General features: G+C 43.2%; 1 protein-coding gene and 1 non-coding gene across 3 annotated transcripts; one reads left to right on the top strand and one right to left on the bottom strand.

Moving 5' to 3' along the window:
• Positions 1-38801: 38801 nt before the first annotated feature.
• On the top strand, positions 38802-137014 carry LOC105494457 (chloride intracellular channel 4). Of its 2 annotated transcripts, XM_011762884.3 has the most exons (7): positions 38877-39014; positions 89454-89490; positions 94646-94755; positions 108572-108697; positions 122238-122344; positions 132245-132426; positions 133144-137014. In XM_011762884.3, exons 3-7 carry the CDS (start codon positions 94700-94702, stop codon positions 133306-133308), a joined length of 636 nt encoding a protein of 211 aa, XP_011761186.1. In that variant the 5' UTR covers positions 38877-39014; positions 89454-89490; positions 94646-94699; the 3' UTR covers positions 133309-137014. The 2 variants fall into 2 exon arrangements, with proteins under 2 accessions (XP_011761185.1, XP_011761186.1); XM_011762883.3 differs by lacking the exon at positions 89454-89490 and having other exon boundaries at positions 38802-39014.
• LOC112429091 (U6 spliceosomal RNA) lies at positions 73156-73258 on the bottom strand. Its single transcript, XR_003021218.1, has one exon. It is a non-coding gene; the product is annotated as a U6 spliceosomal RNA (small nuclear RNA).
• Positions 137015-144179: the final 7165 nt, after the last annotated feature.

The following is a 144179-nucleotide window of genomic DNA, read 5'->3' as shown; positions in this document are numbered from 1 at the left end:
GTGTGAGAGAGAGAGAGAGAGAGAGAGAGAGAGAGAGAGAGAGAGAGAGACAGGATCTCATTCTGTCACCCAGGCTGGAATGCAGCGGCACAAACACAGCTTGCTACAGCCTTGACTCCTGGGCTCAAGCAATCCTCCTGCCTCAGCCTCCCAAGTAGCTGGGACTGCAGGCGTGTGCCACCACACCTGGGTAATATTTTTCTTTTTTTTTTTTTTGTAGCGACAAGGTCTCACGGTCTTGCCCAGGCTGGTCTCAAACTCCTGGGCTCAAGCAATCCTTCTGCCTGCCTCAGCCTCCCAGAGTGCTGGGATTACAAGCATGAGCCACCACTGCCTAGCCATGTTTTAACATTTTTCTTGGCTGAAAGGACATTATATTTGTGGAAAGAGAATGACTTGCTGAGGCTGGAAGGCACTGGGAAGGAGAAGAGGCAGAGAACTTAATTGTTCAGGATTAAGAAGCAAGTAGAGGCCAGGAGCTGTGGCTCACACTTGTAATCTCAGCACTTTGGGAGGCAGAGATGGGTGGATCACGAAGTCAGGAGTTTGAGACCAGCCAGACCACCATGGTGAAACCCTGTCTCTACTAAAGATACAAAAATTAGCTGGGCCTGGTGGCAGGTGCCTGTAATCCCAGCTACTCAGGAGACTGAGGCAGGAGAATTGCTTTAATCTGGGAGACGGAGGTTGCCATGAGCTGAGATCATGCCATTGCAATTGCATTACAGCCTGGGTGACAGAACGAGACTCCGTCTGAAAAAAAAAAGAAAAAGTAAGTAGTATTTGGAGTGGGAGATGAGAGTGGGTTGAAAGTCGGAGAGGGTCTGGCAACCTGGTGGGCAGAGGGAGCCAGGAAAGGAACAGGACCAGCGGGCCAGGATGGCTGAAGGACTCTTGAGAAGAATGAGCCTGATGTTCAGTTTTAAGTTGTCTGCACACAGCTACATTGCAGTGCAACTCCCCTCACCCATCATCCACGAATCAGTAAATGTCTACCACATCTTGACACATGGCCTTGGAGAAAATCAAGCAAAAAGGGCTATATGTTCCATCCCTGCGCTGTCGGCGGGGGGGGGGGGGGGGGGGGGGGGGGGGGGGGGCGGTGGAAGGGCCCTCAAGGGAGTTGACAGCTGAAGGAGATCAAGAATTCAGCTGCAGGCCAGGCGCGGTGACTCACACCTGTAATCCCAGCGCTTTGAGAGGCCGAGGTGGGTGAATCACCAGGTCAAGAGATTGAGACCAGTCTGGCCAACATGGTGAAATCTCACCTCTACTAAAAATACAAAAAAAATAGCTGGGCGTTGTGGCGGGCGCCTGTAATCCCAGCTACTCGGGAGACTGAGGCAGGAGAATCGCTTGAACCTGGGAGGCAGAGGTTACAGTGAGCCGAGACTGTGCCACCACACTCCAGCCTGGGCAACAGTGAGACTTCGTCTCAAAAAAAAAAAAAAAAGAAAAATAGAAAATGGAATTCAGCTGCAGTCGGTTATATAGAAGGAAGAGAGGTAGAGGCTGGCTAGGAGAATTGGACCCCCTCCCCCAAAAGTCCCCAAAGAGATTGGGAGGTGCGGTGGTTATAAAACATGGCCCCACAATTCTTTGACATTTCTCTCATTAAGATGTGGGGTTTTGTTTTTTCTTTTTGTTTTTTCTTTTTCTTTTTGAGACAGAGTCTTGCTCTGTCACCCAGGCTGGAGTGCACAATCATGGCTCACTGCTGCCTCAACTTCTCAGACTCAAGCGGTCCTCCCACCTCAGCATCCCAAGTAGTTGAGACTACAGGCATGCACCACCATCCTTGGCTAATTTTTAAAAAATTTTTTGTGGCCGGGCGCAGTGGCTCATGCCTATAATCCCAGCACTTTGGGAGGTCAAAGTGAGTGGATCACAAGGTCAGGAGTTCGAGAGCAGCCTGGCCAATATGGTGAAACCCCGTCTCTACTAAAAAACATACAAAAAAATTAGCCGGGCGTGGTGGCACATGCCTGTAATCCCAGCTACTCCGGAGGCTGAGGCAGGAGAATTGCTTGAATCTGGGAGGCAGAGGTTGCAGTGAGCCAAAATCATACTACTGCACTCCAGCCTGGGTGACAGAGCGAGACTCCGTCTCAAAAAAAAAAAAAAGAAACTTAAAATTTTTTTTTGTATTGGGAGGCCGAGACGGGTGGATCACGAGGTCAGGAGATCGAGACCATCCTGGTGAACACAGTGAAACCCCGTCTCTACTAAAACTACAAAAAACTAGCCGGGCGAGGTGGCGGACGCCTGTAGTCCCAGCTACTCGGGAGGCTGAGGCAGGAGAATGGCGTGAACCCAGGAGGCGGAGCTTGCAGTGAGCTGAGATCAGGCCACTGCACTCCAGCCTGGGCGACAGAGCGAGACTCCGTCTCAAAAAAAAAAAAAAAAAAAAAAAAATTTTTTTTTGTAGAGATGAAGTCTTACTATGTCACCTAGGCTGCTCTTGAATTCCTGGGCTCAAGTGATCCTCCTGTCTCAGCCTCCTGAAGTGGTGGGATTACAGATGTAAGCCACTGTACCCGGCTTAGATGTGGGCTTTTGTATGTCATCCCCTGGAATATGGGCTCTATGACTATTTGACTAATGGAGTATGATGGAGGTGACCCAAATCTTAAGAAACTGGTTGGTTTCACTTCCTCTTTCTTGGGACGCTTATTCTTGGAATCCAGTTGCTAAACTGTGCCCAGGCCACATTAAGAGGCCATATGTAGGTGTTCTGGCCAATAGCCCCAACTGAGTTCCCAGTTGATAACCAGTGTTAATTGCCAGACATGTGTGTAAGAAAGCCTCTAGATCACTCCAACCCCATTAGTCATCTGACTGCAACCACATGAAAAATCCTGTGGATCTGTGCACAGTCAACCTGTAGAACCATGAGAAGTAATGATAAAATTATATATATATATATATATTCTTTTCTTTTTTGAGACGGAGTCTTGCTCTGTCCCCCATATTGGAGAGCAATAGCGCAATCTCGGCTCACTGCAACCTCCACCTCCCAGGTTCAAGTGATTCTCCTGCCTCAGCCTCCCAAATAGCTGAGATTACAGGTGCCCGCCACCACTCCCAGTTAATTTTCATATGTTTAGTAGAGATGGGGTTTCACCAGGTTGGTCAGGCTGATCTCAAACTCCTGACCTCAGGTGATTCACCCGCCTTGGCCTCTCAAAGTGCTGGAATTACAGCATGAGCCACCACGCCCGGCCAAAATGATACTGCTTTAAGCCACTAAGTTTCAGTTGATTCATTTTGCTGCAATGGTTTTAACTGAAACAGCAGACAAGCCATGAGGCCCATTACAGCGGGGTGAGATATTAGAGCCGATTTTTCATGAAATCTTAAAGCATAAAACGGCCGCAGTGAGCTGTAACACTTGTTAGATGACAGAGGTCAACATCTGGATGACCTTGATGTCAGATAAAGTTTCTGCTGTGACTTTGAGGTCCGGTCCAGGGACTGTCCAAGTCAGAGAGAGAAAGGTGTCAACTATGACTTGAAAATTTCTAGCTTAGGCAGCTTGTCCTCTATGACAGCATGAGTTGAAACTGGAGGAGACAAAGAGGAAGAACAGATTTGGAGGAAAATGACAAGACCAATTAGAACACGTTGTGCATTTGTTTTTTGGTTTTTTGGGTTTTTTTTTTTTTTGGTGTTGTTTTTCTTTTCTTTTTTGAGACAAGATCTCACTCTGTCACCCAGGCTGGAGTGCAGTGGCATGATCATGACTCACTGCAGCCTCAACGTCCTGGGCTCAAGCCATCCTCCCACCTCAGCTTCCTGAGTAGCTGGGACCACAGGCGAGCGCCACCATGCCCAGCCGATTTTTGTATTTTTAGTAGAAATGGGATCTTGCTATGTTACTTAGGCTGGTCTCAAACTCCTGGGCTCAAGCAGTCCTCCCACCTTGGCCTCCCAAAGTGCTGGGATTACAGGCATGAGCCACTATACCCAGTTACATTTGTAAAATGTTTTCTGTAAATGCCAGAGCCTGCTGATAGATAATAAAAAAGAAGAATTCTTGCTAGAAGTTTCAGCCCATATTCTTTTTTTTTTTTTTTTTTTAAGACAGAGTTTTGCTCTTTCGCCTAGGCTGGAGTGCACTGGCGCGATCTTGGCACACTGCAACCTCTGCCTTCTGGTTTCAGGCTATTCTCCTGCCTTAGCCTCCTGAATAGCTGGCATTACAGGTGCCTGCCACCATGCCCGGCTAATTTTTTTTTTCTTTTGAGACGAATTTTTACTCTTGTTGCCTAGGCTGGAGTGCAATGGCACAATCTTGGCTCACTGTAACCTCCACCTCCTGGGTTCAAGTGATTCTCCTGCCTCAGCCTCCAGAGTAGCTGGGATGACAGGCATGCGCCACCATGTCCCTCTAATTTTGTATTTTTATTAGAGACGGGGTTTCTCTATGTTGGTCAGGCTGGTCTCAAATTCCCGACCTCACGTGATCCGCCTACCTCAGCCTCCCAAAATGCTGGGATTACAGGTGTGAACCACTATGCCCAGCCCTCTAATTTTTTTTTTTTTTTTGAGACAGAGTCTCGCTCTGTCACCCAGGCTGGAGTACAGTGGCGTGATCTCGGTTCACTGCAACCTCCGCCTCCCGGGTTCAAGCGATTCTTCTGCCTCAGCCTCCAGATTAGCTGGGACTACAGGCGTGTGCCACCACACCTGGCTAATTTTTGTATTTTTAGTAGAGATGGGGTTTCACTATATTGGTCAGGCTGGTCTCAAACTCCTGACCTCGTGATCCGCCCACCTCGGCCTCCCAAAGTGCTGGGATCACAGGCGTGAGCCACCACGCCCAGCCTCAGCTCATGTTCTTAAAGTAAAAGTTTTGAGGAGTCTGAATCCCAAGCTCCATTTATTCATATCCTCATTCATGCATTCATGTATTCATTCAATTTGCTCACTTAGCCAGCCATTCAGCAGGTAGAGTTATGCTTAAGAGCAGACCCTAGAACCAGACTACCTGGGTTCAAAGTCCAGCTCTACCTCTTACTAGCTGCATGGCCTTGGGCAAGTGACATCATCTCAGTTTCTTTATCTCTAAAGTGGGGATGATCATAACAGTACTAATATTATTGTAAAGATTAAAAGAATGAATACCTGGAAAATTCAGACCATTGGGTGTGGCGGCTCATACCTATAGTCCCTGCTACTTGGAAGGCTGAAGCAGGAAAATCGCTTAAGCCCAGGAATTCAAGGCTGCAGTGAACTATGATTGTGTCACGGCACTCTGGCCTGGGTGACAGAGAGAGACCCTGTCTCTAAAAAACAAAATCAGGCCAGGCATAGTGGCTTACACCTGTAATCCCAGCACTTTGGGAGGCCAAGGCAGGCAGATCACCTGAGGTCAGGAGTTCAAGAGCAGCCTGGCCAACATGATGAACTCTCCTCTTTACTAAAAATACAAAAAGTAGCTGGGCATGGTGGCACATGCCTGTAATTCCAGCTACTCTGGAGGTTGAGGCAGGAGAATCGCTTGAATCCAGGAGGCAGAGGTTGCAGTGAGCCAAGATCGTGCCACTGTACTCTAGCCTAGGAGACAGATCGAGATTCCATTTCAAAAAGCAAAACAAAACAAAACAAAAATTCAGAGCAACGCTTGGAATATAAGAACCTATAGATATTACTTAATACTCAATACTTTTTTTCTTTTTGAGATGGAGTCTTGTTGCTCGGTCGTCCCGGTTGGAGTTGCAGTGGTGCGATCTTGGCTCACTGCAACCTCCCCTTCCGCTTCCCAGGTTCAAGGGATTCTCCTGCCTCAGCCTCCCAAGTAGCTGGGATTACAGGCAGGCACCACCAGCTAATTTTTGTAATTTTTTTTTTTTTTTTTTTTTTGAGATGGAGTCTCGCTCTGTCGCCCAGGCTGGAATGCAGTGGCGTGATCTTGGCTCACTGCAACCTCCACCTCCCGGGTTCAAGCAGTTCTTTTCCTCAGTCTCCCAAGTAGCTGGGACTACAGGCTCATACCACCATGCCCAGCTAATTTTTCTATTATTATTAGAGATGGGGTTTCACCATGTTGGTCTGACTGGTCTCGAATTTCTGACCTCATGATCCACCTGCCTAGACCTCCCAAAGTGCTGGGATTACAGGCGTGAGCCACCGTGCCTGGCTAATTTTTGCAATTTTTTTAGTAGAGACAGGTTTCACCACGTTGGCCAGGCTGGTCTCGAACTCCTGACCTCAAGTGATCCACCTGCCTCAGTCTCCCAAAGTGCTGGGAATATAGTTGTGAGCCACTGTGCCTCAATAAATAATTTTTTTGAGCACCTACTATGTGCTAGCTCCATGCTGCACTGAGGATACAGCAGTGCAGAAGACAGAGAGAAGCCCTGCTCCATGACACTGACATTCTAGTCCTTATTCAGCACCAAGATCCTAAGTTTCCTCGGTTTTCTTTCGGATGTCTCGTCCCATTTGATTTTTAGAAAGACCCCATGAGGTTAGAGCAACAGTGACCTTATCCCCATTTGACAGAGGTAGAAACTGAGGCCCAGCCAAGAGAACCGATGTCCTTTATGCACAGTGCCTCAGCCGGCTGCCATGAATATGTGTGTCTGTTTGACAAAGGCATGGGGAGAGGAGTGGTTGGGAGGCTCCATGTCTCCCATCAGCCAGCTGTTCTTCCTCTGCCTGGAGCCCCTCCAGTGACCGAACTCTCAAATGTGGCTAACCTCTTGCCCCTGAGCGGAATCTCTGTGCCCTCTCATGGCAGAGGTCCTGGAGGTGCGAAGTCGGGATACCGTTCCCAGGCTGCTCCTCTCCCCACTCGGTCTCCTACGTGCAGTGGAATTTTTCCACTTAGTGTGGCCACACACAAACTCCACCCAACATCATCTTCATAGATGCCTGAAATTCCACCATCCATGATTCATTCTTTCGGGTTGAGCAACTGCTCCCAGGAATATCTTTGAAATTCCCTGAAATCAGTTGCTAACACCTTAGTGAGCTAAAAACTGGCCTTACAGATAATCATCTTCTTTCTGTAGATAACTCTGGCCCAGAAGGAGAAGTGACTTGCCCAAGGACATGTGACCTTGGGCAGTCAGTCAGTGGCAAGCCAGGGCCAGAGGCTGGCCTTGTTCACACTTTTTCCTGGGTCAGGAACCACATACGATGTTCCCCTGAATCGCATCTACTTTGCAGCCTGCAGAGAGCCTCCCCACCCAGAGCCCACTTGACTCAGGCAATCCCTATGAGCTGGGCGTGAGTCCCTCTCCCAGGCACAGGGGCTCACGTAGACGTGGGGATGCCACAGGGATCTAGCCCAAACGTCCGTTGCTGGATCCCTGGAGTGAGGTTTCTGGTCTATCCAAGGCCTAGTTTAGCTCCTCCTTCCATTCTACTGGCAGCCCCAGATTCTTCCACTGCCTTCTTTTTTTTTTTTTTTTTTCCAGTAAGCCCAAGTTGGTTTCTCTTGCTTCTAAAGAACTCTAATTGAAATTCCCACTTTACAGATAAGGAGACTGAGGTGTGAAGAGGAGAGGTGAATACTAAGGTGGAGCCAGGCCTGCAACCCAGGTCTCCTATCTCCCGGCCCAAGCTTTTGCCTCCTACCACGTTGCCTACTGTGAGCAGTTGGGTCCCGAGGAAAAAGAAAAGCAGAGAGGAGTGTGAGTACATACGCCTGAAGATACGGGGTATAGTGGTTCATTGAGAGGTTTTGGAGTCAGCAGATTTGATCTTACCTGTTACAAAGATTTGGACAAGTAATTTCATCTTCTCAAAGCCTAACTTCCCAGCTATAACATAAGAACAAGAGGACCTTCTTATAGTAAACACAGACCCACAGGAACAGAGTGTGTGAGTAGAGCACTGGGTGGATTTTAGCCTTCACATACTCATCTATGGTTGGGTACCTTTGTGCAGTGAACAGTCTGGGCAACAGTACATGACAGCCCTGGGAATAATGGTAATACCTGCCTTATATGGATGTCATAAAAACTAAAGGAGATAAAGTATGTGAAGTTCTGAGCACAGTGCTTAACCATTTAATAAGTCTTCGATAAACAGTAGCTAAGTATTGTGACACCATCACCCCAGGCTCAGTCTGGAAGGCTCTGGAAGGCAGTCTGTGGTAAAATGCCAAGTCCCAAGCTCCCCACTTTCTCACCACCAACTCCCAAACCTCATACTCTTTCCCGGATGGCCTCAGTGTCCTGCCTCTCCCTCCAGAGTTCTGTGGGGTTGGCTGGACCACCAGGAACAGAGTTCTGGCATTTTTCTTTTTTTTTTTTTTTTTTTTTGAGACGGAGTCTTGCTTTGTCCCCCAGGCTGGAGTGCAGTGGCCGGATCTCAGCTCACTGCAAGCTCCGCCTCCCGGGTTCACGCCATTCTCCTGCCTCAGCCTCCCGAGCAGCTGGGACTACAGGCTCCCACCACCACGCCCGGCTAACTTTTTTTTTTGTATTTTTAATAGAGACGGGGTTTCACCGTGTTAGCCAGGATGGTCTCGATCTCCTCACCTCGTGATCCGCCCGCCTCGGCCTCCCAAAGTGCTGGGATTACAGGCGTGAGCCACCGTGCCCGGCGAGTTCTGGCATTTTTCTATCACATCACAGCTTTCGGTTTGGTAAAAGCCCCTGATATATCAGGGCCCAACTGGCAAGTCCCTCCTGCTCCAAAGTTCTGAAGGCTCCAGAGTCAAGCCCTGGCCCCCAGCCTCCTCCCTCAGACCTGAAGCCGAGCATAGTATATTCAGGGGCCCAGCTGCAGCAGGTCCTGAAACCTGCTATAGCAGCCCAAGCCTCCTCAGGCCTCCTCTTTCATTTCTGAGCAGGCCCAAGCACCCAGCACCAAGAATGGCTGGACTCAGGGACTCTGGGAGAGCCACGTGTGCCAGGCTAGTGCCTGCCAGCTCTTAGGCTGATCTTACAATGGCTCCATTCACCAGGGAGAGGAGCTGGCCTGCCTGGAGCCCACGGGGTGATGTTCCAGGCCCCAGGGGGGATGGGTGGGAGGTTAGAAACTAAGAAAGGGGTTGCTAAGGCTGGGAGGGGTGAAGGTGCCCAGCCTCCACCACTACCACCACCTTATGACAAGGTGACCACCTCACAACTGGGACCATAGGGGATCAGATTCTCTGGGGCCCAGTGGGGACCAGTAAGTGCGGGGGCAGATGGAGGGAAAGAGTTAGTCATGGGTGTTGGGGGGCAGGGAGGCTGGGCCCTTAGCCCACGCTCTTGCTGGCATCTGAAGGCCTGTAGCCAGGGGGTGACGTGGTCTTGATCCTTGAAGCAGCCCTTCCAGTAACAACTGGGGCATCCCAGCCAAGCAGCCTTTGCCTCTCCCCCTCCTCTCCATGCCTGCTGCCCCAGGTCTCCAGGATCTCTCAAAGAGACTTTCACCTACAAATCTCTCTGTCCCCATCATTTCTCCCTTCTTCACTCACAAAGCCCAAGTTGAGTCCAAACTGCTGTGTCCTCAAATTAAAGCCCTCACTGACTCCTCACTACCTAAAAGACCTTCACCTCGGTGTTCAGGCTGCCATCTTGCCCACTCAGCATCCATTCCTTTTCCATACGAGCTCCAAATCTCTCTATTTCTGGGGAAGCACCTGGGCCCCCACTCTCAGTCCATATGTTTTGAGTGGAGCTCAGGCCTAGAATGTGACCCCAACCTGATCAATCCAATTGTTCCACCCCCACTCCCACCAACTCTATACAGCAATTGGTTTAGACATAGTCACATGACCTAAACCAGTCCGGTGAAATTCAAGTTCAGAACCTGTGTATAAATATCTGGAGAAATGGGCCGGGCGCGGTGGCTCATGCCTGTAATCCCAACACTTTTCCATTTGGAAAGGGCCTGCTCCAGAGTGAAGCCAACACAAGGAGAAGCAGAGAGATGGCAAGGCCAAGTCTTGAAAGCATTATTTGAGCTATACCTGAAGCAAATACACTAATACACTCTATTGTTTTTTCTTTTTAACTTCCATTCTGAAAGGAGGTGAATGTTCAGTTTTTTGAGTCAATGGATTTTCTTTTTTTCTAAGCCTCTTGGAATTGTGTTTTCTGTCTCTTGCAACCCAGGAGTTCTGACCAATAGAAAGGCCCTCCTACTGTGACCTTGAACCACTTCTGCAGTTTCATCGGCCCTGCCAGGGGCATATGGAACTCTCCACTCCCCTGAATGCCCCATGTGCCCTATAATTCTCTGCACTTGCTCCTGCTAGGCCGTCTGTCTGGGGTGGATTCACTTTTCCTGTTTTGAACTTGAACTTGCTCAGCCTTTTTTTTTGAGACAGAGTCTCGCTCTGTCGCTCAGGTTGGAGTAGAGTGGTGCGATCTCAGTTCACCACAACCTCCACCTCCCGGGTTCAAGTGATTTTCTTGCCTCAGCCTCCCAAGTAGCTGGGACTACAGGTATGCACCACCATGCCCGACTAATTTTTGTATTTTTAGTAGAGATGGGGTTCCGCTATGTTGGCCAGGCTGGTCTCGAACTTGAATCACTCAGCTGATCCACCTGCCTCGGCCTCCCAAAGTGCTAGGATTATAGGCGTGAGCCACCGTGCCCGGCCTTGCTCGGTTCTTAAAGGTCTAATTCAAATGCCAGTTCCTCCATGGAGCCTTCCCCATCTGCTTCCCAGGGAGAATTTACTCTTTGCATCTGTCTTCAGCACTGTAGAGCCCTTATTTCACTGTACCATAGTGATTCACTTGCCCATCCATCTCCTCCACTGGATTGTTGAGCTTCGTGAACTGCGTGTGCTTTCTTTCTCCTTTCTCAATGCCCAGTACCTGACCTAGCACAGAGTAGGCGCTTGGAATCCTGTGTCCAATGACTTGAATGTCCATCAGACTGGATGTTAGAGCTGTGGTGATGTGGCAGTCACCCTAGAACTACTACTAGTTGCTACGTAGCCCATTCCTAGCTCTGTGAACAACCTGAAATGTCCACCTTCCTTCAATCTAAAACTTCTGCTCATCCATCAAGGAGCTTGATGCCCTGCATATGTGAGGAGAGGGCGGCTTTGGAGTTGGACAGACTTGAGTCCAAGTCCTGGCTCTTCCACGTGGTACTCGTGTGACGTAGGCCAAGTCATATAACTTTCTTGAGCTTCAGTTTCCATAAAATGGCAAACACATGGTGCTCATTATGTGCTATGCGCATATCCTAATACTTCTAGTTCTTTTATCCTCCCTATGAGGTGTAGGTACCAGTCTTGTCCTCTTCCTAGTGATGAAGAGACTGAGGGCCAGAGAGGTTAAGTGAGCAAGGCCATGACTAAGACAGCACCTCGGGCAGATCTAGCGGCCGGGTAGGGGATGGAACCCAGGCAGCCTCTGCTCCAAGTCAGTGCTCTTACCCTTCTACTGTTCTGCCTCTTGCAAAATGAGGATAGTACTAGAACCTTCTTCTTGGGGTTCTTGTGAAGTTTCACCTTCACATAATGTGTGTGGAGGGCTCAGTAGAGCTGAAGCCCTTGCTGTTGGCACTGGGGTGTTCTCAGCCTAGTAGAGTCTAGTCTTTCTAAAGAATCCTGGATTTTGGGGTCAAGCTGGAGGGAGGGAGGAGGTGGCTAGTCTAGGACAGTGTCCACTTGGCTGTGGCTGCTTGGCAGAAGGACCCTGCTCATAATGCCCATTTGTCTAGACCGTAGTTCAATGACTTCTGCATTCTCTGCACGTACACCCTAGAAGGGATGGGATGGATGGGGGATGGCACTGGCTCTAGCCTGGCCAGGGAAAGCCAGCTGGGAATTAAGAGGTCTTGGACAGCAGCATAACCCCGTGTTGAGAAACCCCAACTCTACCACTGCCTGGAAGTGAGACCCTGGGTAAATCACACAGCCTCCCTGGGCCTCAGTTCCTTCATCTGTGAAATGGGGACCCTAATGGTACCTCCTTCATCAGGTGGTGTGAGGATGAAGAAGATGATGCATTTTGCAAGTATGTTGTGGATATTCAGTAAAAGACAGTTAATGATCAGCCTCATGCTGCTGTTTGGTTAGCTAGGCTGGCTGGGATTCAATCTTGGCTCCATTTCCTAGTCATGTGATCTCAACTAAGTTACTTAACCTCTCAGCTCAGTTCCTCCCGGGTAAATTGGGAACAATGACATAACAATAATACAATAGCAGCTATGTGCCCCTCACAAAAATGTGATCCCCAAGATATAGTGATCCCAGGCAACTCTCTGCCCCTCCCCAAGGTGTCAGTTTCCCTATTTGTTCAGGGAATTTTTTTTTTTTTTTCTTGAGATGGAGTTTCACTCTGTCACCCAGGCTGGAGTGCAGTGGTGCGATCTCAGCTCACTGTAAACTCCGCCTCCCAGGTTCAAACGATTCTCATGCCTCAGCCTCCCAAGTAGCTAAGACTACAGGTGTGCACCACCACACCTGGCTACTTTTTGTATTTTTAGCAGAGATGGGGTTTCACCATGTTGGCTAGGCTGGTCTTGGACTCTTCACCTCAAGTGATCTGCCCACCTCAGCTTCCTAAAGTGCTGGATTACAGGCGTGAGCCACCATGCCCAGCCAGAACATTTTTAAAATAGAGACAGGGTCTGGCTCTGTCACCCAGGCTGGAATGTAGTGGTGCAATCATAGCTCCTGGGCTCAAGGAATCTTTCCGCCTCAATCTCCAGAGTGGCTCAGACTACAGGCATGTACCACCACACCCAGCTGATTTTAATTTTTCTTGGTAGAGATAAGGGTCTCACCATGTTGCCCAGGCTGGTCTTGAACTCCTGGCCTCAAGGATATTCCTGCCTCAAGGATACTTCCCCCTCAGCCTCCGAAAGCATGAGGATGACAGGCATCAGCCACTGCTCCCAGCCTTGTTCATGGAAATTTCAGCTTCACTGTAAGTGCCATGCCCTAACAGATTCCCAGGCTCTGCTTCACGTACTGATTTGGTCCCCCTGTGGGAGATGCCCACTGACCTTTCTTGGGGGCAGCTGCTGTGTCCACCTTGTTCACTGTGTCCCCAGCACCTGACCTGGGCCTGCACATGGTGGGCCCTCAGCAAATGTTTATTGAATTTATGTTTTTCATGTAACAAACACAGACTTAGTGCTTCTCATGTGCTAGGCACTCCTTTGCGTGCTTTATAGATATAAATGCATTTACTCTTTGGCAATCTTTTTTTTTTTTTTTTTTTTTTTGAGACGGAGTTTCGCTCTTGTTGCTCAGGTTGGAGTGCAATGGCGCGATCTCGGCTCACTGCAACCTTCTCCTCCTGGGTTCAAGTGATTCTCCTGCCTCAGCCTCCTGAGTAGCTGGGATTACAGGCATGTGCCACCACGCCTGGCTAATTTGTATTTTTAGTGGAGACGGGGTTTCTCCATGTTGATCAGGTTGGTCTTGAACTCCTGACCTCAGGTGATCCGCCCGCCCTACCTCCCAAAGTGCTGGGATTACAGGCGTGAGCCACCATGCCCAGCTTTACTCTTCAGCAATCTTGCAGAGAATGACTATTATTATCCCCACTGTTATTTTACAGATGAGGCAGTTGAAGCAGAGTTAAAGTAATGTGCCTAGGATTCTAACCCAAGACCTCTGGCTTCAGGGTTCATCCTCTGGCCTTCTCTGACTCTCTATTCAGGAGTTGGGGTGCCCTGAGTACCCACACATCCACTGGTATCCGTTGCTCATCTCTTGGGATGGGGTTCTCCCATTCTCTCGGTGAGAGCAGGGGCTGGCTGTGGGATGTGGGGAACCAAGCAATGGGCCTGGCCTCCAGGAGACAGTCAGCCAACACCTGCCAGTCCGCCAAGTCCCAAAACAGCCTGGGCGCAGCTCACATCCGGCTGTTGTTCCGGAGCCAGAGGGGAGAACAGGAAAGGCCAAGAGGCCTGGCTCCAAGCTGACTCACTGGGAGGTGGGACCAGGACAGGAAGGTCAAGGGGTCGCTAACTCCATCCTCCCTCCGTTGGACACTCACTGGAATAAGGCTGGGCCCTGGAGCCACAGGCCAGAATCCACCCACCGTGAAGCCTCAGGGTGCTCACAGACTCCCAGGGAGGAAACACATGTGAGGTTAAAAACCAAGCCAGGCCGGGTGCAGTGGCTCATGCCCGTAATCCCAGCACTTTGGGAGGCCAAGGCGGGTGGATCATGAGGTCAGGAGATTGAGACCAGCCTGGCCAACCTGGTGGAACCCCATCTCTACTAAAAATACAAAAATTATCTGGGCGTGGGTGGTGCGTGCCTGTAATCCCAGCTACTCAGGAGGCTGAGGTAGGAGATTCGCTTGAACCAGGGAGTTGGAGGTTGCGGTGAGCAGAGACCGCGCCACTGCACTCCAGCCTGGGCAACAGAGTGGCACTCCGTCTCAAAAAGCAAACAAACAAACAAACAAAACCAGGCCATAGCATTTGACTGGGGAGATGAGGGTTCTGCATGGCCAAATACACTGATTACTTTCTTGGGCATGAAAGGCATTGCCCTCTTCCTGGCCATGGCCTGGAGGACTGGAGAGAGGGCTCTGGGTAAGGAAATGGGGCAGGAGGGCAGAAGGCTTAAGAACTGAAAGCTGCAGGGAAGGATGAGTGTAGAGAAATCTCAGAACCTGAAGAAAGAAGCCACCTGCCGAAAGTCCATGGGGAAGACTGGCCCAAGAGAAGTCTCTGGAAAGGTTTGCTAGACTCTTTTTTTGTTTCGTTCTTGTTGCCCAGGCTGGAGTGCAATGGCGCAATCTCGGCTCACTGCAACCTCTGCCTCCCAGGTTCAAGAGATTCTCTTGCCTCAGCCTCCTGAGTAGTTGAGATTACAGGCGTGCGTCACCACGCCCAGCTAATTTTTTGTATTTGTAGTAGAAATGGGGTTTCACCATGTTAGCCAGGCTGGCCTCGAACTCCTGACCTCAGGTGATCTGCCCACCTCGGCCTCCCAAAGTGCTGGGATTACAGGCGTGAGTCACTGCTCCTGGCCTGCTAGATTCTTAAAAACAAGAATATCTGGCAGGGCATAGTGGCTCACGCCTGTAATCCCAGCAGTTTGGGAGGACAAGGCAGGAGGATCACTTGAGCCCAGGAGTTCAAGATCAGCCTGGGCAACATATGAGACCCTGTCTTTACCAAAAATAGAAAAAAATTAGGGCCGGGAGCGGTGGCCCACACCTGTAATCCCAGCACTTTGGGAGGCCAAGGCGGGTGGATCACAAGGTCAGGAGTTTGAGACCAGCCTGGCCAAGATGGTGAAACCCCGTCTCTACTAAAAATACAAAAATTGGCCGGGTGCAGTGGTGGGCACCTGTAATCCCAGCTACTCGGGAGGCTGAGGCAGGAGAGAATCGCTTGAATCCGGGAGGTGGAGGTTGCAGTGAGCCGAGATTGTGCCACTGCACTCTAGCCTGGGTGACAAGACTTTGTCTAAAAAAAAAAAAGGCCGGGCGCGGTGGCTCAAGCCTGTAATCCCAGCACTTTGGGAGGCCGAGGCAGGCGGATCACAAGGTCAGGAGATCGAGACCACAGTGAAACCCCGTCTCTACTAAAAATACAAAAAATTAGCCGGGCGCGGTGGCGGGCGCCTGTAGTCCCAGCTACTCAGGAGGCTGAGGCAGGAGAATGGCGGGAACCCGGGAGGCGGAGCTTGCAGTGAGCCGAGATCGCGCCACTGCACTCCAGCCTGGGCAACAGCGTGAGACTCCGTCTCAAAAAAAAAAAAAAAAAAAAAAAAAAAAGGCCCGGCGCGGTGGCTCAAGCCTGTAATCCCAGCACTTTGGGAGGCCGAGACGGGCGGATCACGAGGTCAGGAGATCGAGACCATCCTGGCTAACACAATGAAACCCCGTCTCCACTAAAAATACAAAAAAATTAGCCGGGCGTGGTGGCGGCGCCTGTAGTCCCAGCTACTCGGGAGGCTGAGGCAGGAGAATGGCGGGAACCCGGGAGGCGGAGCTTGCAGTGAGCCGAGATCGCGCCACTGCACTCCAGCCTGGGCGACAGAGCGAGACTCCGCCTCAAAAAAAAAAAAAAAAAAAAAAAAAAGAAAGAAAGAAAAAATTAGTCAGGCATGGTGGCACATGCCTGTAGTCCTAGCCACTCGGGAGGCTGAGGCAAGATGATTGATGGAGCCCAGGAGGTTAAGGCTGCAATAAGCTGTGCTCATGCCACTGTACTCCAACCTGGGCTACAGAGCCAAGACCTTGTCAAAAAAACAGGATTACTTAATATTGAAATTGCAGTTATTTATAGTTATTTAGTGGTGGCTCCCTCCACTATCACCATAAGCTTTCCAGGCCATCTGCTGTACCCCAGTCTTTTGGTAGTGGTTGTGAAGAGGGGAAGGGCAGCCAGTGTCCTGGGAGTAGGGGTGGGGTGGAGGCAGCACACGTGGGACCCTAGAGGCATCTAGAGATTGAGAACTCAGTGGAGACAGTCCTGGGAGGCTGATGGGAGGGGCGACTTACAACCTCCACTTCTCCTGAGCTTCTCATCAGGCAAGCACTGGGGGTTTGAGCCATGTGGTTCACACAGCCGACTTTAGAACTAGGTTACACAGGTTTGACATGCTTCTAACTGTGTGGTCCTGGGTCTTGTCATGGAGTCTCTGGGCCTTGGTTTCCTCATCTATAAAATGGGAATAATAACACAAACTAATTTTTTTAGCCCCTACTATGTGCTAGGTACTGACATAAGTGACCTATATGGTTTATTTTATTTTGAGACAGAGTCTCACTCTGTCACCCAGGCTACAGTGCAGTGAGTGTTAAACTAATCTATGCACATAAAGCTCTCAGAACAGTGCCTGGTACATATTAAGCACTCAATAATTTTCTTCTTTTTCTTTCTTTCTTTTTTTTTTTTTGAGGCAGGGTCTCACTTCCATCACCCAGGCTGGAGTGCAGTGGCATGATCTCGGCTCACTACAGCCTCAACCTCCCAGCACAAGCAATCTGCCTACTTCAGCCCCACAAGTAGCTGGGACTACGGGTGTGTGCCACCACGCCCAGCTAATTTTTGTATTTTTTGTAGAGACAGGGTTTCGCCATGTTGCCCAGGTTGGTCTCGAACTCTTCAGTTCAAGCGATCCACCTGCCTTGGCCTCCCAATGTGCTGGGATTACGGTGTGAGCCACTGCGCAGGGCCAAGCGCTCAATTAAATGTGAGTTTGTGCAATGTGATTATGTGTGAACACTCGACTCAATTGGCTTAAACATAAAATTTATTTTTATTGTATGTATGTATGTATGTATGATGGAGTTTCACTCTTGTCGCCCAGGCTGGAGTGCACTGGCATGATCTCAGCTCACTGCAACCTCCGCCTCCTGGGTTCAAGCAATTCTCCTGCCTCAGCCTCCTGAGTAGCTGGGATTACAGGCGTGTGGGATTACCACCACACCCAGCTAATTTTTGTATTTTTAGAGACGGGGTTTCACCATGTTGGTCAGGCTGGTCTCGAACTCCTGACCTCGTGATCTGCCCACCTCAGCCTCCCAAAGTGCTGGGATTACAGACATGAGCCACTGTGCCCAGCCTACTTATTATTTTTATTATTATTATTTTTTGAGACGGAGTCTCGCTCTGTTGCCCAGGCTGGAGTGCAGTGGTGGATCTTGGCTCACTGCAACCTCCACCTTCCGGGTTCAAGCGATTTTCATGTCTCAGTCTCCCAAATAGTTGGGACTACAGACGTGCGCCACCACACCCAGCTAATTTTTGTATTTTTAGTAGAGACGGGGTTTTGCCAGGTTGGCCAGGCTGATCTCCAACTCCTGACCTCAAATGATCCACCCGCCTCGGTCTCTGAAAATGCTGGGATTACAGGCATGAGCCACTATGCCCAGCGGAAATAAATGTATTAATTTACCAACAGAAAGTCCCAGAGGATTCTTGGCCTTGGAATGGACTGATTCGGTGGTTCAATGATGGCATACGGACCCCGGGACTTTCTGTCTCCACCGCTGCCTCCCTTTAGGTTGGCTTCAGCTCAAGGGTAACTGCCCTCCTGGTAACAACATGGTTGCCAACAACACCTAAGGCATCAGGTGCCCTGGTCTTCCCCAGCAAGGAGAAGGCCGGCTTCCTAAGCCAGACATTAAGATATTTAAGGGAACCTTCAGTCTGATTGGGTGAGCTGGGTCATGTGGTCACCTCTATACCAACCATAGCACCAAGACAATGCAAGGAGCTGATTGGCTTAGATGCCTCTGGATTCACCCCGGAGCTGAGACCGGGGTGGCCATTGGGGGCTGGGGGGAAAGGCAGAGGAAGGTTCTGTTGGGACGGCTTAGGTGGGGGCTACGGGAGCAACTTTAAAGAACTGGTGACCCCTGTTGACTGGGGACCCGGAGGGAACCCCTGGGTTACAAAAATAATTTCAATACAATGTGGCATCCAATGTCTAGCAGTGCAGGATTCAGAAGAGGAAGTGGTTTATTTGGACTGAGGGTGGAGGTGTGTTTGTGGGAGATCCCTGGAGCCTTCGCCTCTGAATCCTGAAATATGAGAAGTATTTCTCTAGCCGGAAAAGCCTGAGAAGAGGGTCAGAGGTCCCAGCACAAGCAAAGATCTGTGGGCTTCATGGGGAAGAGTAGCTGGGAGTGAAGGAGTGTGGAGACGGCCCCTTTGGAAGCAGAACTCGCTCCTCCCACCTCCACCTCTGGGCTGACAGTATAATCACAATAGCTAACATTACTGAGTGCACACTTGCCCAAGGTTTAATCCTCAGGACAGATCTATCAAAGGAGGAGGGGTATTGCTATTCCCCATTTTACAGTTGGGAAAAGTGAGATATAAATAATTTGCCCACGGTCACACAGCTGAAAGGGCAGAGCTGGGCTATGAATCCAGGCAGTCTGACCCCAAAGCCAATGCTTTCAACATGCCTCTACCGCCCTCCCCAAGCCCTATGCCTGCAGGAGGAGGGCAGCCGGGAGGAGAGAGAGAAGTCCTATTAGTCCAATGCCATGAATCACAGCAGCTGGTGGTGGCCTCAGCAGGGGGACCCGCATCCGGCAGACAAAGGCGGGAAGCTGGGTTTTGTCTCCTGCAGGCAGGGTGGGGAGATGGCCATTGTATAAGCCTGACCCCTTCCTTAGGCCAGAAAAACAGGGAAACTGGTATGTAAAAGATCAAGATCCAGGAGATCTTCCTTTGCAGGACTTGAGTTGAATCTTGAAAAGGTAAGAAAAAGAAAAATAGGCTGGGGCAAGGTGGTTCACACCTGTAACTCCAGCACTTTGGGAGGCCGAGGTGGATGGATCACTTGAGCTCAGAAGTTCGAGACCAGCCTGGGCAACATGGCAAAACCTTGTCTTTACAAAGAATACAGAAATTAGCCAGGCAGGGTGGTGCACGCCTATAGTCCCAGCTACTCGGGAGGCTAAGGCACGAGAATCTCTTGAGCCTGGAAGGCGGAGGTTACAGTGAGCTGAGATGGCGCCATTGCACTCCAGCCTGGGTGACAGAGCAAGACTGTCTCAAACAATGACAACAACAACGGACTCCAGCACTATGGGAGGGGTGGACTGCCTGAGGTTAGGAGTTCAAGACTAGCCTGGCCAACATTGTGAAACCTAGTCTCTACTGAAAATACAAAAAATTGGCCGGGTGCAGTCGCTCACGCCTGTTCCCAGCACTTTGGGAGGCCGAGACTGGCGGATCAAGAGGTCAAGAGATTGAGACCATCCTGGTCAACATGGTAAAACTCCGTCTCTACTAAAAATACAAAAATTAGCTGGGCGTGGTGGTGCGTGCCTGTAGTCCCAGCTACTAGGGAGGCTGAGGCAGGAGAATCACTTGAACCCGGGAGGCGGAGGTTGCAGTGAGCCGAGATCGTGCCATCGCACTCCAGCCTAGGCAACAAGAGTGAAACTCTGTCTCAAAAAAAAAACAAAAAACAAAAAGCAAAACAGTCCGTCTCCTGAAATCCCGAGTCCCCTCTTGCTATCCTTGGAATCCATCTGTGGCTCCCACCCCTTCCATTCACTGTCCTGGCTCTTTAAGAGATACCCCTTTTGGAGAGACTTTGGCTCCACCTGGAAGGAGCCAAGGCCGACTTGCCCCAGTATGCTGCCAGCCAAGTGGCTGTTTCCACAGAAATGAGCACCTCCAGGCTCAGGGAACAAAACTTCAAAGATGACCCTGCCTGTCCTGGTTTGCGCTGCCTCCCGCCAAAGTGTCCACATGAATAAGCTTTCCTCTCCCATTCAACTTGCAGGACCCCAGGCCAGGTGGGGCAGGCAGCTGCTCCTCACTGGTTCCTCCCTGCACTTCTGCACCAAGAAGAGAGGCCACGCTTTTTTTTTTTTGAAACAGGTGTGTGCCACCAAGCCCAACTAATTAAAACACTTTTTATTTATTTATTTGAAGAGACAGGGTCTGACCATGTTGCCCAAGCTGGTCTTGAACCCCTGGACTCAAGTAATCCTCCCACTTCAGCCTCCCAAAGTGCTGGAATTATAGGTGTGAGCCACTGCACTCAGTGAGGCCACCTTCCTCCCTCCCTCCCTTCCTTCCTCCCTCCCTTCCTTCCTTTCTTTCTTCTTTCTTACATGGAGTTTTGCTCTTGTCGCCCAGGATGGTGTACAGTGGCACAATCTCAGCCCACTGTAACCTCTGTCACCCCAGATTCAAGTGATTCTCCTGCCTCAGCCTCCCAGGTAGCTGGGATTATAAGGCACAAACCATCATGCCCAGCTAATTTTTATATTTTTAGTAGAGACGGGGGTTTCGCCATGTTGGCCAGGCTGGTCTTGAACTCCTGACCTCAGGTGATCTGCCTGTGTTAGCCCCCGAAAGTGCTGGGAATACAGGTGTGAGCCACCACACTCGGCCTATACGTGTGGCTTTTTAGAAAGAGCATTAACAGCACTTTCTCCTCCACTTTCCAATGTGGGCCCCAGCAGCTCAGACTCCCTTGCCAGTTTCACTTTGGAAAGATGCAGTGTGTGAGCAGTGCTGTCTTGTTTCCCAGCTGGCCGGCCCAGGAGGCCCAGCCCTGAGGACCAGACACTGTGGCTTGGCCTCTGGGACAATGATCTAAGAGAGCTGGAGTGTCTTCCTGGTTGTTGGCAAAAGAGAAACCAACTAATTCACCACAAAGTCCTTAAAAAGAGAAGTAATAGGATGAGTTCTGCCACCTCATTTAACTCCAACAGGAGTGGGGAAATTCCCCTAAATATCACTTGGGGATCCAGCTTTTCCCTCTCTTGGAACCTCTTTGATGTTTATTTAATTTAATTAATTTATTTACTTATATTTTTGAGACAGGGTCTAACTCCGTTGCCCAGACTGGGATGCAGTGGCACAATCACAGTTCTCTGCAGGCTCAACCTCCTGGACTATAGCAATCCTCCCTCCTCAGCCTCCCGAGTAGCTGACACTACAGGTATGAGCCACCATGCCCGGCTAATTTTTCGTACTTTTAGTAGAGCCATGTTCGTACTTTTCACCATGTTGCCAGGCTGGTCTCCAACTCCTGGGCTCAGGTGATCCTCTTGCCTGGCCCCTGTTTATTTTAATTCAAAGTAATTTCAAACTAACAGGAAACTTGCAAAAGTAATGTAAAAAACTCTTAAATACGCTTTACCCAGATTCATCAATTGTTTTGCATTTTGCCACATTTATTCTGTCTTTCTACAGAATAGATATGAATCCATATCTACATCTATATAGAGAAAATAAATGTGGATACATATCTATATGTATATATGGAGATAAATGATAGATATAGATGTGGATATATACACATGTATAATTTTTTTTTTTTTTTTTTTAAGAGATGGAGTCTCACTCTGTTGCCCAGGCTGGAGTGTGGAGTGCAGTGGCCCGATCTCGGCTCACTGCAACCTCTGCCTCCTGCCTCAGCCTCCTGAGTAGCTGGGAATACAGGTGCGGGCTGCCACTAATGCTAGCCCGGCTAATTTTCTGTGTTTTAGTAGAGACAGGGTTTCACCGTGTTGCCAAGGCTGGTCTTGAACTCCTGAGCTCAGGTAATCTGCCCGCCTCAGTCTCCTAACGTGCTAGGATTATAGGCATGAGCCACCGCACCCAACCCTTTTTATTTTTATTTATTTATTTTGTTTTTTGAGATGGAGTTTCACTCTTGTTGCCCAGGCTGGAGTGCAATGGCGCGATCTCGGCTCACCGCAATCTCCGCCTCCAGGGTTCAAGTGATTCTCCTGCCTCAGCCTCCCGAGTAGCTGAGATTGCAGGCATGCGCCACCACGCCTGGCTAATTTTGTATTTTTAGTAGAGGCGGGGTTTCTCCATATTGTCTCAAACTCCCGATGTCAGGTGATCTGCCTGCCTCAGCCTCCCAAAGTGTTGGGATTACAGATGTGAGCCACCGTGCCTGGCAAGTTATCTTTCTTACAGAATGTTCTTCAACTCAGGTGAATCTGATATCTCCTCATGAACACATTCAACTAAACATTCTCAGCTGGAATATTGCAAAAGTGATATAGTGTGCTTCGCAGGGCATGACTTCGTGAAGCACCTGATGTCTGTCTGCCTGGGGAGGGTGATGTTCATTTTGATCACCTGGCTAAGGGGTCATCTCATTCTTCCACTGCGTAAGTTACAATTTTCCTTCATGCAAGCAATGAGCAACCTGTGTGGACACTTTTAGGTCGTGTAAATGTACTGTTGCTGCTGATTCTTGTAGTGCTTATTTCTTATCAACAGGAATTGGTGCTTCGGTCCCACCCCTTACATTCTTCGTCCTTGCCATCCTCACATGCTGTGGGGACTGGGATGGAGCCTCCCTTAGCCTCATCTATCAGCACTGTGCTATGAGAGGCCACTGATGCTAACAAGAGATGGGTTCGTACGGCTTGGACATACTCAGCCCTCTCCGGAGCCTTACTGAGTGAATCCAGGGACACTGGTACCTATACTGTGGGGTGGATCCATCAGTTAAAAGATAAGGGCAGGCTCAGGGGAAGACAAGACTCCTTCCCTTGGCCAGGTGCAGTGGTTCACACCTGTAATCCCAGCACTTTGGGAGGCTGAGGAGGCTGAGGTGGGTGGATTACCTGAAGTCAGGAGTTCAAGACCAGCCTGGCCAACATGGTGAAACCCCGTCTCTACTAAAAAAATATACAAAAAAATTAGCCAGGCGTGGTGGCACATGCCCATAATCCCAGTTACTCAGGAGGTTGACGCGGGAGAATCACTTGAACCCAGGAGGCAGAGGTTGCAGCGAGCCAAGAGCGCACCACTGCACTCCAGCCTGGCAACAGAACAAGACTCTGTCTCAAACAAAGACTCTTTCCTTTGGCTGGGCATGGTGGCTCACACCTGTAATCCCAGCACTTTGGGAGGCCAAAGTGGGCGGATGACCTGAGGTCAGGAGTTTGAGGTCAGCCCAGCCAACATGGTGAAACCCTGTCTCTAACAAAAATACAAAAATTAGCCGGGCGTGGTGGCGGGTGCCTATAATCCCAGTTACTTGGGCGGCTGAGGCAGGAGAGTCACTTGAACTCAGGAGGCTGAAGCAGGAGATTTGCTTGAACCCAGGGGACGGAGGTTGCAGTGAGCTGAGACAGTGCCCCTGCACTCCAGCCTGTGTGACAAGAGCGAAACTTCATCTCAAAAAAAGAAATAAGAAAAGACAAGAAAAGACTCCTTCTCAAGCCTCACCTAAAAATTAAGAGGCAAACGGGGTGGGAAAAAAATAAGTGTTGAGCTCAACCCTCAGGACCCCGGCCATGTCTGCCGTCAGCACAGGCAAGGCTGTTGTCTTCTGTAATGGACTGTCCCTGGTGCGCTCTCAGACGCAGCAAGGCACAATGAGACAGGACCCAGTGTTCCACACAAGGACCTGCAGTCCTGGTTCAAATCCAGACACTGCCATAGGAAGCTTAGCTCTACGCCAGGAGATTAGTGACTGTTCCATGTGGGAAACAAACCAACCAAGCCAAAGCCTGCAAGTCTCTCCCAGGCTGCCAGCAAGTGAGCCAGGTGGACCTCCAGGGTGTAGGATGCAGCTGGGAAAACATCCGACCCGCTGCTTTTCCGGGTCCCTGCGCTTGCTGCATCTCCTCTGGCTGTAGAGACTCAGCCCGGCTCAGAGCTGGGGAACTCGGTTATTCTTTTGAAGCGAGAAGGGCACTTGTCGGTTTTGAAATTAATACATTTGCTGGCTTGAATTTCAGATAGCTTAACGCCCCCTCTGCTACCTAGCTGTGATCTAAAGGACTGACTGTTCAGGCCTCCAAGTACCAAATAAATGAACCATGAGCATCCAGCAATGGAGAAGAAATGTCCTTATTCAAACCAAACTTTGCAAATGGAAAGAACGGTTAAGTTTGGCTCTGTTGTGGCAGGGAAGCAGCTGGGAAGTAGACCACCCCTTGCCCGCTCTGGGGGCCACAGCTGGCTGTACCTGCACCTTTCGGCAATAGGAACTGTGCCCCAGCTCAGTGGTGTGAGCCACTTCTCTGTGATGAAGGTCATCTTCGTATTCTGAGGTCAAAGGGCAAATGGCAGAGTGGGCATCAGCAGGGAGACTGTTGGACACAGGGCACTGCCCACAGAGAGGTGATGGGTGATAGGAGGGGGGCAGGCAGCATAGCAAGGTGCAGCATCTGGAGTCAGAACAGACGGGTTCAAATCCCAGCTCTGCTGCTTACCTACTAAGCTGTTTGATTTGGGCAAGTGATTTAATCCTGCTAAGCCTCAATTTTCTTCTCTGCAAAATGGGAGTAATACCCAACCCAGGTTATAGGTATTAAGTGAGACTGCATATGAAGTACACTCAGGCACATATTAAGTGCTCGTTTAGTAATAGTGTAGGTTAGGTCAGGTGCAGTGGTTTAAGCCTGTAATCCCAGCACTTTGGGAGGCTGACGCTGGCAGATCATCTGAGGTCAGGAGTTCAAGGTCAGCCTGGCCAACATGGTGAAACCCAGTCTCTACTAAAAATACGAAAATTAGGCTGGGCGCTGTGGCTCATGCCTGTAATCCCAGCATTCTGGGAGGCCGAGGCGAGTGGATCACCTGAGGTCAGGAGTTCAAGACCAGCCTGACCAATATGGTGAAACCCCGTCTCTACTAAAATTACAAAAATTAGGCAGGTGTGGTGGTATGTGCCTGTAGTCCCAGCTACTTGGGAGGCTGAGGCAGGAGAATGGCTTGAACCCAGGAAAAGGTGGAGGTTGCAGTGAAGTGAGATTGTGCCACTGCACTCCAACCTGGGTGATAGAGCGAGACTCTGTCTCAAAAAAAAAAAAAAAAACCAAAACAAAAATACAAAAATACAAAAATTATCTGGGCATGGTGGTGGGTGCCTGTATTCCCAGCTACTCTGGAGGCTGAGGCGGGAGAATTACTTGAACCCAGGAGGTGAAGGTTGCAGTGAGCCAAGATCACGCCACTGCACTCTAGCCTGGGCAACAGAATGAGACTCTGTCTGAAAATAAATAAATACACAAAATAAATAAATAAATGAATAAATAAGGTAATAGTGTAGGCTATACTGGTAATAATGAGTAATACTAAATAGGCTACACTTAGTGTAGGATAATAATATAATAATGATGGTGGTGATGATGATGATGATTTCTGACCCTCTAGGCTGCAATGAACTGAGGCCACCAGGCACAGAATGTCATCATCCTGGTGGTGAACTCCATCAGTGCCTATTCTGTCAACAGCTCCATTCCAGCAACCTTCAACATAATTGTGTGTGTGTGTGTGTCTCTCGGTAGGTGCAAACATAATTTTTGATGACTGCGTATCATTCTATTATATAGATGAACTGTGTTTTACTTTAAGCAAACTGTAATTATTTTTTTTTTTTTTTTGAGACGGAGTCTCGCTCTGTAGCCCAGGCTGGAGTGCAGTGGCCGGATCTCAGCTCACTGCAAGCTCCGCCTCCCGGGTTCACGCCATTCTCCTGCCTCAGCCTCCCGAGTAGCTGGGACTACAGGCGCTGCCACCTCGCCCGGCTATTTTTTGTATTTCTTAGTAGAGACGGGGTTTCACCGTGTTAGCCAGGATGGTCTCGATCTCCTGACCTCGTGATCCGCCCATCTCGGCCTCCCAAAGTGCTGGAATTACAGGCTTGAGCCACCGCGCCCGGCCGCAAACTGTAATTTTTAACAGCTGCAGAATATTTTAATGACTGGATGGTCCTTTTTTTGGGGGAGAGGGGAACAGGGTCACTCACTGTGTTGCCCAGTCTGGCATGCAGTGGCATGATCACAGCGCACTGCAGCCTCAACCTCCCATGCTCAAGCGATCCTCCCATCTCAGTTTCCCAAGGAGCTGGGACTACAAGTGCACACCACCACATCTAGCTGATTTTTGTATTTTTAGTAGAGATGGGGTTTCGCCATGCTGGCCTGGCTGGTCTTGAAATCCTGGCCTCAAGTGATCCACCTGCCTTGGCCTCCCAAAGTGCTGGGATTCCAGGTATGAGCCACTGTGCCACCCTGTTTTTTGAAAGAGGGTCTCTGTCACTCAGGCTGGAGTGCAGTGGCACAACCACAGCTCACGACAGTCTTGGCTTTCTAGGCTCAAGTGATCCTCTCACCACAGCCTCCCAATTATCTGGGACTACAGGTGTGCACCACCACACCCAGCTAATTTTTATTTTATTTTGTTTTTTTGAGGCAGGGTCTCACTCTGTCACCAGGCTGGAGTGTAGTGGCATGATCACAGCTCACTGCAGTCTCAACCTCCTGAACTCAAGTGATTCTCCCTCCTCAGCCTCCGGAGTAACTAGGACTACAGGCATGCACCACCACACCTAATTTTGTATATTTTGTAGAGATGCGGTTTCACCATGTTACTCAGGCTGATCTCAAACTCCTGGGCTCAAGGGATCCACCTGCCTTGGCCTCCCAAAGTGTTGGGATTGCAGGCATGAGCCACTACATCCAGCCCTAATATTTTATTATTATTTGTAGAGACGGAGTCTCGTTATGTTGCCAGGACTGGTCTTGATGTCCTGGGCTCAAGCAATCCTCCTGCCTCAAACCCCCTAAATGCTGGGATTACAGACTTGAGCCACCACATCTGGCCTCCAGCTGCATAGGTTTTTTTTTTTCTTAACCCTCTGCTATTCTTCAGGGTTCACTAGGCAGAGTGGTGGACAAAAGCCACTGTATTGGTGGCAGGAGGTCTGAGCAAACAAGTCACCCAAACTCTCTGGACCTTGATCTCTCATCTGCATCTTTACTGTTCCCCCAACATACCAAGGAAATTCCTGCCTCAATGCCTTTGACCTTGTTGTTCCCTTTGCCAGCAAAGGGAACGGTGTGTCCAGATATTATCCTCACGTCCTTCTGGTCTTTACTCAAATGTCATCTTATCAGAGAGACTGTTCCTCCTCCCCGTCCCCGTGTCTTTCCCCAGCCCCTCACTCTGCTTTACTCCTCTTTATAGCTCTTATAATCTCCTGATTAGACATACTTGCCCGGGTATTTGTTTATTGTCTGCCTTCCCAAATAGAATGTAATCTTCATGAGAGCCAAGATGCTGTCTGTCCTGGACCTGGAAGTGTGCCCAGCACACACAGTAGGCTCTCACTGAAAATAGTGCAGCCTGAGTGGACAAAGAGATTAAATGAGACTGCTCACAATACTTAGCATATTTGTTAGTGTCTGCAGACAGCACAAAGCTGTCCTAATGAGAGGGAGAGTAATAGTAATTGGAAACTCTAGATGGTATCTTATGTGGGTGGTAGAGCTCTGGAAGATCTTGGCCAGGGTGGACGGGGGTGGGGGTGGGGGTGGAGGAGGAAGTATTTCCTCTCTGCCAAGCTGCAGCGAGAGGCTAATGGCCTCCACGGGGATCCAATCCAATTAAGGGCCTGGCTTCAAGTCAACTCGGGTTCCCTTCCTGGCTGGAGCAGCTTCCAAGTGACAAAATGAAACCTGTAATATCCCCAGGATGAGACAGTCTCAAGGCGAGCAGGGCAGAAGGGGCTGATGGTCGGGTTTCTGCTCCCAGGGGAACAGATCTGCATCAAGCCCGAATGGTTTTAATACAGAGAGAGAGAGAGAGAGAGAGAGAGAGAGAGTGTGTGTATGTGTGGGTGAGGGTGTGCGCGTGCACATGTGGTGAGAAGAGCCAGGAATAGCAGCTGGATTCAGTCCCTCGTGGGGAAGCAACGGAAAGGGGTCAAATGCCAAATGAGGAGTCCTGGGTTCTAGTCTTAGTTCTGTTTCCACCCAACTATGGGACAGGGAAGAAAACCAGGTGGGCCAGGGAACACAAGCCCTGCCTGAGGTTCCAGTTCCCTACAACAGAACTGGAAAGGCAACTGTCCATGCATTCAGGCTTAATTGCACTCAGAAGTCTATTTCAACTGTATTTATTTATTTATTTATTTATTTATTTTTGAGAAGGAGTCTCACTCAGTCTCACTCACTGCTGGAGTGCAGTAGTATAATCTTGGCTCACTGCAACCTCCGCCTCCCCGGTTCAAGTGATTCTCCTGCCTCAGCCTCCCGAATAGCTGGGATTACATGTGCCCACAACCACACCCACCTAATTTTTGTATTTTTAGTAGAGATGGGGTTTCACCATATTGGCCAGGTTGGTCTCAAACTCTTGACCTCAAGTGATCCGCCTGCCTCGGCCCCCCAACGTGCTGGGATTACAGGCGTCAGCCACCACGCCTGGTTTTCCTTTTTCTTTTTTTTTTTTTGGACAGAGTTTTGCTCTTGTTGCCCAGGCCAGAGTACAATGGCGTGATCTCAGCTTACTGCAACCTCTACCTCCCGGGTTCAAGTGACCTTCCTGCTTCAGCCTCCCTAGTAGCTGGGATTACAGGTGCCCACCACCACACCTAGCTAATTTTTTGTATTTTTAGTAGAGACGGGGTTTCACTGTGTTGGTCAGGCTGGTATTGAACTCCTGACCTCAGGGGATCCACACACCTCAGCCTCCCAAAGTGCTGGAACTTCAGGCGTGAGCCACCGGGCTAGGCTCCTGTTTTCCCTTGTTTAAACCAATTTGTTGATAGATAACACATACCCCCCTAGGACAAAAGTTACAAAATGGGAACCAAAACAGTAGATAAGTCAGCAGTGGCTCACGTCCCCAGTTCTCCTCCCTGGAAGTAAACACTTAAAAATTTGTTGTGGATTCTTTCAGAGAGAAATGCATATAATAGTAAAATAATAACATTTATTGAACACTTGCTCTATGCCAAGCACTGTTATGTGCTTTACATTTATTAACTCATTTGCTCTCCATAACAACACCATGAAGTATAATTAGCATCACTTTATATGCAGAAATGAAATGTAAAGAGCATAACTTGCTCAAAAATCACACAGATAGGAAGTGAAATATTTTATTCAAGTAAATACGTATATGGCAAGGTTCCTTGCCTCCAAGAATTTCACAGTATACCAAGGAAGAGGACACTGATATGACTCTTAATACAGGTTGAGTATCCCTTACACATTTTTTTTCGGAACAAAGTTTCGCTCTTGTTGCCCAGGCTGAAGCACAACGGTGCGATCTTGGCTCACGGCAACCTCTGCCTCCCAGGTTCAAGTGATTCTCTTGCCTCAGCCTCCTGAGTAGCTGGGATTACAGGCACCTGCCACCACGCCCGGCTAATTTTTTTGTATTTAGTAGAGACAGGGTTTCACCATGTTGACCAGGCTGGTCTTGAACTTCTGACCTCAAGTGATCCACCTGCCTTGGTCTCCCAAAGTGCTGGGATTACAGGCATGAGCTACCATGCCTGGCAATTTTTTTTTTCTTAAAATTTTTTTTAAAAAATTTAACAGATACTGAGGTCTTGCTGTGTTCCCCAGGCTGGTCTCAAACCCCTGGGCTTGAGCAATCATCCTGCCTTGGCCTCCCAAAGTGCTGGGGTTATTAGGGCTAGCCACCCTGCCTGGCCCTATTTTTATTTATTTGTTTGTTTTGAGACAGGGTCTCGCACAATCACCCAGGTTGGAGTGCAGTGGTGTGATCGTGGCTCACTGCAGCCTTGACCTCCTGGGCTCAAGTGATCCTCCTGCCTCAGTCTCCTGAATAGCTGGAACCACAGGTGTGCACCACCATGCCTGGCTAATTTTTGGGTTTTTTTTAAATAGAGATAAGGTCCCACTATGTTGCCCAGGCTGGTCTCAAACTCAAGACCAAGCCTGGGCAAGATAGTGGGACCTCATCTCTACAAACAAAGGTTCAAGTGATCCTCCTGCCATAGCCTCCCAAAGTGCTGAGATTATAGGTGTGAGTCACCATAACCAGGCAAGTATCCTTTATTTAAATGCTTGGGACCTCCCTAAATACATATACCCACTGTGTCCCCGCAAAAATTAAAAAAATAAATGCTTGGGACCGAAAGTGTTTCAGATTTCGAATTTTGGATTATTTTGTATTTTGGAATATTTGAGTATACATAATGAGATATCTTGGGGATGGGACCCAAGTCTAAAGCTGAAATTTATTAATGTTTCATATATACCTTATTCACATAGCCTGAACGTAATTTTATATATTCCTTTTTTTTTCTTTTTTCTTTTTCTTTCTTTCTTTTTTTTCTTTTGAATGGAGTTTTGCTCTTGGTGCCCAGGCTGGAGTGCAATGGCACGATCTCAGCTTACCACAACCTCCGCCTCCCGGGTTCAAGCAATTCTCCTGCCTCAGTCTCCCGAGTAGCTGGGATTACAAGCATGTGCCACCACGCCTGGCTAATTTTCTATTTTTAGTAGAGACGGGGTTTCTCCATGTTGATCAGGCTGGTCTCAAACTTCTGACTTCAGGTGATCTGCCCACCTCGGCCTCCCAAAGTGCTGGGATTACAGGCTTGAGCCACCGTGCCCAGCCAATTTTATATATTTCAAATAATTTCGTACATGAAACAAAGTTTGTATTCAGTACTTTTTTTTTCGAGACGGAGTCTTGCTCTGTTGCCCAGGCTGGAGTGCAGTGGCGTGATCTCGGCTCACTGAAAGCCCAGGTTCACATCATTCTTCTACCGCAGCCTCCCGAGTAGCTGGGACTACAGGTGCCCGCCACCACGCCTGGCTAATTCTTTGTATTTTTAGTAGAGATGGGGTTTCACTGTGTTAGCTAGGATGGTCTCCATCTCCTGACCTCGTGATCCACCCACCTCGGCCTCCCTAAGTGCTTGTATTCAGTACTTTCTTGTGGAATTTTCCACTTGTAGTGTCATGTTGGCACTCAAAAAGTTTCAGATTGTGAAGTATTTTGGATTTGGGGTTTTTGGAGTAGGGATACTCAAATAGCTAACACTTATTAAATGCTGATTATTAAATGTTTTAAATGGATTATCTCATATAATCCTCACAATGAGTTTCTGAATTAGGTTCTGTTATATAGTAGTATCCTTTATATCCACAGTTTCGATTTCTGCAGTTTCAGTTACCCACAATTCAAAGATATTAAATGGAAAATTCTAGAAATAAACCATTTATTAGCTGGGTAGCTGGGATTATAGGTGTGCTTCACCACACCTGACTAATTTTTTATTTTTATTTTTTTAATTTTTTTTTTTTTTTTAGTAATGACGGGGTTTCACCATGTTGGCCAGGCTGGTCTTGAATTCCTGACCTCAAGTAATTCACCCATCTTGGCCTCCCAAAGTTCTGGGATTATATAGGTGTGAGCCACCGTGCCCAGTCCCATTTATTAGATTTAAGTTGCATGTCAGAGTCTTCATTCTGAAGGCTTCTGTGTATATATATTAAATAAATTTGTATGCCTTTTCTCCTATTAACCAATCTGCCTCATGTCAGTAATTTTTCAGTGAACTTTTAGGAGACCATGAGCCTATGGCCTCCACAGTATGGTGCAGTGATCAGGGTGATCAAAGCTACTGTTCTGTTCTGGAAGCCACAGTGAAGAGAACCCAGGAAACTCATTTGCCTGCAAAGGGGACACAATTGGAAACACCGGTTATTTTATCAAGGTTTTTGACCAGTATGGGATATTTTAAAATATGAGCAAACTGCTTTGAGGAATTGAAATAGACTTTATAGAACTGATAAATGCCCCTTAAAAAGACTGGCCTTGTGCCTTGTTTATGCAGTTCCTTTAGAGGTTTCCTGAACTGTGGCCCTGAAAGCTAAACTTATATCTTGTGATATAGAAAAGAAGACTAAGGGCCGGGCGCGGTGGCTCAAGCCTGTAATCCCAGCACTTTGGGAGGCCGAGACGGGCGGATCACAAGGTCAGGAGATCGAGACCATCCTGGCTAACATGGTGAAACCCCGTCTCTACTAAAAATACAAAAAACTAGCCGGGCGAGGTGGCGGGCGCCTGTAGTCCCAGCTACTCCGGAGGCTGAGGCAGGAGAATGGCGTGAACCCGGGAGGCGGAGCTTGCAGTGAGCTGAGACCCGGCCACTGCACTCCAGCCTGGGCGACAGAGCGAGACTCCGTCTCAAAAAAAAAAAAAAAAAAAAGAAAAGAAGACTAAGATGTGACCACACCTGAACAGGTCTCTTTATGAGGATAATGACTGTCTCCAAGGATCATTTAAATTCCAAAGAAAACTACTTACAAGTTAATCCCTGTTCCCCCATCAAATCATTCTTTGCCCCTCAACAGAATACTTCTTCCCCTTCCTATAGCCTGTTTTACCAGGATGCAAGCTCCCATTCTTTCTATGACCTCAAGATGATACATAAGCTTCTATAATTCATGGGGAAGTTGGGTCTTCATTCTGAAGGTTCCTGTGTATGCATGTTAAGTAAATTTGTATGCCTTTTCTCCTATTAAAAAAATAAATAAAAAATAAGTTGCATGCCATTCTGGGGAGCATGATGAAATCTTTTTTTTCTTTTTTTGAGACAGAGTTTCGCTGTTGTTGTCCAGGCTGGAGTACAACGGCACAATCTCGGCTCACTGCAACTTCTGCCTCCTGAGTTCAAGCGATTCTTCTGTCTCGGCCTCCCGAGTAGCTGGGATTACAGGCGCCTGCCACCACGCCCAGCTACTTTTTGTATTTTTAGTAGAAATGGGGTTTCACCACGTTGGCCAGGCTGGTCTCAAACTCCTAACCTCAAGTGATCCACCTGCCTCAGCCTCCCAGAGTGCTGGGATTACAGGTGTGAGCCACCGTGCCCTGCAGAGCATGATGAAATCTTATGCCATCTTACTCCATCCCACCCTGGCATGGAATCTTCCCTCTTTGTTCAGCATCCCTACACTGTCTACACTTTGGGCTCATTAGTCACTTCATAGCTCTCTCGGTTATCAGATCAGCTATGGAGGTATCTCAGTGCTTGTGTTTAAGTAATCCTTATTTTACTCAGTTGTTCTATTTTATTAGTAGTATTGTCATTCCTCTCTTGCTGTGCCTAATTTATAAGTTAAACTTTCTCATAGGTATGCACATATGAAAAAACACAGTACCGTATATATAGGGTTATTACTATCCATGGTTTCAGGCATCCACGGGGGGGGGGGGGTCTTAAAATATAGTCCCCTGCAGATAAGAGCAGACTACTGCATTTCCTTCTGAAGCAATGAGGAAACTTACTTGGAAGGCAGCTATGCTCACCACCATATCACCAATGCCAGTGCTTCAGAGGAAACTTATTTGGGTTAGGTATCATAACTTGCCCAATCTGGGAGTCTGGCAGTTTGCTAGGGGAAGCCCATATTGAGAACCGCAACACCACCCTTACTTCCCTGATAGGTGATGTAGAATCCAGACCAATGCTGCAGATTGGTAAGAGGAAGGAAGGCTAACTCCCTCTGCATGGTGGAAGGAAGCTTCTTAAGGCAGATGGATATTTGAGTTGAGCCTTGAAGAATGGGTAGGAGCCTACCTTTTCCCGTGCTCACTTAGTATACAGTGTAGTGAAGAGAAACATAGGCTCCTGGAGAGCTGTGGTTTGAATCCTAGCTCCACCATCTTCCCAGTTGAATGACTCGTGGTTAGTTGTCCTGTGATCCTCGGTTTCCTGGTGGTTTTAATTGTTCTTGTTGTTGTTGTTGAGACAGTCTCGCTCTGTCACCCAGGCTGGAGTGCAGTGGTGCGATCTCGGCTCATAGCAGCCTCCACCTCCCAGGTTCAAGTGATTCTCGTGTCTCTGCCTCTGGAGTAGCTGGGATTACATGTGTGCACCACCATGTCCAGCTAAGTTTTGTATTTTTAGTAGAGATGGGGTTTCACCATGTTGGCCAGGTTGGTCTCGAGCTCCTGGCCTCAAGTGATCCACCTGCCTCGGCCTCCCTAAGTGCTGAGATTGCAGGCATGAGCCACCGTGCCTGGCCCTCAGTTTCCTTATTTGTAAAATGAGGACAATGAAAATTATGCCTTGCAATGTTGGGCATAGTGGCTCATGCCTGTAATCCCAGCACTTTGGGAGGCCGAGGTGGGTGGATCACTTACGGTCAGGAATTTGAGACCACTCTGGCCAACATGGCAAAACCTCATCTCTACTAAAAATACAGAAATTAGCCGGGCATGATGGCACATGCCTGTAATCCCAGCTACTTGGGAGGCTGAGACATGAGAATCTCTTGAACCTGGGAGGTGGAGGTTGCAGTGAGATGAGATTGTGCCACTGCACTCCAACCTGGGTGACAGAGTGAGGCTCCGTCTCAAAAAAAAAAAAAAAAAAATTAAGCTTTGCAAGATCATGATGAATAAATATGATTGGATATGAACGCGCCCAGCTAGGTGTCTGGCGTGTAGTGGGGGAGCTCAGTGACTGGTCAAGAATATGGACAGATGGGAATAATACCAACAGCTAGTATCTACAGAGCACTTACCATCCAAGCTCTTAACATAGACTAATTTATCAATGATCCTATTAAATATGAATAGGTACTAATTTTAGATCCATGTTTGCAGATGCGAAAATGATACTAATTTAGATCCATTTTTACTGATGACAAAATGAAGCACAGAGAGGTTAAGTAAGTATCCTGAGTTAGTAAATAACAGAGGCAGGATTGGAACCCCAGGCAGTGTGGCCCCAGAGTCCATGTGCCTAGCAGCTCGTTCTCCTGCTGAAATTGCAGAACACTGGGCTGAGACAGTCAGTGAGCAGCACCACAGAGTTAGAAGTGGGAGGAGGAAAGTGTGTCATCGGAGGAGGCTTACTGACCCCCTGTGAAGTGGCAGTCATAAACACAAACCACCTGGCTTCCCAGACTGGAAGAGCATGACAGTCCAAATGGTATGTCAAGGGTACATGAAACCATAGGATAAACATCGTGCAGTCACTCACTCCATAAGTTTGTTTTTGTTTTTGTTTTTGAGACAGAGTTTCGCTCTTGTTGCCCAGGCTGGAGTGCAATGGCGCGATCTCGGCTTACTGCAACCTCCGCCTCCCAGGTTCAAGAGATTCTCCTGTCTCAGCCTCCCAAAGAGCTAGGATTACAGGCATGCACCACCACGCCTGGCTAATTTTGTATTTTTAGTGGAGATGGGGTTTCTCCATGTTGGTCAGGCTGGTCTCAAACTCCTGACCTCAGGTGATCCACCAACCTTGGCCTCCCAAAGTGCTGAGATTATAGGTGTGAGTCACTGCACCCAGCCCACTCCATAAGTTTTTATTGTGTACCATGATCTGTCTTCTGAGCCAGGAATATAGCCATAAAGAAAACCAAAAATCCCTGCCCTCATGGCATTTATGTTCTAGCGGGGAAAGAGAGACAATAAGCAGATAAATAGGTAGATATATATCAGAGGGTTATAAGTGTTATGAAGAGAGATAAAGTGGAAGGTGGAGTGAAAGATAGCAACTTGCAACGTTGCATAGAATAGTATTTGGGGAGAGCTCTCTGAGACAATGACATAGATGATATTTGAGCAAAGAGCCAAAGGAAGTAAGGGAGTGGAAGTGAAGTTGCAGAAATTCTGGGCGAAGACTATTCCAGAGGGGGAAGAGCAAGTGCAAAGTCCCTGAGGCCACGGTGTGCTTGGCATATTCAAGGACTAGAAAGGAGGCCAGTGCAGCTGGGGTGGAGAGCAAAGGGGAGAATGGTAGGATATGAGGTCAGAGGGGTGTGTGGGAGGAGACAACATGTCTCCACCCATCTTCAAGATTTCTGTGTGCCATAAAAACAAGCCTGAGTAAAGAATGTAAAACAGGCATGCATTTCAAAATTGGAAGAGGAGACTTGACTGCAATGTGCTTAGGGTGCCTCCCCTGCATAAACATCCTCTTTCCCTTTCACCCACTCCCAGGACTGACTCTGCCCATCCATGGGAGCCACATGAGGGCGGAACTTGGGAAACTGTAGGTGTGACTGTGACTAGGTTTCTAAGCACAGGCTCTGGGTCTGAGCCTCTTCCTGGGGGGCTTTCTGTTGGGTAGGAGGAGCCCAGGAGATCATCATCACTTCAGGGTTCTGTGGAGGAGAATGTCACTGGCTTCCTCCCAGCTAAGATCTGTGTTTAGTCAATGAAGCCTAAAGGACTCTGGTCTGCTCCTCCTTCCATACCCTGGTGCTGTGAGGCCAGTTGGAGCCTGTGACAGGCAACTCACCACCGGGAATATTTGCTACCTCTAACTCAATTTTTTTTTTTTTTTTTTTTTTGAGACTGATCTCACTCTGTCGCCCAGGCTGGAGTACAGTGGCATGGTCTCAGCTCACATCAACCTTCTCCTCCCCAGTTCAAGCGATTCTCCTGCCTCAGCCTCCTGAGTAGCTAGGATTACTGGCACGTGCCACCATGTCCGGCTAATTTTTGTATTTTTAGTAAAGACGGGGTTTCGCCATGCTGGCCAGGCTGGTCTCGAACTCCTGACCTCAGGTGATCCACTCGCCTCCGTCTCCCAAAGTGTTGGGATTACAGGCATGAGCCACTGTGCCTGGCCTCAGTTTGATCAATTCTCAGGCAATTGAGTTTCTGCTGAATTGTTTTTTGGCTTAGATCTGCTTTGAGCTGATTCACCATTTGGTTACTTTTTGGTAGGGCAGAGAGGGTGGATTCTGGATGGAAACTTTGCTTCAGTTCATGATTCTATGAAAAATTAACACTGGGTTCAGTCCAGAGTCCAGTCAGTCACTTCAGGATTTTCACGGTTCAAGCCCCCATCTAAGGGGAGCCTCTGGAATTTATTTTTAATTTATTTTCAATGAACTAGCCGGGCATAGAGAGAGTAGAATATGATGCCACATTCTAGCCTGCAGGGGTGGTAGGGACAGAATAAGTCTCAATGCAGGTAACAGCCATACTGACCAAGCAGAACATATGGTAAGGCAAGAATCAGTAATTAGCCCCGCCCACTTCTAGATAATGAAACTGAGGCTTAGGGGTTTTAAGGACATTGCCTTGTCGGATTTGAACTTAAATAGTCAGACTCCAGAGCATGTGTTCTTGACCACTGGGATACACTGGCTCTTTCATGGAACCTCTATGAGAAAATCTGAACAACTTGCTTTGGGGTGGCAGAAGAAGTTGTTGCAAGTTTCACTGTGTTTTCATGCCTACATACAATTTGTTCAAACATTCTGATATGTGCTAGGCACCGAGGATATGGAAACAAACCTCCCATGTCTGGGCCTTCTGGAACTCACTATTTAGCCCAACCTGGGAAGTTGGGAGGAGTAGCTGTGAGTCAAGTATTACGGAAAATCAGAAAAGGGCACAAGTAATTGCTTCCAGAGGAGGTGAAATTTGCCCCAGGCACTCAAAGGCAGCAAACCGGGACTAGGTGCCTACAATCTCTAGGCAAGCACAGCTCTTGCCCTCGGGGGCTTAAATCCCAGCGCAGTTTAACTGGTTTGTGGACCACCTACTTCAGAATTGTGCTGGTGCTTGCTAAGATGTGGATTTCTCTTTTTCCCAGAGGATCTGGGAAACACATAAAGCGGGGCTGCGTGTAGCACCCAGGTGATTCTGATGCACACTCAAATTTGCCAGGTGAGCAGGGGGAAGAAATGGGTGTGGGCAGTGGGGAACAAGATGGACAACGACTTGGGAGTCCTTAGTGGCCTGCAGGCACAGAAATTGCAGTTCAAGATCGTGAGCTCTGGGAATTGTTACTCTCCAAGGGGTAGCTCAGAGCCAGAAACACAGTAAGGTTTCATAAATATTTGTGAATACGCCGGCTGCCAAGATCGAAACGATCAGGAGCGTCAAAGGCAAAAACGAAGTCAGAGGCAGAAAAAAAAGGTGTTCCCCAGGCGATGAAAACTTTCCGGTAAGTTGTCTTGGAAAAGGCAACTCGGCGTAATAGAGGGAGTTGGGGAGGTGGCCGCTGCGGGAAAGGGCGATGAGTCCTGGGGTGCTGCAGCGGGGGAGTGGGTGGGAGGCGCCTCGGAGGGATGAGGTCACCTGGCACAGCACCAGTAGCAGCTGCAGAGGACGCGCAGGCGCTGCGGCGGGAGGCAGTGTCAGGCTCGGGCCCCTGGGGAATTCCTCCACACACACACACACACACACACACACACACACACACACACACACACACACACACACACACACACACACACACACACACACACACACACACACACACACACACACACACACACACACACACACACACACACACACACACACACACACACACACACACACACACACACACACACACACACACACCCCCCCCCCCAACCCCGCCGCGTCCCCCCGCCCACCGGCCCCCTGGAGAAGCGTACCCGGGTCCAGCCCGCCCGAGCCTGCGCTTTGTACCGCCCACCAAAGCCCCGCCCTCCGCACAGGCCACGCCTCCTACCAGCTTCGAGGCGTCTCAGTGGTCCTTTCGTCGGCTCCGGAGCGGTCCCACCGCCTTCCCCGCCCGAGGCCACGCCCCCGTGCTCCTGCCGCGTTATTTTCCCCTGAGTCCCAAGGCGCCGAGCCTTGGCCCCGCCTACAGCCCGAGGCCCCGCCCCCGGCGCCCCGCCCCGCCCCGCCGTTTGAAGCGGCTCGGGCTGCGGCTGCCTCAGAGTCGCGCGCGGGGCGTGGGGCGGTGCTGAGGAGCCGAAGCTGTGGCCAGCTCGACGCCGGACAGTCCAGCGAGCAGCGCGGCGGGAACCGGCAGCCGGAGCAGTCCCGGAGCAAGCAGCAGCAGCAGCCGTCGCTGTTGGCGGAGCCTAGCCGAGCCGACCATGGCGTTGTCGATGCCGCTGAATGGGCTGAAGGAGGAGGACAAAGAGCCCCTCATCGAGCTCTTCGTCAAGGTGAGCGCTCGCCTCGCGGTCCCGCCTGGCCGAGCCCCCGGCGCCCTCCTGGCTGCGGGAAGAGGCGTCCCGAGGCGCCCCCGCTCGGCGCCAGCACCCGTCCCGCTGCGGGCTCCCGCGTCCCAGGCCCATTGTCTGGGAGCCGCCGGCGCCTTCCCGCCTCCGAGGGCCCGTCGAGGGGTCCGGGGTGGGGACCCGGGCGGCGGCCACCGTCTCCAACCGCGCGGGCTCTGGCGGACGCCGGACCAGCGTCCCGCGCCCGGGTGGGTCGGGAAGAGCCCGCGGGCGGGACTTGCCTGCCCCGGGGCCCCAGCGCCGGGCGCGCGCGGGTCCTGTCACCACCCCCGCCCGGGCGCGGGGGCCCGGCCCCACCCGCTTCCCAGCGCTCGGCTCCGCCGTCGCCCGGAGCCCGACCTGCAGTCGGCCGCCCGATGAGCTTTCAAACGAACTTCTTTGAACGCTTTTTTGAAAAAACATTTGCTCCCCACTGATCTGAAACGGAAACTTTAATTTTCGATGCAATCTTAAACAAATTTTCTAACGAGCAGGTGCTCTTGGACCTTCGGAAAAGACCGAGATTCCTAACTTGTGTTTTTCTGTCTTGGGCATTTATTGGCTTTCTCGTTTCTCAAGCGCGGAGTGTTCTGTATGATGTAACAATTTTGGCTTCTCCCCCCGGCGTTGCTGCTTCGGGAAGGATTGTGTGTGCCCTTTTGTTTTGAAAGAAATTGAGGGAGAGAATTCTTGCTTGGGCTTTAAAGGGTTGGTTTTCCCTTCTCGTGTCTTCAGCTTTCATGTCCTGGAACTTATTTGCTTACACATACTACCCCTCTTCCTTTCCTTTTCTCTTTAATACTTTTCATTTTAGCCAAAGAGAGTCGAAGTTATAAACATCTGGATCCAGCTCCTTTCTTCAAAACTTAAACACTTTGAGATTCTTCCAGCGACTTAAAAAGCCAGGCTCATTCAGAGCTAGGCAACATACTGGAAAGTAAATGGTCATCTAGAACTATTGGGTTCTTTTTTCCCCCCGAGTTTTTACTTTAAAGAAAGGACATTTCAGGGTGTGTTTAAGAGATGGAGAAGGGCAGGGCGCGGTGGCTCACGCCTGCAATCGCAGCACTTTCGGAGGCCGAGGTGGGAGGATTACTTGAGTTCAAAAGTTCGAGTCCAGCCTGAACAAGATGGCGAAACCCCGTCTCTACAAAAAAATACAAAAATTAGCTGGGAGCGATGTTGCTTGCCTGTACTACTCTGGAAGGCTGCGGTGGGAGAGTCGCTTGAGCCCGGGAGGTCGAGGCTGCAGTGAGCCCACGTCGCACCACTGCACTCCAGCCTTGGAGACAGAACAAGACCCTGTCTCAAACAAAAGAGATGGAGAGAAGAAATAATCTGCAGTTACTTCTGCAGTCTTCAGTAATGATTGAAACAAAGTTTGCCTTAGGATTTTCTTTCAATTGTCAATTTTCGATTTTTTTTTTTTTTGGTCCAGGGAACTGAAACAGCAGACAGGTATAGAACCCCCAAAATATCAGAGTTTCGGTTACTTTGAGTGGCAGATACAGTACTTTGAGGTGCATAGAATGTAGGAAGGAACCTGAAATATAAGAAAGGAAGGAGGCTGGGCGCGGTGGCTCACGCCTGTAATCCCAGCACTTTGGGAGGCTGAGGCGGGCAGATCACGAGGTCAGGAGATCGAGACCATCCTGGCCAACATGGTGAAACCCCATCTCTACCAAAAATACAGAAATTAGCTGGGCGTGGTGGCGGGCACCTGTAGTCCCAGCTACTCGGGAGGCTGAGGCAGGAGAATTGCTTGAACCCGGGAGGCAGAGGGTGTGGTGAGCCGAGATTGTGCCACTGCACTGTAGCCTGGGCAACAGAGCAATACTCCATCTCAAAAAAAAAAAAAAAAAGAAAGGAAGGGTGGTGGGTGGAAAGCAGCATTGAGAAAGGAAACGAGTGGACCAGAGATGAGTTTAAAAATTTTTACTGAGGGCTGGGCGCAGTGGCTCACGCCTGCAATCCCAGCACTTTGGGAGGCCGAGGCTGGCGGATCACGAGGTCAGGAGATCGAGACCATGCTGGGTAACACGGTGAAACCCCGTTTCTACTAAAAATACAAAAAATGAGCCGAGCTTGGTGGCGGGCGCCTGTAATGCCAGCTATTCGGGAGGTTGAGGCAGGAGAATGGCGTGAGCCTTGGAGGCAGAGCCTGCAGTGAGCCGAGATTGCGCCACTGCACTGCAGCCTGGGGGACACAGCAAGACTCCGTCTCAAAAAAAAAAATTTTTTTTTACTGAGGAATAAGAAGGAATTTCCATAAACTAAAAAAAAGTGCATCATGAATAATCTGTACAACATGATACTCAATGGTGAAACTTTAGAACAGTGTTAAACTTAGAATAAGATAAAGCTACTATCGGGCCGGGCGAGGTGGCTCACAGCTGTAGCATTTTGGGAGGCTGAGATGGGGAGATCACTTGAGGCCAGGAGTTTGAGACCAGCCTGGCCAACAGGGTGAAACCCTATCTCTACTAAAAATGGAAAAATTAGGCGGGCGTGGTGGTGGGCCCAGCTACTCGGGAGGCTGAGGCATGAGAATCGCTGGAACCCGGAAGGCAAAGGTTGGAGTGAGCCGAGATCAAGCCACTGCACTCCAGCCTGGGTGACAGAGAGAGACTTAGTCTCAAAAAAAAAAAAAAAGATAAAGCTATTATCAGTTACGGCTCTATTCAGCATTCTATTGGAGGAGCTAATCAAAGAAGACAAGAAAAATGAAGTATCTGAATTAGGAAGAGATCAGTGCTTAATGCCCTGCTTACTATTAATTTCATCTTTCAGTGAGAATAGCAGAGGGGCGTGGTGCAGTTTTCCAAACTTGAGTCACTTGCATACCCTTTCTGTTTTTCATATTTGTGTTGTGAACCACTGAAAATCATCCTTCCTACCACTAGTTGTAAGCCTTTCTCATTGGGCTTGCTGGCAGAGAATCAGGGTTCAAGTCACAGTTTTTTACTCCTTGGTTGGGTTACCCTAGGTAGTTTGTTTTCACTTTTTAAGCCTTATTTACTTCATTTGTGAAATGTTTTCTGCTACCCAGTGATTCAACATAGCAGAACTTTGCACTGATATAGATAGGTTTGTTTGTTTGTTTGTTTGTTTTTGAGATGGTGTCTCACTCTGTTTCCCTGGCTGGAGTGCAGTGGCGCGACCTCGGCTCACTGCACCCTCTGCCTCCCGGGTCCAAGTGATTCTTCTGCCTTAGCCTCCCGAGGAGCTGGGATTACAGGCATGCACCACCACGCCTGGTTGATTTTTGTATTTTTAGTAGAGACCGGGTTTCACCATATTGGCCAGGCTGGTCTCAAACTCCTGACCTTCAGTGATGTGCCCGCCTTGGCCTCCCAAAGTGCTGGGATTACAGGCTTGAGCCTCTGTGCTTGGCCCCTAGACCAGTTTGTTCGAAAGGGAAAAAAAGGACAGGTAAAATGTGGTAAACGGCATTCTTGTTCTCTTCTCGAAACCTATGTGTGGGAAATGCAAATGGGGGAAATACCCTTGTAAATATAGTTATTTTGAAAGCAGTGGGCCGGGTGTGGTGGCTCACTCCTGTAATCCCAGCCATTTGAGAGGCGGAGGCGGGTGGATCACTTGAGGTTGAAACCAGCCTGGCCAACATGGCAAAACCCTATTTCTACTAAAAATACAAAAATTAGCCACACACAGTGGTGTATGGCTGTAATCCCAGCTATTAGAGAGACTGAGGCAGGAGAACTGCTTGAACCCTGGAGGTGGTGGTTGCAGTGAGCCGAGATGGTGCCACTGCACTCCAGCCTGGGCGACAGAGTGAGACTCCATCTCCAAAAAAAAAAAAAAAAAAAAAAAAGAAGTAGTGAGTGTGCAGAGGCTGTGGTTGTTCAGAGTGGTATGCTGAACGGTGTTAACCTGCCAAGAGGTATCTGAGTTTGTAGAAGAAAACTTTACAGTTGAAGCACATAGCATGTATAGAAATTAGAAATTTGGTGGTGGTACTAGGGGGAAGGCCAAGGGATGTAACGGGGCTTTGAGCCTACCTGTTTAGCACTGAGCTTTACATTTAAGAGTGAGAGATGAACACCTTCTCAAATAGTGTGACTGAACTCACAGCTACATTATCTTCCCTGTGAGTAGTTTTTGGAGTTGTCCGCCCATGAGCCCATTAACTGTCATCTATATAACAGCAGGATGGTTTTTTTGGTTTGTTTTTGTTTTGTTTTAATCTCAACATCTAGAGGATAGATAGGATGCCCTCCCAAAAGTAAAAAAGGCAGCTGGACTGTGATGGCTCACTCCTGTAATCCTAGCACTTTAGGAGGCCAAGGAGGATGAATCTCTTGAGTGCAGGAATTCTAGACCAGCCTGGGCAACATGGTGAAACCCTGTCTGTACAAAAACTGTTTAAAAGATTGTCAGGCACAGTGGCTCATGCCCGTCACCCCAGTACTTTGGAAAGCTGAGGCAGGCAGATCTCTTGGGCTCAGGAGTTTGAGACCAGCCTGGGCAACCTGGGCACCCTGTCTCTACAAAAAATACAAAAAATTGGCTGGGTGTGGTGATACATGCCTGTGGTCCCAGCTGAGGTGGGAGGATTTCTTTAGCCTGGGAAGTAGAGGTTGCTGTGAGCCGTGATCATGCCACTGCACTCCAGCTTGGGTGAGACCCTGTCTCTAAACAAGTAAATAAGTAAGTAACTAAGCTGGGCCTGGTGGCCCACGACCGTAGCCCTAGCCCTAGAGGCTGAGGGTGGGAGGATTGCTTGAGCCCAGGAATTCAAAGCTGCAGTGAGCTTGTGATCATGTGCCTGCACTCCAATCTGGGTGACAGAGCAAGACCCTATCTCAGGGAGAAAAAAAAAAAAGGCTTACAGTGGCAGTCATCCTCAACAGTGGAGATGCTCTCTGCTCCACCCAGAGGAGCCTGGTAGGTATATATATTTCCAGCTGGGAACCAGCAACAGATACGGTTTATTTCTTTTTTCTTTTTTTTTTTGAGACAGAGTCTCGCTCTGTCGCCCAGGCTGGAGTGCAGTGGCGCGATCTCAGCTCACTGCAAGCTCCGCCTCCCAGGTCCACGCCATTCTCCTGCCTCAGCCTCCCCAGTAGCTGTGACTACAGGCGCCTGCCACCATACCTGGCTAATTTTTTTGTATTTTTTCAGTAGAGACGGGGTTTCACCATGTTAGCCAGGATGTTCTTGTTCTCCTGAACTCGTGATCTGCCTGCCTCGGCCTCCCAAAGTGCTGGGATTACAGGCGTGAGCCACTGCATCCGGCCCAGATACGGTATATTTCTGACCTTTTAGCAAGGGCATAAGGTCCCTTATAATCTGACTACTGCCTGGGTTGGTCGGTCTTTCTTTCTTTCTTTCTTTCTTTCTTTCTTTCTTTCTTTCTTTCTTTCTTTCTTTCTTTTCTTTCTTTCTTTCCTTCCTTCCTTCCTCCCTCCCTCCCTCCCTCCCTCCCTCCCTCCTTCCTTCCTTCCTTCCTTCTTTCCCTCTTTCTTTCCTTCTCTCTCTCTCTCTCTCTCTCTGTCTCTCTCTCTGTCTTTCTCTCTTTCTCTCTCTCTTTCTTGACAGAGTTTCGCTCTTGTTGCCTCTCAGCCTCCTGAGTGGGACTATAGGCGTGCGCCACCATGCCTGGCTAATTTTGTATTTTTAGCAGAGACGGGGTTTCTCCATGTCGGTCAGCCTTGTCTCGAACTCCTGACCTCAGGTGATCTGCCCTCCTCGGCCTCCCAAAGTGCTAGGATTGCTGGCATGAGCCATCGCATCTGGCCTACTGCCTGGGTTTCTAATCCAATATGTCCAGTTACTAATTGTGTATCCGAGGATACATTACTTAAACCTCTCTGTGCCACATCTGCACAGTTGGGATATTAGTAGAACATTCCTATGGGTTAAATTAATATATGTAGTATGCAACAATCTTAGAACAATGTCTAGTACACAGTAAGCAAATAAATGCTAGTTGTGTTTAATTTTTGTATGAATATATATTTATATGCAGATCTCCCCTACTAGATAGACAGTAAATTCTTTGGGGATGGGGTGTGCATATGATTCAGAGTGCCTGCAACTTAAGAGGATGCCAAATGTTTGAAATGAGATTGCTCCCTTCTTTCAGAGAATTCTGTTTTCGAGCATTTTGTTGTCAATATATGTCTCTACCATGCTTTGGAATTAGAAACCACTTACTGAGATCCCGATGGTTGCAGTGTCAGAACATGGTTCTTCATCCTGTTTTCTCTAGCCTCCAATCTCCAAACCCAATGTAATTTTATCTACTCATGTTTTTTTTATCCATTATTTAATACTTCCAGTTTTTTTTGTTTTGTTTTGTTTTGTTTTTTTTGAGATGGAGTCTCACACTGTTACCTGGGCTGGAGTGCAGTGGCACAATCTTGGCTCACTGCAACCTCTGCCTCCTGAGTTCAAGCGATTCTCCTGCCGCAGACTCCCGAGTAGCTGGGATTGCAGGCGCCTGCCACCGTGGCCAGCTAATTTCTTGTATTTTTGGTAGAGATGGGGAGCTAATTTGTACTTTTAGTAGAGACAGGGTTTCACTATGTTGGCCAGGCTGGTCTTGAACTCCTGACCTAGTGATCCGCCTTCTTCGGGCTCCCAAAGTGCTGGGATTACAGGCATGAGCCACCGCACCAGTCTTTTATATATTTACTAGTGTTTCTTGTTGGCTATGTCCAGAATTTGGGGAACCAAGATTTTTGTTTGGGTAAAACTAAATACCAACTTTTGAACCACAAGTGAGAGTAGTAGAGACGGGGTTTCTCCATCCAGCCTGGCCAACATGGTGAAACCCCATCTCTACTAAAAATACAAAAATTAGCCAGGCGTGGTGGCGGCTGCCTGTAATCCCAGCTACTCGGGAGGCTGAGGCAGGAGAATCGCTTGAACCCGGGAGGCAGAGGTTGCAGTGAGCCGAGATCGTGCCATTGCACTCCAGCCTGAGGGACAAGAGCAAGACTCTGTCTCAAAAACAACCAAACCAGAAAACAGAAATTAATCCCTTTGCAGAGTTCAGTTTTATGGGCTGGAATTTTATGGGCTGGAATAAACTTGTTGCCATGCCACTGTGAATTGGGACGGCAAGTAGTCACCAAGCTGCTGGGATTGGGGTGGTGGTTGTAAAAAGTTAATCTGGTGCAGAGTGGCATAACACATAAGAGTCTGTTTCTTTTGAGATATTTGGCAGAGGTTCCTAATGTGCATGGACTCTGGAGCCAGACTGCTTGACTTGAATCTGGCTTCTAGTGTGTCAGGCAAGTTTTTAAGCTCTCAGTGCTTCAGTTTCCTAACTTCTAATATCAGGATAATAATAATAATAATAACAGTTTTATATGGTTACTGAGGAGATTAAAACTGTTAATCTGTGCATATTAGTTAGGGTAGTTTAAGTTGCTGTAATAAGTTATCTCCCCACAAACAATGGTTCAAATAAGATGGAAATTTATTTCTTACCCTTCAGTCCAGGAGAATGTCTTCGATGTTAGGGTGGCTTTCCTCCTCACAGTCATTAAGGGACCTGGGCTCTTTCTAGCTTATTTGTCCACTAACGCCCAGAGCATTGTCCTCTTCTGAGTTGTCGAAGTTGGTGGCTGACAAGTACTGTCTGCTGCCAGTGGGGGGTGGAAAATATGGAGGAAGCACATCTTGAGGGCTGCAGCTCAGAAGTTCTACCTGTTACTTCTGGTCACATTCTACTGGAGAGAACTTAGTCACATAGCTTCATCTGTAAGAGAGGCTGGCAAGTGTGGTTTAACCGTATACCATCCTATGTAAAGCTTTAGGAAGAGTGCTTGACACAGAGTAAAACACCTTTTGTCATCGATAATAGTATATTATTTTTAAATGTAGGCTCTGTTAGTAGGATCAGGGGGTTCTGTAAATCCTTGAAATTACAGTAAAAATTATAATGTGAGGCTTTTTTTCTGGAAATTCCTAAACCAAGGCTAAGAACCACTGTTTTAAAAGAAGTAAATAGTGGAATCCTTAGTGTCAAGAATACTTTGTATAAGCAAGGTATAAAAGAAGGGCTTGGCCTAGATCACTAAGGTCTCTTCTAGTTATTATTAACTATGACTTAAAGAATGTACCGGCATGAACTAAGTGCTAATACTGAGTTAAGTACTATGGAAGATGTAAGAAATTATTAAACAGTTAATTTCTTACTGTTTACAAATTTTATTGGAAAGAAAACAACACAAGATGGTCCATGCTTAAAGAGTCAAGTGTGGCTCACATTAAGTTGGGCTAGGAGATATGGGGAAAGATGGAAGGAGGCTTAAACTTGACCTTGAAAAAAGGAGGTGAATAGGTGGGTTCGGAATAGCCAAGAATGGGAATGTGAGTTTTGACATCATTTGGAAACTCCTCATGCAGGAAACAATTGGTAGATTGATACGTAAGAAGGAACCAGGAGTGATTCAGATCCGTAGTGCCAGGGAGACAGGTTATTTAAAAGTTGAAGAAGAGACTTTTAAAACCTAACTTGGGTTTTTGTTAATGTATACATTGTCCTAGCCTTTTTCATTCTCCCCATACTTTCCTATTTTTTTGGATTGCTGTGTATTCAATAGCTTTTCAGTGGCACTTGGAAAGGTGCAAATGGATTGTACAGATGGACTGTTTGACAGTTTAAAGTGGGAATTCTTTATATTTTGTTTCAAGGGCAGGCTTCAGACCTCCCCCCATCTTTGTTTTTTCAAACAGAAAAAATGAAATAAATTTTCTATAGGAAACAATGCTGAAAACTTTGTTCTAGTAATTAACAAAAACTAACTCAATATTCAGACAATATTACCTTGAATCTAAATTTGCCATTCATTTGAGGTTTCTGGGGGCGGGGGGTGAATTCAGGAGACAGAAATGAATGTAAAGTATGAAGTTAATGAAAACCTATTATTGTAACTTTTTGCCTGAGCTGTTCCTGAAGACCTAACAATGCTGCTTTTGGCAAAGGCCAAAGTTGATGATTTTGGTTTAATGTAAAAACCTGTGAGAAAGGAGCCTAGAATGGGGAAAACGCAGGAGGCTTTGAGCCTAGGAGACCGAGCACATGAAAAGCTTAACACAGTATGAATAATGATAGGAAAGAGGCAATTGGGAGAAGAACCTGGCTGTCACGAAAAGTCACAGTTGGTTTGGGAAGATGCCTGCAGAGGTGCCTAGAAGCCAGTAAGGAAGGATGGTGAGCCATCTTTTCCCGCTTCCTGTTTCATTAGAGCTGTGGAGCCTCAGTGTTCTGATGTCTCCTGAATAGGAAATTGTGAGTCCATAAAAGGAAAATGTGTTAGGCAGGATGGGAAGTGTGATTAAGGCATGAGTTAAGATTTTGGTCAAGTAGAGGAGTAAGCTAGGATGGGTTTGCCCATTTTAGATGCTTGTGTAGAGAATGGAAGGGACTTTCTGAAGGAAAGTAACATTAGGTCATGGTTACCTATTGTCCAAGGATGATTTAAGACATATAAATGTAATTTAGGGCATCAGCTGGTGAATTTTCTTGTGGCTTTTAATTATATTGTTTATTTTGAGACTTGCCTCTTATCTCTCAGTGGTCAGTTCCAGATATTGGTATAAGATATAAGAAATAACAATCATAGACTTGCTGCAGTGGCTCACACCTGTAATCCCAGCACTTTGGGAGACTGAGGTGGGCGGATCACCCGAGGTTAGGAGTTTGAGGCCAGCCTGGCCAACATGGTGAATCCCTGTGTCTACCAAAAATACAAAAATTAGCTGGGCGTGGTTGTGGGAACCCATAATCCCAGCTACTTGGGAGGCTGAGGCAGGAGAATTGCTTGAACCCAGGAGGCGAAGGTTGCAGTGAGTTGAGATTGTGCCACTGCACTCCAGCCTGGGCGACAGAGAAAGATTCCATCTCAAAAATAAAATAAAATAAAATAAAATTATAGCCTGGGCAAAATAGTGAGACCTCATCTCTATAAAAACTAAATTTTTGTATTTTTAGTAGAGATGAGGTTTCACCATGTTGGTCAGGCTTGTCTTGAACTCCTGACCTCATGATCTGCCCGCCCCGGCCTCCCAAAGTGCTGAGATTACAGGTGTGAGCCACCACTCCCGGCCCCGTGTCTACTAAAAATACAAAAATTAGCTGGGCATGGTGGTACACGCCTGTAATCCCAGCTACTCAGGAGGCTGAGGCGGGAGAATCTCTTGAACCTGGGAGACAGAGGTTGCAGTGAGCCGAGATCACACCACTGCACTTCAGCCTGGGTGACAGAGTAAGACTCTGTCTCAAAAAAAAAAAAAAAAGTCTGGTCTGGTAGTGGTAGTGAGTACCTCTGGACCTAGCTTTGGCAGGCTGAGGCCGGAGGATCACTTGAGTCGAGAAGTTTGAGGCTGCAGTGACCTATGATTGTGCCACTGCACTCTGGCCTGGGTGACAGATGGAGATCCTGTCTCTTTAAAAAGAAAAGAAAAGAAAAGAACTATCCATATAATTAGCCTTATATGGTTTCTTTTTTTTTTCCTTTATTTAAAATAAAACCACAAAAACAAAATTAAAGAAAAAAAGGCAGGATAATGTATTAGTCTAATTTATGAAAGTGACAACTTAATGCAGATAAATAATACCGTATTTGGAAATTGTATCAAATGTAGACTAGGAGTATCTTAAATTTTAACATTATTATTATTATTATTTTTTGAGACGGAGTTTTGCTCTTGTTGCCCAGACTGAGTTTTGCTCTTGTTGCCCAGACTGGAGTGCAGTGGTGTGATCTCGGCTCACCGCAACCTCCGCCTCCCAGTTTCAAGCGATTCTCCTGCCTCAGTCTCCTGAGTAGCTGGGACTATAGGCATGTGCCACCACACCCAGCTAATTTTTTATATTTTTTAGTAGAGACGGGATTTCACCATGTTGGCCAGGATGGTCTCGATCTCTTGACCTCGGGATCCGCCTGCCTTAGCCTCCTAAAGTGCTGGGATTATAGGTGTGAGCCACCGCACTCGGCTAACATTAATGTTTTGAGTAAGTAACTATTAGAACTAGGGCCAGGAATGGACTTGAGTGCAACATGCATATATTTTGTACCTTTAAGCATCCTTTTGTAGGTGTCTTTGCTTTTCTTGAAGTTGAAATACAAGCTGCTTCTTGGAGCTGAAATAAGCTAGGAATATGACAGGTTTTCTTTTTCTTTTTTTGTAACAAAATTATTACTTCCAACTTACATGTGAATAACTCATTCTTATGAAAAGATTTAGTTCTTATTATAATAGAGTTGTAAAAATGTCAGTCACATGTAATAACTTAAGTATTGAATTTTACCACTGTGCAGCATAGCTATTTATTTGTGTATGTGGGAGAAGAAAATAGAGAATCTGAAGAAATATTGGCGAATACAAAACCAAATAATCAGATGAAAGCTGAGGTAATTAAGAACTTTTTTTTTTTTTGAAATGGAGTCTCACTGTGTCGCCCAGGCTGGAGTGCAGTGGCGTGATCTTGGCTCACTGCAACCTCTGCCTCCCGGGTTCAAGCGATTCTCCTGCCTCAACCTCCTGGGTAGCTGGGGTTATAGACGCCCACCACCATGCCTGGCTAGTTTTTTTTTTTTTTTTGAGACGGAGTTTCACTCTTGTTTCCCAGGCTAGAGTGCAATGGCTTGATCTCTGCTCACCACAACCTCCACCTCCCAGGTTCAAGTGATTCTCGTGCCTTAGCCTCCCAAGTAGCTGAGATGACAGACATGCACCACCACACCCGGCTAATTTTGTATTTTTAGTAGAGATGGGGTTTTTCCATTTTGGTCAGGCTGGTCTTGAACTCCCGACCTCAGGTGATCCGCCCACCTCAGCCTCCCAAAGTGCTAGGATTACAGGCGTGAGTCACCGTGCCCGGCCTAGTTTTTGTATTTTTAGTAGAGATGGGGTTTCACCATGTTGGGCAGGCTGGTCTTGAACTCTTGACCTCAGGTGATCTGCCTGCCTTGGCCTCCCAAAGTGCTGGGATTACAGGCATGAGCCACTGCACTTGGCCTTAAGAACTTCTAAGGATTTGTAAATTCTCTGCATGTTTTCTTCTGCTAACAACCAGTTACTTTATTTTGGAAGTAGAGAACAGGTGGTGGATTATAAGACTGAATATTCATTAAAAACTAAAGGTGGGCCAGGCGTGGTGGCACACGCCTGTAACCCCAGCACTTTGAGAGGCTGGGGCAGGATGATCATTTGAGCCCAGGAGCTCGAGACCAGCCTGAGCAACACAGTGAGACAGTGAGGCCCTGTCTCTACAAAAAAACTAAAGGTGAACCAAACTAGATTATTGTGCTACCTAGGAAAATGGAAAAAGTGGTAGCTGTGAAAACAGACTAATCAGGAAAAAAAGAAGGTGATTAGACTTAAGAAATTAAATTTAGGCCTTGACCATAACAGCACCCAAGACTGAAATGAAATTTTTTCTTTTTCTTTCCTTCTTTTATCTTTTCTCTTCCTTCCTTCCTTCCTTCCTTCCTTCCTTCCTTCCTTCCTTCCTTCCTTCCTTCCTTCCCTTCCCTTTCTTTTCTCTTTTCTTTTCTCTTTTCTTTTCTTTTCTTTTCTTTTCTTTTCTTTTCTTTTCTTTTCTTTTCTTTTCTTTTCTTTTCTTTTCTTTTCTTTTCTTTTCTTTTCTCTTCCTTCCTTCCTTCCTTCCTTCCTTCCTTCCTTCCTTCCTTCCTTCCTTCCTTCCTTCCTTCCTTCCTTCCTTCCTTCCTTCTTTCTTTCTTTCTTTCTTTCTCTCTCTCTTTCTCTCTCTCTCTTTCTTTCTTTCTGGCACAGTCTTGCTCTGTGGCCCAGGCTGGTACAGTCACAGCTCACTGCAACCCCAATCTCCTGGGCTCAAGTGATCCTCTTGCCTCAGCCTTCCAAGTAGCTGGGACCACAGGCACGTGCCACTATGCCTGGCTGCTTTTTGTAGAAATGGGGTTTCTCAGTGTTGCCCAGGCTGGTCTCAAACTCCAGGACTCAAGCAATTCTCCCGCCTCAGCCTCTCAAAGTGCTGGGATTATAGGCATGAGCCACTGTGCCCAGCCCTATTTAGCCTTTCTCTGTTTTAGTTTAAATATTGGTCCTAAGTTTGAAAAGGTAATGTCATTTCCTTTCTGCTTTCTAGTATATTCATTGTGTGTATTATGCTCTTTTTAAAAAAGCGTCTTTTTTCCAGTTATAAAAGCTATATGTATTTACTCTAGACAACTTAGAAAACAATAGAAAAGCATAAATAAAGTAAAAATTACTTATAACCCCTTGACTAGAAATAGTTGCTATTGTATGTCCTAGTCTTTTTTTTTTCTTCTTCTTCTTCTTTCTCTCCGGCTAGAATGCAGTGGTGCAATCTCAGCTCACTGCAACCTCTGCCTCACGGGTTCGAGTGATTCTCCTGCCTCAGCCTCCCAAGTAGCTGGGATTACAGGCGCCTGCCACCACACCTGGATAATTTTTTTTTTTGAGGCAGAGTCTCACTCTGTCGCCCAGGCTGGAGTGCAATGGTGCAATCTTGGCTCACTGCAACCTCCACCTCCTGCTTCAAGCGATTCTCTTGCCTCAGCCTCTCAAGTAGCTGGGATTAGAGACATGCACCACCATACCTGGCTTATTTTTGTATTTTTAGTAGAGACAGGGTTTTGCCATTGTTCGCCAGGCTGATCTTGAACTCCTAACCTCTGGTGATCTGCCCACCTTGGTCTCCCAAAGTGCTGGGATTACAGGCATGAGCCACCGTGCCTGGCCCTTAGTCTTTTTTTATAAGCTTGCATGAATTATTTATTTATTTATTTTTATTTTTGCTTGCATGAATTATTAATGAGAATTTATATATAATATTTTAAGGCTGTTCATGACAGAATACTTGAATGAGTGAAGAATGAGGGCTGATCTGATATGTAATGTGTGTTGAATTAAGTAAGTTGGTTTAAAGAAAATTTATTTAGGTTTTATAAAAGAAACTCAGATTTTGCCTATATCTTCCTTAGAACATTTGATCTTTGGTGGAAGAAAGCATGTCATGAAAGTATGACATGAAATGTGCCATCACCTAGAATGGATATTGATTAAATGGTTTGAAGGTAGATCCTCCTCTTGTGCTCTTTAGGAGAAATCTATTCTAAAAATGAAAGTTATTTTTCAGTATTAATTTCTTCCTTCAATATCTATGTAGTAGGCAAGATATGTCCATTTTATAGTTCAAGTATAAGAAACCAGTCTTTGCCTAGGAACAGTTGAGCCACAGTATTGGGAATCATAATAGAAGCAAACATCAATTGAATACTTTCCATGTAGTAAGTGCTGGAGAGGTAAAGGAGTAAGAATGAGCCCCTTGTCTTCAAGGAGCTCTCAGTATAACCAAGTAGACAGTCAGATGGTGAGTAAATGAGCCATGGCCGATGGTGGTAGGTTCTTAGCACCTTTTTTTTCCTATACAATACAGTGACTTTTTTTTTGTCTCATGTACTTTTTTATTCTAGCTGAATTAAAAGCTTAAGAAATGATTTAAGTGGGAAATTAAATGAGATAATTGATTTAGAGATGAGTTAAATGTTTGTGTTGTATTCTAACAGTTTAAGGGTTGTTAGTATTACTGAATCTATTACACTGCTTATTATCAGTTGTTTAAAGAAACTTTTGATCAGGCATGGTGACGCAAAAACACGAAAATTAGCCGGGTGTGGTGGTGTGTGCCTGTATTCCCAGCTACTTAGGGGCTGAGGCAGGAGGATCACCTGAACCTTGGGAGGTCGAGGCCACAGTGAGTAGTAATCCGTAATCATGTCACTGCACTCCAGCCTGGGCCACAGAGTGAGACGGTGTCTCAAAAAAAAAAAAAAAAAAACCAAACCAAAACAAACTTTTACCTTTTCCCTCAATAATTAGTTGCATGTTTTATCTGCTAATTTTGATCTATCTAAAATAAAAATGGATACTTCTTGCCTCAAATTTTAAGTAGGGGCCAGGTGCGGTGGCTCATGCCTGTAATCCCAGCACTTTGGGAGGCTGAGACTGGTGGATCACTTGAGAGCAGCCTGGCCAACATGGGGAAACCCTGTCTCTACTAAGACTACAAAAAATAAGCTGGGCGTGGTGGCGGGTGCCTGTAATCTCAGCTACTTAGAGTTGCATCTTAAGATGAGTAGCCTGACTCTGTGGCAAATGAATTGAAGGGAGGCAAGAGTGGCAATAAAGACAACTATCTGGAGGCTGTTGCAATCAAGAAAGGTGATGGTGGCTTGGATTAGGGAGGTGATGGAGAGAAGAGAATGGATTTGAGGTAGATTTTGGAAGTGGTGTCAATAGGAAGATGTTTAAGAAGGAGGTATGTGAGAGAGAAAAGTGTGAGAAATGACTTGGGTTTGTAATTAGAGTCACTGGTCAAGAGTTGCCATTCATGGAGAGGGAGGAGGAGCAGACAGAGTTCAAGTTTTGACTTGTTGAGTATAAGATGGCTGAGATGTCTAGTGGAGATGTTGGTAGAAAGTTGGATATACAGATCTGTTCAGAAAGAAGCTGGGCAAGGTGGAGACATTTGGGACTTGATGACATATATATATGCCATAGTTGATGATATACATATATGTATATATGACATACACACACATATAATATTTGGTATTTAAAGTGGTAGCTCACACCTATAATCCCAGCACCATGGAAGGCTGAGGTGGAAGAATTGCTTGAGGCCAGGAGTTTTTGACCAGTCTGGGCAACATAGCAAGACCCCATCCCTGCAAAAATAAGAATAAAAAATTAGCTGGGCATGATGTCACATGCCTATAGTCCTAGTTACTTCAGGAGGCTGAGGCAGGAATGATGACTTGAACCCAGGAGTTAGAGGCTACAGTGCCACTGCACTGCCGGATGATAGAGTGAGACTCTGTCTCTAAAGAAAAAAACAAGTGTATGAGATCATTCTGTGGATGAGTAAAGAGTAAGGAAATGCCTAGAAGCAAGTTCTGAGGAACTCTCAACACTTAGGGGTTGGGTAATGGAGGAGAAGCTAGACAAGGAGAACAAAGAGGAACTGTGGGAGAACAGTAGTGAGTGGTGAGAGGAAAACTACTCGAGTGAGATAGGAGGAAGCTAGGAGAGGTTTGTAAGGAGGGAGTGACCAGTTGTGTCAAGCTGAGTGTTTGTTGGATTTAACACCCTGGAAGTTACCTGCATCCTTAGTAGTAGCAGCTTTGGTGGAGTAGTGGTGGTGGGGAAGTCATAATACAGCGGGTAGAAGAATGAAATAGGAAGTAAGAAACTGGAGTCGGTGTGTAAAGTCAACTCTAACAAGAAACTTGGCTATGTAGAAGAGAGGTTGATAGCTGTAAAAGGGGATATATATGAAGGGAAGGCTTTAAAAAGTGTGATCTGTAAGAGCTGGGTTGAATGCTGATCTATTAGAGGAAGAGGTGGAAAATTAAACAGAGACATGGTTTAATGGATGTCCTTCAAGGAATCTCCCAAATGGCCACCTATTCCACTAGGTCCCCCTCAGTGGTATGTATTGCTTCTTTGTATGAATTTTCATACAGCCTTCCCCCCTACTTCTTTACTTGAGGCCAAGTAAACTCTGTGAGGAAGAGATTTTGTTCTTCATCTTTGTATAGGCCAGACTGTCCAACACTATGTTTTTTGAAAAACCAGCTAAGACGGTTCCTCCGTTTCCTTACTCCCACACTCTGCAAGTGCAAAAACCATTTTGTTGCTCTCTACTAAAGAAAGAATTGGCCGGGCATGCTGGCTCACTCCTGTAATCCCAGCACTTTGGGAGGCTGTGGCGGGCAGATCACCTGAAGTCAGGAGTTCGAGACCAGCCTGACTAATATGGAGAAACCCTGTCTCTACTAAAAATACAAAAATTAGCCGGGCGTTGTGACGCATGCTTGTAGTCCCAGCTACTTGGGAGACTGAGGCAGGAGAATCGCCTGAACACCTGGGAGTCGGAGGTTACAGTGAATTGAAATCGTGCCACTGCTCTCCAACCTGGGCAACAGAGCAAAACTCCGTCTCAAAAAAAAAAAAAAAAAAAAAAAAAAAAGTTCAAATCTATAGTCTGGCATTCAAGTCTATGGCTTTCATAGTCTAGCTTCAACTAATTGAACAAATTTATCTCCTACTTCTCCCGGGTCTCACAGTCCAGCTAAATCGAACTCTTTGTTTCTATGTGAGCTATCTTGTTTCCCTGAAGCAACCTTTCCCATCTCTTCCATTCCCAATTGTTTAAACTCTCTATAATCCTGTAAATCTCCATTTAAATGTGTCTCCCTTTGTTAATCTTTCAAGATTCATATTTCATGCCTCTTACGTGACTCTTCTGTTACCTATTTTGTTGATAGTTTTGCATGTATGTCTTATCTTTGCTATAATAAACTAAGCTCCAGGAGGGCAGATTCCTTGTCTTATTCATCTTTGCATCCACCACAATATTTAGTAGATTGTCTGCCTCATAATAGGCATTCAGTAAATCTTATTGAATGAGTAAATACCTTAAGTATAGTTGATAGACCTTAACCTACTGCTAGTAAATTATAGTTGGCTAAAAATATTATTTATAAGTGCTGTGCTTTGGAAAAAGATCATCTGCTTAGCAGCACTATTTGGTGGGTAGTTGGTGGAAAGCAAAGCATGGACTGGTTGAAATTGCCGGCTATAGCATTCCACCAAATTTGGTTATGTCACTAAACACAGATGATTTGGTATAGATTTGGAGGGGAAAGTGTTACCTTATTAGTTGTTAAGTCAGTATTTGTCAGAAGCCTTCCACTCACTTTTTCTGGTGTGACGGTACTTCGTTTGAAAAGATTCCAGTTCATAGTGGTAGAACCTTTTACTCTAGACTTTTAAGTATGGGGCAGTACCGCTTACATTATATAAGCTTTTTTTTTTCTTTTTTTTTCCCCTGGAGACGGAGTCTTGCTTTGTTGACCAGGCTGGAGTGCAGTGGCACCTTCTTGGCTCACTGCAACCTCCTCCTCCCAGGTTCAAGCAGTTCTGTCTCAGCCTCCCAAGTAGCTGAAATTGTAATTCCAGCATGTGACATGACGCCTGCCTAGTTTTTGTCTTTTTCTTTTTTCTTTTTTTAACTAGAGATGGGGTTTCACCATGTTGGCCAGGCTGGTCCTGAACTCCTGACCTCAGGTGATCCGCCCACCTCAGTCTCCCAAAGTGCTGGGATTGCAGGTGTAAGCCATAGCACCCAGCTGTTAGAATATCTTCTAAGTCAAAAGCTGTGTATTAAGAATTTTCTCCTGAAGCATGTACACAGTTAGGCTTTGCAAGAGAAACTCTCCATAAGATAAACATATTGTGTATTTTTTCTCTAAAGCTGGAACTAACAGCGGTCTTCCTCATAAATAAAATGAAGTTCAAGCCTGAATAACATCTGCCCTTAAACATTTAATTTGATGTATTAAAATTTTTTTCAGCCAGGTGTAGTGGCTCACACTTGTAATCCTAGCACTTTGGGAGGCGAGGCAGGTGGATTGCTTGAGCCCAGGAGTTCGAGACCAGCCTGGACAACATGGAGAAACCCTGTCTCCATAAAAAATGCAAAAATTAGCTGTGTATTGAGGCACACACCTATGGTCCCAGCTACTTGGGAGGCTGAGGTGGGAGGATTGCTTGAGCCTGGGAGGCAAAGGTTGCAGTGAGCCAAGATGGCGCTACTGTACTCCACCCTGGGCAACAGGGCAAGACCCTATCTCAAGGGGAAAAAAAAAATTCATACTCTGGTATCTTCTGGCATTTCACAGATTTTGTATTGTTGCTTTCTTCTTTTATTACTGGCAGATATCCCTTTAAATGTGGTGGTAAGAAGGCTCTCATTCTAGGACATCTGGATTTCTGCCAAAATTGATTTTTTTTGTCTTTTATTAAAAATAATCTCTCAAGCAAATTTGAGACTCACCACTAAAACCTTAAATTCCTTTTTATTTACTTTGTGTTTTAACTCTCTCACTGCAGGTTTTTGTTGTTGTTGTTTGTTTTTTGGTAAATAGAGAGACTACAAATTTAAAAAATCTTTCATTAAACATGTCTTTACTAAGTGCCTACTAGGAACTGCTGTAAGCTCTGGGAAGCAAGAAAATGTACCCTCAGGTGTCAGTAATGAAGGAGCTATAAGGAAGGCGCACTATACACCATTATCTTAGATGGGATAATATTTTCCGCTGGAGTTATTGTAACTCACTGGGAGGCCTTTTCACTTCTAGGAAGACCTGGTTTTCCTATATTTATAATAGATATTGTTCCCATTGACTTTGTTTTCTGTTGGATTTCTTAAATGCGTGGAAAAGTATTTCATATTTAATTGAACTAATATATACACTTATGGAGTGCTTTCTATGTGCCAGGCACTGTGTTAACTACATTACATCTATTAAATATTAACTCATTTGATTGTTACTCAATAAAATGTTTGCTGAAGGAATATATAGAAGCTTTTATTTTTTCCGTGCACAGCCTTGATTTCAGAGGAGGTTGGGAGGAAAAGAAGAAATAAAAGATCACATAATTGGGAAAAAGCAAATGCCTAGCAAGAAGCCAGAGAAATAGGCCGAGAGGGTGATGCAAATGACTGGGCTCAGTTCATATTTTAGATTGAAATAAACAGATTTACTTGTTTTTCCTTGCAAAGTAAAAAAGATTTAAGGGAGAGTCTGCCACTCTGTTTTGACCCTGAGAATGTGGCTTGATAGCCATTATGATTAAGAGTGTTGGGAGCAGCTATTGTCCTGATGACTCAGCAGGAACCCCTGTGTTAGATTATACCGTTGCCTCAGTATTGCATGTAACAAGTTCTTAATATATTTTGACATATTTGAGATCATAGATCCCAAAATCAGAGCCAGGGATGATTGTTGACTTGAAGTGTCATTTGTATTTTTCTTTCCTTCTTTTTCTTTTTTCTTTTTTTTTTTTGAGACGGAGTCTCGCTCTGTCACCTAGGCTGGAGTGCAGTGACGCCATCTTGGCTCACTGCAGCCTCCACCTTCTGAGTTCAAGCAGTTCTCCTGCCTCAGCCTCCCAAGTAGCTGGGATTACAGGTGCCCACCATCATGCCCAGCTGATTTTTTAATGTATATATATAATTTTTTTTAACTGAGTTAACCATGTAATGTCAACAGACTCCAGACCCTGTAGCAGCTTAGAGTAGCTTGTCAGTCCCAGCCCATCCCTGTGTTCCTCACCTGCCCTTTCTCCCTGGCATGGGCACAGGTTTTCTTGTAGTTCTCATCAGGAAGAGAGGGCAGGGGAGCAGGTAGGCAGGGTCAAGAGAAGCAACCCAAGATGGATGAGAATTTGCTTCACTGCCAGAAGTTTGCAGTCATTTCTGTTTTGCTGCATTTTGTTAGCACTGTTCTTACTTCCTTTACTAATATACTCTTTTTCAAACCTTCCATTTCAGTTTTCCCTCCTTCTTCTTCTTGGTCTCAGTAGTACGAGACTGGGCAGAAGTGACCTCATCAGTCTGGGTCCTTTGGGTGTAGTCTTTCATCCACAAAAAAGATGCAGGGACTCCAAGGACAGAGATCCAAAGTCGCAGGATGGGGGGAAAAAGAGGTGGGGAGGAAGGAAGGAGAGGAGGAAAAAAAGTACCGGAGTCAGGGAGGATGTTTTAAGCTAGTATTGGGTAAAATGAAAGGCAAGGAGTCAGACACAGACACCATGGCCTGGAAAAGCTGTCATTCTCTAATCTAAAAGCTGTATCAAAACCGTTTTCATGTGTAAAGGCAGGGAAAATCTGAAGATATATTCCAAGTCAGCTCATAAAATGACACAATAGAAGTAAACTGTGTAGTAGGCCATGGACAGGATGCTAGAAAGACTTCACAGATGTTTCAGGTGTAGATCTTCTATCAGAGAGTCAGTAAATATTCCAGTGCAAGCTGGAATCTGGACCTATATGGTATCCAAGCAAGCAATTGCCTCTGTCACATCAGGATTCACAATGAAATTAGGCAGAGTCAAAGGAAACAGGCCACGACCTCCCCGCCAGGGAGATCTGCGGCTCCAGTCTCCCCGCCTGCCCACTTCCCTGTCCCCATTTCCCCTGCCAGTAGCTCGCCGAAAGCGTTCCCAGGCTGGTGGTTTCCTCCTTCCAGCCCAACGCGGGCTTTGGACTCAATTCAGCCCTCCAGACAGAGGCGGGTGGCCACAAGCCTGGGGCCCCCGGCCGGCAACCGAATTGGTGGGCGCGGCGTTGGCCCGGGCCGGTCCCGCCACTGAGGAGCCAGAGCTCCTCGGGGAGGGCGACCCCGCCAGCCCCGGTAAGCCGCCCCAACCGGAGCTGCCTGGCCACCGAGCCTACCTGCCGCACCTGGGCAGCGGCCCGGTCTGGGTCCCAGCCGCTGGCCACCTGCGCGGGCAGGCCGGAAGGAACAAAGGCGCTCCCAATATTTGTCTTTAATTTATTTTTTTTTTTTTTTTTTGGAGACGGAGTCTCGCTCTGTCTCCCGGGCTGGAGTTGCAGTGGCCGGATCTCAGCTCACTGCAAGCTCCGCCTCCCGGGTTCACGCCATTCTCCTGCCTCAGCCTCCCGAGTAGCTGGGACTACAGGCGCCGCCACCTCGCCCGGCTAGTTTTTTGTATTTTTTAGTAGAGACGGGGTTTCACCATGTTCACCAGGATGGTCTCGATCTCCTGACCTCGTGATCCACCCGTCTCGGCCTCCCAAAGTGCTGGGATTACAGGCTTGAGCCACCGCGCCCGGCTTGTCTTTAATTTAAAACAATTTTTTTTTCTTTTGAGATGGAGTCTTGCTGTGTTGCCAGGATGGAGTGCACGGGTGCGATCTTGGCTCACTGAAGCCTCCACCTCCCGGGTTCAAGCTATTCTCCTGCCTCAGCTTCCCGAGTAGTTGGGACTGTAGGCGCGCCACCACACCCAGCTAATTTTTGTATTTTTAGTGGAGACAGGGTTACACCATGTTGGCCAGGATGATCTCGATCTCTTGACCTTCTGTTCCACCCGTGTCGGCCTCCCAAAGTGCTGGGATTACAGGTGTGACCCACCACGCCCAGCCTATATTTTTAATAGAGACAGGGTTTCACCATGTTGGCCAGGCTGGTTTTGAAATCCTGACCTCAAATGATCCGCCTGTCTCGGCCTCCCAGAGTGCTAGGATTATAGGCATGAGCCATTGCGCCTTTTTTTCTTTTTTTTAGAGACGAGGTCTTGCTATGTTGCGCAGACTGGTTTTTTCTTTTTCTTTTTCTTTTTTTTGAAACGGAGTCTCACTCTGTCACCCAGGCTGTAGTGCAGTGGCACAATCTCAGCTCACTGCAACCTCTGTCTCCTGGGCTTGTGATTCTCGTGCCTCAGCTTCCCTAGTAGCTGGGACTACAGACATGGGCCACTGCAACTGGCTAATTTTTTTGTATTTTCAGTAGAGACAGAGTTTCGCTATGTTGTCCAGGCTGGTCTAGAACTCCTGGTGTCAAGTGATCCACCCACCTTGCCCTCCCAAAGTGCTGGATTATAGGTGTGAGCCACCACGCCCAGCCAGTATTTCTATCTAGGTGCTGAAGTAGTTTCTTTTGGAGTTGAAGATCATTAGAATTAATACTTCAAGTAGGCAATTGAGTCATCATAATGGAAGACTGGATCTTTAGTGTTAATGCTGTTACAGTATGCAATGTCCAATCTTTTGGCTTCCCTGGGCCACATTGGAAGAAGAATTGTCTTGGGCCACAGAAAAAAATACACTAACAATAGCTGATGAGCAAAAAAAAAAAAAAAGCAAAAAGACTTTATAATGTTTTAAGAAAGTTTATGGATTTGTGTTGGGCTTCATTCAATGTTGTCCTGGGCCACATGTGGCCCACGGACCTCAGGTTGGACAAGCTTGATGTAGTGGCTAAAGAGTGTGGACTCCCAAGCCATGTGGCCTGTGTTTGAATCCTAGTTCTACCCTTCGCTAGTTGCCTTGGTGTCCCCACTGGGATAATCTTCTTGGGCTTTTGTAAAGATTCTAAGAGTTAATATAAGAAAAGCCCTTAGAGTCTGACTCATAGTAAGCCTTGTTTGCTTACTATTTTGCCTTTAGGAATGCAGAATTAAGACCATGTTGGCTTGGCCTATGGTTAGTTTATATATTCCAATATACCGTATGTGGTTTCAACCTCCTGGATTAGAAGCATCTGCCAGACTGCCGCTACAACTAGGTGGGAACTTTTCATTCTTTATCAAAAGAGCAGGGTTAGTACAAAAAAAGTTCAAGGTTAAGCTTGAATTTGCTCCTGAATTAACTTTAGTGAACCCTGATCCTGTTGACACTTACTAGGTAACAAAAGGACAGTCAGATTGGACTCTGCTATCTTAGTCCATTGGCCTCAGCAGCTCTTTCTGGACTTGTAGCTAAAGCTGAGAGTCCATTACTAGTGAGAATGTTTCTCTTTTTTTTCTCTCTCTCTTTTTTTTTTTAATGTGAAAGCATAAAAGAAGAGGAATAATGTATGACATAGGATCTTATTGGTTCCTCTTAATTAAATTTTTTAAAATTAAAATTATATATTATTTTAATTAAAAAATTTTTAATTAAATTTAATTTAAAAAACTATATATATAGTTTTTTTGTGGCATGGAGTTGTGCTCTGTTGCCCAGGCTGGAGTGCAGTGGCATGATCTTGGCTAACTGCAACCTCTGCCTCCCGGGTTCAAGCAATTCTCCTGCCTCAGCCTCCTGAGTAGCTGGGATTACAGGCATGCGCCACCATGCTCGGCTAATTTTTGTATTTTTAGTAGAGACGGGGTTTCTCCATGTTGGTTAGCCTGGTCTCAAACTCCCGACATGAGGTGATCCACCCTCCTTGGCCTCCCAAAGTGTTGGGATTACAGGCATGAGCCATTGCGCCCAGCCAAAATTTATTTTTTTAAGATATGGGGGTCTTGCCATATTGCCCAGGCTGGTCCCAAAGTCCTGAGCTCAGGTAATCCCCTTGCGGTGGCCTCCCAAAGTAAAAGTACTTTTGAATTATGGATTTTGGCTTCCTGTGCTACCACATTTCACTATTTATTGATTGTTGTGGTATTTATCTTTACAATTGAACAGGTCATATATTAACTAGCCTTTAATGCTTTCTTTAAAGGAAATGTAGATGTGCTCATATTTTTAACACATCTAGAGAGGAAGAGATTAAGCTCTTTTTATTTAATTTGTCTGAAAGAAGTTGAGATAGTGTAGATCAACAGGTTTTATATTTAGTAATTTTTAAGGAGTAAAAATGAAGTCTCCTAATTTTTCTAGACTCTAAGATTATTGTTGTTTTTAGAATTTTTCACCTTATACCACAATGGGATAATAAAGCTTAAAACATTAGCACGTCAGCTGGGCGCGGTGGCTCACGCCTGTAATCCCAGCACTTTGGGAGACTGAGGCAGGTGGTCAGGAGTTTGAGACCAGCCTGGCCAAGATGGTGAAACCCCATCTCTACTGATAATACAAAAATTAGCAGGCATGGTGGCATGTGCCTGTAGTCCCAGCTACTCGGGAGGCTAAAGCAGAAGAATCACTTGAACCAGGGAGGCGGAGGTTGCAGTGAGCCGAGATCGTGCCACTGCACTCCAGCCTGGGCGACAGAGTGAGACTCCATCTCAAAAAAAAAAAAAAAAAGACTTTAGCATGTCTGTAATTCGTAGATATAATCTCTACAAATGATAATTAAAGCAAAAATAGCTGGGCATGGTGGTACATGCCTGTGGTCTCAGCTACTGGGGGGCTGAAGCAGGAGGATTGCCTGAGCCTGGAAGATTGAGGCTGTACTGAGCCACTGTGATTGCACCACTCCACTCCAGCCTGGGTGGCAGAGTGAGACCCTGTGTCAAAACAAAAGAAAACAAACAAAAAAATATAATGTAAGAATCATGAAGTGACCTTAAAATCTTCATTTTATAATAATGTTATAACTTTTCTGAAGCTACTTAATTTATCACTATACAGAATAAACAGATACATAATAAATGATCAATAAGTTTTTGTTTCCCTATTAAAGCCAGAATAATGGTCATGAGATAATAGATAGCATTGGGTGCTTACTATAGGGCCAGGCACAGTGTGCCAGCCTTTTATGTGTGTTAGCTAATTTAATCCTCATATAAACTTTGAAATAGGTGCTATCAGTACTGTTTAGCACATGAGAATTAGAGAGAGCATTGTTTGAGTATGGTTGCAGGGCCAGTAAGTAGCAGTACTGGGATTTGTACTAACGTCTTTGGGATTTCAGAACTTGAATCAAGAACTTTATGTTCTTTTTCTCTATTTATTTGAAACTTGAATGTTTTCTGAACAGAGTTTCTTATGTTCTGTTTTCAGTCACCCTGAAAAAAAAATTCAGAGTATATTTTAGGATATTTCTAAAACATACTAACAACTAGTGAGCCTAGATGGTTCATTAGATTAGTTTGGTTGCTTTCAGTTCTCTTGGTAAAATTTGAAAGGAAACTAAAATTTCCATTACCTCACCTCTTTGCATTTTGGGGGCCTGGTTAATTAGTATTTTATAAAGTACTTTAGAGGGTTTATTTATAAACTCGTTAAGGAACCTGACTCGAATGTCATTTTTAAAAAGTTTTTATTATTATTTTTTTTTGGGGAGAGGGTTTCACCGTTGCCCAGGATGGAGTGCAGTGGTGCCATCACAGGTTACTGCCACCTTGACCTCCTGGACTCAAGTGATCCATCTCCTTTAGGCCCCTGAGTAGTAGCTAGGACTTTCAGTGCCACCATGCCCAGCTAATTTTTTTAAAATTAATTTTTTGTGGAGATGAGGTCTCACTGTGTCACCTAAGATGGTCTTGAACTCCTGGGCTCAAGTTATCCTCCCACTTTGGCCTCCCATTACAGGCATGAGCCACTGTGCTTGGCCTCACATATTTTGATTTTAGGATTGTTTTCCAATTGAGAAATGTCTAAATGATTCAAGTTTAATAAAAATCATATACTAATTTGTTGATTATTTTTCTGAGTGCTTTTCTTTCTGCCCCCTCCCTTTCTCCCTTCCTCCCCCTTCAGAGGAGTCTATACTTTGCATTGTTGATAGAAAAAAAAAAAAAAAGGCAAGGAAGTTTCTTTTTGTGGAGAGAGGAAATGGCTGTTGGTTCAAGACTTTATCCATATTAGGTATAAACTAAATATAGACGTGTAATCCAGGAGTGAAGTCACATCTATAAAGTTTCTTAAGCAAAGCTAATGAGATCAGCCAGTGCTTTCGGATCTGTTTTTTCCCTCCTTACTTTTGGCTCACTTACCAAACTGATTCGTCCTATAGTCTGCCTGCCTTTGCCTCTTTAAAAGAAGAATAAAAAAATTATAAGGAATCTTTCTGTAAAACAAGCACACAAATTTTTAAAAAGTGGCTTTGTATATGAAGCATAGTTACTTATGCCTCCCTTTGAGAGGAGGTTATAAATAACTTAGCTTCTTTAATTTCTTGACCTTGTCATTTTCCTCACACCAATTCTTCTTCTTTTTTTGTTTTTTGAGTTGGTTTTATCCTTGAGACTTTGTCACATATTTTTACTGTGAGGCTGGACTCATCTTTGTAAATTGTAAGAAACATCTGTTTTACTTAGTATTTTCTTGGTTTATTCCATTTTTAACCATTAAAGCAGATCTCAGTGTGGCTAAATGGTAATAGGATTTCTTCTGATTGGCTGGTTAGAGAGATTGTAGTAGAATGGAATGATGGAGTAAATTTGTTTCTGGTCACAGCACATGTCCTTCTCAAATAAGGACTTTGAAAAGTCCCTTAAAGCATTCTTACAATAATTGTTTCCAACTCCTGTGCTCCTCCTTAGAGCCCTTTGCAAGCATGCCTAAACACTCAAGCCCTTACGAACTGCTATGCTTCTGAAGAGAAGAACTGTATACACACATCTATGGTGTATCTTACTATAAATACTTTGGAATACAACTAATTCTGTAAAAAGTTTAGCTTAACATATTTTGGGATTTTAGGGGTCAGTTCATAAACCTAAATGTTCTCCAAGCCTAAGTTGAAATGTGTTCTGAATCCTTCTCTGACCTTGTCGTTCCGTTAGCAGAACTACTCTTGCCTACTGTTTGGGGCAGTTAGTGCATTTTCGTATTCTGCCACTCATCTGAATCACCTTTGGTTACATTTTTGTTCCAGGTTAGAATGTAAATTCCAGGAGATCAGGGATAAGGGATTATTTTCTTTTTTCTTCTTTTTATATTTTAAATTAAAAAATTATGTTCTTCCAAAGACAAAGGGACTATTTTCTTCATCTTTTGTATCTACCCCCTACCACAAACCATTATGTATAGGAGATAATTCATTAATTCAGTAAGCATTTATTAGTGTTTTTGGGCAAATTGGTATGCATAGTATTGGAATATAAGCATGTAAGAGAGAATATATTAAGTATTTTCTGTTATTGTGTTCTATATTACCTCATAGTAAAATACCAGAGATAAAAATAGTATTCAGTTATTGAACTTGAGACATGTAATTTGGGTTTTGTAACTAGCTGCTCACTATATAGCTATTGGTCTAAACAGATTGGTTTAGAGAACTAGAATATTAAAATTATGTAACTGGAAGGCCAGGATCAAGTCCTATGTGTATCCTAATTGATCTGCTATCTCATCTGTAAAGTGGGTGTGTTTCTTGGAGGTGACGTTCAGTCTAGTTTGTATTATTTTATATACCAAGATAGCCTCAGGCTTGGCTTAAGCTTAGGCTTACGCAGAAAGTTGAGACCCGAGATTCCAACATCAGATCCAGAGAATTAAATTCTCATAATTAGAAGCAATCTATTAGATAACAAATAAAAATAGGGCCAATACAAATTCTTCATGATAATGGAGGCAGTTTGCCAAAGAAAGAAAACATATTTCAGGAGTGAATTCTTTGACCAGAAAGAATATGTTTTATTTCCCAAATTAACTCCTGAAAGAAAGTTTAAGGAAAGATTTTGTTTGTTGTGTCTAAAATAAAGCAGACACAGAACTGTTCTTCTTCTTGTTTTTTCTTAAAGCCAGTCAAATTTATAGAATTTTCCTTCTTCGTATTTGAGGAACCTGTGCATTGAAATCGGAAGTAAAATATTTAAGTAAGAAACATCCTGCTCTGTTATACTATTCAGATATTTGAAGTTTTAGGCCAGCCAAGAAGATAGACAAGAATTCTGAATGTTAACTTTCACAGCTGAAATACAGTGTTGAATATATAATTTTTACAAAAACTGATTTTGTAATACATACATATAGAGAGACGGAGTCTTACTCTTTCGCCCAGGCTATAGTGCAGTGGCACAGTCTCGGCTCACTGCAGCCTCCGCCTCCTGGATTCAAGTGATTCTCCTGCTTCAGCCTCCCGAGTAGCTGGGATTACAGGCCCACGCCAACGCATCTGGCTAATTTTTTGTATTATTAGTAGAGACAGAGTTTCACCATCTTGGCCAGGCTGGTTGCGAACCCCTGACCTCGTGATCCACCTGACCTTGGCCTCCCAAAGTGCTGGGATTATAGGTGTGAGCCACAGTGTCTGGCCGATTTTGTAATATATTTTAATGAACATTTAAAAATACATAGTCCAAAATTAAAACATCTGAGGAAGATTCATTAATTTACTCATGTTTATTGAGAGCTAATTTATAGTGTTAATGAAATATTCTATAGCATTTTCATGATTGCAGTTTTTCATTATTTATTGTCATCTTCATTAATCCGTTGTTCTTAGTCATTTAGAGGTCTGAAATTTGGCTATTAAGCAGTATTGTGATATATATCCTTACAGCCGATTTTCTGTGCATGTCAAGTAATTCTGTTTTAAAATAGTCCCCCATATATCTCATTTACTCTCTGAATTCTTTATTTTCCTTTTGTTTACTTAAACTGTAATTTTTTTTTTCACACTTCACCTGGAATGTAATCTAGTAAAAAGAAAAACTTTCTGCAGAACTTAGGTTTTTTACAAAGGGAAAAATTGGATTTTTGACTCTACTACTGAACTCTTGGTGGAATGTGTAGTTAAAATTGGTCTGAGAACTTGATGAACAGAAATAGCTCTCACCCACTAAATTAAGCACAGATGGGGAAGAAGAGTATTAATTTCTTGAACATTTCATTGTTTTCTTGTACTGTTGGGATTCTTTCTGAATCTAGTCTATACTACAGTATAATGTGTATTTTAAAACTGCCCTTAAGGAAAGTGGGTTGCTGCATTTTGACTTGCAGAAGAATTTCACCCATTCCCCAACACACTTGTCTTTAGTTGATAAACAAAGGAAGACCCTGGGAGTTAGTGAATTTATCTTCAGTTAGCAGATATTTTTTTAAAATGAGAGCTAGACAATGAAAAAATTTGAGATGCATCTTTTTTTTTTTTTTTTTGACCGGGCCTCACTTTGTCATCCAGGCTAGAGTGCTGTGGTGAGATCATAGCTCACTACATCCTTGACCTCCTGGGCTCAAGGGATCCTCCAGCCTAAGCCTTCTGAGTAGCTAGGACTGAAGGTGTATATTACCACATCTGGCTAATTTTTTTTGTTTTTCGTAGAAATGGGGTCTCACTATGTTGTCTAGGCTGGTCTCAAAACTCCCAGCTTCAAGTGATCCTCCCACCTTGGCTTCCCAAAGTGTTGGGATTACAGGTGTGAGCCATTGCACCCAGCCAGAGATGGACTTTTTTTGATATAACCAAAGTGAGAATAACTAATTATAAAGGAGCATGTTTCTTTTTTATTTTTATTTTTTTAATTTTAATTTTAATTTTTTTTGTGGAAATGGAGTCTCGCTCTGTGGCCCAGGCTGGAGTGCAGTGGTGTGATCTCGGCTCACTGCAACCTCTGCCTCTCGGGTTCAAGCAATTCTCCTGCCTCAGCCTCCCAAGTAACTGGCACTACAGGCGCACACTGCCATACCTGGCTAATTTCTTTTGTATTTTTAGTAGAGACGGGATTTCACTGTGTTGCCCAGGCTGGTCTCAAACTCCCGAGCTCAGGCAATCCACCTGCCTCGGCCTCCCAAAGTGCTGGGATTACAGGCGTGAGCCACTGCGCCCAGCTAAGTAACTTCTTTTTTAAATAAAGTAATCATGGCTTAATATAATAAACACAAATTAGTGTTCCGTGTTTCTGAAATTAAGTCATTTAATGCCAAACTTTCACATTCTAAATAGTTTTATCTGAAAATGCCTTTACTTCTCTTCCATTCTTTAAAGATAGTTTTGCTGGAAATAGAATTTTGAGTTGATTTTTATTGTTGTTGTTATTCTTTCAGCATTTTTTTTTTTTTTTTTTTGGAGACAGAGTCTTGCTCTGTTGCCCAGGCTGGAGCGCAGTGGTGTGATCTCGGCTCACTGCAACCTCCGCCTCCTGGGTTCAAGCGATTCTCCTGCTTCAGCCTCCTGAGTAGCTGGGACTACAGGTGCACACTACTACGCCCGGCTAATTTTTTGTATTTTAGTAGAGACAGGGTTTCACCGTTGTTGCCCAGGCTAGTCTTGAACTCCTGAGCTCAGGCAATCCGCCCGCCTTGGCCTCCCAAAGTGCTAGGATTACAGGCGAGAGGTACCTTGCCCGGCCATTCTTTCAGCATTTAAAAAAGTGTTCTTGACTGGGCATAGTGGCTCATGCCTGTAATCTCAGCACTTTGGGAGGCTGAAGTGGGAGATCACTTGAGCCCAGGAGTTGGAGACCCTCTTGGGCAACCTAGTGAGACCTATCTCTACAAAAAATAGAAAAAATAGCTGGACATAGTGGCAAGTGCCTGTCGTCCCAGCTACGTGGGAGGATGGATTGATCCCTGGAGATCGAGGCTGCAGTGAGAGCTGCGCTCCAGCTTGGGCGACAGAAGGAGACCCTGTGTGAAAAACAAAACAAAACAAAACAAAAAAACGGCCTGAGGGCGGTAGCTCATGCCTATAATCACAGCACTTTGAGAGGCCAAGGTGGGTGGATCACCTGAGGTCAGGAATTCAAGACCAGCCTGGCCAACATAGTGAAACCCTGACTCTATTAAAAATACAAAAATTAACTGGGCATAGTGGCGCCTGCCTGTAACCCCAGCTACTGGGGCCGCTGAGGCGGAAGAATCTCTTGAACCCGGGAGGCAGAGGTTGCAGTGAGCCGAGATCATGCCACTGTACTCCAGCCTGGGTGGAGCAGGACTCCATCTCAAAAAAAAAAAAAAAAAAAAAAAAAAAAAAGTCGTTCCATGTTTTCTGGTCTCCATTACTCCAAATGAGTAGTCAACAGTCATTCAAATTATTATTCCCTTGTATGCCGTGTGTTGTTTTTTTCTAGCTACTGTGAAGATTTTCTTTCTTTTTTTTTTTTGCTTTTTGTTATTTCAATTATGATATACTTAGGTGTGGCGTTATTTATATTGAATCTCCTTGATGTTCGTGAAACTTGAATCTGTAAATTCGTCTTTATGTGGGAAAATTTTGGCCGTTATTTCTTGAAATATTTGTTTTCTTCGTTATCTCCTTCTGGAACTCTAAAATATAAACGTTTTAATATTTTCCCGTAGGTCTTTGAGGCTTTTTTTTCTTGTTCTTCAAATTGAATAATTTCTTGGTTCTGTCTTCATGTTCACAGACCCTTTTCTTTCCCCTCCCTCCCTGCCTCCATCCCTCCCTCCCTCTCTCTCTCTCTTTCTTCGTTTCTTTCTTTTCTTTATTCTACTGTTAAGCCAATCTAGTAATTTGAAAAAATAATTCAGATATTGTAGTTTTTAGTTCTAGAATTTACGTTTTTGTGTGTGATTTCTTTCCCTACTGAGATTTCCTATCTTCCTTTATTATGAGCATATTTTTCTTTTGGTCTTTGAACATAGTTACCATAACTGCTTTAAAATCCTTGACTGCAAACTGTAGAATCTGGGTCATCTTAGGGTAGTCTTCTTGTTTCCTTTTTTTTTTTTTCTTGAGAATGGGTCAGGTTTTTCCGTTTCTTCTTATGGGGAGTAATTTTGGATTGTATTTTGAATATTACAAATGATAAATGATAATTTATATATATAAATTTTGTTATGCCACTCTTCAGAGCATTGATTTTCTTTTCTAAAGCAGCCGATTGATTAACTTAGCTGAATTCAAGCTGCAAAACTGTCCCCCCATAGTAGGTGGCAGTTTATATTTCAGTTCAGTTCTCTTAGCTGGCCTACGTGGACCCTACTCTGTGCGTGTGTGTGTTTCACGGATCAGCTAGAGATTTAGACAGATTTATGCAGATTTTAGGGCCCCCCCTTGCTGGTTCTCCGTCTCTGTCTCTCTTTTTTTATTTTCTTTCCAATGGTGATGGTTGCTCTAGACTGTTTTTTGGTTTTTAAAGTCAGCAGGACTGTGAATTTTCCATTGGGGTTTTAGCTGCCCTGCATGGTGCAAGGCTAAAAGATACAAACTGGGGAAACTTGTCCAGTGCGGTTCCCTTCCTCCAGCTGCCAGCTGCGTTCCAATATTTGCCTGCTTCTGTCACTGTCCAGTGCCTTCAGGTGGTTGTTTTTGTCTGGAAGTTATAGCTGTTATGACAGGCAGAGTTGATTCTATAGGAGGAACTGCCTGGTTTTACTAGAGGCCTCAAATTTATTTTTTTAAAAACAGAATCCAATAGAATAGTTTTAGATTTATAGAAAAATTGCAAAAATAATACTGAGTTCTGAAATTTATTTTAAATGAAAATATTTCTAAAATATATTAATGCTTCCTTCACTTTTGAAAATGCTGGGTTTGGCCAGACGAGGTGGCTCACGCCTGTAATCCCAGCACTTTGGGAGGCTGAGGCAGGCGGATCACGAGGTCAGGAGATCGAGACCATCCTGGCTAACACGGTGAAACCTTGTCCCTACTAAAAATACAAAAAAATTAGCCAGGCGTGGTGGTGGGCGCCTGTAGTCCCAGCTCCTCAGGAGGCTGAGGCAGGAGAATCACTTGAACCCAGGAGGCGGAGGTTGCAGTGAGCCAAGATCATGCCATTGCACTCCAGCCTGACGGACAAGAGCAAAACTCCGTATCAAAAAACCCCGAAAATGCTGGGTTTAACTGCCAATTAATGTCAACATTCTGAATATAAGTTCAGTAATGCTGCAATAGCCTCGGGAGCCATTGAGGCATGTAAGACTATTTTTGCCTTTCTGCTAAATGGCCTCAGCTATTGTGCTTTTCGAACCTAAATCTCCTTTGTGTATGTGCATGTGTGGATGGGTGCGTATGTGCACGTGTGTGTGTATTTTGTATTTCTTCCTTTGCCAACTTAGCTCTGTTGATATAGCCCATTTCCTTTAATTTTCTTTTTCTTTTCTTTTTTTTTTTTTGAGACGGAGTCTCACTGTGTCGCCCAGGCTGGAGTGCAGTGGCGCGATCTCTGCGCGCTGCAAGCTCCGTCCCCTGGGTTCATGCCATTCTCCTGCCTCAGCCTCCTGAGTAGTAGCTGAGGCCCAGCCCATTAATTTTCTATTGTAATTTGTTGTGGCTCAGTACACCAGATAAACCATTAAAATTTGTTTGAAATAAGAATAAATAGTTTCAGGCCAGGCATGGTGGCTCACGCCTGTAATCCTAGCACTTTGGGAGGCCAAGGCGGGTGGATCACGAGGTCAGCAGTTCAAGACCAGCCTGACCAACATGGTGAAACCCAGTTTCTACTAAAAATACAGAAATTAGTCGGGCGTGGTGGCATGTGCCTGTAATCCCAGCTACTCAGGAGGCTGAGGCAGGAGAATCGCTTGAACCTGGGAGGCAGATGTTGCAGTGAGGTGAGATCACGCCACTGCACTCCAGCCTGGGTGACAGAGTGAAAAAAGAAAAAAAAAATAGTTTGTGAGAGCTTGAATGTTGAGTTAATGAGTCAGGTACATCATCCTTAGAACCTGGTCTTGATGACGTTGGTGCCCACAGAGGCCTTTTCTTTAGACGGGTGCTGTCAATACAATAGTCATTACCTATACGTGGCTATTGAGTGTTTGAAGTATGTCTAGTTTGAGTTGAGATGTACTATAATTATGAAATATGCACTAGATTTTAAAGATGTAGTACAAAGAAAATGTAATAACTTTTTATATTGATTATGTGTTGAAATGAATTTAGTTATATTGGGTTAAATAAAAATATTTAATCACACTTGTTTCTTTTACTTTAAAAAAAATGTGGAATGCTTCACAAATTTGTGCATCATTCTTGTACAGGGGCCATGCTAATCTATTTTGAATTGACCCAATTTTAGTATTTATGCTCTCAAAGCAAGTACTCTTTTTACGTCTTTAATATGGCTGCTAGAAAATTTAAAACATTTGTGGCCTACATTCTATGGGTCGTAGCTCAGGTCATTTATCTTACTTGATAGTAATGTCTATGAGTGAGATGGTGGTGGTTCTGTAAGAATCTTGAGATCAAGCAGGTGAGATTCTAGCATCTCCTTCTTTGCTTTGGTGCAAGAAACTATCATAGTGGTTGTAGATAGTATGGACCTTGGAGTTTAAACCTCAGTTTTGACACTCCTCAGTTGTATGACCTATGACAAATTACTGAGCTTCTCTGAACCTCAGTTTCCTCATCTGAAACTCATATGAAACATGAGGAAAACAACCCTTAATTTCATATGGTTATTGTGAAATACATAAAACTAGTTTTATATAGTGCATGTCAACTGCAAAATACACTACTCAATAAATAGTACTTTTAACTTGTTTCCAGAACGTTTTGGTGACATTTTGATTTATTGTAGTTGATACTTATAGGGAATACAATCAAGGTAGATCCAGACTAGGAAAAAAGGACTGTAGCTTTGATCATTTTTCTTTCTTTCTTTCTTTCATTTGTTGTCATTCAGGTTTTTTCCCCCACTAGAGAATATGTCTTTGATGAAGAATTTGTAAGAAAAAGGATGACCCCTCTGTAAAAAGAAGAGATGTTGCCTCCAGACAGTCAATATTTTAAATTATATGGTTTATTAGTTATTCTGAAGAGATAATAGACTTTGTTCCTCCTTTTAGGCTTTTGATGAGTGAATGTGAACAAGCAGAACTCGTTTTCGTCATGGATCTATTGTGCCTAGATGGAAAGTCTGGTCATTGTACATCTGACAGTTTGTTTTAAAAAGTGGTTCTGGCTGAGATATTTCAGATTTGATTTTCCTACAGATTAAAGCCTTTGTTTCCATCTTCAGCATATACTTCAAGCAAGTAACAAAAGTACTCAAAAGGAACTCAAGTGACATTAATTCCCTTTGTTATTTCATCTAGTAGTTTTTGAATGACTACTTTGCATTTAGCATTTATTCAAAAGAAGTTCTATTATATTTAAGCAGTTTAACATTTTGGCACTGATTAGAGACAGTAATAAGATTATCATGTAAAAACATTAAAAAATAATTTTCTTAAATCTACAAAGAATAGAAAAGAAAAACATGCTTGTTATAAAAAGACAAATAGGACACAAGTATATAAAATTAATACCCCCAGGCTGGGCATGGTAGCTCATGCCTGTACTCCCAGCACTTTGGGAGGGCAAAGTGGGCAGATCGCTTGAGCCCAGGGGTTCGAGACCAGCCTGGGCAACATGGTGAAACTCTGTTTCTACAAAAAAATACAAAAATTAGCCAGGCATGGTGGTATGTGCCTGTAGTCCCAGCTACTTGGGAGGCTGAGGTGGGAGAATTGCTTGAACCCAGGAGGTCAAGGCTGCAGTGAGCTGTGATTGCGCCACTGTAGTCCAGCCTGGGCGGCTGAGCAAGAGTTTGTCTCAAAAAATAAAAATAATCTCCTGTCCCTACCTCTCCTCAGATCTGTCCTGAGGTAAACAATGTTAATTTTGATTTATAGCCCTCCATACCCGGGAAGTATTTTCAAGATGTAAATGCCAGGGTTATAGATCTGTGGTATCTCTTATTTCCCTTTCCATCCTCCAGCAAAGTATAGGCCTACCCTTACTCCCATCTTGAGGTTTCCTTGACCCAGTTGCTCAAAGCAGATAGGTAGGAGTTACTTGATTTCTTTCTTTCTCCCGCTTTCCACATCCAAACCATCCACACGTCTTTAGGATTATGCTATCCCAATTCAATTTAATCCATACTTTTCCTTTCACGTCCATTGCTTTTACCTAATCCAGAGCACATTTCACCACAACTACCACAAGAGGCCACCCAGCTTCAATTCTTTATCAGTTTGATGCCTCTGACCTGTTTTCCATATGGCAGAGTGTTATTTATTGTCTTAAATGGAAATCAGATTTTGCCCTTATATACCCTCACCCATCAAAACCCTTCAGTGGTATCCTGTTACCCTGTTCTGGCGTTCCTTAACCCCTTTCCCCTCCCACCAGTGGAAGCTCCATGAAGTCAGGAATATGTTCTCTGGCACATACTGTTTTACTGAGCACTTAACCACATGCTGGGCAATATTTTAAGAGCCTTTCGTCTATTAACTCATTTATATTCATGATAACTCTGTGAAGCAGGTATTCTTCCAATCATTATACGTATAAAGCAACTGAGGCCCAGAGAGGTTTAAGTAACTTACCCAATATCACACTCATGCTTAAGTAGAAGAATCAGTATATCAAACCAGGCACTCTGCCTTCAGTCCTTGCTGTTAAACGTTGTATTAAATGCTTTTTTTCTACATAGTAGGTACTTGGTAAACATTTGTTAAGTTCATGAATAAATTGTTCCCTCTTTGCATAAAATTCAAACACTTTAATTTGGTCTAGAAAATCTTTCATGATCTGGCCCCTGCCAACACCACTTTCTCATATACTTACGGCAGTCTTGTCACACTGGCTCTTTGCATGGCTGTTTCCTTCTCATTCTTTATGTCTAAGAGGTCTTCCATGGTCATCTTATCTAAAGTAGGTGCTTCTTGTCCTCTCTCTCAGTACTTTGTTTCCCTTTAGGCAAATCATGATTAATTGTTAAATACATGGTATAGGCTTGCTATTCCCTGGGAATTTGTAAGAGATGCAGAATCTTGGTTGTCACCCCAGATTTACTGAATCAGAATCTGCATTTTTGCAAGATCTCCTAATAAGTTGTGTTGACATCAGAGTTTGAGAAGCTGGGATAGAAATTGAAAGGGCAGCTGGGCGCAGTGACTCATGCCTGTAATCCCAGCGCTTTGGGAGGCAGAGGCGGGTGGATCACCTGAGGTCAAGAGTTTGAGAACAACCTGACCAACATGGAGAAGCCCCGTCTCTACTAAAAATACAAAATTAGCTGGGCATGGTGGCGCATGCCTGTAATCCCAGCTACTCGGGAGGCTAAGGCAGGAGAATCACTTGAACCTGGGAGGCGGAGGTTGTAGTGAGCTGAGATCACACCATTGCACTCCAGCCTGGGCAACAAGAGTGAAACTCCATCTCAAAAAAAAAAAAGGAAAGGACAGGTAACTGAATTCTTTTTTTTTTTTTTTGAGACAGAGTCTCACCTGTCACCCAGGCTGGAGTCCAGTGGCACAGTCTCGGCTCACTGCAACCGCTGTCTCCCTGGTTCAAGCGATTATCCTGACTCAGCCTCCCGAGTAGCTGGGACTACAGGCCCATGCCACTATGCCCGGCAAATTTTTGTATTTTTTTTTTTAGTAGAGACTGGGTTTCACCATATTGGCCAGGCTGATCTTGAACTCTTGACCTCGTGATCCGCCCTCCTCGGCCTCCCACAATGCTGGGATTACAGGCGTGAGCCACCGGGCCCGGCAAGGTAACTGAATTCTTGTAGTGAGACTTGAGCTTGACCTGAAGCACGATGTGGCAGTGAGCATTTCAGTAGAGGTTAATGTGATTGTAGTCACATATAAGGGTCCAGATTTATGTGGCCTTATTGTACAGGATGAACGGGACTGGGGGTGGAGCAGTGCTGTGGGTCCTCAAGGACATCAGTGAGGAAGTCATTCTAGGAAAGGAGGATGGAGAACTTTGTAAGACCTATTTTTTCTTTTTAAAGATGGAGTCTCATACTGTTCCACAGGCTGAAGTGCTGTGGCGTGATCTCAGCTCACTGCAACCTCCGCCTCCCCACTTCAAGGGATTCTCCTGCCTCAGCCTCCCAAGTAGCTGGGATTACAGGCACCCGCCACCATGCCCAGCTAATTTTTTGTATTTTTAGTAGAGACAGGGTTTTACTATGTTGACCAGGCTGGTCCCAAACTCCTGATCTCATGTTCCGCCCGCCTCGGCCTCCCAAAGTACTGGGATTACAGGCATGAGCCACTGCGCTGGGACTTGTAAGACCTAGTTTTTAAAGACTATTGTACACTCTATGGTTTTTATTTTTAATGAAAGTATTATATTAGGTAATTGATCATAACTTGGTCATTTACCAAAAGAAACAGCAACAGATAACCTTTGAAAACTACTAGAAGGTGAATCATCTCTCCCATTCAACATTTGAATGACTTCAATTCACAGTGACTTAGGCTGAAGCAAGAGAACATCAAATGTACTGTTATAAGCTGAACTACTAACTCAGAGGGGGAGCCACTGGCAAGCCCATAAAACTGAAACTCACAAAACCATAATTTATCAGGAGAAGTTTATGTCACTTTTGAGAAAATGTTAAACTGGTGGTTTTTTAATGGTGGTAAGGTTGTGGGGTATATTTTGAGTTTCATTGTATTCTAAATTGAAATTTTGTACTTTTAGGGTATTCCGAAATTCTTAAATGATTCAGATTAGACTTGGAACGCTATCGGTAATGCAAAGGCAGAAACCATTTCTTCTCTTATTCATCACCAGATCTCTGGCGTTTAGTGTAGGTCCTCACATGGATGGGGAATGAATAAAAAAAAAGTTTTTAACTTTAAAAGATTGATATCTATCTGCCCTTGAAGATAATATATAAATGATACACAATAAAATGAGCTATAATATAGTTAGAAACTATTAGGACTGAAGTGGAAACTAGATTAATAATTTTAAAAACACTTTATTTGGAAATAATTTCATACTTACAAGTTACACGCGTAAGAGGCCGGACACAGTGGCTCTGTAATCCCACTGCTTTCGGAGGCTGAGGCAGGAGGATTACTTGAGGCCAGGAGTTCAAGACTAACCTGGACAACAGAGCAAAACTCTGTCTCTACAAGAAAATTAAAAAATTACCCAGGCATAGTGGTGTTTTTCTGTATTCCTAGCTACTGTGGAGGCTGTGGTGGGAGGATCACTACAGCCTGGAGAGTTCAAGGCTGCAGTGAGCTCTGATGGCACCACTACATTCCAGTCTGGGCAACAGAGCAAGACCCTGTCTCAAAAAAAACCCAACAAAACAAAAACAAAAACAAAACAGTTGAAAGGATACTCTTTACCCAGGTTTACCTATTGTTAACATTTTACTCTATTTGCTTTATTATTTGCTCTTTCTCTCATAAGTTGCATACATTGTGGCATTTTATCCCCAAATACTTCAGTGTGGATTCCCTAAGAGTAGGGATATATCTTGTGTATGTAATGTTGTTTACATTACAGTTAAAACTTCAATAAATTAATCTCTCTCCCCACCTGCCTTTTCCAGAAAACTAAGAGCCACAGAGGTTAAGTGACTTGCCCTGTGGTTAGATAGGTTCTAAATGGAAAATCCAGCCTACTCTGCTAGTCAGGTATTAGCCCTGGTCCCTAACATCACAACAGAATCTTTTTTTTTTATTTTTTATTTTTCCCCTGACATGCCAAATTATTTAGTAGTATAATACAGTAATAAAAATTCGTTGGTGGCTCAAGCCTATAATCCCAGCACTTTGGGAGGCCGAGATGGGCGGATCATGAGGTCAGGAGATCGAGACCATTCTGGCTAACACGGTGAAACCCTGTCTCCACTAAAAAAGTACAAAAAACTAGCCGGGCGGGGTGGCGGGCACCTGTAGTCCCAGCTACTCTGGAGGCTGAGGCAGGAGAATGGTGTAAACCTGGGAGGCGGAGCTTGCAGTGAGCTGAGATCTGGCCACTGCACTCCAGCCTGGGCGACAGAGCGAGACTCCGTCTCAAAAAAAAAAAAAAAAAAAAAAAAAATTTGTGGCCGGTTACGGTAGCTCACGCCTGTAATCCTAGCACTTTGGGAGGCCGTGGGGGGGCGGATCGCCTGAGGTCAGGAGTTCGAGACCAGCCTGGGCAACATAGCAAAACCTCGTCCCTACTAAAAATAAAAAAAATTAGCCTGGTGTGGTGGCGCCTGCCTGTAGTCCCAGCTACTCGGGAGGCTGAGGCAGGAGAATCACTTGAACCCAGTGGGCGGAGGTTGCAGTGAGCTGAGATTGCGCCACTGCACTCTAACCTGGGTGACAGAGCAAGACTCTGTTTCAAAAAAAAAACATTTGTAATTATTTTCTGAACCATATATAACCATCCGATAGCACTTCATCTATAAAGGACTTTGGATCACCAAAATTGTCCTTGACATTCTATTTGGCTTAGTTTGAGTTTGTCCAAGTTTAAGATATGATAGTGTGGAGGAAATAGCCTGTTATTTACCAAATTTGACTCTATCAAACAGTGACCAGTTACTGGCCTACAGAGAGCTGAGTCCAAAAGGCATCACGAGGAATTCAAAGTTTAAGTTTAACCATGGGGCAAACTTCTTCATTCCAGTTTTGATTTTTTTTTTTTTTTTTCTGAGATGGAGTCTTGCTCTGTCACCCAGGCTGGAATACAGTGGTATGATCTTGGCTCACCGTAGCCTCTTCCTCCCAAGTTAAAGCAATTATCCTGCCTCAGCCTCCTCAGTAGCTGGGACTACAGGCACCCACCACGACGCCCGGCTAATTTTTGTATTTTTAGTAGAGACAGGGTTTCACCCTATTGGCCAGGCTGGTCTCGAACTCCTGACCTTGTGATCTACTCACCTCGGCCTCCCTAAGTGCTTGGATTACAGGCATGAGCTGCTGTGCCTGGCCTTTTTTTTTTTTAAACGTGTTTTTCTTCTGTCAATGTGTGAATGTTTATGAAAATATGGTCTATGCACCAAATACATCCAAATTAGAATTACTTGAAGTACTTATTAAAAATTATAGATTCCTGGGCCCCACCACAGACATATGGAATCAGAGTATCTGGAAGTGGTACCTGGTAATCTACATTTTAAACTTTTTCCTCTCTCTCTCATGTAGACGGGAGTGCAGTGGCATGAGTGGCTCACTGCAGCCTTGATCTCCTGGGCTCAAGTGATTCTCCTACCTCAGCCTCCCGAGTAGCTGGGATCACGGGCGTGTGCCACCATGCCCATCTAACTTTTGTATTTTTTGTAGGGATAGGGTTTCACCATGTTGCCCAGGCTGGTGTTGAACTTCTGGGCTCAAGCGATCTGCCTGCCTCGGTCTCCCAAAGTGCTGGGATGACAGATGTGAGCCACCTTGCCCAGTCTTTAAACCCACTTTCTTGAGAGTTTTTGCGTATCCTACTCTTATATACTCCTGTTACATAGATTTTATCTTTTATTTAATTTTATGTTTTGTTATAATACAGGCAATGAGTAAGATTTTATCTTCAGAGTTTTTCCACATTCATTCTTTAACTTGTGTTTTACTCTATTTTCATGTTTTTGATGGGAGGGTTTTTGTTTGCCTGCTTTTTTAAAATGAAAGATTCATGTCCGTATTACAAATATCAAAAAGTATGAAAAAGTATATAACAAACAACTCCCCCAACCCCGTTCCTTGAGTGTTGTGCTAATCTAAGCCCTTCATATGTATGAACTCATTCCGTTCTCCCAACTATCCAGTGAGGTTATTATTCCCATTTTATAGAAAAGGAAAACAGGCCCAGTTGTTCAGTCACTTAGGTAGGCAGTAGTGGAGTTGTCTGAGAGTCTGGCTCTAAATTAGTGATCTTAACCACCGTTCTCTGCTAAGCAAGAGGATATCAGGATTAACTAGATTAATACATGCGAAGAGCTTGTTTTGGACAAGCAGAGAGATTTGTCTTCAATAAGGTAAATGTTCCATGTGAATGAACTCTTAATGGTCTGTCCTGGAGTTTCATCTAGCCCTGGTAATTGGGCATCCTGATGTAATTTCAAGCTAATCATTTCCTCTCTAAATTGTACAAGCTTTTATCTGAAGAGCAGATTTCATGAATTGGTGATGCTGAGTAAGGAAATGGTAGAAATGGTAGCAACCAAAGTCTTTGCACTATCCTCTGCTTAACTGTTTTATTTACACAGAAAGAGCTTGGACATATAGTAATTCTTCCATTATGTATCATTTGACTATTTATTGAGTTCGTTCTGTGACATGGTTATGGCCAGGAAACAATAATATAATCTTTGCATGGCCAGAGATTTTTGACATATTAAAGAATATCTTGACCGGGCGCTGTGGCTCACACCTGTAATCCCAGCACTTTGGGAGGCCAAGATGGGCGGATCACGAGGTCAGGAGATCGAGACCATCCTGGCTAACACGGTGAAACCCTGTCTCTACTAAAAATACAAAAAATTAGCTAGGCATTGGTGGTGGGCGTCTGTAGTCCCAGCTACTCGGGAGGCTGAGGCTGGAGAATGGCGTGAACCCGGGAGGCGGGAGCTTGCAGTGAGCCGAGATCGTGCCACTGCACTCCAGCGACAGAGCGAGACTCTGTCTAAAAAAAAAAAAAAAGAATATCTTTGCTTTTTTCTATTTAGTGAACTGTTTAAACTTTATGTAGACTTATTTTTTTTTAAAGCATCGGACCATAATCTATGTCAGTTGGAAAAATTTAATGTGGAAGATATTTAGATTTTTTTCCCTTCTCTCCTTGTTTTCTGAAAGAATAAAGCAATCTAGGGATTCTAACCACTAAGTGCTTGAACTGAAGAATCTGTTGTTAGGCCTTGAGTTCTTTGCATGGAGTGTCTTTGGGTCAAGTAACGTTTTAAAAACTCTTACCATTTGCCAGGAACTATGTGTATCCTAACTTACTTGATCCCCACAATAACATGGTATATAGTAAGTCAAGTTTCACAGATGTTAAGTCACTTACTGAAGATTACACAGCTAATGAAGTAGGGAAGTCGGGATTCAAACCTAGGTATGTATGATTCTGAACTGTGGTTTCCCACATGCTCTGCAGACTCTGTAGAAGAACAGTTTATAAAACCTCTAGACTCCAAACTTGGTTCTAGCATGTGTTTAGCAAAAATTCTGAAGAAATAGGCCAGGCGCGGTGGCTCACACCTGTAATCCCAGCACTTTGGGAGGCTGAGGCAGGTGATCATGAGTTCAGGAGTTTGAGACCAGCCTGGCCAATATGGTGAAACCCCGTCTCTGCTAAAGATACAAAAATTAGCTGGACCTGGTGGCGGGTGCCTATTATCCCAGCTACCCGGGAGGCTGAGGCAGGAGAATTGCTTGAACCTAGGAGTCAGAGGTTGTAGTGAGCTGAGATCGTGCCATTTCACTCCAGCCTGGGTGACAGAGAGAGACTACAACTCAAAAAAAAAAAAAAACAAAAAAACTGAAGAAATAGGTAATAGAAGCCAGGTGACTTTGCTCATTTATCACATTGTTTTGTGACTTTTAAGTTAGTCTAAATCAAAGCAACCATTTTGTGTATTCAGACAGCTAATTTAGATAGAATTCATACTAAAGGTAAATGGGGTATTAAAGTTTTTTTTTTTGTTTGTTTGTTTTTTTTTTTTTTTTTTTTTTTTGGAGACGGAGTCTCGCTCTGTAGCCCAGGCTGGAGTGCAGTGGCCGGATCTCAGCTCACTGCAAGCTCCGCCTCCCGGGTTCACGCCATTCTCCGGCCTCAGCCTCCCGAGTAGCTGGGACTACAGGCACCCGCCACCTCGCCCGGCTAGTTTTTTGTATTTCTTAGTAGAGACGGGGTTTCACCGTGTTATCCAGGATGGTCTCGATCTCCTGACCTCGTGATCCACCCGTCTCGGCCTCCCAAAGTGCTGGGATTACAGGCTTGAGCCACCGCGCCCGGCCAAAAGTTTTAAAGTTCGTTCTTTAATAACACATTACTCTATACGCTCCCCAGAAAATATGTTGAGGAAAATAATTTAATGGTCAGGAGCCTGTTCTTACTTTCAGGTCCTTACTTCTGTCTCTCTTCCTCCAGTCATCACCACTGCTTACCCTCAGTTCCATAAACATAAATAAAGAGAAGAATGAAGTTAAAGCTTTTCTTCTTAGGTGTTTAAAAATCAGACTATTCTAAAGACTGATTAAACTAGGTTTTCTAAGTGAGCAGTTCCTTAATGTTGACTTAGTAAAACATTAAAATATTTGGCATCTGCCATTGACCCCTATTCTGCAATATAGGAGTTAATCCAGCAGTTTCTGATTAAATACCAGTATTATGCAATTCAAGAATTACCACAGAGGTGTGAAGGGAAGAGGTGTGAGGCTAGTGAAGAATACCCAGACAGCAAGGTAAAGAAAATAATCCTTTTATAAGAATAAAACCCAAATGAATACTAAGACTCTATCTAGAGATTCATGTTTATTTCTGTCAGTGGGATTAAGTTTTCTCTTTAATTATTCGAGTTTAAAAAATTATTTTTATTTTTATTTCTATTTTTATATTTATTTATTTATTTATTTTGAGACGGAGTCTTGCTCTGTTGCCCAGGCTGGAGTGCAGTGGCGCTATCTCGACTCACTGCAAGCTCCGCCTCTCAGGTTCACGCCATTCTCCTGCCTCAGCCTCCCGAGTAGCTGGGGCTACAGGCGCCCACCACCAGGCCCAGCTAGTTTTTTGTATTTTTAATAGAGACAGGGTTTCACCGTGATAGCCAGGATGGTCTCGATCTTCTGACCTCATGATCCACCCGCCTCGGCCTCCCAAAGTGCTGGGATTACAGGCGTGAGCCACCGCGCCCAGCCAATTATTTTTATTTTTATTTTCTGGAGACGGGGGTCTCACTCTTTCACCCAGGCTAGAGTGCAGTGGTGTGATCATGGTTCACTGCAGCCTCAACCTCCCAGGCTCAAGTGATCCTCCTGCCTCAGCATCCTGAGTAGCCTAGGACCACAGGCATGAGCCACCACACCTGGCTAATTTTTAAAAATTTTTTGTGGTGATGGGATCTCACTATATGTTTCTCAGACTGGTATTCTAATTTTTAAGAAGACATAATAGACATATATGTTTTTGTAACATGAAATCATAACTTTATGTAATCCAAGCTGGGTGCAGTGGCTCACGCCTGTAATTCCAGCACTTTGGCAGGCTGAGGCAGGCGGATCACAAGGTCGAGAGTTTGAGACCAGCCTGGCCAACATGGTGAAACCCCGTCTCTACTAAAGATACCAAACAAAACAAACCTGTGTAATCCAAATTAAAATCTTCTGCAGCATGTATATATTTATATTTATGATCTGTATGCATATATTTAAAAAACAACTTGTTGGATATAATTCATATACAATGTAATTCACCCCTTTAAAATATACAATTCAGTGGTTTTTAGTATATTCACAGAGTTGTGCAACCATTACCAGGGTCTAATTTTTTTTTTTTTTGAGATGGAGTCTCACTTTGTCACCCAGGCTGGAGTGCAGTGGCACAATCTCTGCTCAGTGCAAGCTCTGCCTCCTGTGTTCACACCATTCTCCTGCCTCAGCCTCACAAGTAGCTGGGACTACAGGCGCCTGCCACCACGCCGGGCTAATTTTTGTTTTTTGTATATTTAGTAAAGACGGGGTTTCACCGTGCTAGCCAGAATGGTCTCAATCTCCTGACCTCGTGATCCACCCGCTTCGGCCTCCCAAAGTGCTGGGATTACAGGTGTGAGTCGCTGCGCCCAGCCCTTTTTTTTTTTTTTTTTTTTTGGGGAGAGATGGAGGCTTGCTCTGTTGCTCAGGCTGGAGTACAGTGGCATGATCTTGGCTCACTGTAACCTCTGTCTCCTGAGTTCAAGTGATTCTCCTCCCTCAGCTTCCCAAGTAGCTGGGACTATAGGCATGCACCACCACACTCAGCTAATTTTTGTATTTTTAGTAGAGATGGGGTTTCACCATGTTGGTCAGGCTGGTCTCAAACTCCTGACCTCATGATCCACCTGCCTGGGCCTCCCAAAGTACTGGAATTACAGGCATGAGCCACTGCACCTGGCCAATTTTTGTATTTTTTAGTAGGAATGGGGTTTCACTATATATTGGCCAGGCTGATCTTGAACTCCTGACCTCAAGTGATCCACCTGCCTTGGCCTCCCAAAGTGCTGGGATTACAGATGTTAGCCATCACGCCCAGCCACCAGGGTCCAATTTTAAAACATTTTCACCACCTCAAAAAGAAACCATGTACCCATTAGCAGTCACTCCTCTTCTCCATCCTCAGTTCTTGGCAGCAAATAGTCTACTGTCTGTATGAATTTGCCTATTTTGGACATTTCATATAAATGGAATCATATACAGTTGTCCCCTGAAATCCACGGGGGATTGGTTCCAGGACTCCTCTGTGGATGCAGAAGTCCGTTATAGTTGTCCCTATATCTGCGGGTTCTGCATCTGTGGATACGATATGTGGTCTTTTGTTCTTTTCACTTAGTTTATTCAAGTTATAGCATGTGTCCATACTTCATTGCTTTTAATTGTCAAATAATGTTCCACTGTATGGATATGTCACATGTTATGCATTTTTAATTTTGCTTTTAAATCTAATACTTCTGAGAGACTTCTCAGAAGTATTCTGGGAATATAGAATTTCCTGCTTTTTTGCTTCCTATATTCCTGACTTGGAGCTAAAGAAGCCAGCAACCTGGACTGAGAAAAAAAATTCCAACAAAATCCTGCTGCCTCTTGCCTGAGAACCAGGGAAGGGGCAGCCTAAACAAGATCACAAACTTTTAGATAATTACTGCTCTACTGTAAACACCACAGAAAAAGCTGTGGCTCCATCTTCACGCATGCCAGCAAAGGCTGAATGGGTGGCCTAGACTTCTATCCTCTGTTGGTGGTCTATAAATTTAACAAATCTTTTACTGATGGGCTTGGGTGGTCTCTAGTGTTTTGCTATTACAAACAATAAGGCCTCAGTATTCCTCTCTTGTATCTTTGGACATCTGTATGACTGTTTCTATAGAATAAATTTCTAGATGTAAAATTATTGGGACAGTAGCATCCAGTGAGGCCTTCAGGAATGACACTTAGATGGATGATCTCAAAACATGGAAATAGGCTGGGCATGGAGGCTCACGCCTGTAATCTCAGCGCTTTGGGAGACCGAGGTGGGCGGATCACCTGAGGTCAGAAGTTCAAGACCAGCCTGGCCAACACTGTGAAACCCTGTCTCTACTAAAAATAGATACTAGTGTATCCCTCCACTAGTGAATGGGAGCTGCAACTCCCATTCCCCCACCCCGGCAGTAATAAGAGCCTCCTCACCATGGTTGCTGGCTTTTTTGGCTCCAAGTCTGAGATGTATAAGGCAAAAAACTAAGAAGCTCACTGCCATCTAATTCTGTCTTCCAGAAGCAGAAGTCTCTCAGAAGTATTAAGTTTGTTTATTTTTCTTTTCCTTTAAATCACATTCTGAAAGCAAGAAGTATTAAATCTAAAAAATGGGGCTGGGCACGGTGGCTCACACCTGTAATCCCAGCACTTTGGGAGGCCGAGGCAGGCGGATCACCTGAGGTCAGGCATTTGAGACCAGCCTGGCCAACATGGTGAAACCCCATCTCTACTAAAAATACAAAAATTAGCCAAGTGTGCTGGTGCATGCCTGTAATTGCAGCCACTCAGGAGGCTGGGGCAGGAGAATCACTTGAACCCGGGAGGCAGAGGTTGTAGTGAGCCAAGATCATGCCACTGCACTCCAGCCTGGGCGACAGAGCGAGACTCTGTCTCAAAAGAAATAAAAATAAAAATAATAATATAAAAATGAGACAACCCAGTGGAGCACTTGGACTTCTGTCTCCACCTGGTTATAACAAAGCAGTACCATCTCTCTTCTCCTTTTCCCTCCACGGAAATGTCTGGCCAACATGGTGAAACTAGTGTGTCCCCCTGATATGCTAGTGGAGGTGGCCTCATTACCACTGGTTGATGTTCAAAGTCCTGACTCTGTTAGGCCTCCTCTGATCCCACCCCAGGGGCAGGGGCCTGGCAGGGTTTGAAGGCCCTGGTTTCCTCCCTGGCCATCTCTGACAGTATTCTGGCAGAGACATTACAGCCTCCAGAGGATTGGTTACATTAAGTTGGAAATAAAATATATAAACTATAAAAACAAGTTACATATAGTGTGATCACATTTTTCAAGGAATAAAGTAGTATGGGCCGGGCATGGTGGCTCACACCTGTAATCCCAGCACTTTGGGAGGACAAGGTGGGAGGATAACTTGAGGCCAGGAGTTTGAGACGTGCCTGGGCATCATAGTTAGACCCCGTCTCTATTAAAAGAAAAATAGTAGTATGTACATAGAAAATAAAAATGTAGAAGAATAAGCAGCAAATTAGTGGTTCAAGGGTAAGGGAACTCTGACTTTCTCTAGTGCTTCAGTTTTTATTTATTTTTAAAACAATGAATATAACTGTTAGAAGCAGTGAAAAGTATTTTTTAAAGGCATACTTTTCTCAGATGCTATCGTTAGATACCTATATGTTAATTTTTATGGTTACTAATACAAAACTGGATGTAGAATAAACGTATCCTGGCTCCCAGTGTAGGATGCTTTCCATTGTATCACAATGCCCTCAGTCAGCTGTAGCAATGGGCTGTATTCAGTGTAGTTCATACTAAACAGGGTAATTTTGATTCTATAACTTTGTTGAAATTGAATTTTATATTTAACTTGGATTAAAGGAGAAAGTTTTTGACTTGCAGAATTCTAGAAATTTGAATTTTTCGCCAGGCCCAGTGGCTCACGCCTGTAATCCCAGGACTTTGGAAGGCTGAGGTGGGTGGATCACTTGACGTCAGGAGTTCGAGACCAGCCTGGCAACATGGTGAAACCCCATCTCTAATAAAAATACAAAAAATTAGGCCAGGCGGCATGGCTCATGCTTGTATTCCCAGCACTTTGGGAGGCCGAGGCGGGCGGATCACCTGAGGTCAGGAGTTCGAGACCAGCCTGACCGACATGGTGAAACACTGTCTCTAATAAAAATACAAAAATCAGCTGGATGTGGTTGTGGGCGCCTGTAATCTGAGCTACTCAGGAGGTTGAGGCAGGAGAATCACTTGAACCTGGGAGGCAGAGGTTGCAGTGACTGAGATCACACCATTGCACTCCACCCTGGGTGACAAGACTGAAACTCCATCTCAAAAAATGAATAAATAAATAAATAAGCCAGGCATGGTGGTGCCTTATTTATTATTTATTATTACTCCCAGCTGCTCGGGAGGCTGAGGCAGGAGAATCGCCTGAACCTGGGAGGCAGAGGTTGCAGTGAGCTGAGATCGTACCACTGTACTCCAGCCTGGGCAACAGAACGAGACTCCATCTAATTAAAAAAAAAAGAAATTTGAATTTTTCCACAGTTTTACTATATATATATAAATTATACATATCTATATGGATGTATGTGTATATATATGTGTGTGTGTGTGTATATATATATATATTTTGAATAGTGACAGGGTCTTGCTCTGTTACCCAGGCTGGAATGCAGTGCTATAATCATGGCTCACTGCAGTCTTGAACTCCTGGGCTCCAGTGATCCTCCCACCTCAGCCTTCTGAATAACTGGTACTATAGGAGAGTGCCACCACGGTGGCTAATTTTCTAATTTTTTTGGTAGAGATGGGGTTTTGCTTGGTTGCCCAGGCTGATCTCAAACTTCTGGCATCAAGTGATCCTCCTGCTTTTGACTTCCAAAGTGTTGGGATTATGGGCGGGACCCATTGTACGTGGCCTTTTGTATACTTCTAAAAATTTCAAAAATAAAATAAAAATAAATATTTCATCTGACTAGTAGCTCCCAATTTTCTGATGCTATTAAAACTTTGGAAAAAGTTGTTCATGGTGATGATGAAGTTTCTTATTTGACTTGTCATGAGTGGTTAGTAAAGAAGGTACTTTTTTTTAAAGAATACGCATTTATTTATGTGTGCATGAAGGAAAGTGCTTATTAGGAGTATGAGATGTGTAACAAGCTTCTGATATACCAGAAACAAAAGTAAATTGGGAAAATTTGCTAGAAAATGATAGAGAAAGGAGGCAGTCATCTGTGAAAGGAAAGGGGCATTTGTGTCCTGACCAGGTCTTCGTGAACTGTTCTGTATTCTGAGATTCTTTTGCCCATGCTCAAGGACTGGCTCTGCAGACCACTGTAGGAGATTATGTATGGTGACTGCTCTGTAGCCAGTCCCCATTCATCTTTAGCCTGCTTTTAGTTTAACGTGTTTCTAAGTTCCTACATGTAATATCTTTATTATGTCTCCTTTACCAACTTAATGATTTTAACACTGCTATGACAGGCAGCTTGGGAAATTTTAGTTAATTTTATAGATTAAGTGGAGGAGGATAAAGACCTTGAGTCAGACTAGTTCTTTGTCTACCAAACTACTGTTGTTTTTTTTTTTTTTCCAGTAAATCTCAAATTTGGATTATCAAGCTAATTGGAAAGGTAATGTATTAACATTTTCTTGTCTGTAGTAAATTCACTTGTGTGTTATCAGCTTTCCATGCTATTAATGGTCAGTATCATCAGAAAGGCAACTTCGGACACCAGTTTGTTATATAGTAGGATGATTTAGTGCTGTAAATTGACTTGGGTTCTGAGAACCAAATATCATCCTAACCTTCCCACACCAGTGTTTCTTAATGTATCCAGCAGGCAGGTGCCTTACTTTGAAATCTCCTTGAGTGCCTATAGCAAAATAAGGCTTCCTGGGCCCCAACCCAGGAGTTCTGCTGAATCAGAATCTCTAGATATGAGGCCCTGAGGTCTTCATTTTAAATGTTTTCCTTAGGTTATTTGTAATCACAATAAAATTTAAGAACTAGGCCTTTTTTAGGAAGTACATTTTTGTACAAGTTGTATGTAGTATTAGGAATTAATATGATTCATTCTGCCCTCAAATTCTGTGTATATTTTGTTACTGATAAAGAATAATCGGAATTTTGTTTTTTAAACCAAGCTCTGTTGTAACTGTCCCATGCTGTCTGATTAGGTTTCTAGAATCCTCATTATAAGCCCATGTTTTTTTGTTTTTGTTTTTGTTTTTTAAAGTCCCTTTACCTCTCCATTAGTTTAGGAATTAATGACTTTTTACTGATGTAGCATTTTACTGAAATGCTTCTGAATTTTTTGAGAGTTACTTTAGGGTAATAAACAGTACTTTCACCAGCATCTTTGAATGACTTATTGGAGAGTTATTTCTGGCACTCTCCATAGACGTCATAGTCAACAGGCTGTGTTGATCTCTAGCAATGTCAGAACGTTCTCTTCCAGCATTCCAGCTCTCTGTCCTTCCCATCTCTCCTTTTCCTTCAGCCCATCTTTCCTTTTTAAACTTGGGGCTGATTCCATGTCTTGCTATCATGAATAGTGCTGCAGTGAACATACGTATGCATGTGTCTTTATGGTAGAATGATTTATATTCCTCAGGGTATATACCCAGTAATGGGATTGCTGAGTCGAATGATAGTTCTGTTTTTAGCTCTTTGAGGAATTGTCACACTGCTTTCCACAATAGTTTAACTAATTTACACTCCCACCAGCAGTGTATACTGTTCCCTTTTCTCTACAACCTTGCCAGCATCTGTTATTTTTTGACTTTTTAAAAATAGCTGCCGTTCTGGTGAGATAGTATCTCATTGTGGTTTTGATTTGTTTTTCTCTAATGATCAATGATATTGAGCTTTTTTTCATATACTTGTTGGCTGCATGTATGTCTTCTTTTGAAAAGTGTCTGTTCATGTCTGTTGCCCACTTTTTAATAGGGTTGTTTGTTTTTTACTTGTAATTTTGTTTAAGTTCCTTATGGATGCTGGATATTAGACCTCTGTCAGATGCATATTTTGCAAATATTTTCTCCCATTCTGTAGGTTGTCTGTTTACTCTGTTGATAGTTTCTTCTGCTATGCGGAAACTCTTAAGTTCAATTAGATCCTGTTTGTCAACTTTCGTTGCAATTGTTTTTGGCATCTTCGTCATGAAATCTTTGCCAGTTCCTATGTCCAGAATGGCACTGACTAGGTTGTCTTCCAGGGTTTTTATAGTTTTGGGTTTTACATTTAAGTCTTTAATCCATCTTGAGTTGATTTTTGTGTATGGTGTAAGGAAGGGATTCAGTTTTAATCTTCTGCATATGGTTAGCCAGTTATCCCAGCACTGTTTATTGAATATGGAGTCTTTGACATCACTTGTTTTTGTCAGCTTTGTCAAAGATCAGATGGTTGTAGGTGTGTGGCCTTATTTCTGGGCTCTACTTGAGGGTGGAGGATGAGAGGAGGGAGAGGATCGGAAAAAAATAACTATTGGGCACTAGGCTTTGTACCTGGGTGATGAAATAATCCGTACAACAAACCCCGTGACATGAGTTTACCTGTATAACAAACCTGCACATAACATCCCTGAACCTAAAATAAAAGTTAAAAAAAAAAAAAAAACCAACGCACCTTGGGGCACACATGATGGGACTAAAAAAGATTTGTACCATTCTGATTTTTAGGAAAATCTACCTCGTCATTGCCATTCATTAAGTAGGATTAGAAATAGATTATTATAAATATATCTTTTGTTATTTTCTTGCTCCCTGTAGGAATGTGTACAACAGGATATGGGCCGGGTATGGTGGTGCATGCCTGTAGTCTCAGCTACTGGGGAGGCTGAGGCGGGAGGATTTCTTTTTTTTTTTTTTTTTTTTGAGACGGAGTCTGGCTCTGTCTCCCAGGCTGGAGTGCAGTGGCCGGATCTCAGCTCACTGCAAGCTCCGCCTCCCGGGTCCACGCCATTCTCCTGCCTCAGCCTCCCGAGTAGCTGGGACTACAGGCGCCCGCCACCTCACCCGGCTAGTTTTTTTTTGTATTTTTTTAGTAGAGACGGGGTTTCACCGTGTTAGCCAGGATGGTCTCGATCTCCTGACCTCGTGATCCACCCGTCTCGGCCTCCCAAAGTGCTGGGATTACAGGCTTGAGCCACCGCGCCCGGCCGGGAGGATTTCTTAAGTCCACTAATTTGAAACTGCAGTTTGCTATGATTGTGCCTATGAGTAACCACTGCACACCAGCCTGGGCAACATAGTAAGATCCTATCTCTAATTGAAAAAAAAATAAAAAACAAAACAGGGTATAGGATATTTATTTTTATCTTTGAAATGGAGTCTCACTTTGTCACCTAGGCTGGAGTGCAGTGGCACGATCTTAGCTCACCGAAACCGCCACCTCCCAGGTTCAAGCAATTCTCCTATCTCAGCCCCCCAAGCAGCTGGGATTATAGGCATGTGCCACCACACCTGGCTAATTTTTGTCCTTTTTGTAGAGATGGAGTTTCACCATGTTGGTCAGGCTGGTCTCAAACTCCTGACCTTGTGATCTGCCTGCCTCAGCCTCCCAAAGTGCTGGTATTACAGGAGTGAGCCACTGCGCTCAGCCAGGATATGGGATATTTATAATGAATTTTTTTGGAGGCAGGCACACCTACAAGTTTCCCTTTTTACTTTGCCTTAATAAGAATACTGTCTGATATAATGAAAAATGATTTTTACATTTCATAAAACCCATAACAGACTTTGCCTTTGCCCGGAGGCAAGGAGTTATGTACCCACTAGGAATTACTGTTCTGTCCAACATAGTTGCCATTAGTCATTCGTGGCTATTTGAATTATGAAAACGTATTATGTTTGGCTGGGCACGGTGGCTCACACCTGTGATCCCAACACTTTGGGAGGCCAAGGTGGACGGATCACAAGGTCAGGAGTTCGAGACCAACATGGTGATACCCTGTCTCTACTAAAAATACAAAAATTAGCTGGATGTGGTGGCGCACGCCTGTAATCCCAGCTATTCAGGAGGCTGAGGTAGAAGACTCACTTGAGCCTGGGAGGCAGAGGCTGCAGTGAGCCGAGATCGTGCCACTGCACTCCAGCCTGGGCTACAGAGCGAGATTCCGTCTCAAAAAAAAAAAAAAAAATTATGTTTATGTTTTAAATTATAAATTATAGTGAGGTGCTGCATATGCCAGTGGTCTCAAAAGATTGTAATTTGCTTTTATTTTTTATTTTTGAGATGGGGTCTTGCTCTTTTGCCAGGCTGGAATGCTGTGGCATGATGTCGGCTCATTACAACCTCCACCTCCCAGGTTCAAGCGATTCTTCTACCTCAGCCTCCCAAGTAGCTGGGACTACAGGCGCGCACCACCATGTCTGGCTAATTTTTTGTATTTTGGTAGAGATGGGGTTTCACCATGTTAACCAGGCTGGTCTTGAACTCCTGACCTCAGGCGATCTGCCTGCCTTGGCCTCCAAAAGTGCTGAGATTACAAGCATGAGCCACCGTGCCCGGCTTATAATTCATATTTTTATTATACCTTTTCTATGTTTAGATGTGTCTAGATGTACAGATACCATTATATTGCATTTGCCTACAGTATTCAGTACAGTAATGTGCTATACACGTTTGTACACATTTGTAGCCTAGGAGCACTAGGCTATACCATGTAGACAAGGTGTGTAGTAGGCTATATCATCTAGGTTTGTGTAAGCATACCCTGTGATGCTTGTAAAATGCCAAAATCGCCTAACAGCACATTTCTCAGATTTTGTCCCTATCAGTAAGTGATGCATGACTGTAATTTAAAATAAATGAAACAAAAAGATTCAGTTCACTTGAACTAGCCCCATTTTAAGTACTCCCTAGCCACATGTTGCTAATGGCTACCATATTGGACTTTGGCAATGTAGATCATTTCCATCATGCATTAAGTTCTCTTGGGCAGTAGTATACTAGACTGGTCATTTTTATTATTTATTTATTTATTTATTTATTTATTTTTGAGACAGAGTATCTCTCTGTCACCCAGGCTGGAGTACAGTGGTGTGATCTCAGTTCACTGCAACCTCTGTGTCCCGGGTTCAAGTGATTCTCCTGCCTTAGCCTCCCAAGTAGCTGGGACTACAGGCACCTGCCACCACACCCGGCTAATTTTTGTATTTTTAGTAGAGACGGGGTCTCACCATATTGGCCAGGCTGGACTCAAACTCCTGACCTTGTGATCCTCCTGCCTTGGCCTCCCAAAGTGCTGAGATTACAGGCGTGTGCCACCATGCCTGGCCCTAGACTGATCATTTTTACGGAAAGAAAGAGGCTAGCGCTAGCTGGGTGCAGTGGCTTATGCCTGTAATCCCAGCACTTTGGGAGGCTGAGGCAGGTAGTTCACTTGAGCCCAGGAGTTCAAGACCAACCTGGATAACGTGGTGAAACCCTGTCTCTACTAAAAATATTAAAAATTAGCCAGGATGGTGGTACGTGCCTGTAGCCCCAGCTACTTGAGAGGCTAAGATGGGAGGATTGCTTGAGCCTGGGAGGTGAAGGTTGCAGTGAGCTGAGATCGCACCACTGCATTCCAGCCGGGTGACAGAAGGAGACCCTGTCTCAAAAAAAGAAAAAAAAATGGCTAATGAAAAGACAAAATAATAAAGACCCAAATTTCTACTCTTCCTTCCACAATGTAACTTTTCCTGGCTTCTTGTACTTTTGATTAAAATTCAGAAAAAGTCATGTCATGTTGAGTGTCATCACTTTGACCTTGTTTTTTAATGTTTAATTCTGTTTTCCAGGCTGGCAGTGATGGTGAAAGCATAGGGAACTGCCCCTTTTCCCAGAGGCTCTTCATGATTCTTTGGCTCAAAGGAGTTGTATTTAGTGTGACGACTGTTGACCTGAAAAGGTAAGACATGGTCACGGTTTGCAGTCAACTTAAGCTGAACTGTCTTTTCGGTTTGATCCTATTTTCACCTTGATGGCGTGTATTCTCTAAAGGAAATATATTGTATTAAAGTTCTGCTGGTTTTTGGACAAACTTAACTTGTATATAACTATTTTGGACAAGTCACGCTGTCAGTATACTGCATGTGGTACTCAGTCTTTTTTAGGAACTTTTGTATGTTTACCTTAAATTTCATGAGCAGCACCAGGAGCCAAGTGTTAGTGTGGATACAGTGAAATCCTTGACTTCTTTTTTCCAGTGTAAACATGGAGTCATGAAGAACTTTCTAAGCAGACATCATCTTGGCCCCAAATGTGTTAAACGTGTGACCTATATAATCTGGATCTTTAAAGACAAGGATTTTTAGGAGGTTGAATACCATTGTTGTCAATTTCATTTAATTTACTTTTCAGGGAACAGCAATAATTTTCTATAGCATGATTTTAATCATATTTGTTTAAATGTATTGTAAAATAAGAGCAATTATCTGTGGCCCCATGTCTGTTCTTGCTAAGTGAAGAGTTGTTTGCAGCTTTCTCTCCTGGATGACTTTATGGCTTATTTTCCATAGTGGAGAGGGCTGAGAAGAGCCATGATGAATAGAAAGCTCTGTTTTATTCAGGAATGTGTATTCTAACCTTTAGCAAACAGGTCTGAGGTGAAGAACATTGATACATCCCCTTCCCCAAAAGATTTAAATCAAGAGTTAAGAATAGTTGTATTAATGGGAAAATCTAGGGTTTGGCAGTGGATTCCTCTTGATGCAAGTGTCACAACATGATTTGCTATTATACTTGTTTTTAAAACTATTAATCTGTTCTCACATTGCTATAAAGAACTACCCGAGACTGGGTAAATCATAAAGAAAAGAGGTTTAATTGACTCACAGTTCTGCAGGTTGTACAGGAAACATGGCTGGGGAGACCTCAGGAGACTTACAATTATGACAGAAGGCAAAGGGGAAGCAGACACGTCTTTCATGGCCAGAGAAGGAAGAAGAGAGAAGGGGGAGGAGTTACACGTTTTTAAACAACCAGATCTTATGAGAACTCACTCACTGTCACAGGAACAGCAAGGGAAGTCTGCCCTTGTGATCCAGTCACCTCCCAGAAGGCCCCTCTTCCAACATTGAAGATTACAATTTGATATGAGATTTGGGCAAGGACACAAATTTAAACCGTATTATATATCAAGTCATGAACAGTGTCCAGAAAAAAATATTGACAGCCTATCACTTGATAAAGTGGCAGAATTCATGTATGTCACCCTTCTGAGCGTCATATGCTGATAGTTACCCGATAGCTATAATTCCATTCCCAGTTCTGGGTTAGTGTACTCAGATTCCTGTCATTCCCTTAAAATATATTTTTACTTACTGCTAGTGCATATATTTGAAATTTTACAGACTTTAAAATTTATTGAAAATAAACCATAAAGTCATCTAGGAACCCCTTTAGTTATGTATACAAATGTAGAAATAAGACTTTGGGAATAGTGAGTTAAAACTACAAGCTCTTGGGAAGACATTACCTTATTCATGTTGGACAGAGATGTTGTAAGAATGAAATAAGTCATGTAGTTACCCTTCTATTACTGTTTTTTTTATACATGTATACACAAAGGAAGTTTCAGTTTCCCAATATAACTCCTAAAAACAGATTGTGCCACCAGGCACACACCCTTACTGTGTCCTAAAATACATGAATTTCTCCTATTCCATTTTTGGCTTGGAGCAAGTGAGTTGACTGCCATGCTTTGAAAAAGCCTTCATTGAATAGTTTAATACAGTGCTTTAATTGTGATACATACCAGTAATAGTGCCATAAACGATGGGAATCTGAGTCAGAAAAGGAAGTAAACCCATTATAGCTATTTCAGAGTTGTCTGTTACTTTTCATTTGCAGACTTTTTAAAGGCATTATTCCTATAGGTTGATTGATATTTGCAGATTTGTATATATATGTTTACATGTATATGTGGAAATATGTGTAAGTGTATATGTTTAAGTGTATATGTTAAGTGTTTATATATAAAAAGTGGCACATGGGAGGTAGGCATTCAGGGCCTCATAATTAGAAAATATCAAAGAAGATATATGTTTATTACCTAGGACTTTATGTAAAATCAACAGTAGAGAGCACTTGAAATTGAAGCATATATTTTTTGGTCTTCTTTAGCAATCATAGGTCTCCAGTAAATCTAAAAAATGCTTCTTAGGGCAACTAAAACTATACAAGTAGTACATGATAATGAGTCTTTGCCATCCCTACCCCCTAGTCATCAACTTCGCCTTCAGAGAGATAATTTATTTTAGGTTTGGTCTTTATTCTTCCAAATCTTTTCCTTTTTTCTTTTCTTTTTTTTTTTTGAGACAGGGTCTGCCTCTGTTACCGAGGCTGGAGTGCAATGGCACGATCACGGCTTACTTTGTAGCCTTGAGCTCCTGGGCTCAAGTAATCCTCCAGCCTCAGCCTCCCACATAGCTAGGACTACAGGCATTTACTACCATAGCTGGCTAATTTTTTATTTTTAAGAGACAGGGTCTCCCTTTGTTACCCAGGCTGGTCTTGAACTCCTGGGCTCAAGCAGTCCTCTGACCTTGGCCTCCCAAAGTGCTGGGATTACAGATTTTAGCCATTGTGCTTGGCCTCGTCCAGATCTTTTCTATGGGTTTACACACTTATAGTCGTAAACAAAAGTTTAAAGAGAAGGTACCTCAAGAAAGTGAACATTGGTTCAAACAAAAACAAAAACGCACCAGTATATATGAAAGCTATCACAGAGGAATAAAACATCCCTGTAGTACTTTTCATAACATATTCTTAATCTTAAAACATTAAAATGTGAGTCTTTTTAGAAATTTGTGGGGGAGAAAATGCCTATAGTGCTTATTTTCCGGCTTTTCCTGGTAATTGCCTAATATCTTGGTGAGAAGTACTGACTCCAGAACAAACCAGCGGAGAACAATAGAACTCCTCTGAGAGTTACTTAGCAGCTTACTCTATGATTTGAAAAAAATGATTGTTACATGACATTTCATCCATAAGAACAAGCCCGTTTCTAGTTCTGGCACTGTATGACATGTTCTCTTTGAATCTCAGTTGGCATTAATGGCTATGCTGGTAGTATTCATGTGTCCCTTGTGAGGCTTTTAACAATCTCCCATTACTTGCCTGTCAGAGCAGCCTTAGTGCTTTGGTGGGAGTCATTTCCAAACCTAATTTTCTGTTCATATTGCAATTTAAAGAACGTTTAGATAAAAAAAGTGCCCAGGCTTCACAAAGAATTTCGATTTACATAAACGATTTGAACAAAAGCTTCAGATAATAAAAGTGAAAATATTAAAATTGAGGGCAGAGTTAAGGATGTTCTGGCATGTCATCAGTTGAGAAACAACCATGGCATAGTATAGAAAATTTCAGGAGTGAGACCTGGCTGCGTATGAGAGAGCTCTATCACTGATTTCACTGGGACCTTGGGCAAGCTGCCTCGTCTTCCTTGGAGTCGGTCACCTTATGTTTAAATTCAGGAAAAAGGAAGGGAAAAAAACTTCACTTTTGTAATAGTTTAAAATGTTACAATGGAACTATGAAACTGATAGTTCTGCATATCTTAAAAGGCAGTTAGAAACTCAGAAGAAAATCTGATTCCCAAATGGACTCTTCACATAGTTTCATTTTCATGATCATGTCTCTGTGGTTCCACCTTTCTGAAAACAGTCTTCAGTAACTTGAGAAATCAGTTCAGTTTCCATGATCTTCAGTAGCAGCAGCATGAATGACACATGCCAAGAGACTAAATGGAATGAAACAGGCCTGTCTTTCAGAGAGATCATCTATTTCCTGCTGCTGGCCAGACAGGAAAGTCAGACTCCATTTTTCCCCTTTGTAAAATTGACTTGAGCTACATGAGGCACTTGTTAGAACAGTCCAATTCAAGATAATTGTGCTTTATGACTGCATTCAGAATCACATGTGTACCCAGTGTGTGTGTGTGTGTGTGTGAGAATGTGTGTGGGTGGGGGGTGTGTGTGTTTGTGGAGAGTGTGTATGTGTGTGTGTGTGTGTGTGTGGGTAGGTGGGTAGTAGGTGTGTGTGTGGGTGGTGGGGTGTGTGTGAGTGGGAGTGTGTGTGTGTGAATGTGTGTGGGTTGAGGGGGTGTGTGTATGTGGGTGGGTGAGTGGGGATATGTGTGTGTGTGTGATTGAGAGACAAGGGAGACATAGACACATAGAGAGGGAGTACTTTGTTGCTATGTCTTTATGTTCTTTTTCAAGGCGATTTCAAAGATGATACATCCTGTTGAGGCTGCTAAGAGCTGAATTAATAGAGTTATTAGTGAATGTTTTTCTAAACCTGTTATCAGTATACTTTACTCCTAAACTGTTATTAAGATGTTAAAAATTATAGAATCTATATTTGGGCTGGGCAAAGTGGCTCACTCTTGTAATCCCAGCACTTTGAGAGGCCAGGGCAGGCGATCACTTGAGATCAGGAGTTCAAGACCAGCATGGCCAATGTGGTGAAATCCTGTCTCTACTAAAAATACGAAAATCAGCCGGGCATGGTGGTGAGTGCCTGTAGTCCCAGCTACTCGGGAGGCTGACGCAGGAGAATCGCTTGAATCCCGGAGGCAGAGGCTGCAGTGAACTGAAATCACGCCACTGCACTCTAGCCTGGGCAACAGAGTGAGACTCCATCTCAAAAACAAAAACAAAGGAATTGTGAAATCTGTATTTGAAATCTTTTCATGGGTGCTTTTTTTTTTTTAAGTATTCTTCCACATATTGACATTAAAAGTAGACAAATTAACAATAATCCAAATCAGTAAAATTCTTTAACTGGTTGAACTGGGACAAAGACAAATTCTTAGTGACAAAGAGTCTTGGTGTGTTTGTTTTGTTGAGTACATGATTAATTCGTTCAATCAGTGACTTGTCAGTGAAAACAGAATATAGCAAATGTAGTATAAAGAATAATTAATAGTAGTAAAGCGTTCTGAAATAAATAATTCTGATTCGATGGTGTTAACTTCTGTGAGGTTTTTTGTTATTGTTGTATGTTTATATAGTGTCCAGTAGTCTCTTTGGTATGTGTGAATTAATTTTATGCCTTGAAAATCAGCACCTTCAAAAAGGAACTCAATTTTTTTGTTGTTCTCTTTCTGGAGAAAAAAGAAGCTCAATTTAAAAGATAAGGCCTACATATCTAGTACTTTTTTCTTCATTGGGCAAGTCAACTTGTTGCAGATAGGTCATCTTCAAGAGTCAGCTCTAGTGTCCTATATCTATGCTGCACTCATTTCATACCAAGCAGCTGGAACTAAGTCACCAGCCCAGCTTCCTCCAACTGTTGCAAGTGTACTGAATTATATTTTAATAGAAATTAAGCCACTTAAGTCTCTGAAAACATTAGCTCCTATAGGATTCCTCCTTTTCATTCCTTTCTTTTCCTTTTGGTTTTTGTTTTTATTTCCTTTTCTTCATCTAGAAAGAAAATGGGAAACAACAGAAAAATTTATTTCATCTGAAAGACTACCATGATGAGGGTAAAAGTAATAAACCCCAAAACACCAGAGAATATTTGCACCCTGTTGCAAGGCATGAGTTCTGTGCACTTTGCTCTTGATGTCACGTAAGGGAAATATTTGAATGAGTTTTAATCAAGTGTTGAATATTTACTGAAGGCCTTTTTGGAAGTAAATCAAAGATGTCTTGAAATTTTTAGCCATTACCTATCGGCTCAGTTTCATTTATCTCAAACTGCAATTCTTACAGTGTTACGTTTCTGTGAAACATCTGTAAAATGAGCCTTTGTGGGTCAAACAGAACACCTGAAGCCTGAGAGTGCCAGGGGAGAACTGAAGGTTGAAGAATCTTAGATTCTGTTTGGTTCATATATAGCTTGTGAGTGAATCAGATTACTATTTAGAACTTGTCCATTTATTTGAAGTCTACTAACACGTTTGGAGGCACTAAAGTTCCTTCTCAAATTTTTCACTTGGAATCAGGACCTGCCATGGTTGTCTGCCACCTCAACAGTGAATCCTAGAAAATAGTTTTATCGCTTTATTTATTAAAAAAAAAAATACGTGTGTGTGTGTGTGTGTGTATATATATATATATATATATATATAGCCTTTCAACTGAAACAAGATAGACTATTCACTAATCACAAATATTAATAGAAAATTGGTAATCATATGCCCTTTTAAACTTTCCTTGGTTATATATACAACTCTAAATTAATCAGACTTTGTTTATTACCAATCAGTTAATGCTAGGTAACCATTTATGAACCATCAGCTCTATTAAAATTAAAACTGCCAATCTTATTTCCTGCATAATACTTTGTTAATGTGATACTAAAAGTGGTAATGACTTTCATTTGCATACTTTTAGTTCACTTTCACGTGCCTGATTTAATCTTTACAGACAAAGCAGATCTTATAAAAGAGGAAATCCAGACCCAAAGAGGTTGTAATTTACTTAGTCATGAAGCTGGTAAATGGCAGAGCTTTTCTATTTGGGACTTCAAGCCAGTCCTTTTTATTCAACCTTGGTTCTTCTTTCTCTGATATGCTAACTTTCTCCCTCTCCCAATAAATATTTTTATTTGGGAGCCGGGTGCAGTGGCGTGCTCTCTAGTCCCAGCTACTCGCAGCTGAGGATCACTTGACCCCAGGAGTTTGAGGACAGCCTGGGCAACACAGCAAGAGAGGGAGACCCCTATCTCTAAAAAAAAGTTGAATAAAAATTTTAAAGAAATTAAGAATCTTTTTGTTTAGAGAGCTTAAAAACTTTCATAATTAATTATAGAAGTAATAGGTGTTATTTATTTTATCCCACATACCCTACCCCACCTCTACCCTCTTTGGGTTTTGTTTTTGTTTTTGTTTTTTTTTTTTTGAGACGGAGTCTCGCTCTGTAGCCCAGGCTGGAGTGCAGTGACCGGATCTCAGCTCACTGCAAGCTCCGCCTCCCGGGTTCACGCCATTCTCCTGCCTCAGCCTCCCGAGTAGCTGGGACTACAGGCACCCGCCGCCTCGCCCGGCTAGTTTTTTGTATTTCTTAGTAGAGACGGGGTTTCACCGTGTTAGCCAGGATGGTCTCGATCTCCTGACCTCGTGATCCACCGGTCTCGGCCTCCCAAAGTGCTGGGATTACAGGCTTGAGCCACCGCGCCCGGCCGGGTTTTTTTTTTTTTTTTTTTTTTCTTTTTTAAAGCATTGAGACTGTTATAAATAAAGTTTCAGTGCTGCAAAAGAAATAGCACTCGAATATAAAATTTTCTTTTTAATTCTCAGCAAGGCAAGTTACTTATATGGAAGGGTGCGCTCTTACAGATGGAGCAATGGTGAGCGCACACTTGGACGAGGGAGGGGAAGGGGTTCCTATCCCTGATGCACGTGACCCCTGCTGCTGTGTCGTTTCCCCCATTGGCTAGGGTTAGACCGCACAGTCTAAACTAATTCTGATTGGCTAATTTAAAGAGAGTGACCGGGTGAGTGGTTTGGCCGGAAACGTGGTTGTGACGGAGCAGGTAATCGGAATGTGTCAGGGTGGAGCAGGTTATCGAATATGGTTGCTTTACTAGGAAGTTAAGTTTAAAAGTAGAAGGCGAAGAATTGACATACTGACATATTGATTCTTTGAAAAGAAATTTAGAACTCATATCTAACAAGACCATCTTCCCCTTTATCTAATCTACCCTGTTCTTAAAAAAACTACTTGTGAAAAACAGACTTATATTATTAACTTACACTTAGGCATTTAATTGACTGTTCATTGGATATGTTTTATGACTTTGGAGTGAGAAAATCGTTTTCCAGGCAATCACAATTTATATATGACAAGATTAAAAAACAGTCTTTTTTTTTTTTTTTTTTTTTTTTGAGACAGAGTTTCGCTCTTTTTTATTGCCTAGGCTGGAATGCGATGGCACGATCTCAGCTCACTGCAACTTCTGCCTCCCGGGTTTAAGCGATTCTCCTGCCTCAGCCTCCCAAGTAGCTGGGATTACAGGCATGCGCCACCATGCCTGGCTAATTTTGTATTTTTAGTAGAGATGGGGTTTCACCATGTTGGCCAGGCTGGTCTTGAACTCCTGACCTCAGATGATCTGCCTGCCTTGGCCTCCCAAAATGTTGAGATTACAGGCATGAGCCACTGTGCCTGGTCTACAGTCATCTCTTGGTATCCATGGGGGATTGGTTCAAGGACCCCTGGTGGATACCAAAATCCATAGATGCTCAAGTTTCTTATATAAAATGGAATAGTATTTGCATATTAACCTACAAATAGCCTCCCATATACTTTAAATCATCTCTAGGTTGTAATACCTAATACAGGGTAAATTCTATGTAAGTTGTCATTACACTGTGTTTAGGGAATAATGAGAAGAAAAAGTCTGTACATGTTCAGTACAACTGCAACCACCGGCCTCCCCCTGCCCCTGCCCCGCCGCCCTTTTTTTTGAGACAGAGTCTCATTCTGTCACCCAGGCTGGAGTACAGTATGTGATCATGGCTCATCTCAACCTCGATCTCCTGGGCTCAAGCGATCCTCTCACTTCAGCCTCCCAAGTAGCATGTGCCATCACACCTGGCTAATTTTTGTATTTTTTGTAGAGACAGGAGATCCAGGTATCGATCTGTCTGCCTACCTACCTGTCTATAAAATATTATTATTATTTTTTTGAGATGGACTCTCACTCTGTCACCCAGACTGGAGTGCAGTGGCGCGATCTTGGCTCACTGCAACCTCTGCCTCCCAGGTTCAAGCGATTCTCCTGCCTTAGTCTCCCAAGTAGCTGGGACTACAGGCGCCCACCACCATGACTGGCTAATTTTTTTGTATTTTTAGTAGAGACAGGGTTTTCACCATGTTGGCCAGGCTGGTCTCAAATTCTCGACCTCAAGTGATCTGCATGCCTCGGCCTCCCAAAGTGTTTGGATTACAGACGTGAGCCACCGCGCCTGGCCTTTTAAAAAATATTTTTGATCCTCAGTTGATTGAATCCATAGATGCTGAACCCATGAATAAGGAGGGCTAACTTGTTTCATTTTGTGAAAAACTTTACCTTGTCAGACTAAAAAATGTTCAGTGTGAAAGGATCAGAGTTGAAAATCAAATCAGATTTTGACTTTTAAAAGTCTTCTTTTGGAGGTTAGGTTCTTATAGAAGTTGATAGAAAATATGTCTTATTTTTCTTTAGGAAGCAAGATAGACTCTAGAACTTGGACTTTGAGTTAAAAATTTTTGAATTATTGAGATAATTAAATAAATCTTTGTATCTTTGGTTGGAATGTAGTCATAGAAACCTGAGGCTTTCTAACCTAAATTGAAAGATGGAGCCAGAGAGAGAATATGAATAAATGAATAAGACCGAGGGAAATTGATAGATTATAAACTGGTTATAGTTTTTTGATTCCACTCTATCTTGAAAATTCTGATGATGAAGTATTTCACTTTCATGATATATTTAGATATTTTCTTTTCTTTTCTTTTCCTTTTTATTTTGAGACAGATTCTTGCTTTGTCGCCCAGGCTGGAATGCAGTGGTGCGATCTCAGCTCACTGTAACCTCCACCTTCCAGCAATTCTCCTGCCTTAGCCTCCTGAGTAGCTGGAACTACAGGCATGCACCAGTATGTCCAGCTAATTTTTATATTTTTAGTAGAGACGGGGTTTCATGTTGCCTAGGTTGGTCTTGAACTCCTGATCTCATGTGATCCACCTGCCTCGACCTTGCAAAGTGCTGGGATTATGGTCAGGAAGGAAGGAAGAAGGAAGGCAGGCAGGCTAACTTAATAACAAGATAAACAACTCTGGGCCATAATAGGAGGGAGAAACATTCTTTAAAACAATGTGCTGTTGTATTACTTTTCTTGAAGTACACATTTTTATAAGTTTGCTTTTTTAATTATGAAAGTTTTCAGACATGCATAAGAATAGAACAGACTTCTCCGTAAACCCAATTCAGTTATCAAGACCTTGCCACATTTACTTTGTCCCTTTTTTCTTATTTTCTTTGCTGAAATGTTTTAAAGTAAGTGCTAGACATCATGTCATTTCACCCCTACTTACTTCAGTGTATGTCTTCAAACAATGTGGACATTTTCTTCCCTAACCACAATGCTCTAATCTCCTGAAGTTCCTAGTATACAATTTGGGATTTCCCTGGTTATCTCTAAAACATCTTTTTATTTTTGATTTTTTGTTCAAGTCAATATCCAAGCAGTTTCTCCTTTTTATGTTTGATTGTGATGTCTCTTAAGCTTTTCTTAATCTGTAACAGTCCCCCACCTGTGTCTGGTAAAAATGCCATTCAGCTGAAAGGTAGATTGTCCCAAATCCAGAATTTAGCAATTGCTTCCTTGTGGTATCATTTAACTTTGTCCTCTCTTTCCCTCCTCCCTGCATTTCCTGTAAATAATCTCAAGACCCCTTTGTACTCTTAAATTATTGAAGGCCTCAAACAGCTTTCAGTTATGTGGGTTATATATACTGATTTTACTATATTAGAAATTAAAGCCGAGAAATTAGCCTGGGCAATATGGTGAGATCCTTATCACTACAAAAAATTTAAAAAAATTAGCTGGGCTTGGTGGCGTGTGCCTCTGGTCCCAGCTACTTGGGAGGCTGAGGTAAGAGAATCGCTTGAGCCCAGGAAGTCAAGGCTGCAGTGAGCCATGATTGTGCCACTGCACTCCTGCTTTGGTGACTGGTCTCAAAAAAAAAAAAAACCCTGAGAAATTTTAAAAATATTTATTTACTAATTCATTTAAATATAGAACAATAATGAACCTACTACTTATTATAAAACATTTTTAATGTAAAACAACTATATTTCCCAAAACAAAAAATAGTGAGAAGAGTTGCATTCTTTTACATTTTTGCACATCTTGGAAGAGATTTCTTGTGTCTGCTTCTGTATTCATTACTTTGTGATATCTTATACCAAGTAGCCAAGTAAATTTGGAAAACTTTACTTATATGTGCATGAGAGGAGAATGAGAGTAAAGAAGGCAAATGATGCCTTAGTATTATAAGAATAGTTCTGACATCATGGATCACCTGGTGAAAGGATCTCCTGGCTTACGATTTCAGAAGCAGCTGCCCCAGAGGCTGTTTTCTTTCGTTTGTTGTTGTTGTTGTTGTTGTTTTAAGACAGGGTCTCACTCTGTTGCCCAGACTGAAATGCAGTGATGTGATCACCATTCACTGCAGCCTCGACCCCCTGGGCTCAGCCTCAGCTACAGGCACATGCCACCACACACAGCTAATTAAAAAAATTTTTTTATAGAGATAGGGTCTCACTATGTTGTCCAGGCTGGTCTCGCTCGAACTCCTGGACTCAAGCAATCCTCCTGCCTTGGCCTCTCAAAGTGCTAAGGTTACAGGTATGAGCCACTGCTCCCAGCCTGCCCCGGAGGCTTGATTAGATTCAGAATCAACTTTTTTGGTAAGAATACTTCATGATGCTATATTATATACTTCATATTTTGTCATTAGGAAACACACCATATCTGGTCATCTCATTTTTTGATCCAAAGATTCATTGGTGGGTTTGGGTGAGCCATTTTGCTTTTTTAATAAGGTAGTGCAAACATTTCTTGCTGTTAGTAGTTGTCAGCATAACAGTTTCACCATCTTTATCAGTGTGTTGTGGTATTTTCAATTTTTCCTAATCAACAGGAGGAAGATATCTTATTGTTTACTTTTAAATTCCCTTTATAGTTGTGCTATTTTACATTTTTCTATATGTTCACTTGTTTTATCTGTCTCTTATCAATTTCTTTTGACCCATACCTATTTGATATTTTTGATGACCTTTGAAATGAATTTGGACAAAATCCTTAGGTAATGTAGATTTTAAGCTTTTCTCACTCACTATAATACTTTGTCCATTCTTTGTTGCTTTTTGCCTTTCATTATGCCATCTTTTATATATTGAAGTAATTTTGATATTAGATAGTCTAATCTGGTGATCCTTTTCCTTGTTAAGCCTGGACTTCGATGAATCATGGGAAAGAAATAGCACCAGAATTTGGAATCTTATAAAGGTGAAGATGACTGCAGGAATCAGCTGCTTTTCTCCTTTATTTTGCCAAAAAGAAAAAGAAAAAAAAGGCCCAAGGAAGTCATGAGTTACCCATCTTTACACAGTTAGTTGGGGCCAGAGTTGAAACCAGAGACTCACTCTCCAAAATATTTTTTTCCTCCTCATTCTATCCCTGTCTCTAATGAGTGCCTTAATTTGGAATGAGAATGATGGATTTTGTATTTTGGTTAAAAAAATCAAAGAATTTTCTTACCATAAATTATGTATTTTGTGGAGCTTTGCTTCTTATTAGAATACTATTACAGCTATTATACCTAGTGGAAAAGTTCTCTCCCTTCCCTTCCCCTTTCCTTTTCTTTCCTTTCCTTTTCTTTCTTTCGAGACAGAGTCTTGCTCTGTCACCAGGCTGGAGTGCAGTGGCGCAATCTTGGTTCATTGCAATCTCCGCCTCCCAGGTTCAAGTGATTCTCCTGCCTCAGCCTCCCAAGTAGCTGGAACTACAGGCACATGCCACCGTGCCCAGCTAATTTTTATATTTTTAGCAGAGATGGAGTTTCACCTTGTTGGCCATGATAGTCTTGATTTCTTGACCTCGTGATCTGCCTCCCTCAGCCTCCCAAAGTGCTGGGATTACAGGTGTGAGCCACCGCGCCCGGTCGAAAAATACCATTTCTTTTTTTTTTTTAGATAGAGTCTCACTCTGTCACCCAGGCTGGAGTGCTGTGGCAAGATTTCTGCTCACTGCAACCTCTGCCTCCGGGGTTCAAGTGATTCTCCTGCCTCAGCCTCCTGAGTAGCTGGGATTACAGGCGCATGCCACCACACCCGCTTAATTTTTGTATTTTTAGTAGAGATGGGGTTTCACCATATTGGTCAGACTGGTCTCAAACTTCTGACGTCATGATCCTCCTGCCTTGGCCTCCCAAAGTGCTGGGATTACAGGCATGAGCCACTGTGCCTGGGTGAAAAATACCATTTCTTATTCAGTTTTATATATTTTAAAATTTAGAACCACTTTGATCTCTCTTCCTCCCCTCCCCTCCTCTTCTTTTCAGACAGGGTTTCGCTTTGTCACCTAGGTTGGAGTGCAGTGGTACATTCTCAGCTCACTGCAATCTCCGCCTCCTGGGTTCAAGTTCTTCTCCTGCCTCAGCCTCCCAAGTAGCTGGGACTATAGGCACACGCCACCATGCCCGGCTAATTTTTTGTATTTGTAGTAGATATGGGGGTTTCACCATGCTGGCCAGGCTGGTCTCAAACTTCTGACCTCAGGTGTTCCACCTGCCTCCGCCTCCTAAAGGGCTGGGATTACAGACGTAAGCCACCACGCCTGGACAATTTATTTATTTTCTTTTTGAGATAGGGTCTCTCTGTCACCCAGGCTGTAGTGCAGTGGTGCAATCATGGCTCACTCCAGCTTCAACTTCCCAGGCTCAAGTGATCCTCCCACCTCAGCCTCCCTGGTAGCTGGGACTGTAGGCATGCACCACCATGCCTGGCTAATTTTTTATATTTTGTGGAGACAGGATCTCACCATGTTGCCCAGGCTGGGTCTCAAACTCCTGGGCTCACGCAATCTCACACCTCAGCCTCCCGTAGTGCTACGATTACAGATGCAAGCCACCGTGCCTGGCCAACTTTGAGAATTTAAAGTATTACTGGTGTTTTAGAGTAAAAAATGATCTGATTTTGACCAATATTTTGCCCAACAGGAAGCCTGCAGACCTGCAGAACTTGGCTCCCGGGACCCACCCACCATTTATAACTTTCAACAGTGAAGTCAAAACGGATGTAAATAAGATTGAGGAATTTCTTGAAGAAGTCTTATGCCCTCCCAAGTGAGTATCAAAGAAAATATGTATGAAAATATTGTCACTTCTTTGAAGCTTGTGTTACTTGTCTGTAGAGATCTTTCTCACAGCATTAATTTGGAATGACTAGGACTCTCTTCTATGTTTCTTATAATTAATGTTACACAGATAAAAGAATTGGCTTCCAGCTAGGCCAATAAGCCATACTAAGAAAGGTGGGGATTTGTCTAAGCTGTAGAGTACATGATAAAAACAGATTTGGGATGTGTGTGATAGGTCAGGAAAGACTGGTTATTTCTGGGCAGTAGGTCTCAAACTGAGAGAGAAGTTTAAAGAGGAGAAGGAGTGGGGAAAGACACATTTCAGCTGAACCCAGTAAGAATCATCTTAGCAGGAGTGTGGCACAGACTGCTATGAGATTTGATTTCAGTTCATTTTAAAGTTAACTTTCTAAAGCTATAATCCAAGGAAATTTTCGACTTTTCAGACCGTGTCCCTAGGATTCAGAGTTTTTATTTACTTATTTCTTTGAGGTGTTCCAGACGTCTAGGTCCCGGATGTACTGTAATGATAGTTACCTAAATTGCAAATATGCAGTTTTGCATCATACTATAATCTTGGCATAGGTTCAAAGCATTATTTGTTTCTTTTAGGCTTTTCCAGTTTCATCATCCTGAAAATTGACATGTTTTGTTTCTACTGACCCAAACCTTTCATGCTGGTTAACTTGACTCTTGCCCTCCATGTCCAGATATATTTTCCAGGAATGGGATTATTGAGACAGAGGGGTCTAAAATAATTATAGGCATACCCTGAAGGGTATGGTTCCAGACCATTGCGGGTTAGGTTCCACACCACTGTGATAAAATGAATATTGGAATAAAATGAGTCACATGAAATTTTTGGTTTCCCAGTGCATGTAAAAGTTATATTTGTAGTAGTATACTGTAGTGTTTTAAGTGTGCAATAATAGCATTATGTCTGAAAATATTGCATATACCTTAATTTAAAAATACTTCTTTGCCAGGCTGGGTGCAGTGGCTCATGCCTGTAATCTCAGCACTTTGGGAGGCCGAGGCAGGTGAATCACCTGATGTTGGGAGTTTGAGACCAGCCTGACCAACATGGAGAAACCCTATCTCTACTAAAAATACAAAATTAGCCGGGCATGGTGGCACATGCCTATAATCCCAGCTACTCAGGAGGCTGAGGCAGGAGAATCGCTTGAACCCGCGAGGTGGAGGATGTGAGCTGAGATTGTGCCACTGCATTCCAGCCTGGGTGACAAAAGCAAAACTCCATCTCAAAAAAAAAAAAAAAAAATCATTGTTGACAAATGCTAATGGTTATCTGAGCCTTCAGCAAGTCAATCTTTTTGCCGATGAGGGTCTTGCCTTGATGTTGCTGGCCACTGACTGATCAGAATGGTGGTTGCTGGTTGGGGTGACTGTGGCAATTTCTTGAAGTAGACAACAATGAATTTTTCTACATTGATGGACTCTTCCTTTCATGAAAGATTTCTCTGTAATATGCAATACTGTTTGATAGCATTTAAAATTTTTAAAATAAATATTCTTTGCCTGAGGCTAATCTCAAGAGGTCCTGAGAACATGCGCCCCGTTTGATAGTGTTTTACCCACAGTAGAACCTTTTTCAAAATTAGAATCCATCTTCTGAAACCCTCCCTGTTTGAACAACTAAGTTGATGTAATATTCTAAATTCCTTGTTGTCATTTCATCAATGTTCTTAGCATCTTCACTAGGTATAGATTCTATCTCAAGAAACCATTTTCTTTGCTCATTCATAAGAAGCAACTCCTCATCGTTTCAAATTTTATTATGAAGGTAGAACAATTCGATTACATTTTCAGGCTCCACTTCTAATTCTAGTTCTCTTGCTATTTTCAACACATACGTAGTTCCTCCCTCCACTGACATCTTGAACCTGTGAATGTCATCCATGAGGGTTAGAATCCACTTCCTCCAAACTCCTGTTATTGTTGCTATTTTGACCTCCTCCCATGAATCATGAATATTTGTTTTTGTTTTTTTTTTGGACGGAGTTTTTGTTCTTACCACCCAGGCTGGAGTGCAGTGGTGCAATCTTAGCTCACCGCAACCTCCGCCTCCCAGGTTTAAGCGATTCTTCTGCCTCAGCCTCCCGAGTAGCTGGGATTACAGGTGCTTGCTGCCATACCCACCTAATTTCTTTGTATTTTTTAGTAGAGATGGGGTTTTGCCATTTTGGCCAGGCTGGTCTTGAACTCCTAGCCTCAGGTGATCCGCCTATCTCGGCCTCCCAGAGTGCTGGGATTACAGGTATGAGCCACCAGGCCCAGCTGAATGTTCTTAATTGCATCTAGAATGGTAAATCCTTTCCAGGTCAGTTTGCTTTGCTCAGATCCATCAGAGGAATCACTTTCTATGGCCTTTTGAAATGTGTTTATTAAATAATCAGACTTTAAAGTCAAAATTACTCCTTAATTTATGGACTGCAGAATGGATGTTGTGTTAGCAGGCATGAAAACAACCATGATCTCCCTGTATACTGCTATCAGAGTTCTGGGGTGACTAGTGCATTGTCAATGAGTGGTAATATTTAGAAAGGAATCTTTTTTTCCTGGGCAGTGGCGCTCAACAGTGGGCTTAAAATATTTAGTAAACCACACTGTGAACAGATGGATGTGCCATTATCCAGGGTTTTTTTTATTGTTCCATTTATAGAGCATGTGCAGAGTAGCTTCAGTATAATTCTTAAGGGTTCTGCAAATTTTGGAATGGAAGATGAGCATGGGTTTCAACCTAATGTCAGCAGCTGCATTAGACTCTAACAGACTCAGCCTGTCCTTTGAAGATTTGAAACCAGACATTGAGTTTTCCTCTGTAGCTATGAAAATCATAGATGACATCTTCTTTCAATAGAAGGTTTTGTCTGCATTAAAAATCTGTTTAGTGTAGCCGCCTTCATCAATGATCTATCTAGAAGATCAATTCTAGATAGATCATTGATCATTTATTTCTACCTTCCCAGAAGTCCTAACCTTCCTTTCATCCCTAGTAAAGTATCTCCAGACCAACACTAAGAAAACCATATCTTGATTTTTTCCTCCAGGCCATGCATATAATTAGAATGCCAGTAAATCAAAGTTAGGATATTTGTGAATATAAATTGAAGCTTTACATCTCTTAATAGAGTACTATTATGAACATGCATTCAACTTAGTGGAAATAACTTTTTTTTTGAGACAGGGTTTCACTCTTGTTGCTCAGGCTGTAGTGCAATGGCACAATCTTGGCTCACTGCAACCTCTGCCTCTCAGGTTCAAGAGATTCTCCTGCCTCAGCCTCCCAAGTAGCTGGAATTACAGGCGTCTACCACCACGCCCAGCTAATTTTTTGTATTTTTAGTAGAGACGGGATTTCACCATTTGGACAGGCTGGTCTCGAACTCCTGACCTCAGGTGATTCACCCACCTCGGCCACCCAGAGTGCTGGGATTACAGGCATGAGCCACTGTGCCTGGCCATACTTTTTTTTGGGGGGGACGGAGTCTGACTCTGTCGCCCAGGCTGGAGTATAGTGGCACAATCTCGGCTCACTGCAACCTCCGCCTCCTGGGTTCAGGCGATTCTCCTGCCTCAGTCTCTCGAGTAGCTGGGATTACAGGCACCTGCCACCACGCCCGGCTAATTTTTTTTTTTGTAGTTTTAGTAGAGATGGGGTTTCACCATATTGGCCAAGCTGCTCTTGAACTCCTGACCTTGTGACCTGCCTGCCTCGGCCTCCCAAAGTGCTGGGATTACAGGCATGAGCCACCGCGCCCAGCCATACTTTTTTTTTTTCTTTTTTTTAAGAAAAAAAAAAAGACAATGTGTTGTACTGTCACCCAGGGGCTGGAGTGCAGTAGTGCTGTCTTGGCTCACTGCAGCCTCTAACTCCTAGGCTCCTGCGTAGGATGATCCTCCTGCCTCAGCCTTCCAAATAGGTGGGACCACAGGCATGCACCACTATGACCCACTTCTGGATCCCCTTTTTTGTCTGTTTTTTTTTTTGACATGGTCTTGCTCTGTTGCCCAGGCTGGAGTGCAGTGGTGCGATTATGGCTCATTGCCCTCCGCCTTGACCTCCTAGGCTCGAGTAATTCCCCTGAGGAGCTGGGAGTACAGGTGTGTGCCACCATGCCCAGCTAAGTTTTTAAAAATTTTTGTAGAGTTGGAGTCTTGCTGTGTTACCCAGGTTGGTCTCAAACTCATGGGCTCAATCAATCCTCCTGCCTCAGTCTCCCAAATTGCTGGGATTACAGATGTAATCTGTCATGCCTGGCTCCTTTTTAGTTTTAAAAGTGTCAGCTCTGAGATAAGTTCCATATTTGCCAACTTGCTCTCAGACACTAATTGAAAATGGTCTTCTATCTAGAAGATCAATTCTAGATAGATCATTGATGAAGGTAGATCTGATTTTCTAGATAGATCATCTGATGAAGGTGATGAAGGAAGATCTAGATAGATCAGCTAGATCTTCTAGATAACTGGCTGCATGCAGCTTCTGCATAAGCATTTTCTGCTTCATGTTTTACTTTTATGTTACGAAGATGGCCTCTTTACTTAAACCTCACGAACCAACCTCTGCTACCTTCAAACTTTGCTTCTGTAGCTTTGTCACCTCTCTCTACCTTGACAGAACTGAAGCAAGTTAGGGCCTTGCTCTGGATCAGGCTTTGGCTTAAGGGAATGCTATGGCTGGTTTGATTATCTGGACCACTCAAACTTTGTCCCTATGTCATCTCCACTAAATGATGGGGTTCCACCATGTTGGCCAGGCTGGTCTCGAAATCCTGACCTCAAGGTATCCGCCCACCTCGGCCTCTCAAAGTGCTGGGATTACAGGTGTGAGCCACTGCGCCTGGCCCAGTTACTCAGTATTGATCCATTCATTTATTTATTGATTTATTCATTCTGCAAAGGGTTAATGGACTACAAAGCACTGTGAATATATTAGTAAATAAAACACAGTTCTTGCCCTCAAGTACAGTCAAGTATGGGTGGAGAGGTGGTTATGGTGGTGGGACCGGAAAGTGAATGGAATCAGGAAAGGCTTTAGAGAAGAGTTAGCGCTTGAACTGTCTTAATTTTAAAAAATAAAAAGATGTTCAGCAGTTGAACAAAGGAGTGACAGGTGTTCCACAGCAGAAGAGTCATTTTAAATACATAGTATAAACATATATATTATACACATACTACACATAAATAGTATGTAATGTATATTATAATTAATAATATACGTATGTTTGGGAGAGTGGCTGAACTGTGATGTGCATGGTTGGGATGGTAGGCAGGAAGGCTGATGAACAACAATGCCTCTGTCTATAACTAGCTTCTCATCTGTTGTGAGCAGAATTGCTCTCTGGTTAACAATCTTGTGCTAAGCCTAATATTTTATTTTCTTAATTCTTTTTTCTACTAAAATTCTAAAAGCCTATCCTCTACTATCCTTCCTGCCCTTCTAAGAGCCTGGAGCTTCTTTTTATCTCTACCTTCCCAGGAGTCTTAACTTTCCTTTCATCCCTAGTAAAGTATCTCCAGACTAACATTAAGAAAACTATATCTTCATTTTTCCTCCAGGCCATGCATATAATTAGAATGCCAATAAATCAAAGCTAGGATATTTGTGAATATAAATGGAAGCTTTATATCTCTTAATAGGGTACTATTATGAACATGCATTCAACTTAGTGGAAATAACTTTTTTTTTTTTTTTTTGAGATGGAGTTTCACTCTTGTTGCCCAGCCTGGAGTGCAATGGCGCAATCTTGGCTCACTGCAACCTCTGCCTCTCAGGTTCAAGAGATTCTCCTGCCTCAGCCTCCCAAGTAGCTGGAATTGCAGGCGTCCACCACCACGCCCAGCTGATTTTTTGTAATTTTAGTAGAGACGGGATTTCACTATGTGGCCAGGCTGGTCTCGAACTCCTGACCTCAGGTGATTCACCCGCCTCGGCCTCCCAGAGTGCTGGGATTGTAGGCATGAGCCACCGCGCCTGGCCATAACTTTTTTTTTTTTTTTTTTTTTTTGAGATGGAGTCTCACTCTGTCGCCCAGGCTGGAGTGCAGTGGTGCAATCTCGGCTCACTGCAACCTCCGCCTCCTGGGTTCAGGCAATTCTCCTGCTTCAGTCTCTCGAGTAGCTGGGATTACAGGCACCTGCCACCACGCCTGGCTAATTTTTTTTTTGTAGTTTTAGTAGAGACGGGGTTTCACCATATTGGCCAAGCTGCTGTTGAACTCCTGACTTTGTGACCTGCCCGCCTCAGCCTCCCAAAGTGCTGGGATTACAGGCATGAGCCACCACTCCCAGCCGTACTTTAAAAACAAAAACAAGAAAACATCAGACAATGTCTTGTACTGTCACCCAGGCTGGAGTGCAGTAGTGCTGTCTTGGCTCGCTGCAGCCTCAAACTCCTAGGCTCCTGTGTAGGATGATCTTCCTGCCTCACCCTTCCAAATAAGTGGGACCACAGGCAGGCACCACTATGTCCCACTTCTGGATCCCCTTTTTTGTCTGTTTTTTTTTTTTTTTTTTTTTTTTTTTTTGACATGGTCTTGCTCTGTTGCCCAGGCTGGAGTGGAGTGGTGTCATTATGGCTCACCGCAGCCTCAACCTCCTAGACTCGAGCAGTTCCCCTGAGGAGCTGGGAGTACAGGTGTGTGCCATCATGTCCCGCTAAGTTTTAAAAATTTTTGTAGAGATGGGGTCTTGCTGTGTTACCCAAGTTGGTCTCAAACTCATGGGCTCAATCAATCCTCCTGCCTCAGTCTCCCAGATTGCTGGGATTACAGATGTAAGCTGTCATGCCTGACCCTTTTTTAATCTTAAAAGTGTCAGCTCTGAGATAAGTTCCATATTTGCCAACTTGCTCTCAGACACTAATTGAAAATGGTCTTCCTCTTGTGTCACTGTAGATCATTGTATCAACATGAAATTATAAATGGAGAAGCAAGCAGTTTGAATTATTATTCATTCTGTATGAAGGGAACTTTTGTTTTAAAGCATTGTCTGAAGTGCTTATTATATGAATTCTTCCAAGTATTTTTAAGTTTTTAAAATTAGTGTGCTGATAACATACGTATGACTTTAGTTAAATGGACATTTCCTCATATTCTCTTATATCCTTCAAGAACAACAATGAAGACTTTTCGGCTGGGCATGGTGGCTCATGCCTGTAATCCCAGCACTTTGGGAAACCACAGCGGGTGGATGGCTTGAGCTCAGGAGTTCAAGACCAGCCTGGGCAACATGATGAAACCCAGTCTCTACAAAAAATACAAAAATTAGCTGGGTGTGGTGGCACATACCTGTAGTCCCAGGTACTGGGGAGTCTGAGGTGGGAGGATTGCTTGGGCCTGGGAGGCAGAGGTTGCAGTGAGCTGAGATCATGCCACTGTATTCCAGCCTGTGCGATACAGCAAGACCCTGTCTCAAAAAAAAAGAAGGAAAAAAAAGAATTTTCATTATTCCTTCTCATTTCCCTCTGAGGGAAAGTGACATTAAGAGAAATAGTAGAGTTAATATGGAATATTCTGGATTCTTAGCACGTAATGCCCTGTAAGACATCATCGCTTTAAATTAGACCTTGAAAATAAACATTTTCATATTGCTTTTTTATATAAAAATTCCAGCCCCATTATATTTGAGCATATTCATAGAAACACTGTAACCAGAGATGGTCTTTTTCATTCAGTTTAAATACATGGGAATCTTTGTGTTATAAATGTTCACAATGTGCCAAATCCCCTGTAGGAGTAAAAATTTTTACTACTACTTTGTGTCTTTTTTGTTTTGTTTTGTTTTTGTTTAGAGACAGGGTCTTGCTCCTTGCTCTGTCCACCCAGACTAGAATGCAGTGGTGTAATCTTACCTCATGGTAGCCTCCACCTCCCAGGCTTATAATCTTCCTCCCTCAGCCTCTTGAGTAGCTGGGACTACAGGTGCACATCATCAAGCCCAGCTAATGTTTGTATTTTTTTGTAGAGAGTAAGATCACTTTCAATTGGTGTCTGAGAACAGGGTCTCGCCATGTTACCCAAGCTGTGGCCTTGAACTCCTGGGCTCAAGCCATCTGCCTGCCTCAGCCTCCCAAAGTGCTGGGATTACGGGCGTGAGCCACCGTGCCTGACCAAGGATTGTTTTTGATGTTGCTTATCCTGGTGCTGTTATTAATAACACTCAAGTGCTAATTATGCGTCATGCATTGTGCTTTGTGGGTTATTTTGTGGATTATCTCTGTTAATCCTCACAAAGACTTTGTGAAGAAACTGAAGATGTAATCCAAATAATTTGTCCAAGGTTTCACAGTTAATGGTAGCAGAGCAGGGATACTTTTGAAGCCACATCAATATGACTTCAGAAATCTGTGTTTCATCTGTTCTCTGCTTTCTGCTTCTCATTTTATTGGGTTTGGCTTTTGTGAAAGAGGGAAAATGTTAAGTCTTTAATTGGGATTGTGCTTTAATGAGTACAAAATTGAAAGCTAGCTCAAGTTTAGAGGAAAGGTAGGAGAGAAATCAAAGATAGTTTACTTGACTGTGAGCAAGTGGGACCAAAGGTGGTTATTAAACTTAATCCAATGAATTCTTCTTTGTTTGTTTGTTTTTTTGTTTTTTTTGGAGACAGAACCTTGCTGTGTTGCCCAGGTTGAAGTGCAGTGGTGCCTTCTTGGCTCACTGCAACCTCCGCCTCCCAGGTTGAAGCGATTCTCTTGCCTCAGCCTCCCGAGTAGCTGGGATTACAGGTGTGCACCACCATGCCCGGCTAATTTTTGTATTTTTAGTAGAGACAGGGTTTCACAATGTTGTCCAGGCTGGTTTGGAACTCCTGACTTCAAGTGATCCGACCACCTTGGCCTCCCAGAGTGCTGGGATTACAGGTGTGAGCCACAGTGCCCGCCCTTACTTAATTCAGTAAATTCTTTGAAAAAGGAGGTGAATCTTAATTCTTCTGATGAATTTTTATTTATTTGTATGCATTGAAACAGCATGTTTGAAGTGGGAATGCCTTCTTTTTATTGGGCTCTATGGACCCAGAATGTGAAATGCTAATTAATTAGCATAATTTTCATCATGCAGAATTGTTTCTAGGGGATGAGTGGGAGGAGGAAGGGTTTCTGGGATCACAAGCTGCATTTATTTTCCTTTCCTCTGTTGTGCTATATTGTTCTAGGGCGCACCCAGGGACCATTCTGTCTCACTGCCTTTTCCTTTCAGAACAAGGAGGTCGCAGGTCTTTATTACTAGTCTTCTTCAGGCTCTGCTTATAAGACTTTTGTTTCTAAATAGGATGAGGAGAAAAGGGAGAAGAACTGTGCAGGCTGGTAGACTGGAATCTGGCATTTCTAATTATATGTTTTTGGCATGTGATGTACTGAGAACTGAGTGGTTTTTTGTGAACACTTCCTGATTTAATCATGACAAATATAAATACAGGCAATTGTCTACTCTAGAGTTGCTTAACATTGAGAGGCTAATGAAAAGCTCAAATTAAATAACTTACTGGTATATGTAACTATAGGTTTTAAAGTGAACTTTCTCTTCTTGTCCCGGGGAAAGTATTTTTGTTCTTGCTTGAATGAAGAAACCACTTTGCTAAAAAACTTTGAAACTTGGATTTTTAACTGAAACAGCCTAGATACTTAGCTAACTTACTGATAAAAAGATAAAATAGGAGGAAGCTAGATAAATTTGGAGGAGCATGCTATAAAATGTTATTAAGCCTTTTTAAAAAATGAGACATACAGTCTGGGCACGGCGGATCATGAGGTCGGCAGTTTGAGACCAGCCTGACCAACATGGTGAAACCCTGTCTCTACTAAAAATACAAAAATATTAGCTGGACGTGGTGGCGGGTGCCTGTAATCCCAGCGACTTGGGAGGCTTAGGAGAATCGCTTGAAACTGGAAGGAGGAGGTTGCAGTGAGCTGAGATTGTGCCACTGTACTCTAGCCTGGGCAATATGAACAAAACTCTGTCTCAAAAAAAAAAAAGAGAGAGAGAGACATACAAAAAAGGAATTTACAAGGCTAATCAGCCTTCATTTTTACATTTACACCAGAAAGGAGAAAATGCCTGAGATCTTTCCTAAAAGCATAGAAACATTCTTAGCTAGTCTACCTTTTTTTTTTTTTCCTGAGACAAAGTCTCACACTATCACCTGGGCTGGTATGCAGTGGGGCGATCTCGGCTCACTGCAGCCTCTACCTCCTGGGTTCAAGCGATTCTTCTGCCTCAGCCTCCCGAGTGGCTGGGACTACAGGTATATGCCACCACGCCCGGCTAATTTTTGTATTTTTAGTAGAGACAGGGTTTCACTCTGTTGGCCAGGCTGGTCTCAAACTCCTGACCTTGTGATCCGCCCACCTCGGCCTCCCAAAGTGGTGGGATTACAGGCGTGAGCCACTGCGCCCAGCCAGCTAGTCTACTATTAAAAGTCTGTGATGTAAGCAGAATTAAGGACTAATCTGAAAGTCTAAATACCCTGGGTGCTCATGTCTGTTCTGTCATTGACACTTGGTCTTTTATTACTTGCCTCCCTTTTGCTAAATGTTAAAATAAGTTCTCACAATAATTGAAAACCATTGCTTGATCAAGCTGTTTACTAAAGCTAATAATAATGCATAAATTACAATGTAAAGTTTGGGGAAGATGGAAAAAAGTTGATTTTGAAACTACTGGTTTAGAATTTGATTTATCTTTTAGAGAAAATCTGATCTGTAATAGAAACAAACAAACAAACAAAAACACTAGACCTGGGGACAGGAGATTTCAGTTTTAGTTCATCAGTACTTTTTTTTTTGAGATGGAGTCTCGCTTTGTCGCCCAGGCTGAGTGCAGTGGCGCAATCTCTGCTCACTGCAACCTCTGCTTCCTGGTCTCAGGCAATTCTTCTGCCTCAGACTCCTAAGAAGCTGGGATTACAGGCGCCCGCCACCATGCCTGGCTAATTTTTGTATTTTTAGTAGAGACAGGGTTTCGCCATGTTGGCCAGGCTGGTCTTGAGCTCCTGACCTCAATTGATCCACCCGCCTTGGCCTCCCAAAGTGCTGGGATTACCGGCGTGAGTCACTGTGCCTGGCCTAGTTTGTCAATACTTTTAATTAGCTGAGTGATTTGGGGGCCAAGTGTGTAAACTTTCTGGAACATAATTTCCTTTTAGGTTAAATGAGAGATCTGAGGTGAACATTCTCTTATAGCTCTACTATTCTGCGCATTAAATTAATAGTACAGGCTGGGTGCAGTGACTCAGGCCTGTAATCCCAGCACTTTGGGAGGCTGAGGCAGGAGGATCACTTGAGCCCAGGAGTTCAACACTAGCCTGGGCAACATGGTGAAACTGCATCTCTACAAAAAATACAAAAAGCTAGCCAAGTGTGGTGGCACATGCCTGTAGTCCCAGCTACTCAGGAGGCCAAGGTGGGAGGATTGCTTGAGTCCAGGAGGTTGAGGCTGCTCCTGCCACTGCACTCCACCCTGGGTGACAGAGGGAGACCCTGTCTCTCTCTCTCTCTCTCTGTCTCTCTTTCTCTCTCTCTCTCTCTCTCACACACACACACGTACAAAATTAGTAATTCATCTCAGAGGGACAACAGGGCATGTTGTAAGAATTACACTGTATATATGAATGATGAATATATAAATGATCTGTAATTCAAGCCTGCCTTTTCCTGTAAATTATTTTGAGAACTGTGAGACTTACTTCATTAGTGCAAATAGGTACAGCTAAATAGTGGTTGGGGAAAAGGAGAATTTGGGCAACTTGGCTACAGGAAGACATAGATGTATTGAAAAGGCACTATGTTCACTGCGCTGTTTTTTGTTTGAAATGAGTCAGTGATGGTCCTGTATTACAAGCAGTACAAACATTTAAACTGGAGGCTTGTTTTTATAGTCAGAGGAAATCCAGGGATGGTGGATCTGTGATTAACTGTTTCTGCTCAGGCAGAAACAAAGAAAATGGAGAGGGTAAAGGGTTCTATAGTTGGGGATGTGCGGTTAATGTATGTCTAGATAGATATAGATATCTAAATTCAGGTGAAACTCACTGTAATTTTTTATAGAAAAACTTTATGTAAATAATTGTGTTTATAAGATAAATCTTTAAGCTTAAAAAATGAGAGCTATCTAGAGACTAGGTAGACCTATTAAAAAGAAAGATGTCTTGAGCATATAGGTGTTCATAGATACTTTACATCTTCCTTGCCAATATAGTACTCTGTCCAATACTTAGAAGATACATCTCTTCCTGAATCCAAAATAGTAAATGGAAGATACATGAATATAAAAGCTGAAACACAACTTGCAACTGAACTAAATTTCGAAAACTATATCCCCTTCGTTTTTAAAGAAAGCTGGCAAGACAATCTGTCCAAATAAATGAATTGAAATAATTAGTACACTGTTAAGTTCTTTCTAAAGTCTTATTGCTCCCAAGTCCATTTTCTAGTGACGTTTTGCAGGACCTTCAAGCTGATTAATCTTCCCTAATATGGGGTTAAGAATCTGAATTCTTCTAGCCCTGACTCCTGGGGCTGACATGAGTCCTGCTAAGGGGAAGATGAATAATTGAGCCTTTTCATATATTTTCCAGTTTGAAGAAGAAATATACACAGAGTATGTGTGTTTTGAATCTAAACATGTGAAAAATGTATTTGTGTGTGTGTTTTAGAAAGCTGGTGTATTACGTCTGTTCTAAAAGTAGAAAAATGTGACAACACAATAGAACACTTGTCAGCGTGCTTTCTGACATCTTAGTTTTTTGTTGTTCAGTGCTACCCTCATAAATATTCTAGGGAATGTGTAATATAAGTGAGGTTTTGGGAAATCCCAGGTGTAGGTTTTAAGCGGTTGATCCGCCTCCTACTGTTTTTGTGCTTAACCTGCTATGGATGATCATGATGCTTGACCAGCCTAGGCGCTTTTCCTGCCTTTGGGGTTCTCTGGCTGGTTTAGTGCAGGGCATACTAAGGATCTGGTTGGCACTGCTGTTTGAGAAGGCACGTGAGCTGTGCTGTCTGGTGACTACTGAGCACTTGAAATGTGACTAGTGCAACTGAGGAAGTGAAGTTTTAATTTTATTTGTGATTAATTTAAATTCATATTCAAATAGGTACATGACACTAGTGGCTACTGTATTGGACAATGAAGATAGAGAACATTTCCATCATCACAGAAAGTTCTCTTGGACAGCACTGCTCTAGCAATCTCATTCCAAGCCTCCCGTTGGCCTGGCACAAATCTCTGAACAAGTCAACTGTTTCCCCAGCATTCTAATTTATCAGATGGAGGTGGAGTGCACATGCCCTGTGGTTGCCAAGAATATTAATATGTGAACAAAAACATCAGAGCTCTGTCTCCTAAGGAAAAAACACTTTTTAAAAATACCATAGAAAACAAATGATGGTATTTCTTATAGTACTAACTATTAAAAGACGTCTAGTAACTGCTAGCACGGTGGTTTGAGAGAACTTATGCTAATTCATATTTGAAGGATCTATAATCCGTATCACTTTTTCTGTTTAGGTACTTAAAGCTTTCACCAAAACACCCAGAATCAAATACTGCTGGAATGGACATCTTTGCCAAATTCTCTGCATATATCAAGAATTCAAGGCCAGAGGCTAATGAAGGTAAAAAACAAAAAATTGAATTAACACTGCAAAAAAAAAACCCCAAACAACAACAAGCTGTTACTATGACAGTGATTATAAATGAATACTTTAGAGTCCAGCCATTCCCGTAAGTAATAAAAACTGTCTTTCAGGGTTGGTCAGAAATTGGATGGTAAACTGGAGTAAGTCCCTATGTTGCTGTTTTCCATGTTTCTAGCTAGTAGCACAGTATATAGTTAAGTGTGTGATAAAATGCTTCTTGAATGAAGTTGATCTCATATTATTTTGAGAAGTTACTGTGAGGGGAGCTAGGCAAAGAATTAATGGTGCATCAGAAACAGTGGATTGTGTGGTTGTGGTGGTTTAGCATAGATTGGTCGAGCTTAATTTAAATTAAAACTAAATGTTTATTGTTGAGAGCCTGCAGCCTAAAGTCAGTCTGAGGGTTTTGTTGTTGTTGTTTTTGCTAATTACCCTTAAAGAGCAATTTTTGGAGTTGCTCTAAGAGGGTAATTAGACATACTATCCTTCCAAATTTATCTGCATCTTCAAGCTGGAATTTCATTTTCAAGTCATGTTTTCATGGTGAGAATTGTTTAGGTAGTACAGATACAATTTTCTTTTATTTATTAAAGGACACTATTTTTATTATCTTATTTACCAAATGGATGTATAGTGTAGGGAGGTCTCTTTGCAAGAGGTTCCATTCAATGAACCTTGTCTTAACTACAGCATTCAGTAATTTCATTTTCTCTTCTCTTCGGGATGTTAAGCATAGTTCTTCTCTTCTGGGGAAAACTGTGTAGCACACATTAGTGTTTATTTGAAAGTAACCCAATAACCAAAAATGCTAGCTCCTAAAAATATTTATCATAGTTTCAGATAGTTTCCTAGCTTGAGTGGGGTTCTTTTGAGAAGTTTATGTCAGCAAAGGAACAAGAATACCAAAGGGGAAAATGTCAGTGCTAGTTAAACAAGAATAAATGTCGTATAAAAAAGTGAAATACTTCCTAATTTCCTTATGTTATTTCAGTAGGCAAATTCCCAAGCTATTCAGGCTATTTTTTATTACTAAATTTTAAAATTGCAGCACTTTATAATAATAGTATTGAATTCCAATGTTTTTTGCTCTTGATTTTTGGAATAATACTGCATGAAATGTTTTTCTACAGTGAAGGGAAAAAAGGGAAAAATGTTAGTGCTTAGGTCTGGCTTGTATCTGTTAATAATGTATTGCGGTAGCTGCCATGGTTTGGAAGCAATTTTCTTTAGTAATTGGCTTTTTTTTTTTTCCCTGACTAATGTTTCTGTCTAAGCAATTTATACATTAAGTAAGTGATTATGTTGGAGCCCCTCCTTTCCACAGACAGTGTCTTTTCTGTTCTGCCCTTCCTTCATGCAAGCTAACTGTTCTTTTCATAAAATTACCCTTTTATACCCAGATGCTCCTGCTGCATACTTCTTGGAACAATCTTAGTTACGGTTATGTTTGTATTTTTCTGTGTGGTTTTTTGGGAGTTGGAGGGTGGTTAAATTTCTTCTGACACTTGGTGAGGAGGAGAAAGGAATAAAATGTGTTTGCTTCTGCTTTGAGGGATGAGGATGGGGCGGGGTTGGGGGGGAATAAAAAGGTTAGAAAGTGACTCATTTAAGTATAACTTTGTATTCTATTTTTTCCCTATCAATTTGTTACTATCTTAAGTAGCCACCTACTCTTCATGTGCTCAGAGTGCTGTAACTAATAAGAACAAACAACATAATATAATACATGGTACATAATCTAGAAGGCTTTATATTGAATTACCTACTGGAAAATAAAAGTTCCAGTTGCCAAGCAACTTCTCTCCACAGGGACCTGTTGAGGCCATGATACTTTAGAAAATAATATTTCAAATCACTTTGGAACTTAATGGGCCCTCCTTATGTATGTTTGCTGCAGGTCTCACATCTGTTTAGTGCAATCAAAAGGCTTTAGTAATCCTAGGAAATTAGTGATTCACCTTTTTATTTCCCCCAACCCCCACCCAAATGCTGACAATTCACACAAAGATGGATTTGTCATTTTACATGGTGTAAATCAGAGTAGACAAGTCTGATTAGTTTTACCACCTATTAAATATTTTCAAAATCCAATATGTTTAGACAATTTTAAACCTTTTAGGACTTAATTCTAAGTCAGGGATTTGATGCCTGAATGCTACAGTTTTGGGCTAGTGAAACTGAAATAGAAGGACTAGTGGTTAGGTTGGAGTATGAAGTAAAAAGTAAAATGTAAAGAATAAAGGGAGACACTGATGATAGATAACACATATATAATTATTTTGGTAACATGTTCAAGTTGATTGGGAGTAAAAGTTTATGTAACCATTTAGGCATTCAAAGAGAAGTTCATGGGTAATTTCTTTTGTGGGGATGTGTTAAGCATGACCTGTCCCTAGATCTCCTACTTTTTTTTTTTAAGTTCTGTGGTGGTATTAATTTATGTAATTGGCCAAGGTCCCAACTGTAACTAGTCATTGGTATTTATAATACTCACAAGAGAGAAGTGAACTTAGCGTTGTTGGATGTACTCTGAGGCATATTTCATGATGTCCAAATTCCTATTTTTAGATGGAGGCAAGGAATCTAGAGGTCCTGATTAGTTCCTTTTTATTCAGGATCCTCTCCCTTCTCCTCTCCCCGCAACTCCTGCCTTTCTCTCTGGAAAAGTGTTGTAAGTCAGAGGATGGTTGTGCATTATTGTAGCAGTAAGCCTGCATTGTATATTAAATTATCTTTAAATACCCATTACCTCTTTCTGTTTTCCATTGATGTGTAACTTAGCCTTAAAACTTGTTTGTATAAGGTTACCCTTTATTAAGACTGTGGTAGGTAGCTTGAAAATATAGTTTTATCCATGTCAGTGCTTATAATTTTTAGTCTTTGTTGTAGTCATTGTAAATTATCTTGTTTTTCAATAACAGAAATGCTCTTGTTACATTTAATGTTTTCTGCCTTGAATTTTGCACATTCAAATCATGTAACAACAGAGAATACATGCTTGCTGAAAAAGTTAAAATGGTATAGAAATAAATTTAATAAAACTTAATTGCCCCTCTTTAATCGTATTACATGACCTCAACAATTTAATGTCCTTTTTTTCTATGTAATTTTGCAAACATTTCTGTAAATATGTATTGTGTACATACATTATGCAGTTACTATATCAAAATATAGATCTACCTCTATTTTTAGAAATTCTGCTTTGTATTTTATAATATGGATTTTCATTTAGCCATTTCCATGTTGATAGACATCTAGATTGTCTCAAGTTTTTTTTTTTTTCTTCATTATAATAAACAGTGCTGCTGGTGAATGTCCTTGAGCTAGATTCCAAATAGTTCAAGAAGTTTGTGCATTTTAAATTTTGCTCTATTTTGCTAAATTGTTCTCTAAAAGTCTATACCAGTTTATATTCCCACAAACATGAAAGTATTCATTTCCCTACACTTTGGACACTGGTGTGTGTTAATCTTTCTAATTTTACTGTGTTCTCTTAGACAAAAAAGGGTGTTTTGACTTTCATAATTAATTTTAAACTGATTGTGTTGCTCTGTTGCACTTAATAATTTTTTGAGAGCTTTTGAAATAGCTTCTTAGAGATACCAGCATTACTACATCAAGGGTATTGGAGAATAATAGTGCTACTTATTATCTACAGACAGGGAGCTACTTTGTGATGGCTTGCTACTGCCTTCTAGTGGTTAATTTTGGCATTTTCTTTTTCTTTACATACTCCTTTGTGATGATTAGTCTTGAAAACTGTATTGTGTTTATTGAATGGTGCTATTTAGTACTTTTTGATAGCTCTGTTTGCATCTGTTTTATTGGTCATACCTTACGTTGATAAATATAATTGTATCAAAGTAATTCATCATTCTTTGTTTTCATTAATATATCTTTGTTATGACATTCTTAACTATGAAAAATTACTAACACTCTAGTCAGGTATAGCAATTCAACTTCATCAAAAGTGCTTTGCTAAGTCCAAAATTATAGAAAAAAGAGTCATTGTAATGTTATGCTAGACTTTAAAAAATGTATTTAAATGAGACAAGGTTTCGCCACGTTTCCCAGGCTGGTCTTGACCCCCTCGACTCAAGCAATCCACCCAGCTTGGCCTCCCTAGATTATCTCCCTGAGATTACAGGCATGAACAACTGTGCCTTGCACTGAGGAATACTATGTGTTATAAACTTTGTAAATTTAGGATATTTTATTTATATATATATAAAATTCAGGAAAAACATTAATTTACGGCAGGTCCAAGGTTAAACATTTGCTCAAAAACTTGTCAGAACACTCAAATAGCATTTGAGACAATAATTCAGTGTTTGATTTCAGGCAACATTATCCTCCCCATGGACTGATTCTATTCATTGTAATCTGGTCAAAGAACTAGTCCTTGTACTCTAATATGTTCTTGTTCTGCATTCACTGCTTTTTTTGTCGTCGTTTTTTGTTTGTTTTGTTTAAGAGAGAGTCTTGCTGTGTCGCCCAGGTTGGAGTGCACTGGCATGATCTCGGCTCACTGCAACCTCCACCTCCCGGGTTCAAGTGATTCTCCTGCCTCAGCCTCCTGAGTAGCGGGGACTACAGGTGTGCACCACCATGCCTGGTTAAGTTTTGTATTTTTAGTAGATACGAGGTCTTATCATGTTGGCCAGGCAGGTCTTGAACTGCTGACCTCAGATGATCTACCTGCCTTGGCTTCCCAAAGTACTGAGATTACAGGTGTGAACCACCGTGCCCGGCCATGCATTCACTGCCTTTAATAAAAAGCATATTAAATCTTGTTTTACAACCTTGAGATTCTGCTCTCTCCTTTTTCTCTTTTCCTTTTAAATATAACCATAAAATGTGTTTCATCATTTCCTGGAATTCTTACTGACCTAGCTGTTTCTGACATTGTATTCTCTTGTTAATTTATAAACTACATTTCAGCTAACTATATGCATTATGCTGGCCTGAATGTAATTAATAAAAGTTTGTTTATTGTTTTGTGTTTTTGATCTTTTAAGTGGCTTGTTTCTCTGTCACTTCTGTAGTTTCAGCTGAGCTCTGCTAATGTCTCAACTTCATTTTACTGGGTTCCAGTGCCCTCTGCTGGTTATGTTTCCTCTAAGAAATAAGCTAACTTGATCATGACTATGGCTAGCATTATCATTTAATAATAAAGTGGGTAGATCTTTGACCTTGTCACTTATCACTTAGGTAACACATTCTAATTTGTTTGATATTTACCTAAGTAAAAAATATTACCAGGTCAGGCACAGTGGCTCACGCCTGTAATCTCAGCACTTGGGGAGGCCAAGGCAGGTGAATCGCTTGAAGCCAGGAGTTCAAGACCAGCCTGACCAACATGGCATAACCCCATCTCTACTTAAAACTACAAAAATCAGCCAGGCGTGGTGGCACACACCTGTAATCCCAGCTACTCAGGAAGCTGAGGTGGGAGATTCACTTGAAACCCAGAGGCAGAGGTTGCAGTGAGCTGAGATTGCACCTCTGTACTCCAGCCTGGGCGACAGAGTATGAGACTCTGTCTATAAATAAATAAATAAATAAACTAATTAATTTGTAAAAAGAATTAAATATATAACAATAGTACCATATAGGACAGAAAGGAGGTTAATGGAGTTCCAAGTTCTTTGCATTATCCTGGAAGTGGCAACAGTTATAATTAAACTTTAATGAGTCAGGGAAACAAAAACTAGAAAAGGATGTATAGTAAGCTAACAGAGGTGGAAATAGAGGAATAATTTTTAAAAATGTAATCCATAGGAAGGTAGGAGAGAAGAAAAGAACACAGAACAGGTGGACAAATAAGAAGTATATGGCAGATTTAAACCAGAGTTTTTAGTAATGACATTGAATATACATTGTTTAAATATTCCAAAGAAAAAACAAAGTTTACCAACTGGATTAAAAACAATGTTGCTTATGTGCAAGACTCTATCTATCTATCTATCTATCTATCTATCTATCTATCTATCTATCTATCTATCTATCTATCTATCTATATCTATCTATCTGAAACACATACATAAATGAAATGTGGATCCAGGAAAGCTAAAAATGCAATAGTGTAAATACTAACCTAAAGAAAGCTGACAAAGCCACACTGACATTGGATCAAGTAGACTTTAAGGAAAGAAGCATTATGAGATAATGAAACATGTTCCAGACTGATTTAAAAAGGTTAATCTACCAGGAAGATAAAATAATTCTAAATTTGTGTTACCAAATAACTAGCCTGAAAATAAAAGCCAAACTGACAGAACTAAGAGAGAGAGACTAATCCGCAGTCACAGTGGGATCTTAACTTACCTCCTTAGTAACTGTTAGAACCAACCGCAAAAGGAAAACAATGAGAAGACAAAATTGAACAATACAGTGAACAAATTTAATCTCATATATGTATATACATATCTCACTGTACTTCAGAATATACTTTTGTTTTTCAAATGCACATGGAACAAAATTGATGGTAAAGCTGGGCCATAAAACAAAGCTAAAAATTTTTCCAAAAAATTGAAAACATGTGGAATGTTTCTCAATCAAAGAAAATATGATAGATATCAATAACAAAAGTACAGCTAGAACTGGGCACAGTGGTTCACGGCTGTAATCTCAGCACTTTGGCAGGCTGAGGTGGATGGATCACTTGAGCTCAGGAGTTCAAGACCAACTTCGGCAACATAGCTAAACCCTTTGTCTACAAAAAATAAAAAAACTTGACAGGTGCAGTGGCATGTGCCTATAGTCCCAGCTACTCAGGAGGCTGAGGTGGGAGGATCGCGTGAGCCCAGGAGATGGAGGTTGCAATGAGCTGAGAGCATGCCATTGCACCCCAGACTGGGTGACAGGAGTGAAACCTTGTCTCAAAAATGAAAAAACAAAAGCTACAGCTAGAAAGTTTCTACATGTTTGAAAATTAACTAGCATATTTCTAAATAATCCACAGATTGAAAAAGAATAAAGGGATGAAAATACAGAATGTCTACATTTGTGAGATATGGCTCAAACCGTGCTTAGAGGGAATTGTATATTTCCAAAAGCCTATATTAGAAAAGAAAAGAGCTCAATATTGGTGAAGTAAAAATTAGAAATACTAAAGAACAGAATATAAGGAAGTAGAAAACAAACATGACATTGAACAAGGAAGCTAAAAGCTAGTTCTTTGAAAAATCTAACAAATAAAAAAAATTGATAAGTCCTTGACAAGGAAAATCAAGAAAAGTGAGAGAAGACAGCAAAAACCAATATTAGGAATGAAAAGGAGGATTGCTACAGATGTTCCATTAAAGTGATTTTTGGAGGATATTATGAAAAAATTTATGCTTATAATTTTGAAAACATTGGAGAAATTTACAGAAAGTACAGTGTAACAAAATTGACACAAGGAGGAATTAAGTATGTGAATATTCTTATATCGTTTAAATTTCTTATAATTTGGCTTCACTGTTGAACTCTTCCAAGCATTGGAGGAAGGAAGGTCATACTTGCATATACTTTTCCAGGGAACAAAAAAGAGGGAATACTTTCTAACTTGCTTTTTGAGGGCAGGGAGCCTTGATACCAAAATCATATAAGAACATCAAAAGAAAGGACAATTTCAAGCCAGTCTTTCTCAAATATAGATACAAAAGTCTGAAACAAAATATGCCAAATCTAGCAACATAACAAAAGGTAATACAACCACGTTGGATTTCTCAGGAATGGAAGATTGTTTAAAAATTCAAAAATCTGGCCGGTTGCTGTGACTCACGCCTGTAATCCCAGCACTTTGGGAGGACGAGGGCAGGCGGATCACTTCAGGTCAGGAGTTCGAGATTAGCCTGGCTAACATGGTGAAACTCCGTCTTCTCCACAGGCTCTTCCTCCTACCTATCCTTTAAATGATGTTCCTTAGGGCTTTCTCTAGGCCTTCTACTTATCCTTTACTCCATGGTTTCAGTGTTCATTTATTTTCTCATAACTTCTAAACACATTACTCCAGCTTAGTTTGTGACACTTGAAACCGTATTTGTCTGTCTATTGGACATCTCTATTCACATGTCTTACAGGCACCTCAAACTCAGCATGTTAACTGAACTCATCTCCATAGCCCCTAAATCTGTTTCTCCTTGGGAAGGTAAATGGTTCAGTAACTGACACCAGCATTCACCCTGGGAGTCTTTACTTTCTTGACCAGCTTCTCTATACTACCCTCTGTCCCCAAGATCTAAACTCTCTGAGGATAGGAACCTATTACGCTTTATTCAACAGTGAATTTAACAAGACTTAGAATAAGACTTGGCATGTAGTAGGGGCTCAATTATATTTTGTCGAATGCATCTTCCCCCCTTTCTCCATATTCACTTTGGTTTCTGAACTCTGTTAGTTTTTATCTCCTAAAATCTATTCATTCCTTTTTATGCCTGTAGCCCCTTACCTAACTAAGACTACCATGTGTTACCTGGACTACCATGAAGGGACCAAAGGCTGAGTGGGTGGCTGCAGTTTGGAAGAAGAGGTTTGGGGTTAGGACATATGTACATTGCTGGTAAAATATCTAAGATGCAGCATGTAAGCCTTTACCTTTTTCCTTAAAGGACACAACTGAATTCAGACTTAAAACTACATGGTTTGCCACCTCATGATATTTAACTTTCTTTTGTGACCAGTTACCACAGTCATCTGTGTAAGTTCATCTATTCTGAGAGTGAGGGGGAAGGTGGATTGGAAGTAAAGGATAAGAAAGGATAATAGAAGGTCTGTCTGTTGTTACTCCATATTTTTAATGACATTCGCACCCCCTTTCTGCTGAGGGCCACTAACCTTGACTTTCCAGATATACAGTGGTGCTCTGTCCCACGTTAATGAATGCCATCAAAAATACGGAATAATAACAGACAGATCTTCTATTATCCTTTCTTCTGAATCTTGACAATCAGAATCATGATAATCTGAATCATGACAATCAGAGCATCTTAATCTATTTGGTTAAAGAGGCTCCTAGTTCAGTATTGAAAATTGAACTCTTTGACCTTTGTGTTTTTTGTGTAAGATAATGCTATTCTTGGCTTCCTGTGAATTATAAGACAGTTTTGAAAATCCCAGGTTTTCTGTTTGGATTGTTTGAATTGGTATTTCTTAACACATTTCTTGCTGATAAATCAAAATATTCCTGGGGGAGCAGGAATTAAAAATGAGGGCAATAATCTGTCTCTAAGATTTTTTAATCTCTAGATTTGAATTAATGTGCTTGCCTTTTCTCATCCATTTTTCCAGTTTAAATGTCAAATGTGTTGGAGCATTTGTGTTCATGTGTGGGACATGTAGTTGTTAGCAAGTTTTTTTTTTGAGACGGATTCTCGCTCTTTCACCCAGGCTGGAGTGCAGTGGTCCTATCTTGGCTCACTGCAGGCTCTGCCTCCTGGGTTCATGCCATTCTCCTGCCTCAGCCTCCCGAGTAGCTGGGACTACAGGCACCTGCCACTACACCTGGCTAAATTTTTGTATTTTTAGTAGAGACAGGGTTTCACCATGGTCTCGATCTCCTAATCTCATGGTCCGCCTGCCTCAGCCTCCCAAAGTGCTGGGATTATAGGCGTGAGCCCCCGCGTCCGGCCTGTTGTTAGCAAGTTTTCACAAACACCACTGTTTGACATTATTATGCTTATTTATACTTTTACCTGAACAAACTTGTTTCATCCCCCACCCTATCACATAATTAAGCTCTAGGAGAGCAGGGGCCTTGTCTGTATTGTTCTCAGTACCTTGTGTCAGAGTAAACACTAGTTACTGACTCAAAGAGTCATGCTTCTACATGTGGACTTGAGTGGTTTTCTTTCTTACAGTATTCTCACTTTTTCCTTTTTTATCCCCCCCAAGCACTGGAGAGGGGTCTCCTGAAAACCCTGCAGAAACTAGATGAATATCTGAATTCTCCTCTCCCTGATGAAATTGATGAAAATAGTATGGAGGACATTAAGTTTTCTACACGTAAATTTCTGGATGGCAATGAAATGACATTAGCTGATTGCAACCTGCTGCCCAAACTGCATATTGTCAAGGTAGGTCTGAGGGGGTGATGTCGCATTGCCATTGCCTTGTATTGTATTTACTAACATGGCATTTCCTTTGTGCTCAAAACATTTCTGATCTTATATGACTAGTTGTTTAACTCAATGCTGTTTAGGCAATAGTTGAAACACCCTAGAGTTAGTTAAATGGAAAATTATGTCTTAAAATTGAGGAATATAAGAAAGATGAATTTTTTTTTCTGTGACTGCATAAAAATTCAAAGATATCATGCATGACTTTGAATTGGAGTTTGCCACACTGACTTCTGTTGTCAAATTCTGTTCTGTGATCACACCTGGCTTTCTCTATTCAAGGCAAAAAGTATTGAGCATTTATTATATGAGACACTGGGCTGGACACATTGTTAAATAGAATAACAATAAGCACTAGTTGTAAATAAAGACCTAAGATAACAAAAACAGATGTAAAATAGTGTATGTGTGTTGTGAAGTATTTTCCAGTGATTATACTTGGCTGTCTTTCTGGGTGTCCAAGGCAGTTATTTGCAGTCACTGTCACACTTCTAAATCCCTGGTGTAGCTTGCAGTCTTGGTCATTATTTAAAACTGGTTAGAATGACTTCTTTTCAAATAGAAGCAGTTCTCAAAGATTTAGAGCATTAATTATTTGCTCCCAAATCTGAGATGTGTCTAGCTTGCAAGACATGGAAAATAAGTCTGTTAACTTTTGATCTCTTTGTATTTCAGGTGGTGGCCAAAAAATATCGCAACTTTGATATTCCAAAAGACATGACCGGCATCTGGAGATACCTAACTAATGCATACAGTAGGGATGAGTTCACCAATACCTGTCCCAGTGATAAGGAGGTTGAAATAGCATATAGTGATGTAGCCAAAAGACTCACCAAGTAAAATTGCGTTCATAAAAGAGATGTCTTCATGTCTTCCCCTAAGAATATGCTTTCCTAACAGGCTACTCCTTCTTACAGAGCAGAAATTGTATTTTGCACGAACATGCAGTTATTAAAGATTAGGATCAAGGATAGACAAGGTATAGTAGTTATCTTAAAATGTACACTCCAAAGCAGTATTATTTTAAAATCGTTTTACCCTGCCTATCTTCTCTACCCGGGTTCCCCTCTCTTTAATTTGGAGACACTCCACCACAAACTTTTCACTTTAGAGGTAGCTTGCCATCTCTCAGGAGCCCTCACCGTTGTGTCCATTCACTGTGTACAGATGGCAGAACTTTTGAGGTGCAATGTTTAATTGTTAAAATAGTAGCCACGACTTTATCAGGCAGCCCCAAACTGGTGCATAATGCATGGTACAAGGAATATTTATGTTTTTTTTGGAATTTTGTAATATTTAGTAAAAGTATAGGAAAGGATTGCTACTGTATCAGAAATACTGTTTCAATTTAGTCTATCCAGGATATGTACTAACGACTATTACCACCAGAGAAGAGAGCTTTCTACAAAAGTCACTACAGATTTTGCTATATTGCTTTGTAGATAGATTTTTACTTTTGCCTAAAAGTATTTATCCTTCATACCAATTGTAACATCTGACACCATGTAGAAGCTAAAATTTAGAGGGAGTGAGGGTTTTCTCAAGACCTTCCTCAAGCATTTTATCTTTATAAGAGAAATTGATGAGCACCTGATACTGTGTCTAAATATGTTTATTATATGTGTTTTGCCCTGTGCCATTCATTTGGAACATTATTGCTTTCTTTATTTTAAAAAGCTTGTTTTTAGGTAATCATAGAGCTTGCTATTTGTACAACTTTTGAGCAACACTACATAAACTGATTTTTAGTTGATTTAGCTATAGCAGTACAATGATTAGTAATGTAAAAATTAACACAGAAATTAACCTAAGGAATGAAGGGCGGGTTTGTCAAAATATCAAGTGAATTTTTATTTCTAAAGTACATTTAATGTAGATGACCTAAAGAATGCATTATCCGTCCTATATAAAAAAAAGATAAAACACAGGTCACCAACTTTCTCAGTTCACCCCATTTACCTTGTATAGAGGATTGTTCATTCCTTTGGGACTAAGTTATAATTATGGTGAGTGTGTCTTTACTGTAGTTTTGCCTGATCTCACTCATTGCATTTCCTGGAGTTAAATTTTCCAATAGCCATGTTGAGGACTAGCAGTCTGCATGTTTTTGTTTTGTTTTTTGGGGTATTTTAAAATTGAAGTCCTAAACCAGGAATTATTTGTGCTCTAACAAGGGAGGATGAACTTGCCGAAAATAAAACTTTGCTATGTATTTACTCTTTTTTAAAAGACAAAAACAAAACCAGACTTTCTAAGTACTACTCCAAAGACTGTGATTGTGACTATAATACATTTTTGGTAATTTTTTTATACTTAATTTGTATAGGAAATGCTATTTCTCATAGGCTGTTTCTTGAAATTTTAAGTTTATTGCTTTAAAAGGGCAGTGTTTCTCCCACTTTGATATGCTAACATTTAGTGAGCACTGGCTTTATGGAAGCAGCTTTTTATAAGTGTCCTGCATTTTTTGAACCTATCATTAATTAGCTTAGTATGAAAGATAAGAAAATCTCCATGTCCTATCCATTTGGCTTAGGGAGATTCTTTACCATACCTTTCTTAAAACTCTTTATTGCTTATCAAAAGTTTTGAGTACCCGCTTTTTTTTTTTTTTTTTGGTAATTAAATATTGTATGATTTATCTGGTTCAAGGAAGAAGCACTAGTCAGTTATCTATTGAGAAATTATTTTGCAGTGGTTTTAGTGGGTGAAAGTGTCCCATCTGCACCAGTACACAGGCAGGCATTATCACTCTTCACCTACTTTTTTTTTTTTTTTTTTTTTTTTTTTGAGACGGAGTCTTGCTCTGTAGCCCGGGCTGGAGTGCAGTGGCCAGATCTCAGCTCACTGCAAGCTCCGCCTCCCAGGTTTACGCCATTCTCCTGCCTCAGCCTCCCGAGTAGCTGGGACTACAGGCGCCCGCCACCTCGCCCGGCTAGTTTTTTGTATTTTTAGTAGAGACGGGGTTTCACCGTGTTAGCCAGGATGGTCTCGATCTCCTGACCTCGTGATCCGCCCGTCTCGGCCTCCCAAAGTGCTGGGATTACAGGCTTGAGCCACCGCGCCCGGCCACCTACTTTTTAAATAGTGGCAACTTGGCATTCATTCTGGTGATACTGAACCTTGCCTCATAGCTTAAAGTATAAAAAAGATTCAAGAGCAGTAAGATTTGTTCTTTCCAGTGAACAGTGGACCAAGTGGTGCACGGTGGAGGGCTAACAGAGAGCTCCATTCTTCAAAATATGGTGATGAAAATTCATTTTGAAACTCAAATATTTTCATTTTGGATATTCTCCTGTTTTTATTAACCCAGTGATTACACTTGGCCATCCCTCTAAATTCGAGGAAGGCATGTCTATTGTGATTTTGATGAAGACAGAATTATTTTTCTCTGTAGAAAGACAGATACCACTTTATCAGGGAAGTTAGTCAAATGAAATGGAAATTGGTAAATGGACAAAAGCTAGCTAGTAAAAAGGACGATCCAGCAACATGCTTTAACCCCATTGTATGTTTGTGGAAAGAGCATAGTTTAAAATCTTGAGAAATTTGGGACATAAAAGTTTTCATAGTAGACAGGTCATGCAGTATATGAATTGACATAATGGAAAAATCTGATTTTATTTTTACAACTAGTGAATCCATTCCCCTTCATTTAAACACCTTTTGTGTTTTACTTCAGTGAGGAGATTGGAGTCTGAATGGATCTGTTTTCCAAGAGATTCTGAGAAATTTTTGTATTCAACAGTTGGAAAGCTCTCTATTCTAGCTGATAAAACTTCCCTTTTTTTTGATGTAGATGCAGATATTCTGTACAGTTCTGTTGTCTTTTACTAGGACTGTTAACTTTTATGATAAAATTCAAATAAGATTTTATTTCTTGGTAATTTTGGCTTTCACAATTTATCTTTAAATCCTTGAGCAATCTGTATACAATTAAGAGATTTCTGACATTTATTCTTACACTAAGTGGATCAACTCTAGGATTTAGGCACGTTAGCTTTATTTCTGTTGTGTTTTGAATCTCTCCGGAGTTGCATTTAGATAGCATTGATTTCTGTGTACTTAAACCCATTTAGAAAATAACTACAAAGTAAAAATGGAGAGGAAATCGAAATGTATTTTTTCATGAACATTTTGATACAAAGTTCATCATTTAATGATTCATCAATTTCTTGCATTAATTTGAATTAAGCATTTAATTCAAAGAGAGGGGAGCATTCATTATTGATATATGTGGGCTTTTAAAAACTCCATCCTTTATAAATAGTCAAGGTTTGGGCCACACAAAGTATATTTTTATCATGGAAAAATTTCAGCTCCTCAAGCCATCATGTTGAACAGAATTGGAGTATTTTCTTTAGAATTTCTGGAACAGGCAAATGAAAGCTTATTATAGGATGCATGTATTTTCTTTTCTCTTTGGAACATCAACACCAGTATATTGCTGGCAGCTATGGTATTAAAAATAAAGTATATTTTCACTATCATAAAGGATTCTTTTTTCCCCCCTCATGAAAATAAACAACAACTTGGGGTAAAAGTGTTTTGAGACTACTTTTTTTTTCTATGGGTGATTCAGCACATTTAATACGTTAAAGGAAAAAAACCATAAGATCATTTCAATAGGTACAGAAAATAACTTGATTAAAATATTCATGTTACTCATTCTTAGCAAAATAGGTAACTTTTTTTTAACCTGATAAAGACTTTTATTGAGAACCTATAGCAAATGAAATAGAAGCTATATCGTTAAAGTCAAGAATAAGACAAGGTTGCCCTCTATCACAGCTACTATCCAGCTACTTTCACAGCTAGTTTATTTAGAGATATCCTAGCCAATGCAGTAACATCAGTGAAAGGAATAAGGAATGGAAAAGAAGCAACAAAATGACTGCCCTTGTCAGGTAATGATGATGGTGATGGTGTGTGTGTGTGTGTATAAAATCCAAAATAATTTACAACTACTAAAAATAATTCAGCTGGATTTCTAGTTGCAAGATTGAGGAACAAAATTTAATATAACTACTATATACAAATAGTAACTACCTTGAAAGCCAATAGAGAAATTGGTAACATTGTTTTTTTTTTTTTTCTGGAAAAGAATTGGGTGCCTGAGGTAAATAGGTGGGAAATTATCAAGGTATACTTTTAAGTTTTTAGAAATTGGTAAATATATTACCTATTCTAATAAATAAAGTGCTTTAAAAAAAGAATAAAGATCCTAAGTGATTGAGGATCAAATCAAACTGTGCAATTCCTAGCCAAGCATGGTGGCTCATACCTGTAATCCTGGCACTTAGGGAGGCCAAGGTGGGAGGATTACATGAGGCCAGGAGTTCAAGACCAGTCTGGGCAACACAGCAAGACCTTGTCTTTACAGAAAAAAAAAAAAAAAAAAGTGGTAGCATAAGTCTGTAGTCCTAGCTACTTGGGAGGCTAGGGAAGGAGGATCTCTTGAGCCTAGAAGTTTGAGGCTGCAGTGAACTATGATTGTGCCACTGTACTCCAGCCTGGGTGACAGAGCAAGACCCTGTATCTTTTTAAGTGCAATTCTTTATGGAGAAAAGTACAAGACATTATTGAAAGGCCTAATAGAAATTTGTTCAGTGGATAGGCATACCATATTCATGGATGGAGAGCTCAAAAGCATGAAAATTTAAATTCTGACTATTTATAAATATATTTTCCAAGAAGATCCTAACAGGTGTTTTTGGAAACTAGATAAACTGATTCAAAAATTCATATGGAAGAGTCATGCCCCCAAATAGCCAACATATATTTGAAGATGGGGAAAGAGAACTTGTCTGACAAGATGCCAAGACTTATTAAAAACTTACAGTAATTGATGGGTAAGATATAGGTCACAGCAACACAATACTACTGCTGCAACAACCATAAAAAACTATTAAAACACCAAAATAGGCCAGGTGCAGTGGCTCAAATCCCAGCACTTTGGGAGGCCAAGGCAGACAGAATCACCTGAGGTCAGGAGTTTGAGAGCAACCTGGCCAGCATGATGAAACCGTGACTCTACTAAAATTACAAAAAATAAATAATAGTGATGGAAGGAAGGTAAGTGGAGTTAAGTACTTGTAAGATTCTTACATTATTTGGGAAGTGGTAAAAGTACCAATTTAAGAAAATGATAATAAATCATGGATAAATATCAGAATTTCTAGGTTAACTACTACAAGAACTACAAGAATAAAAATCCAAGACTCAAGGAGAAAATGGAAGTTTTAAAAAATTCACTTAATCCAAAAGAAAGGACAAGAGGACCAAATGAACAAAAGATAGGACAAATTGGAAAAATAGCAAAAGGTTAACTGTAAATCCAACACTTAGTAAATTTATGAAATGTAAATGGACTGAACAATGTTAAGTGTCAAACTGGATTAAAAAACCCCAATATATGCTATTTACAAGAGATAAATATATGGGGGCTCAGAAGGGTGAAATTAAAGAATGGAATAGTTAATTCATTGACACAGTTAATGAAAAGATGTGACTATCATACAAAGTAGGTTTTGAGGCAAGAAGTGTTACTGGAAATGAAGAAGGATGTTTTACAATAGAGGACATTGATAATCATGAACAATTTATTCACTATGAAAATTTAACAGTCCTAAATTTCTGTGTCTAATAACACCTTTAAATAAAATAAAAATTGACTAAGCTAAAAGAGAAATAGTCTCCAATTATGAGGACAAATTCCTCCTCATAATTGGAGATTCTTAACATAATTCTCAGTAACTGATAGAACAAGGAGGAAAACACGTGCGTGTGTACATACACGTGTACACACATAGGAATAGCAGAACAGAGAATAACGCAACCACTTGACCTAATGGATGCATATGGAACCCTATATCCAACAACTGCAGAATGTACATTCTTTTCAGGTATATGTGGAACTTTTAGTGAAATAGATCATATGCCGACCCATAAAACAAGCCTCAACAAATTTCAAAGGAATGAAATACAAAATACATTTTCTGACCACAGTGGAATTAAACTAGAACTCAATAGTTGAAAAATACCAAGAAAATCCCTAGAATAAGGAACTACTTACAGTAGCCTACAACCCACGCTGATTTTTTTTTTTTTTTTTGGACAGAGTCTCACTCTGTTGCCCAGGCTGGGGTGCAATGGCATGATCTTGGCTCACTGCAGCCTCCGCCTCCCAGGTCCAAGTGATTTTCCGGCCTCAGCCTCCCTAGTAGCTGGGATTACAGGCGCCTGCCACCATGCCCGTCTAATTTTTGTATTTTTACAAATACAAAATTTGTAACCTGTTGGCCAGGTTGGTCTCTGACTCCTGACCTCAAGTGATCCACCTGCTTTGGCCTCCCACAGTGCTGGGATTACAGGCGTGAGCCACCACATCCTGCGTGAAAATCTAAATTTTTAAATTGAACACACGTACTTATTATATACCAGGAACTATTCTAAACACCTTACATGTATTAGTCTCTTTAACAATCCTATGAGATAGAGACTATTATTCCCATTTCATGGATGAGCTGAGGTATGTGGAGGTTAAGAAACTTGCTCAAGAGCCTGGGAAACATAGCAGGACCTTGTCTCTACAAAAAAAAAAAACAAAACAAAAACAAAAAAATGGAGTATGGTAGTGAGAGCCTCTAGTCCGAGCTACATGGGAGGCTGGGGCAGGAGGATCGCTTGAGCCCAGGAGTTCGAGGTTGCAGTGGACTACGATCACGCCATTGCACTCCAGCCTGGGCAACAAAGCAAGATCCTATCTCTAAATAAGAAACTTGCTCAAAATCCCACAGCTAGTAAATGACAGTCAAAGTTAGGCAATATAGCAATACGCAGATAGTGCTCAGCAGTCTTTAAAAGTGTGTCTGCTTTCCTCAAAAGAGTGGACTTGGCTCCCTGGCCCCTGACAACTAAGGTAATTGTTTGCCAGGTAAGCAGAGGTCCAGCTGGAATATACAGATTCTTTAAAAAGAAAAGAAAAAAAAAAAAAAAAAAGACGGGATTCTGGCTCTGTTCCCCAGGCTGGTGTCAAGCCCCTGGCCTCAAGCAATCCTCCTGTCTTAGCCTCCGAAAGTGTTGGGATTGCAGTCGTGAGCTACCGCGCCCGGCCAAGAGTACATTTGGGTTGTCCTGTGGGGCAGGTCTCTCGCACTAAGCAGGAGGTAGAGGTCCCTGGCCCAGAGAAGCCCTGCATCCCCCACCTCCTGCTGCAAGAGGCATCAGCTGGCCTTGTCCCTAAAGCTGGCCTTCCTGCCGAAGTGGCCAGCAGGGGCCGCGGTTCCCCTCCTTTCGGCGCCACTTTTGCAAGCAGGGCTGGGACAGCTGCAGGACCTCGTCAGTTTGGGGAGCTGCCAGACCCGATCTGCAGCGTTGTCGGCTTCCTTCCTCTTTATCAGATCTGTCAGGGCTGCTGCGCGCTGCGAAGGCGCCTCCGGCCTCCTTCCCTCCTTCCGGTGTCGAACGGACGCTCCCCTGCGCCGCTGCGAACCAACACCTCCGCGTACAGACACCTCCGCGCCTCGCCGGGCGGGGCAGGGCAGGGACCCGCTCGCACCCTCGGTGGGGTGGGGTGGGAGGTGCCAGCGGTATGGGTGTGACGGAGCCAGCCAAAGTCCACGCGAGGTCAGGTCGTGCGTGGGCCTCGGCGCTGGCACTTCTGCATGCCCCTGGTTCTCGGCCCGCCACCGGCAGCTAGAGGAAGCGCCTCGCCCGTGGAACCACAAGGCTGGGCGGCGGTTGGGTCGCGGCAGGGCGAGGGCTCAGCTGCGGTTGGCCCCGAGCCGCGTCCTTCTCCCGGGGGCCCCGATCACTGCCTGGGGACTCGAGAGCGCCCCCGCCGCCGCGCCCGGCACCGGTTCTCCGCTTCTGAGAGCGCGCGCGGGAGCCCGAGCGAGCCCTCCTGGACACCCGGCACAGGCCGGAGCGCCGACTGCGGGAGGGGGCCGCCTGGGCACTAGGAAAAGGGGCCACGGTTCCAGGTGGGGCGGTCCCCGCTCTGCTGACTCGGAAGGGCCTCACTTCTCTGCCAGAAGCGGCACCCATCCATGGGGAGGGACGGCCTCGGGACATCCTTTGGGGAAGCCAGTGACACATTTCTGATCCAATTTCTTATAAAATAAGAAATAGGTAAACCTCAGTTTCTTCCTGTGCTTCCTTTCTCTAATTTCCTCAGTCAGATAAAAATTCTCATTAAACTCGATGTACCAGTTATTGTGCTAAAGTTTTTAAAATGTTTCAAGTCTTTTCATATTCTCAACAGTCTATTAGAGGAGGGACTATTCTTGTCCCTATTGTTTTATATAAAGAAACTTAAATCTAGAGAGGTTAAATAATTTGCTCAAGGTCACACCGGGAACCGATAGAGGTCATCCGGCTCCAGAGCTTAACATCGCACTGGGTTGGTTGCTGTCACCTGCCCTGTGCAGGGTGTAGTGGAGACTCGGGGAGGCTGATTTCCTCCTCTCCCTCTCCCTCTCTCTCCCTCTCCCTCTCCCTCTCTCCCTCTCTCCCTCTCCCTCTCCCCTCTTCTCCCCTCCCTCCCTCCTCTCTCTCTCTCTCTCTCTCTCTTTCTTTTCTCTTTTATTTTTTATTTTCTTTTCAGACTTTCACTCCCATTGCGCAGACTGGACTGCAGTGGTGCAGTCTTGGCTCACTGTGACCTTCAGGGAAGCTGATTTCTTAGCCCAGGTGTAGAACTGCCCAGATCTCCTCAGCTCCCCAAGTGTACTCTTCCTCCTCCTCCTCCTCCTCTTCTCAGCCTCCTCTTCTCTGCCTCCTCCTCCTCTCCACCTCCTCCTCCTCCTCCTTCTCTCTCTCTTTTTAATTTTTTTAGAAACAGTGTCAAACAATCCTCCTGCCTCAGCCTCCTGAGTAGCTGGCACTACAGGCACGTGTCACCCCAAGTGGCCTTTTCCAGCAGGAAGTTTAGGAGCCTAATGAGGGCAATGCAAGCAGAAACAAATGGTTCCAATACCATGCACCAAGTGCATTGGCACCACATTTCTGGGTAAAAGGGTCCTGCTTGGCAGGGGGGACTTTGAGGGGTCAGGGAGGGCAAAAGGGGCCTCTCCCCATCCTTGTCTCAGAGATGTTCAGGCAACTCCCTGCAGTCTGCAGAGGTCACTGTAAGCCAGCAGACTCTCTCACGTGACTGAATGGAGGTTTCCCAATCCAGGAAGGGGCAAGAGGAGAAAAGCCCTGGGCCTTCTCCATTCCCTTCCTTCATAGACATGCTTTTAAAAAATGATTTAAAGCCCGGGCACAGAGGCTCACGCCTGTAGTCTCAGCTGCTTGGGAGGCTAAAGTGGGAGGATCGCTTGAGCTCAAGAGGTCAAGGCTAGAGTGAGCTAGGTTCACTGTGCTGCAGCCTGGACCACAGAGTGAGACTCTGTCTCCAAAGAAAAAGAAAAAAGATTTAATCTCATCTCTTAAATAATTTACTGTGGTCTTGCTGCTAATCTTTACCAATCCTCCAAGAATTCTATGGTTTATGCCAGCGTCATGAGTTTGCCTCTCAGTATTTATTTATTTTTGGTCAGAAAATGTAAATAAATGTAAAAAATGTACATAAAGTGAAGCCCAGATCACTGGTGCACAGTATTGATTTGATTATCAATAGAGATTTATTGTTTGTTCAATCTGCAGTGTTCTAAAGTTACCTTTCAACTTGAAATTCTAAGCCAGCTTGCATTATCAGATGTTTTTTATAAACCATGATGACATCAAGCTGGAAATATTCCAGGACTCTCGTCTCACTGAAGAAAGAGCTAAGGGTGAGTGACTCACCCAAGGCTCTGTTGGTTGCAGAATGGGGACTCCTTGGATCAGACTGTGTGTTTAGCGTAAACATATGATGGCAACTAGGCTGGGACAGAGTTGCTACTAGAATGACATCTTTATCCCCTCTTGTTGGCTTTCAGGGAGTTCCCTGACTTCCTAAGGAATGGGCTTAAATAATCCTTGGCAACCAGAATCTTGATCTCATGTTTAAAAATATATTTATCTAATGTTAAAACACACGCACTTAAATATATGGCATTCTCTATTCATTAAAAAATAATACTGTTGAATGCCTCCCGGGTGCAAGGCCCTGGCTGGATGTGAATTAATGAAGACACGTGATTTCTGCCTTTAAGAGGCTTCCAGGATCACAAGGGAGAAAAGACATGAACACAAATAACTGGGCCATAAAAGCAGAAGGTGAGAAACGATTCTCAAGAGACTAAAAGTGCTATTTATTCATCCATTCACAAAAATTTATTGAACCTACTTTATGAAGATTCATAAAGGGAACTTTTCAGTAGGAAAACCAAAAGGATATCAGGGAGGATTTTTTTTTTGTACAGGTTTTGAATTTTTTAAATGATTATCAAGGCAATTCTGCTCATTGTACAAGTTTTGGAAAGTACAGAAAAGAGTAAAGAAACATATACACAAATTTCCCCCAAATTTACCACCCAGAGATGACTATTTATAGTGTGTTTTCCAGCACATTTGGTGAGGATTTTTTTTTGCCTTTAAGGATTTTAGAGCTTAATTTCTATTACAAATCTGTTGTACCATAAGCATTTTCCCACATCATCTGGAACTCTTGATTTTTTTTTTTTTTTTTTGAGACAGGGTCTTGCTCTATTGCCCAGGCTGGAGTGCAGTAGTGAAATCTTGGCTCACTGCAGCCTCAACCTCCTGGGCTCCATCAATCCTTC

The sequence above is a fragment of the Macaca nemestrina genome, chromosome 1 (assembly GCF_043159975.1).
Source record: "Macaca nemestrina isolate mMacNem1 chromosome 1, mMacNem.hap1, whole genome shotgun sequence".
Lineage (NCBI taxonomy): Eukaryota > Metazoa > Chordata > Mammalia > Primates > Cercopithecidae > Macaca > Macaca nemestrina.
This window is presented reverse-complemented; position numbering and strand designations above follow the sequence as displayed.

Bases quoted from the DNA above. Each gene is read 5' to 3' on its own strand.
- LOC105494457 (XM_011762883.3), top strand. From the start codon at position 38,943: ATGGCGTTGTCGATGCCGCTGAATGGGCTGAAGGAGGAGGACAAAGAG. The intron at 108,698-122,237 runs GTGAGTATCAAA...TTTTCTGTTTAG, and splicing joins GAAGTCTTATGCCCTCCCAA to GTACTTAAAGCTTTCACCAA. The intron at 132,427-133,143 runs GTAGGTCTGAGG...TTTGTATTTCAG, and splicing joins CCAAACTGCATATTGTCAAG to GTGGTGGCCAAAAAATATCG.